Source organism: Microtus oregoni, unplaced genomic scaffold, assembly GCF_018167655.1.
Source record: "Microtus oregoni isolate MIOR12 unplaced genomic scaffold, Mior012 000049F_ref0000343, whole genome shotgun sequence".
Lineage (NCBI taxonomy): Eukaryota > Metazoa > Chordata > Mammalia > Rodentia > Cricetidae > Microtus > Microtus oregoni.
The window spans coordinates 14,611,170-14,733,065 of record NW_024543223.1 but is presented as its reverse complement, the minus strand read 5'-3'; the positions used below and the strand labels follow the sequence as shown (position 1 = coordinate 14,733,065).

The window sequence follows — 121,896 nt, the reverse complement described above, 5'->3', positions numbered from 1 at the left end:
TTTAGGAGAGTAAAGACTGCTGAACCATATATGTCCTATCTTCAGGATAAAGAGGTGTATTTTAAGAAGAGAGAAGAAAAAGTCTCATCCCATCGGAACCCAAATTTGAAAGCATGTTTGTTTCTTAATTTTAATTCAAGATGTAAAAAATGAAAGCCTTAAGATATTGCTTATTCTTGTGTGCTGGGGCTTTGGGGTAATGGAATGAATTTGCCACTCTCGCATTCCCCGTATGAGGGCTTCTGATTAAATGTATTCACTACAAGTAGGATAAAAGAAAATAATACCATATTTAAAGTATATAGATATATATACATATATATTAATATAATTCTTGAAGTAAACTAATAGGATTTCTTAACTATGTGACATTAATAAGAAATTTCAAAAGTTATATCTTTCTTAATGATATTAAGCATGTTTTGTTAAGTTGTCCATATACCTTGAATTATAGACATCCATAATCATGTCTTAATCTCATCTTTTTTCTAAGAAAAGTAAAAAGCCATACTCTGGAGGAAGACAATGATAGTGACCTGGACCAACAGGTTGTTCTTTAGTGACTAAGTTCATGGGAAAGAGAAGCAGGAATAAGAAATAATAAAGAAAATAGGGAAGTTTGGAATCAGGAGTTCTTCCACAAGTTTATACAAGCGAGTTTCTTGAGAAATTCAACACCATGTACACTGTATGCGGGAGGGGGCGGGAGGAAATGGGATACATTCAACAGGAAACTAACAAGCAAAATTGTGTAAAGAGAACAAGGTATCAAGTCCATCACAGACAGACCAAGCATCAGGGCCTTGGAACTGATAACTCCAATCTTTACAGGAGGAAAAGTTAGGTTCCCAGGAACTGAAACCTTACTTCCTTAGAGACTCTAGACCTGGCACCAGACCAGACCCTGCCAAGTCTGCCCCTGGGCAAGGACACAGAAATAATGTTCTCTTTGTTCTTTCATTGGGTATTATGAGAGCCTTGGGTTGGCCTGGCTCTCAACAGATAGGTTTTCCCTGTAATGAAAATAATGTTTCAGTATTATAGAAGAGTTAAAGCATTGAAGGCCTTGTGCTGTTTTCATACCAATGCATGTGAAATAAAATGACGTTCTGCTTTTGACATTAGTATTAGCACAGTGCCTTCTCTTAGAAATTGAGTTATCTGGCCTCTTTCGGGACTTGGCTCCAAGATGACCAAAAAAGGGAGAAGTGCCAAAAAGGGCCGCGGCCACGTGCAGCCAATTCGCTGCACTAACTGCACCTGCTGTGTGCCTAAGGACAAGGCCATCAAGAAGTTCGTCATTCGGAACATCACAGAGGCGGCTGCCATCAGGGACATATCCGAAGCGAGTGTCTTCGACGCTTATGTGCTCCCCAAACTCTATGTCAAGCTGCATTACTGTGTGAGCTGTGCTATTCATAGCAAGGTAGTAAGGAATCGATCTCGGGAAACTCGGAAGGACCGAACACCCCCACCACGATTTAGACCTGCTGGTGCTGCACCACGACCTCCACCAAAGCCCATGTAAAGTGGCTTCATAAAGATAGAAGAAAACACCTTGGAAAAATAAAATGGAACTTAAACTCTAAAAAAAAAAAGAAAGAAATTGAGTTATCTGTCCAATAATAAATAAGAGTACCTACTGGGTTCTGAGGTAGGTTGATTTGATTTCCAATTTTCTTTTTTTTTTTTGGTTTTTTGAGACAGGGTTTCTCTGTGGCTTTGGAGCCTGTCCTGGAACTAGCTCTTGTAGACCAGGATGTCCTCGAACTCACAGAGATCCGCCTGCCTCTGCCTCCCAAGTGCTGGGATTAAAGGCATGCGCCACCACCGCCCGGCCCAATTTTCTGAGAAACTGATTTCCAGAGTGGTTGTACAAGTCTGCATTCCCACCAGCAGTGAAGGAGTGTTCCCCTTACTCCACATCCTCTCCAGCATAAGCTATCATTGGTGTTTTTTATCTTAGCCATTCTGACTGATGAAAGATGGTATCTCAGAGTCATTTTTATTTGCATTTCCCTGATGGCTAAGAATGTTGAACATTTCCTTAAGTGTCTTTCAGCCATTTGAGATTTTTTTCTGCTGAGAATTCTCTGTTTAGATCTGAACCCCATTTTTAATTGGATTACTTGGAATTTTGATGTCTAATTTCTTGAGTTCTTTATATATTTTGGAGATCAGTCCTCTTTCTGATGTGGGGTTGGTGAAGATATTTTGCCATTCAGTAGGCTGCCTTTTGTCTTATTGACTGTGACCTTTGCTTCACAGAAGCTTCTCAGTTTCAGGAGGTCTCATTTATTTACTGTGCTCTCAGTATCTGTGCTACTGGTATTATTTTTACGAAATGGTTTCCTGTGCCATGCATTGAAGGCTAATTCCCACCTTTTCTTCTATCGTGTACAGTGTGGTTGAATTTATACTGAGGTCTTTAATCCATTGGGACTTGAGTTTTGTGTGAAGGGATAGATATGGATCTATTTGCATTAACCTACATGTTTATAACCAGTTGTTGAAGATGTTTTCTTTCTTCCATTGTATAATTTTAGCTTCTTTGTCAAAAGTCAGGTGTTCATATGTTTGTGGATTAATTTAATATCCAGGTCTTCAATTTTATTCTATTGGTCAACCTGTCTGTTTTTATGCTAATATTGAACTGTTTTTTTTTTTTTGGTTTTTGTTTTACTGTAGCTCTATAATAGAGCTGATGTCAGGGATGGTGATGTCTCTGGAAGTTCATTTATTGTACAGGACTGTTTGAATATCCTGGATTTTTGATTTTTCCACATGAAGTTGCATATTGTTCTTTCAAGGTCTGTGAAGAATTGTGTTGGGATTTTGATGGGGATTGCATTAGATCTATAGATTGCTTTTGGTAGGATTGCCATTTTTATTATGTTGATTCTACCTATCAAAGAACATGGGAGATTTTTCCATTTTCTGGTGTCTTCTTCAGTTTCTCTCCTCAGAAACTTAAAGTTCTTGTCATATAGATTTTTCACTTTTTTGGTTAGTGTTACCCCAATATATTTTATGTTGTTTGTGGCTTTTGTGAAGGGTGACATTTCTCTGATTTCTTTCCCGGCTTCTTTATCATTTGCATATAGAAAGGCTACTGACTTTTTTTTAAGTTAATCTTGTATCCTGCCACATCACTGAAGGTATTTATCAGCTGTAGGAGTTCTTTGGTAGAGTTTTTGGAGTCACTTATGTATACTATCATATTATCTGCAAATAGTGAAAGTTTGACTTCTTCTTTTCCAATTTGTATCCCCTTGATTTCCTTTTGTTGTCTTATTGCTCTAGCTAGAACTTCAAGAACTATGTTGAATAGGTATGGGTAGAGTTTACAGCCTTGTCTTGCTCCTGATTTCAGTGAGATTGCTTTGAATTTCTCTCCATTTAATTTGATGCTGGTTGTTGACTTGCTGTGTATTGCTTTTATTATGTTTAGATACGTTCTTAAATCCCTGATCACTCCAAGACCTTTATCATAAAAGGGTGTCAGATTTGTCAAATGTTTTTCAGCATGTAGTGAGATGATAATGTGATTTTTTCTCTCAATTTATTTATATGGTTGTAACATGAGGTTTCACCTATTGGGGTTTTTGTACCACCCAGTTCCCACAGTTCTTTTAAGAGGTCCTGCCACGAAACACTTAAACGGTGTTGATGAAAAGATGAATGCATGCTTTTCGGTTTTCAGCCATAGCAGGAAAAAAGCTATGCTGTTTTAAAATGCCGGCTCTCTGGGCCTTCCTGCCAGGGCAAACTCTGACTCAGGCAGGCAGTCCGACTGAGTGTGGTCTGTGAGCAGAATGATGCAGCTTGCTTGTAATTAAAAGTTTGATTAATATAGATGACTATATATTAATCTGTATTTCTTAACTACATATTACACTTTAAATGAGCTGCATAAACACAATACCTTAAACAGGAGCAGAAATACATATATACAGTGTAACAAAATCAACCTTAGATTTATATCAATAAACCAAGATCCACACCAATGCAAAGTGTTCATCTCTATATAATATCCCCCCGTTTTTTTTTTCAAAAAAGCGATTGACTGTGACCAGTTACAATTTTTACCCAATCCCCTTTAAATGAAAACAATAATTTATAAATAATTATTTTGGGAATTTGGTCATAGTTTTCTCCAAACTGCTTCTTGATATTTGTTGGGCAAAGTAGTTTTAGGGTTAATTGTGACCTTTCAGAGGGCCTTGCTCCATCAAATCACATTAGCCTGGAAGGAATCCACGGTTCTCATCATCTGTGGAAGCAAAAGAAGAACCTCTTTTCCAAAGTAACATAACCTTAAACTCAATTTTTGAAGTTAATATACTATATAACTCAAATTTTGAAGTTAATATACTATATATACAGGTTTAGCTTAGCAGCCTGTACAATGAAATGTCTCTATGTACTTAGCTCATTCACAGTCAAAAAATTCAAAGAAAACACAATAATATACACAATCCAGACTCTCTGTGTATATCCCATCTATACATGACTTATTTTTTAACTCTATTACTTTTTAATATTTATTTTATTATCTTTACTCTTTTCATCTATGACTGTCTGTACTCTTGTCTATACTCTTTTCCTCTCTCTCCCAAGCCTATTTACATTTTTAAACACATGTGACCCATTCAGAGGTTTATTTTTGTCTGACTCCATCTTTATTGCATATATGTAATCATTTTCTGACCGGGAGTGCCTTTTTATAAAAATGCCAAGCAGACATGACTGGGACCAACTCCACGGCCCTGTCTGTTGGCTCCACCCCATCCAACATGGTGGAGGTATGTTCACCGCCTCAGCTAGCCATGTAGCTGCTGAAGGAGAAGGACTCCAGAACCTTACCAGTAGGCCACAGCCTCAAGGTGATGCACGGATTAATAGAAATGTGTTAATTTAAGATAGAAGAGCTAGTTAAGGGTATATGTAAGCCATTAGCCAAGCAGTGTTGTAATTAATATAGTTTCTGTGTGATTATTCAGTTCTGAGCCGCAGGGAACAAATGAGCAGTCTCTTTTTACAAATAAAGGGCATACTATAAAGTGATTGCAAATATACAAACCAAGATAAACTTCCATATTTTACTGGTGGGAGAATAAAATGATACAGTCACCAAGTTTGCCATTTATCATCAACACAGAACCATTGCTTTTGATCTTTTCAATTATAGGAGTATCAGAATAAGAGGAGGCAGCTGCTGTTTAGCCTGCCTGATGTGGGATTCCCCTCTGTATGCTATGAATATGTTTTATTACCATTGCTTTAAAAAGAAGCTGCTTTGGCCAATGGCTTAGCAGAGTTAAGCCAGACAGGAAATCCAAACAGAGACATATAGAAAGAGTAGGCAGAGTCAGAGAAATACCATGTAGGTGTCAAAGGAGAAAGATGCCAGAACCTTGCAGTAAGTCACAGCCTCATGGTAATACACAGATTTAAAAAAAAAATGGGTTAAGATTTAAGAACTAGCTAGGAATACACGTGAGCCATTGGCCAAACAGTGTTGTAATTAATATAGTTTTTGTGTGATTATTTGGGTCTTGGCAACCAGGAAACAAAAACACAATCTCCATTTACACCTGCCAAAGGCCAAAGGTAGGTATTGTTAGAACCCGATGCCAACCCAGATCCAGACTTTATTGCAACCCTAGTAATGGAGGGTTGGCTTAGGGGTTAAAAGCACTGTTTGCTCTGCCAGAAGATCTAGGTTCAATTCCCAGCATCTACGTGGCAGCATACAACTGTCTGTTACTCCAGTCTTAGGGGATCCAACACACACATGTAGGCAGAACATCCATTCACATAAAATAAAAATAAAAGGTTAAAAAACCTTTTTTAAAAAAATCATAAATGAAGAGGTTATGTAGCTAGTAGGAATAACTGCTGCTGCCCTCATGTTCATGATTCCCACAGCCCCTAGTGAAATTCTGATCGAATAAGGCTGATGAATGGGAGGTGATGCAGTATGGGAGAGCTATGTTTCTCCTCAGTCAACGTGATACTTAATACACAGTGGTTTAGAATCTTGCTTTGAACGTCCAGGTGTGACTGTCTGTGGGGGAGAGAGCTGAAGACTAACAAAACACTTTTGACGGAGACTTCATTTTCTTGTGTTTGAATACTGCACCTTGTGAACATATTACCTATTACAAAAAATGTTCTTAGATGCTATGAATAACTCCTAAGAACTGATTGGCTAAGGAAGACATAACTACTGAGTTTGGACAAAATTGCTACAAACTCACACAAATTGACTGAAAGTGTTTATACTGCAACCCATCCCTTGAGCTTACAAAATTTTATAGGTATTTAGATAAAAAAGTTATTAAAATCAGTGTTGAAATTAAACTGAGCTAAAAACTAGACTTCTGAATCACAAATTTCAAAATGAAAAAATAATTCTATTTTAGTTTCTGCTATTTCATTTAAAATATCAGAACAGTAATTGTAATCTATTAGTAAAATGTAATATTCCAAAAGTTTCATCAAATGACTCCTACGTGGGAGCTCCAGGATCTCTGCCTGGCCCAGTCTGGCCAGGGCTACCTAGGATTCAGCAACTGTAACATGAAGGTTGATGGAACTGGAATACAAGGGGTGAGGGAAACATTACCAAGCAAGAAGACATAGAGTGAACTGCCAAGGCCTGCTTGTGTCATCAAAGCAATATTCAAATTAGTGTTTGCCATGCTCAACAGCAGTGTAACAGAAGTAATTGTCTGTATTTCCTCAGCCTCGTCCTAGGGAATCAACGTTTCTGAGGTGGGGAACCATAGTACTAATATAAACAACTTCCTAATGATTTGAGGGTTTGCTGAGATTTGAGGATTTCTAGCTTCATGTAAACGCTGTTGGTAAAGTGTGTCTGTGTGTGTGTGGTTTTGGTGTGTGGATGTGTGTGTGTGCGTGCACACGTGTTCACCCACATGTGCATGTATGTTACAGTGACAGTATAAAATGATTAAAGTAAGGCAGTGGTCAGATCTAGAAATAGAAATTAAGAAATAACAATTTGGGGGCTGGAGAATGACTCACAAGTGATGAGCACTAGCTGTGGCAAAGGACCCAGGTTCAGTTCCCAAGCACTCACAGAGCAGCTCCCAACCATATGTAACTCTCTTCTTGCCTCTGCAGGCACCAGGAAAGCATGTGGCTCACAGACGTACATACAGACAAAACACCAGTATAGATTAAATTTTATATTTATTTTAAATGATGTACCTGTATTCCAATATTCAACTGTATATCAACTACATTACCAATACTTAACTGCGTTTAAGTATTTGCTTTCCATTCAGTGAGGAACATTTGTTACAAATGTAACTAGGAAGCTTCAGGTTATTCTCTCTTTGAGTACTAGTGAGTTCCATTTACTTGACTTCTAAAAATAGACCAGAAATAAAACTACAGTAATGCCAGGTCCATTCCTCCCCATGTACCCTAAAGTCAAGTGCACTTTGCAAACTGACTGTTTCCTGTACAGAGAAGGCATTTGTGCCAGTGTGCCTCTCTTCACAGGGCCAGTCTCAGGAAAGCAGGAAACAATGCTATTACCAAAGACTTAAAGGCAGCTGTTTTCAAAACAAATTGTAGTGTCCCTAATAATCATATTAACATTTTATATAACCCAATTGTATTTTTGCCTCAATACATTTTATTCCAAAATGCTGTATTTTGTGTTCTTATATGAATATGCTTAATGCAATCTCAGAGCAAATGTTGTCTTTTTGTGACAAGGTGTTTTGGTTTTATATCTCCCTTGGGAGAGAAGATTGAGAAATTATTCTTCTGGCTCAGAGAGCTTGGATTTCAGGAGTTATCCACCATACCCAGCCCTAACACATATTTTAAAGTTGTTTTACTTTCTCGACATTAACGCAAAGAAGAAAAGGATGAGATTACAATTAATTGATATGTATGACTAATTTTATTACAATGCAGTACTCAGGTGCTAGCACATATTTGGAGACTCACCAGGAATGAGGCTATTGTGACACACGTGTGTACTCACACCCAAATACTATGACTCACAGGGCCACTGGTGTGATAATTCAAAATGATGAGTCATTTTTCTTTTGTGTTGAAGCCATGGCTAATTTGCTTCTCATTTGCGCAGTGGTTGAATTCCTGTAAAAGCTGGCATGTTATTAAGATCCTGTAGATGCCATTCTACATGACTTGGAATTAAATAGGGAGCTTGTGTTTTTAATACATGGACTGCTGGCGCTGATTGCCAGAGATTTTGTCTCAAGGAGTCCTAGGATAAGGCCCAAGATTCTCTTGGTGGCTATTGTGGGTGCTGCGACTGCCCGGGGAAGTGGGTATAAAACCAAAGTGGTAGCATCGGTGTCTCCATTTCACACCCAACTGTTAATTTACCTCACCTATAAAAATGAGTAATGTCAGCCGGGCGGTGGTGGCGCACGCCTTTAATCCCAGCACTCGGGAGGCAGAGGCAGGCGGATCCCTGTGAGTTCGAGGCCAGCCTGGTCTACAAGAGCTAGTTCCAGGACCGGAACCAAAAGCTACAGAGAAACCCTGTCTCGAAAATAAAAAAAAAATTAAAAAAAAAAATGAGTAATGTCACCTTCAGTATGGAGGGTCAGACAGTTTATAAAATAAAAAAAAATATATTAACTGTGCAAACTCATAGCGATGACAGTATTCACACTTCAGAAAAATCTGCCCAAGGTCCTGTCATGTTTTCCAGAGTCCACTGTTTAAAACCAAGGAAAGTCAGAAAAGGTTTTGGTTCTTTCGCTCACCTGCTACCCATCTCCTTCCCAAACTAAAGGGAGCAACTTCAAACGGTGACAGGATTCAGTCTCAGGCCTGTCTTAGGTAATGGCACAGTTTGATGGGCCACTTCACTTCAACTGGACAGACTTGGCTTTTCAACCGCATCTGATGCTCCTTGTGCCTTCCTTTCCTATACCAGCTACCAGCCTCTTTACTTCCCGCGTGACTTCTTCTCTGTGTTGCTGCTAACCTTTTCCCTACTAAGAGTTATGTGGGGTTTTGTTTTGTTTGGTGTTTCGGTCACTACTGGCCTTGAACTTGACATTGCTGGACATCTCTAGCATTCAGTACTGAGTGGGCTCCTCTCCAAGCCGGGGGGTGGGGGGGGTGGGGGGGAGGCTCCCAGTCAGTCCTGCTCTGTGGTTCTCAGGCTCCAGCACTGTCCGATGTTGAGCTCTGGATCCCAATATCCTTGAATCAGCACCCCCTATTTCCACCCCACCCCCCGCCACCTCCTACCTTCACTCTCCAGCATCAGGGCTGCAGGTATTGGATCCACTGTCTCACCTGTCCCATCTACTACCAATTCACAGGATTTTAGGGTATTTTCATTCTGACTCACCGGACTCCTAGGGACTACGGCCAGCATTTTTTTCCCTCTAAGCCCGGCCAATCAACCTTGGGCTGGATCGCTCATAGCGGAGCTAGGAGCCCCATACCATCCAGTTGCCCAAGAAAACTACCTGCCCAGGGCAAACCTCCCCATCACCCCTTAGAAGCTGTCCTCTTGCTGGTGTAGCCCGCACTCTCTCGGAAGCATCCGCAGATCGTGAACCCCACGTGCAGAGCGCCAGCGCCACTCTGCAGGGTGCGGGTGCCCGTGAGCCAGCTAGCCAGCGAACGAGCACGAGCAGAGGAAGGTGGGTGCGCGAGTGAGCCCGAGAGGGAGGCACCTCCGGAAAGGGGAGCCACGCGGCTGTGCTGGCAGGACCGCAGTGCCTGCCACCTCTCTGGAGAAAGCCCTCAAGCCCGCGCTCGCACGTACGTGCACACGGCCAGCAGGGAGAGTGCGAGCCAGAGGTTTTTAGTGTAGGGCGCCTTAAAGCGATGGCATCTACCCTCCACAGCAAAATCCACACGCCAGGAACCTGCGCGAGCTCTAAAGCCGACGCCCGCGCTGGTTCGGACTGGAGAATGGACTGTGATCCCGAGATGCACGTGAAAATGTGCAAAAAAATCGCTCAGCTCACCAAGGTAAGGCAGGGCGCTGCGGGTGGACTAGTTGTGCGCCAGGGGCACCCAGAGTAAAGGTGGGAATGCGGACGCATCCCCAGGGGAGATCTTCACTGAACCTCAACAAACTTTGTCTCGGAGACCAAGGGAAGCTGTCCTATAGCTGGGTGAAGTGACCTTCCAGAGACAGCATTTGGAAGCAACAGACAGGATCCTTGCCAAGAAAACTCCCGCAGCCTTCTTGCTGAGCAGGTGGGCTGTGCTTTCTCAAGGTTAGAGTGTGAGAAGGTGTGTGTGTGTGTGTGTGTGTGTGTGTGTGTTCATGCTCCCTTACCAGTTCTCTTTGCTCTACAGCTGGGGAGATCATGTGAGCCCTATTTAAACACGATTCATTTATTCCTTCACTCAACAAATATTTGAATCATTTGTTGAGTGCCATCAGCCTTGTGTGGTGTCCTACTAACCCTGGAAGACAGCCCAGGGGACTTACTATCAAACTGACTGCAGGCATGTGTATGCGCCTAAGTGGAAAAAGGAGGGATTCCGGATATAACTGTGGGAATAGAAAAGACCTTGGGAGGTCAGCCAGTCCACTCCCTACTTCATCTCGGGGTCCTAGTTGAATGTGTTCAGGCTGTGTGTCTGAGATGTTACCATTGCAGGCTGTTAATCCCTTGCAATTCCCCAATTATGAACAACTCTTCCCAGATTCTCTCCGTATGTCTGTAAAAAAAAAAATGTCCCTTCCCATCTTTCCTATAGAGTTTGAGTAGATTAAAATAGCCGTTTACTTGGGATTTTTCTTTTCGCCTCTAACTTCTAACAGTGCCCACCAGTAGAAGACCTGCGCCAGGTTTTGTCCAGAATGTAATGAAGGACATGTTCTACTCTCTTTCTTAAGCATCTTCCGTGCACATCCCACAGCTGTCCTTTAGAAGGATGGACAGGCACCCTTGCCGGTAGCACTGCTTTGCCAGAGGAATACACCGCAGGCTTGAGACAGAACACTAACTGTCTTCTCCTGTCCTGCCATTAACTTCTTCCTATCCTTTGCACACACGCCTGTCTCCAAACAGTCACTTCTTGGAAGCCTTGCTTTGTGCCACTCTATAAGCCACACTATCTCATAGCACCAATAATAAAACCTACGTTTACTGTTTAAAAACATCACGTTAGTACCTAGAAAGGCGATTATAGTAGATGTCACTCCCTGTCTTCAAGATGCTAAAATGTAATTTTTGAAGGGAAGCAAGATTTGAGATAGCAGGAGAAATTTAAAAGGCATACAGTTGCTACATGAGATAGTTGAAATGACAAGTTCTGAGGGAGCAGGAACAGAGTGCGCCATTGTGTTCTGAAACAAGGATCTTTTTTATGAAAGAAATCATCCTTGAGTTGTAATAGTGATGGTTTATTATCACACTAGGAGTGTCTGCTGCATTTAAAACATTAAATCGTTTAAAATCTTTTTTATTATTTTTACTTATGTGAACATGTGTGTCTGTATACAGACTCCATTGGATGGGTATCCATGGAAGCCAGAAGATGTGGGCTTCCAAGAAGCTGGAGTTACGGGTGACTGTGAGCCACCTAATGTAGCTTCTGGGATTCAAACTCAGATCACCTGGGAAAGCAGCAAGCACCATTAGCCACTGAGCCCTCTCTCTAGCCCCATAAACTGAATATTCATGCCATAAAACCTCAGCGCCTCCCTTCCTGGCTAGTAGAGTCATTTTGGAAGAAAACTCTTAATTGAGAAATGCCCCCCATAAGCTTTCCCTGTAGGAAAGTCTGTAGAGCAGTTTTTAATTGCGGTCGGAGGGCCAGGCTGACTGTGGGAGCTGCCATCCCTGGGCAGGTGGTCATGGGTACGATAGGAAAGCAGTCTGAGCAAAGCAGCAAACATTCCTCCATGGCCTCTGTTCAGTTCTTTCCCAGACTTCCTTGAATGATGGACTACAAACTGTAAGATGAAATAAAACCTTTCTTGTTCAAGTTGCCTATGTGATAATGTTTTATCACAGCAAAAGAAACCATAACTAAGACACAGTCCTTTCCTCTGTAGTATGTCAAATACATAAACAGATCACTGCAGTGGGAATCAGTAGTGATCCCATTCAGTAATAATTATGGAATACCTATCATTTGCTAAGTCGCAAAGACCCAGAAACATAGAAGGCAAACACCATCCCTGGTAATGTAAATATTTTTTAGAGTATATTCTCCACTACAAATCACGATTGCTTCTTGCTATGTCGTGCCTCTCATTACCACTTTTCATGCTAATTGCTTAAAGTAAAAATTTTTGTTTCTAATAAATTGCTCTTCTTTTCTCTGCTATCTGTACAGTGCATATTTCCCACATTTGCGTATTTAATATTTCCATGAGTTTTCCTTTCATAGGTGAATTGAATCCAGGTGATTGCTGATATTCTTCCATCATATGTGTGTTTTTTAAACCATTTTTCTCTTCTTTAGTCTCTATTCCTATGTTCTGTAAGATTAGTGAAATGATTTATATTCTATTACTGGTTCGAGTGCTCGGGACTTTATTCAACTCAGTCTCAGAACTGTCTTTAATATTTCAATATAGTTATTTCACTACGACATTTTCTATTAAAGTTACCTGAGTGGATTTTCCAACAACAACAAAAACTTCCTTTACGTGTCGGTGAAATTCAACCTGTTTTTAGGCAATGATCTATAAACAAAGTCTACTTAGAGAACAGGTCCATTTTTTATGCACCTTGGAAGTTAGTTCCTATTCATACCCTCCCCAGCAACTTGTCATTCTTTTCTGTCCTTTGCAAAAGATTTACTTACATAATCATGTGTGTGTATGTGTCTGATTAAGTATATATACACACATGTTTTGTGTGCACATGCTGCTAGCCAGAAGAAAATGCCAAGTGTCCTCAATATGTTATCAATATGTTCCGATGAGGCAAGGTCTCTTCCTGAACCAAGAGGCTATAGTTTTGTTTTTTGTTTTTTTACTTATTTATTTATTTATTTATTTATTAAAGATTTCTGTCTCTTCCCCGCCACCGCCTCCCATTTCCCTCCCCCTCCCCCAATCAAGTCCCCATAGTTTTTATATGTAGGCAAGCACCCAGCAAAGTTCAGTTATCCTTTTATCTCTATCCATTTCAGAGTTGGTGTTATAGCTTGTTGTACGGGTGCTTGAATTTGAACTCTGTTTCTTACGGTTGTTCAACAAACGCTCTTAGCCACTGAGCCATCTCTCCAACCCAAATCTCCAGGTTCGTCTTTTCTGGGCATTTCATATAAATGAAATCATACAATATTTAATCCTTTATTTCCGACTTTTCCTTTGAGGACTGTCATGTTATCTCATCATCTATTCATACCTTTTATTGTTCATGCATGCATCTCTTGTATAGTTATCTCATGTTTTATTTATCCTTTTGCCAATTGATAATTTTGGAATCTATGTTTGTGGCTATCATAAACAATACTGCAGTGAACATTATATATACATATGCAAGTCATATGTGCCTTTGGATACAAACTTAAAAGAAAAATTGGTTGTGTCTACGCGAAATTTCTGTTTAGCTTTCTAAGAAACTAGGAAGTTTCCCAAAGTCACTGTACAATTCTACACTTTTCAATTCATTTTTTCAGCAAAAGTTTTTAATCCATACCCCTATTCTAAATTCTGAAATGACAGTCAAGTACAGTCCCAAGCTTCGCTTTGTACATATCTTTCACACTTAATGTTTATTTTTAATTTTTAATTGATGCATAAAACCTGTATGTATTTGTGAGGTACATTGTGATGGTTCAAATATGTAACGGTCTTCTCAGAATAGCCAGGGTCTCCATCACCCTCTTTCTTTGTGCTGAGACTATTCAAACCCCTCTCTAGCTAATCTGAAAGACATAACTATTTGTTGTCCACCGTGGTTACCCTGTGGTTCTCTGGAACGTGAGAAGGCATCCCACTTACCCCAACTGTACCTTTATATTCAGCACCAGCCGTCTCCTTCCTCTTTGCTTTCCTTAGCCACTGGTAACCACTATTCTATTTTCACCTTCATGGAATCGATCATTTTAGCTGCTAGATGTAAGAAGATGCAGCATTTGTCTTTCTGGGCCCAGCTCACTTCAGTTACAGTAATGCCTTCCAGTTCCCTTCCTGGTGCAGCAAATGACAGGACTTTGTTCTGTTTTATAAGTGGGTAGCACACTGTTGTGTATGGATAACACATGTTCATCCTCCAGTGGGCATCCAGGTGCATCTCGTGTTGTGGCTTCTGTGAATACACATTCCTCCCTCTGTTTTCCTCTTGTTTCCTTTCCTGAATTGGCTTTGTTGTTAAAAACTGGATCACATTTATTTTTTTAAGTTCCCCTTCCTTTAAAAAAAAAAAGCCTTTGAAACCCTTTTCCTTTTTAAATGTGTTTATTATATGATAATTCGTTTTTGTTATCCATCTGTTTCTCTTGCTGTTAATATAGTAACTGGCACAAAACCTTACTAAGTTTGTTAAATTCTATTGAAATGTCCTCCATGTGTGAGGCTGGAGAGGCGGCTCAGCAGTTAAGAGCATGATTGCTCTTCAGAGGATCCTGGCTTGATTTCCAGACCCACATGGCAGTTCACAGCCATATGTAACTGCAGTCCCAGGGGACCTTACACTCTCATCCGGCCTCTGAGAGGACTCCTCACACACGGTACACATACTTACATACAGGCAAAACATCCACATGCATTTAAAAATGTTCTTCCAATGTAGTTGGTTAGGATTTCTTTCATTACACTGATATATATGTATATATATATACACATATATTTATATGTATATATATACCCTAAAATAAAAAAATCCCTAATTTTATGTATAGTAGCATAGTGCTGGTAGTCCAATAATTAAATAATCAAATAATCCAAAGTCCAAAATGCACAGGAAACCACGCAGTCATTTGCTGCACATACATATAATTCCAGCTGCTTGAGAGGCCAAGGTGAGGGAGGTAAAAGCATTGCAAATTCAAGCTAGCCCCAGCTACATAATGATTTGCCTAGGCAATTTAGTTAGCCTTGTCCCAAATTAGAATTTATAAAGCCTGGGAGTACAAGTCAATGGTAGTATGCTTGCCTAGCATACACAAAGGCCCTAGATAAATCCCTATTCATACACACACACACACACACACACACACACACACACTGCTAGTTATGAACTTTACCACTAAATGCAATGGTGACCCTAAACTGGATTCTGCCCTGCTGATATTTCATGAGGCTTCCTAACATGAGATAGAACTGTCCAGTTCCAGGAGATGTTTGACTTCCTATCCTGAATCTGATGCACTGTAGAGGGTGAATACAGCACAGTAAACTGAGGAATGAACTGTTACCCTGGTAACCTGGAGAAAAGCAAGCCCTTCTCTAGCCTTGGAAGCCAGGAAGTATCGTGAGGCAATAGGAAGTATCGTGAGGCAATAGGAATGATGCCTTGCATCCTCTGTCACAGGCTGCCACCTGAGCCCCTGTGCATTCTTGGTTTAAAGAAGTTACAAATTTCATTACACCCTCCAACCTGATTCCAGCTACTTCCCTGAAAATATTCTTGTGCTTGTAGACGCTTGTTAGGGGACCGATATTTAAGCGGTTGTACTTTGAAAACTACAGATCTGTTTTAACAAGCCCACTCTGTTGGAATCTTGTAATTTAATGGTCTAACCCATGATGTAATGTAAACGCATTTATCCCCCACTCTCCTCTGGATCACACCATAAGACGGTATAAAGTGCTCCCTAAGCTGAGTGTCCTTGACCCTACTAAGATGTTTCAACTCGCGTCCTCTCTCTCCTTCCCCATCTCCACTCCACAGCTTTCCCCCAGTCTTTTCTCCACACAGCAGCAACCAGAGTGATTGCAAACCCTCCCGTTTTGCTGGAAGACATTCAAAATAACGTGGCCACTTTGAAAAATGGCCTCAACAGTTCCCTAAACAGTTAAACAGAATGTTGTAGGACCCAATAACTACATTGCTGAGTACCAAGAGAAATGAAAACACCTGTCTCCATAAAACTTTTTATGTGAAGTTCATAGAAACATTACTTATATATGCCTAAAAAAATAGAAACAAACTAAATGTCTGTCAACCAAGGAGTAGGTGGATGAAATACACAAAATATATACAAAAATGTATGTACAAAAATGGGCAGTTATAAATGCTAAGAAACACAGTTCAAATATGGTATGAAGAGTGGCTAAGGGCTTTTTTCTTCCTTCCCTCCCTCCCTCCCTCCCTCCCTCCCTCCCTTCCTTCCTTTCCTTCCTTCCTTCCTGTCTTTCTTTTAAGAGTCTCACTGTGTATCCCTGGCTGGCCTATAACCCACTGTGTAGACCTGGCTGGTCTCAAACTCAGAGATCCCCCTGCCTCTGCCTCCTGTGCTACCCTACTCAGTCTAAGAATCTTGTTTGGGGGTAAAGCATGTTCTGAAGTCAGATGGTGATAGTTGTGGCTCAGTATACTGAATGTCATTTCTCTGTGTAAGGAAAAGTGCCTGGTATAAAAATTGTATCTTCATAAAACTATTTAAAACAGAAACATAAAAGGAGCTATGTCTGTCTCCTTTTAAAATGTTGTTCTGAATGAATTCCATATGACTTTATCCCATAAAGAAAATGGGTCTACTTCTACTCTTCATGTCTCTGCCTCCACACCCTCATCCAGGTTTTCGCTTCTGACCTTCAACTCCTGCTGTGGCATTCTCTTTGATCACTCTCGCTCTGTATAATGTGGCAAGAACAATATTTTAATGTAAACCAAAGATTGTAGCTATGAAATTTAAAACCCAAGAATGGTTTGTTTTGAAGTGAAATTCAAGTTTCATTTAGAATGAAATTTGTTCACCTATAATAAATTATTACCGTAATCACTTGAGGTGGCTCTTTCCCGCCCCTAAGTGTTATCTCCTATATCACAACAGCCTTCAGTTCTCTGGCAATAACATCACACCCACTGTGTGTCTGAATGTGAAATGTTGCCCAGAAGCGGCCCATGTGTCTGAACACTGGCTCCCCAACGTGAGGTATTGTTTGGGAAAGTTATGGATCCTTTCAGAAGTGAAGCCTTGTTGGAGTAAGAGAGTCATAGTGGAAGGTCTTAAGGCTTTATAACTAGGCCCTACTTTCAGTTTATTCTCTAATTCCTGAGTGTGGTTGAAGCGTGGCTAGACAACTTCCTGCTTCCTCCTCCATGCCTTCACTGCCTGGTGCCGTGTTTCCCACAGCATGCCTACCTGGAGCCCTCTGGAAATGAATTCCCAAATAGACCTTTTCTACTTGAAGTTGCTTTTGTCAGGGTATTTTTCATAGCAACTTAAAACCAAGACACATTCCACAAAACATTTGTATTGTTTTTCTGGTTTTAGTGTTTTTCGTATGAAGACTGAGAATATGTCACGTAGATGAATCAGAGTTCTTAATGCTTCTAAACCATCTGCACCCACTTGCTAGTCTTTTCATACTTCTTCATAACACCTATGTTGATGCTGTATTGGTTTGTTTGGTGTGTGTGTGTGTGAGTGGTGTATTGTTATAAGCCTCTCTTTGTTTTTGGTCTGTCAGAAGCCTTCAACAAGAACTTCCTTTTCACATAAATATATAATTGATGCAATCTGGCATTAAATTGCATAATTGCAATAATAAACGAAGATGGGATAAACAAGCAACTCTAGACCCCCAAAAAAATGATGAAGAGTAAACATTTTTGTAGATGGGGATTGAATGGGGACTTATGAAAGATCATCTAATGCTTGTGTACAGAAATAAATTACCATGGTAACTGTTTACTAAGGGAGAACTGGGATAGCCCGAATAATCCGAATGATCACAAAGTTTCATTGTCCCTGCCAGCATTTTGGTTGATTCCAGTTTCTCCTCACTATAGTCAATAATATGAAGGTCTCTCTTTTGACTCTCTGCCTCTGCACACTTGCCAGAGCCTTTCCTGGAGATGACTCCTTTAGCAGAGCTTACCTTTGTTACAAATTGGTGCGTGTGAAGATCGGGGAGATTGGAAGGAAACAGCCTAGAAAGAGAAACGTTTAATGATGTTTCAAACAATCCAAAGGAAAACATGTCCTGGGAACCTGAGTTGTTCTTTATAAACCTCACATTTTTAAAAAGATATTTATTGTAACTCTCTTCTCTCATAATCCAAACACAAGAACAGATCTGTGAAAGAAATCTCTATAGTTACAGAGACAGTAGCATCATTTTGTTGTTGTTGATTTGTTTTGAATTTTGAGGCAGGGTCTCTCTATGTATCCCTCATTGTTCTAGAAATCACTATACCAGATTGGCCTCCATCTTACAGAGATTTGCCTGCCTCTGGCGTCTGAGTGCTGGGATTAAAGGTGTTCAACACCGCCATGCCCAGCTTACATCTTTACTTTTGAACTACTTTGTCAGAATCACAGCCCAGGCTGTTAGATCACGGGAGCCTATTTGAAGCTACTTAGTGTATTGTGAGCTCCAGGGAAAGAGAATATACCTGGAAAATGCTCCTAGGTAAATTAAAATATCAGAGAAACCAATGCTTTTCTCATATTTCAGAGGCCCACTAAAAGCACACATACTAGCAATTACCTGAGAGGCAAGTCATTGACCTTGGTCTCCCTAGAAAGCTTTTTTCTTAACTGTAGAACCTTCAAAGCAGGGAGCAGAAAGACCCACTTTTGCATCTTTGGTATCGTCATTGAGAACAGTGTTTTTCCAGACTTCTGAAGTGTAACAATGTTGTTGTTTTTTTTAAAAAAATGTTTTTCCTAAAACTATATTCCCATGCCTGCTGAATTCCAAATGAACACTGTGTAGCCTTGCTTCTTGACCCTGAGACTCTTGTTTAGTTGAAATGTTTGTAGGATCATTCAGTGTCCCTTCTTGATGTGTTGTTCATGGATATTGCTTTCTCTTGATACTAGCTGCAAAAGACTAAAACGTCATGCATGCACGCACACACATGCATGCACACACACATGCTCACAAACATGTACACACACATGCACACACACACATGCACGCGCACGCACACAGTGTCCACGTCAAATCCCTACTATGAATGCTTGGAAGAATACTGGAGGAAAAGAGTATTTGCAGATATAACGAGGCAAGGAGATGGTGTGGACTTACGTTGCCTGATTGGGCCCTAAAGTCCATAACGTGCATCCTTATAAGAGGAAGACAGCAGATGATTTGGTAGAACGGGAGAAGGTACAGAGGACAGGGAGGACACATGAAGACTGAGGTGAGATTGACTGCCTGGAGCAACCAGAAAGTGGAACAGGCAAAGAATAAATTCTCTGTAAGGCTCAGAAGGGAGCAAATCCTGCAGTCATATGGACTTTTAACTTCTGTTTCCTAGAATTCGGAGAGAATAAGATTATTATTTTAAACTTGCAAGTGTGGGATAATTTGATATGTCAACCACAGAGAACAGACAGTCTTTTCCATTTCTCTACCATTACCAAAGCCGTGTTCCTTCCCAGAGTACTACTGAAGTTCTCTGGGAGTCACCAGCCACGGTTGGGGAGCTCACCTTTTAAGTGCACTCTTAAGTGACAGTACAGACTACAGATTGATCGTTCTTTGAGATGATCAAGTTTTGTTGTTGTTTTCATGGGTGTTTGTTTGTCGTGGTTTGGTTTTGAGCTTCTTCCTCTTTAAATTACCAGTAGCTCCTAACATGCTTCTGAGAACTCACTCGTCCGTGTGAACTGATGGCTTTGAACTGCAAGACAAGGAAGATTTTAATACACGTTCAGCCCTACCGTAGATACCAGGGCCCAGGGAAGTACCAGTGTAGTGATGAGGCGAGCAGGCCTGCTTTTCATCCTGCCTGGCTGCCACACGGCTAGCTTGACACCCGAAATAACAACACACAAATTGTATTCATTTCAACACTGCTTGGCCCATTAGCTCTAGTCTCTTACTGGTTAACTCTCATATCTTGCTTTAACCCATATCTAATAATCTGTGTAGCACCACGAGGCCATGGCTTACCAGGAAGATTCTAGTGTACGTCCATCTTGGGCTGGAGCTTCATCGCATCTGACCCAAAGAGGAGAGGCATGGCGATTGCCTCACTTCCTCTTCCTCCCAGCATTCTGTTCTGTCTACTCCACCTATCTAAATTCTATCAGGCCAAGCAGTTTTCTTTATTAATTAACCAATGAAAGCAACAGATAGATAAAGACACTCCCACATCATACCATTAAGATCCAGATTAAAGAATGGATGTGGATGCAAAATTCCAGTCTGAACAGGATGCTAACTCACGCCTGGGTACCAGCTCACTGTGAGCACTAAGCGATGCACCGATGGCAGAGCTCCTCAACCACAGGCAGTACATACGCTTCCGTGTTTCCGTGCACTGTTCCCTTTTAGAGGTGCAATTCGGAAGAGCCTTGTGGAGTAATAGGTGATAATAAATATGCTGCTCTGTGAAGAGGGAACTCTGATTAACAGCAGGCTTTTATTTTACAGTATGCAGATTTGAGGCCAGAGCTAAGCAGCTCCTAGAAGTTAGAAGATTTAACTCAAACTGGTCACCCCATCTTTCTCCACTTGTTCTCGGCAAGCTTGTACATCCAAACAGACTAAGAAGGATGTCAGCTTCTTAGTCTCTGGGTCTCTTGGTCTAGTTTTCCATTTTGCAGGTTAAGTTGTGGTTGATTTATGGCAGAAACATTTGTAGATAATGGCACATAGACAGGTGCTAGGGAGTAAGGAGATGAGGGCATGGTGCATTCAGAATTTGAAACCCAAGTTTATCTAGATCCGAGTTTGGTTAAAGGCAAGGGAATGAAGGAGAACCTGTTTCTGGTTTTGTTCATTTTCCTTCGAGGGCAGCCTGTCCTTGAAAAGCATGCTCCTCAAGCATCTGCTATTCCATGTGCTTGCAAGCTCATTAATGGCATGTTCCCAGAGACCCAAAAATAGCAAATTCCATTAAAAGGCTTATCATTAAATACAATGCATCTCTTTATGTAGGAGAAGGATGGCCTCTGAAAGAGTCCATTAGGGCTCTGGGCTGGGAAAATTAGGTCAGCTTTCTTTTAAGGGAGAAAGCAATACAGCAGGCAAGTGCTAGCAATACTGCCAACATTCATCTTGGAAAGCTCTTCCTCTTTGTTTGCCAGACTTGCTATTCCTATCTTCAGCCACATGGAGCAAGGCCCATTTGTTCTGTGGAAGACTATCAAATTATCTGATAACAACCTAAATAAATAGAAGAGGAAAAATTAGAATCAAGCTCTCTCTCTCCTCTCTCTCTCTCTCTCTCTCTCTCTCTCTCTCTCTCTCTCTCTGTGTGTGTGTGTGTGTGTGTTAAATGTAATCTAAACCAGGACATAGAAAACGCAAAACTAATAAATGACCTCTCTCTCCTTTGGAGGGTCCTAATGTCTGTCTCAGTGCCGAATCCGGCAATACTGTCACTAGACCGATGAGGAGAGATTATTTCCAAGGTATCGCGTCAGGGTTTAAAAGGACTACCCACTGTCCAGTTTCCTCATTGCCACTTAGACACTCTGAAGCAGGAGGAGATCTTGTCAGCTGAGGCCAACAGTCAGGAGGAAAACTTACCCAAAAAAATGAGAGGTGGGAAATGGATTTAGAAGTGCCATTAATATGGAGTCTCAAAAGTGTAGAAAACACACAAATGAGTCAGGCCAATGTCTGTAGGGAGAGAGGTGTCCAGCTGTGTAGACTGGAGTAGTGGGGGCTTCCGTAAAATGGAATGGGCAAGAGTCAAAGGAATTGACAGTAGTAGACAGACTCCAAACTTGGAATGAGGACATGATGACCCAACTCCACGCTTAGGAAAAGCACAGTTCGTTAAGGAACTTGTAGACTATTAAAGCAGGTAGGAACTTGGTAGACTAGACAGCTGTGCTAGTGTCTGTGATCAAGTATTTACTTCCTCTTACTCCCATCACCAACCCAGAGGTCCTTCCTCAGTCCATTGAAGACAGGCTTCGTTCTGAGACTTAATTTGTTCTCTGGAACATTAGAGAGTGTGGATGTAGACAAAGACCTTAAGTGAGTTTGTGAGGCTTAACCACTGCCAGGAGGAAAGAGAGTGGCCACTGTGCTACCACCTGGTCTTAAAGGAGCAGAGCTGCACTCAGCTTCAGTTCACAACTAGAGCCCAGACAACCCGAATCCTAGCACTGAGAGCAGACCATTGTCCAACCACTGCAATCCTACACAACCATAAAGGCTTCTTGGTATCTAAATCATTGAATTTGGGGAGATGATTGTTGCGTGACACTGTTACAGGTTGTCACTGATGTATTAAGTCTAGAACTCAGAAGAGGTGCCTAGACTAGAAATCTAGTTTTTAAAGTTATCGCCTCACAAGGGAGAGTGTGTTTATTTGTCCTTTCATTCTTTTACTCGGCAGATATTTAGTACAGATTATTTCTGGGAATTCCTTAGTGAGGAAGACACTAAGGTCCTGATGGAAATAGGTCTTGTGGCAACTTTCCCAGGAAAAGTGTTCAGAGAGAGACGAGAATGTATATATAAATTAAAAAAAAAAAAACCTGAAATTTGAGGATTGCTGGCCCATGGCAAAGCCCCAAGAAGGAAGCTGAGACTCGGAGTGAAGGTGCTACTTCCTAAGCCTAGGAATGAAGGGAGGAGAGCCTTCGAATGGAGACAATGCGGATTGATTGGTTGCAGGTAGGACAAAGACATAAAGTGGATTTGAGCCTGTGAAAAAGAAAGTCATAAAATCAGAGTTGGTCATTGGTGGCTTTACTGTCAATAAGGCAATGAGAGAATTGGAAGCGCCTGGTGCAGAGCCATCTATTGACATCTTTATACATCTATAAGGCCTACAGTAAGAGAATCCCACTTCATGTATAGCTAAAACAGAAAGATTTTATTTCTCATTATTCTGAAAGCTGGAAGTCTAAGATAGAGGCGGGGCAGGGTAGCACTCTTCCTCACTTCTGGTTTCTTCACATGGTCTTTGCTGTGTACTCACAGGGAAAGAAGGAAGGTATTTTCCTCTTCCTAAACCACTCCCGTCCTTGTGGCTTAATTTATCCTCAGTTACCTCCTTATGAGGAACCTCCCAACAAAAACCACAAGGACTGTTCAGCAGGTAAAAGGCACTTGCTGCTTGCCACCAAATCTGATGACCTACCTTTCATAGTGGAAGGAGAGAAGTGACATGTGACTCTATGGGGGCCGTTCTCATTCAAACTAACACATTATACTCCTTGACTTCAGTGGGTTAATAGCCACATCATAATGCAAAATGCTTTTAGTTCAACTTCAAAAGTCCTTATAGTCTTCCACAGTCTCAAGACCACTTTAAAGTCCAAAGTTTCTTCTGAGATTCAAGATGGTCTCTTAATTGTGACCACATAGAAAATCAAAATAAAAGAGCAGATCACATACTTCCAACAATGCACAGAATACACATTACCATTCCACAACGGAGGAAAAGGGGCGTAGTGAGTAAATACTGAACCAAAGCAAGACCAGCAGAGCAAGCTACAAATTCTGTCTTAAATGGTTCTTCCAATCTCCCACTTATTCCAGCTTTATTTGCCACAACTGTACCTGTCTACAGCTCTCTTTGGTGGGTATCCCACAGCTCTGGCTCCTCTGCCATCTTGGCACCTCTAATACAATCCAAGCTTCACCTTCAGAACTTCACGGAATACCCTCTCTGGACTCATGCTGGGACTAACTCCCCTGCCATATGCCTAGGCTCAATGGCTTTCCTTAACCACAAAGGAAGATTCCATAACCCCTTTCCTGTATCCTTCTTGACTTTAAATCCAGAAGATGCATATTCTGCTGTCTTCTGGTACTGGAATCTGGCCCACTCCTAGTTTGACATTTGCATAAGCTTCATCTTGTTAATGATTTCCTATGCTGCCTAAGATTTTGATTTTTACAAGCTGTAGGATCAGCTGGGTGGGGTCTTACTGAAGGTACCTCTTCATTTATTCCATTTAGCCTCAGGCTTTTGTTTAAGCTTCTTACATCCTTGAATGCAGGACTTAACTGGTGCTCTTTCTTCTCAGACTGTACATTTTGTATTTCTCGTGGTGCCACTTGCTCCTTTCTGTTGTAGATCTGCATAAGAGTGATTACCAATGGTTATTAGTCACATGGTTTGTGACATGGTCAACAGGCTATCTTGATTCTCTTCTGCCTACAACATTAATCCAAAACTCAATTTAACCTCATGCAGATTCTTAGGACATTGGCCAAAAAAGCAGCTGCATCTTTTGCCAAAATAGTTTAAGAATGTTCTCCACCCCAATTGCTATCATTCCCCTCCCAAACCTCTTGAGCTGAGACTGCGTATTTCACATTCTCTCTGCACTACTGTCTTCAAGCTCATACTAGGATGGCCCATTAAGCACCAGTTAAAGTGTTCAACTGCTTTTCTAATCCAAAGACCCAAGTCCTTCATATTTCTCTAAGAAACAGCATGACCAGACATGGCTAACAATACTCTCTCTGGATATCAACTTCTGTCTTAATAACTTTTTTTATAACTGTGAAGAGATGCCATGACCAAGGCAACTTTTAAAAGAAAACATTTAATTGGGGGCTTACTTATAGTTTCAGGGTGGAGAGCCTAGAGGCCAGCAGGGGAGGCACTGGAGCAGTAGTTGACAGTTCACATCTGATCAGCAGATTGCAGCTAGAGACAGAATAAGACAGAGCCTGGCATGCCCTTTTGAAACCTCAAAGCCCACCCCCAGCGATACACCTCCTCCAACAAGACCATACCTACTACACCTTCCCAAACAGTTCCACCAACTTGGAACCAAGCATTGGAACATAATGACCCTAGGGGGCCATCCCCATTCCAGCCACTACAGCTTCCCTTTACAAGCTAATCCATGCCCTTGCTTGCTGTTCTCCCTCCTATCTCAGTTACGAGAACATGACTTAAGCTTGGTCAATCAGAATCTTCCTTTGGATCAGTCTTTAAAGACTAGAAAAGAGAAGTTTTCTTTCCACTAATCTAGTGAAACTATTGGTAGCCATCTGTATGCTATGCGAAGAGAAGTAAATTCTGAGCATTCAAAGGAGAGGTGCAAACATTACCTCCTCCTTCAAGTTCTACTTGGTACTTACAGTTCCTTCTCCTACTCCCGGGGTGTCTTCTGACACTGGGTCAGTACATCCCTTTCACTTGGTATAGAAGGTAGATGTCTCAGATGGCCCCGAATCCCCAGTCTTTGGTCTACACCCACTTTTCCCCAGTTACTCATTCTGATCTAGTGTTGCTGTGAGGAGTTGTCATTGAGGTCCCAAATAAACTGATTTGCAGTGAAGCATATTATCTAGGCCATTCAACTCTATCACAACAGCTCTTGTTAACACTGAACCTAAATATCAAAGATAAAGAAATCAGACTTGAAATGTGAAGAAAAATTCAGAAAATGAGATGGCAAAGCTACATTCTAAAGGATGCAGTGATCCTCCTGGAGCTGAGAGAGACCCCTGATGACAGTTTTCAGACCACTTATAACTGGAGCTTCTGCCACCAGTTCCTCTAGGATAAAAAAAACCATCTGTGTAAGCTCTTGGTTTCTTTCAGTCTGCAAAGCCCTGAGCAAAGAGTTCAACCATGCCCTATCTATGCTTCTGACATGCAGATCTTACTTTATGTGGCTACAGTGGTCATCTGTCAGCAGTGGGAAGACAATACACTTGCATTTAGTTTATTTACATCCGGAGAAGTCCTGACTAACAGAAACCTAAGTTCCTTTTGCTGCTGTGTGAAGACTGTTGAAGCTATTGTTCTTTACTGCTTTCCTTGGCCTTATATCTGCTTGTATGATGTCTACTATTGGCTAAAGTGAGTTAAAGAATCCAAAAATGTATGTGGAGTGGGGCTGAGACAGCATAAAATGACTGTTGGTTCTGAAGTGGCTGGGGACAATGAGGAACGAAGGACGAGGAGAAAGTGGCTGCCTGGAGATCTGAAGAGTGGCCAGACCATTTCCCTGCTTCCCCTGCTCTTAACAGCAGTCATTGGTGCTCATAGAGCTTCAATCAGATTCTCTCTCTGCCTCAGACGCACTTTCCTCCCTGTGGAGCCATCAACCTAAGTGCTCCTTTTTACCTTATGGCAGCCCTCTCCCCTCTCCCCGCTTCTCCTTCTCTCTTGTTTATTTTAAGGTCTTGTGGTATAGTAAGAACACTTAGCATGGGATCTAACCATTTAGCAAAATTTTAGGTATATATTCTTGGTGACATGTGCAAGGTTTACCACAGATCTGTAGAAACTTAGCTCTTCTCACTTGGCTGAAACTTTACACTCACTTACTTTTCACTTGACCCAGCTACCTGGTAACCACCATTCCACCCTTGCTTTCCACAACAGTGACTCTTTTAGATTCTGCATGAGTGGAACCATGCACCGGTTGTCCTTCTATAATTTATCTGTTTCACTCAGGATAATGTCCTCCAGGTTTATCCACACTGTCTAGGACTTAGCTCTTGAACTCCTTGCTAATCCTTTAGATACTTCATTCCTTACTCTTTCATCTTTGCCAGAACTTCACTGAGATATTTCTTTCTCAGCAAAGCCCTCCTTGACTGCCCTGTGTGAAAATGTAACTCCCTCCCTGAATTATTCTTTCCTGACTCTGGTCTTTCTGTCAGCAATGATTGCGGTCTAACAAATTTCTTGTTTTATTTACTTGATATGTATTTAGTTGCAGGTTATTTTCTGATTTCCTCGTAGAATGTTAGTTTCATATACACACCAAGGCTCACAATTGTATGAAGCATGCTATCTTCTCAATACCAACAACAGCGCCTGCTACATAGTGGGCCCTGAAATGTTTGCTAAAGGACTGATCAAAAGGAAGATGTGTGCAGAAAGAGAGACGTATATTTCCTAAGGGTATTACCTTCTGTCTTCTTACAAAGAAATTGGCGGTGAATATATTTTAGAAACAGAGTGAAGCCTTCATTTCCTATAGCTCCAGGAATCCAGGGCAAGAGACAGTGAGGTTTGGCAGCTTAATTTCTATGCAGAGCTGACAGCAAAGACTTCTGGGATGGACAAAGAAATGGTGATGCAGAACATAGACCCCTGCAAGGCTTGCTGCTGCAAGGTACCTGGGGGCCTGAAGGTTGGCTCTTGATGACAGTTATCTTTTATAAATATTAAGTAAAGGCAACCATAAAACCACTCACTCATCCTGCCTCCCACAGAGCAGCTGTCACTCTTTCTTGTCTACCTATTGTGACCTAAACAATAAGGCCAGCCTGATGGCAGCCCTCTTCCCAAAGTGAGAAACTGGGTTTCAAAAGCTACAGTGAAACATTTACTTATGTATTACACATGTATACCTAATACTCATTTTCTGACTTCCTTATTGTATGAAGCACTTACGGAAACCCATTATTTGTGTTCAGCACATGGTGCTTTTGAAGCATTTGCTTTGTGTCAGTCATCACGCAAGGTGCAGGAGAGAAAAATGATCAAGATAAAGAAACCTTTCTTTCGTTTTATTGAAATTGATTTTTCCTCACATAATATATCTTGATTATAGTTCCCCTCCCTCTACTCATCCCAATTTCTCCCCCACCTCCCCTCCCCTCCAGATCGATCCCCTTTCTGTCGCTCATTAGAAACAAGCAGGCCTTGGAGGGTAATAAAATAAAACATTATAAGATAAAATAAAAACTAACATATTAATAGGAATAGGACCAAGCAAACAAAAGGAAAAGAGCCCAAGAGAAGACACAAAAAGCCGAGACCCACTCATTCACACATTTGGGGATCCCAAAAAAACACTAAACTGGAAGCTGTAATATATTTGCAAAAGACCTGTAGGGTAAAAAGAGAAGAAAAAATATATAAATAAAATAAAGGCCGGGCGGTGGTGGCTCACGCCTTTCATCCCAGCACTCGGGAGGCAGAGGCAGGCGGATCTCTGTGAGTTCGAGGCCAGCCTGGTCTACAAGAGCTAGTTCCAGGACAGGCTCCAAAGCTACAGAGAAACCCTGTGTCAAAAAACAAACAAAAAAAAATAAAATAAAATAAAAATAATAAGATAAAAAATTTGAAGCTCTGCATGGCATTACAAGACAAGAACCCTGCAAACATTCCCCTGATTCCATTTCCTGTTGGCATCTGCTGGACACAGGGCCTTCCCTTGAAAGCAGTCTGTTATCTCAGTGAGACTCCCTTGGAGGACACTAAATTTTCACCTGTAAGTGGTTATCAAGCAGAGATCGCTTCTGGGCTAGGGATGGGGGCAAGCGCTCACTTCTAAAAAGACTGGTTTGCTTCTGTTTGTTTGTTTTGAGACAGAGCTTCTCTACATAGTCCTGGCTGTCCTAGAACTTACTGTGTAGACCAGGCTGACCTCAAGCCTACAGAGGTCTACCTGTCTCTGAGAAAGGAACTTTTTAAGAAGAATAGGTTGGACTACATTTTAACAGAAAAGCCCAAAACAACAGCAAGTTAGACAGATACGAAATTGGTTTTCTATATTACATAAAGGAAGTCTAGAGGTAGAAAGAGGTTGCAGTGTCAGGAACCTATTTGTCTATTGTTATGCTTTGCGATGCTCCCTAGCCTAAAGCCCTTTATCCTGTTTTGTGCTACCTGGCTAACCTGGTATCTTCCAGGAGCCTAGAATAGAGAATACCTATGGAAATGCTATATAGGTGTCACAGTAATGGTTCTCTGTCCTGAACAGAGGTGGGACCTATAGAGGCAGAATCTAATATCTACCCTGGGACAGGTCTTGACATCCCCTTACCTGTAAGAAGAGCTCCACCCATAGTCAGTGAAATGGAGCAGGAACATTTGGGAGTCATATGAAGAACTATCCAGAGGAAAATCCAGCCAAATAGTAAACTTTCTTAAATTCCTAGTTAGTGATGAGACATTGAAACCATCTGCTTTAACCCAGCTGTTACCTACTTATGGTTGTGGAGTACTATATCCCAGTAGAAAGAACTGTTAAGGTTTGTAAGACAATTGAAGTTCATGGCTCGCTCAGTTCTCTAATTAGCTGTGCTACCAGTAGCAAACTATTTGTCCTCATAGGACTGAGGATGTAGCTCAATGATAGAGTACCTGTCTAGAATACACAAAGCCATGGGTTCAGTCTCCAGTATGGAAAAACAAAACAATCTATACGTATTTTTGTGTCCTCTTCTATATTATGTTTCTCAGTTTACTAATAGTGTAAAGAGAGAATAAAGCTATTATAATTGTATGAATGTTGCTATTATTGGTTGGGGTTGTCATATCCAGTGCACCCGCTTCATTAAAGCATCATTCCTGGCATAGGGGAGCATTAAACACATTCCGTTCTAATCATAATGACACAGATCTGGGTATCTGGTGCTTTGAGATAGATACCTTTAGCTTCTTATACATGTCCCTGTTGTATTGGTCTGTCTGGCAAAGCTATTCTTTTGTGTTCCTAGCAGGCTTTTCCTAATGGATGGAGAACAATATCACAAGTTATTTTAATTCATATCCTTCTGGTCCTTATATTCAACAGTCAGTAGGAGAGAGCTCTGCCTGACCTTGTTTGAGTCAAATACCTACCCCATTGTCAGTCTCTGTGGTCAAGGGGTGTAGTTCTCTCGTGGACCCAGCTTGGAAAAATCAACCAACCTCTAGGGTTATTGGTCTCTTGGGTTATGATTGTATGTGGATCATTATGTTTTCCAGAAAATTAGCATAGTTACCACTCCAAAAGCCCCTGTTATATCATTACATGACTTTGTGGTTAATTGTTTTAACTCTCTGTTGTGGAATTTTGAGCTCCTGGATAGAGAGGTCCTGGATTCTCTGTCTTTGCCTCTCTCAACACCTAGTGTGACACTTCATGACAGGAAGCACTTTCATATGTAGTTGTTGAACTGGAACTCACTGGTTTCTGCCTATGAGCTAGCTTACAAAATACTAATTTAGTAGATAATGCCCCCAGGAGATGGAGTGGGGTTTCTTAAAGTTTCTTAGACTCCAAAACTAAGATTTTTGTCCTTCTTACGAGGGACTTTGAAGGCTAATAGAAGGAGCCCTGAGAGGCCAGAAATAAAGGCCAAGTCCAAATATGGCTCTTCCATGTGGGCTGCAGAAGTATTGTGGAAACCAGTGACTTGTGGGCAGAAGTCACCTCATTTACGCAATGAGAATGATGGTCCTGGCGCTATCTTCTAGGACCGTTTTGCTTTCTTTAGAGCGTTTATCAGCTCCCTTTGAGCCTCCATTGTAACATCTGAACAATGTTTTGCTCATGCATCATTTTTGTTAATGGTCCACTGCGTTTGTCTGGCACAGACTTGGAAAAAGGCTCATGTTCTGAACCTTCTTCTGTGAGGTGCTCCCTCAAAGGAACACTTTTACTGTCTCCCCCTTTCCCTCTCAGCAGCTGAACCATCGTTAGTTCCCGCAGGACACAAAAACTCCCGGGTAGAGATGTTGTTTGCTGGCCTCCGTGTGGCTGAGTGTGAACACAAAATTAAGCCCACGTGAGAGGAAAGTGAGCAGAAGAGAAGTGTGTGCCTCCGGTCTCTCCCAGCCTAAGCTCTGGGCTGCCTCTGTTTCCTCCTCTTGAGAATGATGCTCAGTCACAGAAGCTGCGGCTTAAGGGCCGGTGAAATACAATGGCAGAACAGAGTGGCCACACACCAGAGCTTTAAATCTATTTAGGACTACTACCACTACTGTTCGGACTATTTAGAGAAAGAGAATAAATTTGCACCTTCCATAACCAGTATAATTAGCAAAATTGTTTTAGAATTATCTTCACCTGACTCTGCCAATCTTAGGATTAGGAACTACTTTGACTCAAGACTATACAGACCACAGAATGAGGATTCATTGCTGCTTAAGTGGTATTCTTGTTGTTGGTTTTTTTTTTAAATACTTGCCCCTTTATTGCGCGAAGCAATTCAGCTCTGCCTAAGGTCCAGTATAGAAATTTACATCTGCATGTTACATTTAGCCCAAAACAACAAGTTTTACAAATGGCAACCAACCTGACTTACTCATTGTATTTAAAGGGCTATTTAAGAGAATCACATAGACCAAAAATGAGGCTCTACCATTAGTAATGCATTTGTTTCTGAATTGTATAATTTGTTGTTGGTTTTTTTTTAAAAAAAAAAAACTCTTTATTCTTTATGGGAGGTGCCACCCAGCTCCCAAGTAAATACACAGAGGCTTATTCTTTCTTATGAATGCCCGGCCTTAGCTTGACTTATTTTTTGTCACCATTTTGTAACTTAAATTATCCCATCTATCTTTTGACTCTGGGCTTTTACCTTTCTCAATTTCTGTAGATCTTTCTTTACTTCTCACTCTGTGTCTTGAGGAGTGTCTTGATGGGTCAGCTGGGTGACTGAGTTGCTGAGTGGCTGGCCCTCCTCTCCAAATTTTCTTGTGATCTTCTCCCAGATTTCTCCTCCTATTTATTCTCTTTGCCTGCCAGCTCCGCCTATCCTTGCTCCTGCCTTGCTATTGACCATTCAGCTCTTTATTAGACCAATCAGGTGTTTTAGACAGGCAGAGTAACACATAAACAAATGCAACATAAAAGACTGCAACACATCTTTGCTTCATTAAAACAAATGTTCCATGGCATAAACAAATATAACACATCTTAAAACAATATTCCACACCATACTCCTGTTTTCTTTTGATTAGGAACCAGACACTGAAGTCAAAACAGAGTCGAATCCTGGTTTGGCTGTGTTCCAGCCTCATAACCTCAGGCACATCACTAGTTTCTCTGATCCTCAATTTGTCTGTCTGTAAAATTGCTATAATGATGAAACTCACCTACTGGAACTCTTAGGAGGATCAGATGAGAGAAAATAGATGAATATATTATCATGATGTCTTGAACCCTACAGGATTGCTAATTGACAGTAACATTATTAGCACTGCTACCAAGATCCTTATCACTGTGTCATCACCATGACCTCGTCAAATCTTGGAAAATTGATTTGACGAGCACCCCAGACTTAGGAAGCGTAACGAGTACAGTTAGCAGTACTGTGAGCAGTCACTCATCCTTACATTCTAGGATTCTCTGAACATCTGTGCAGCCCAGGGGGAGTTTCCTGCTGTGCACAGACCTGCTGCCTTTACAGTTATTCTCATGGTGCATCATCAGCAAAATGATCAAACTTGATGCTTTCTGTACCCGTGATATTGCACGTTTGGTGTTCTCTCAGGAGCCAGCACACCTGAAACAAGAGGGAACAAACAAGTGGTTAAAAACAAAACTGCTGAAATAAGAATGGATTCCCCCCCCACACACACAATTCTTATTTATATATTTGATTCTAGATTATGAAAAGAATACCAATGGGAAGAATGTGATGAAGAAACCTTAAAAATGGAAAACTCCTCATTTCATCAAATATATTACACATAGGCAAACAAAACCTCTTCATAGTTGATTGTTTCAGCTCTGTATCATTCAAAATTCATTCATTAATTCACCCACTGTCTGTTGAATTCAGGACCATATGCCTGGATAACTATGGCCTGCTAGGTGACGAGGCTACACTGATTAACAACAAGCAGTTCTTACTAGTACCTCCTACTAAGGACCTACTACAGAATGCGAGTGCATGGCATTTGGACACACGGATGATTAAGTTATGACCCTGCATCAAAGCTGTCAGGTTCTGCATTTGATAGGTCTCCCATCTACAATGTTCTGCATTGAAGTACAGTTGATGAAGGGTCTTCAGGGGATGCTGAGTATAATGCCCTTGCCTTAGAAAGAACACCGAAGGCAGGCAAAGAATAAAAGGACGGTGAAGTGCAACAGTCATAGGTAGGACTTTTTACAGGAATAACTGCAGAAATTTCTAGGCAGTGTCACGAGCAGGCTTGCCCTTCACTTTACAAAAGCCAAATGTCCTTAATAACACTGCCCCCTTCCTTCCCTGGAGAGGTCTGTATGAGGCTGAGTTCAGAAGCTCCTCTCTGAAAGCCCAAGGTAGCAATAGTCACTGTGGGCTCCATTATTTGACTGTGGCTTGTGGATGAGGAGCATCTTTCACGCCTCATTATATCTCAGCAAGACTCTCTTAATCTCGTCGTTGCTGTGGAACCAGGGGCCTTAGTGCAAAGAAAACACATTTACAGTAATTAGACTGCTCAGACCCAAACAGGCCACTTCTGTTTCTCAGCAGCCAGGCAGGAGGCACACTGAAGCCAAATCTTGTAGAGCGGGCCTGAAAACTTGGCCCTTCCTTGTCTGATTTATTTCTCCTTCCGGAACTTGATTCTCAGGCATATATACCCAAGGATTAAGTGATGCACTCCTATTGCCTTACCTTTTAAAAAGAACATTTTCTTCCTGATTGTATTTGAAGTGCATCTGTCATAGTGAAACTGAGAAATGCCCAAGAACAAAACAGAAGATAATAGATTAGATGATAACATCCAAAGATAATAGATTAGGTGATAACATCCGAAGGTACCTAATCGCGTTTGGTCATCTCCTTGACCCTTTTGTTGTTGTTGTTGTTGGCGGGCACTCAGATGAATGAAAGCATGCATTTAGAATGGTAAACTGTACTGTTATTAGCATCAGCTTTTTTTTTTGCAAGGGACATATATATATTTATTCATATTTTTTAGTTTAGTTCTAATAATTATATATATGCAAATATATAAAGTTTAGTTTAATATTTTAGTTATTTAGATATATTTGAAATCATTGTCCCAGAGCAAGATATTTTACAATTGAAAGCTCTTCAGAACTAATATGTTTTAACTCAACCTATTCTTGTAGTTCTTGGTTTTTGCTTGCTTTTCAAGTTCTTGTCATAGTGGGCTGGCAAGGACTATATTTCTACATATCTTCCTAGCAGTCAAAAGATGGACTGGCCATGAACTTAACCCATAAAGGCCCTTAAGTTTCTGGCATACAAGTTAAATGAGTAGCATCTGCTGTGACCCACACATTGAAGCTCTGAAAGAGTGTTTGGCAGAACTCTCTGATGTTGCTTTAGGGCCACATGTAGCCACAGCACAAGAATCCAGCATTGACTGGGAAAACAATTTACAAAGGTAACACCTACAGGTCACAAATGCATTCTTGAGCTTTGTTAAGTGATGTTTGAATAAAGATTTGTAGCTTGAAACATACTGTTCATCCGATGACTTCGCAAAAGATATAGTAAACAGATTTAAAATCTTTAGGGAAATTGTCTTATAGAAGGGTAGAGAAATAATTTAGGATGAGCATTAAAATATTCAAATTTATCAAACTGTGAAGTTTACCTTTAAGCTATTCACAACTGAAAAGTGCTGCAAAAAGTAATGTTAGCACTCTTTGCTGTACCAGTTATATAACTGGAAAGTGGATATGCATACTTGTACAAGCAAGCAAAGTCTGTGCTATCAGTTACTTTTCTGTTGTGATAAAACACTGTGACCAAGGCATCTTATAAAAGGAAGCGGTTGTTTGAGGCTTCTGGTTCTAGAGTGCTGGAGTCTACCACCACCATGGTGGCGATTATGGCAGCAGGCAGGCTGGAGTGGTGTGGGTGCAGAAGCTGAGAGCACACATCTCAGTCTACAACAGGAGGCAGAGAGCACAGTGAAACCTCAAAGCTCACCCACTAGTAACACACCTCCTCCTACAAGGTCACACCTCCTAATCCTTTCCAAACAGTTCCACCAACTGGGGACCAAGTTGAACATGAATCTCTGAGAGTCATTCTCATTCAAATCAACACAGCCTGCTTTGAAAATTTAACTATATAAAATTGTAACATGGCTAACTAAACTTGAGGAGCTGTTCTGTATACTTTTGTGTTTACATGATTATTTATTTTTATAAATCTATTTATTATTTATTTATTTGAGTGTATGCTTATGCATTGCAAGTACACACATGCCGTGTTGCATACAGAGGAACCGAGGTCAACTTTCAGGAGTCAGTTCTCACCTTTCCACTTGTTGAGGCAAGGTCTCCCATTTCTACTGCTGTACTGTTGATTCTGGGCTGGATCTGGAGCCTTCTAACCATTCTCCTGTTGTCCCATTTCTAAGGAGTGCTGGAATCACAGATGTATGCCATCATATCAGGCTTGTTAGGTGGGTTTCAGAGGTCAAACACAGATCCTGGGGCTTACACAGCTAGAGCCTTCGGCTGCTGAAACATCTCCGTGGTTCACACGATTCTATTTCTATGCTTGTAATTACAGGTTCTTATGCCATGGCTTGGATTACTTCATGTGTTAACCTTTTTGTTTATTCACAATAGAATTGTCCTTCAGACACATGAATATAGGTTGACCAGTTTGTACCACCAAAAGAAATCTCTAAACAAGTCATTTCAGTGAGATTGGAGGTGGACAAAATGGTTCTTTTCCAGGTCTCACATCTTATACAGCTTATAAAATTTCATGAAAGGAAGGAAGGTGGTTTCCAGGTATGAGTATCACAGTGGTTCTAATTAAGAGTCTCACAGTGAGACTGTCCATAACTATCAACTGAGTCTTTTTCTAAATTGGTTTGGGAGACAGTTGAGTTTCAATTACTGAGAAGCTTATATCTCACAGTTCAATGGCATGTATCAGGTACTTAGCAACAGCTCTCTGATGGATAATAATGAGATTTTAATTAGCATCTTGGATCCGTCTAGAAATTTATTCCAAGTTCATTTGTTTGAAGGAGACTAGCCTTGTCTGGGACTTGTTCCAACCTGTTTTCTCAAAGGAAGGGACAACAAGTCTATGACCTTTGCTTTTCTGAGTAGATTGTTATCTAAATTCGGGGCTCCCTCTGGAGAAACCATCAGAAGTGGCTAAATACTGCGCATGGTGTGTAATGTTGTGAGTGGGGAGTTGGGGACACAGTAGCTTCATTTATTGTGGCATCGTCCTGGGAGAGTGCAGTGGGAAAGGGAGGAAGATGGGCAGAAAGAGGGAGAGAGGTCAAGAACAAGAACAAATACACCGGATGCTGGATTCATGGTTTTTAAAGTGGAGCTGGTTCTCCTAAGACTTCATGAGTCCATCAGGCCGCTCCCCTCTCACTTACCCATTTGAGAATCTTTTGAGTGCATCCACTTGGAGCCAGGCATGGGTATAGAGAATGATGAACAAGAAACCAAATTCTTCTTTCATGGGGCCTGCATTCTGTTAACAAAGGCAAAAAGTAAGTCAATAGCAGTATCATATGGACATAATGGAAAAAAAAAAAAGACGTGAGCTTCCTAGGTACTTACTCTTCCTTCAAGATCTGTTGTCTCTAGTAAACTCTCACTAAATCAAGATATGATGACCACCTCTGGTGGTGCATTTGACCTTCCTTATGAATCATCTTGTAATTATGATTATGTATACACAGAGAGAAGGAGTAGCCAAAACTTTTTCTCATGGATCCTTTCTAATCAGATTTTTCTCTATCAATAATTGTTTCAATTTTTAAAAAGAAAAGCCAGTTTAAACATTTGGGTTTTTGTAAACTACACAAAATTGGGTCGCTGCTGTAAATGCTATTCTTCTCTGCCTGAAGAGGGGGGTCCCCACCTGCTTAGCCTCTACCAAGCACCCTGAAATGACACTCAACATCCAAAGAGTTCAAGAGTGCAAGGCCACGATTTGGAAAGCGTGGGTGACTATGAGAACCCACTATTTGGTGGCCTTAGTTTGTTCCTGGCTGAGAATGTAGAAGCCACATTTTCACCTCTGCATTGTGGTGGCTTCCTCCTTCTCCTGTCACAAGTCCAATGACCCTGCTGCCATCTCTCCCTTCTGTTTCTTGTGGAAGACCCATCTCTGTGAGACACCCTACTCAGGGAATTTGATCTATTACTGTCTTTATTTCTGGGTTCTCTGTCAGTCATTCCCACCTTACACACAGATATATTCTAGACTCTTTTGTAGCAAGCAGCAGCAGCCAGCAGCAGCACACAGATGTGTAGCTCTTTTCATTCGGTAGCCCTTTGTCTCTCGTCTCTAGCTCAGACTTACCCCATCTAAACTCTTGCCTTGGTGTCTTCTCCACCAGTTATGTCCAGAGGTGTAGCAAATACTGCCAAACACAATTCCAAATTTCCTTCACCACACTCAGACTACCTTCATTTTTTTTTTGTATTTCTTTTTTGGGGCTGTCTCACTATGCAGCCCTGGATGGGCTGGAATTTTCTCTGTAGATCAGGTTGGCCTTAAACTCAGTAAACATTTACCTATTACCCAGATCATATTCCTGGGCATTGTTCTCGATTCCTGGGCTTTGTGCTGGTTCTAAGCCCCTTTCCTACCATTCTCCACTTGATATGCCAACCATCCTTTGCCTTTCTTTTGTTTTAGGCATAGAGTGAACAGATAATCTTAGCCTTGTTCTTGATCTTCCAAGGAAAGCATTCAGTCTTTCTTATTGACTATATTTTTATTGTTGTTGTTGCTGCTTGATTTTTAAGACAGAATTTCTTTGGTAGCCTTGGCTGTCCTGGAACTCAATCTGTAGACCAGGCTGGCCTTGAACTTACAGACCTGCCTCTGTTTCCGAAGGGTTGAAGGGGAGGGGAGAAGCAGGGAGAGGAGCAGAGAAGAATGTAGAGCTCAATAAAAATAAATAAAAACAAAAAATGCTTTGGGATACAAAAAAATCCAATAAAATCTTAGAGAATTAAACCAGCAATATACTTAATAGACAGAGGAGAAGCATTAGAGAAAACCTAGCATCTTTCTTTTTCCAAAACAGGGTTTCTTTGTAGTCCTGACGTCCATGGAACTTGATCTGTGGACCAGAGTGGCCTTAACTTAGAGATCTGCCTCTGAGTGCTGGGATTAAAGGCATGCATCACCATGATTGGAAAACCCAGTATCTTCCTATGACTAAAACATAATTTTTTTACACAATAAACTATATCTTGAAGGGAAACTCCTCAACTTGACAGAGCATAGCTATAAAAACCCATAGTTGATAACGATAATAATACTCAGCCAGGCAGTGGTGGCTTTAATGTAAGCACTTAGGACTCTCTTAGTGTCCTCATTGTTGTCTAAGTTCTCTGAGATTGTGGTTTGTAGGTTGGTTTTCTTTATGCTTAAAAAACACTTTTGAGTGAGGTAACTCAGACACAGAAAGACAATTATCACATGTACTCACACATTGTTTTTTAATAAGTGAGATCTCATTATTTCTTTCCTTTAAAACCCTTCCCTGGATTACCACTGTACCCAGGAGATCCTTTATACAGTTCCACCAAAAATTCCCTCCCAAATATTTGTGCTTGACACTCCTTGACCTTGGTGCCACTACCTGCCAGACTCACTTCCCTACTCTCTTCCTGGTTTCTCCGGGGAACCATTTGTAATATGCCAAGTCATTGCCCCTCTGAAAATCCTTCTCTTGGGCACTGCTTCTGTGAGCAGACCTCGGTCGCGAGGTGTCATGGTCATGCTTGCTCTCACTGTGCTTTGTCTGCGGTCCTGCAGGTGATTTATGCCCTAAATACCCGCCAGGATGAGGCAGAGGCCAGTGCGGAGTCACTGCGGGAAGCCCACCAGGAGGAGCTCCAGGATGCAATGGCTGAAACCAGGGCCAGGCTCCTGCAAGAACAGGGCCGCCCCAGTGAAGATGCAGAAGCCCTTCTGAAGCGCATCCAGACCCTGGAGAGTGCCTTGGAGCTGCAGAAGAGGCTGACACAGGAGGCCCTGGCTGAGTCAGCCTCCTGTAAGTTAGAAACCAAAGAAAGAGAGCTGCGGGCGGAGGCTGAGCATGCTGAACGAGTCCTGACCCTTTCCAAGGAGATGCTGGAACTCAAAGCTGATTATGAGAAGAGGCTCCAACTGCTGACTAACCACGAGGGCCCCCAGTGGGTCCCGCTATCCCAAGAGAGCCCTGATGCCACAGCCGAAACTGGCCAGCGACCAGGGATGCACCAGGTCCTGCTGGAAGTGGAGCGATTGCGATCTGAGAACCAGCAGCTGAGCCAGGATTATGCCCGCAAAGCAGAGGAGCTACAAGCCACCTATGAGCGGGAAAATGAGGCCATCCGGCAGGCCATGCAGCAGTCCGTTAGCGAGGCCCTATGGCAGTGGCAGGAGAAGGAGTCAGGCCTTCGAAAGAACTTCCAGGTCCAGGAGTCAGCCCTGCAGGCTCAGGTCAGGAAGCTGGAAGGGGACCTGGAGCACAGAGGGCGCAAGATAAGTGACCTGAAGAAGTACGCCCAGAAACTGAAAGAAAGGGTCCAGGTAAAGCCTTTTCTTCCTCCGCAGGGCGTAAGGGGCAAAGTTGCTACTTCTGAACACCCACACTAGTCAGGCACTGTGCTAAGACTCCAGTTCCACCATGGTCCGTATCATTGCAGGTATCAGTTCGTCCACATCCATTCAACAGGTGTTTATTAAATACCTGCTTTGGGCTGGGTTTATGGTCAGGGGATGCACAGTGAGCTAGACTGTCCCTGGCCTCAGAGGGCACAAAGCCCTACAGTTTACAGATGAGATGGTAAGTTTACAGGGTGGGGGTAGGGGCTTAATGCCTGGCCCACGTGACTATAATGTAAAGTTTTCAACTCTGGCTAGGATAATTTTAAATTGTTTTAATTTTGTGTGTTCGTTCTAAAAATAGAAAGAAAGAAAGAAAGAAAGAAAAGGAAAAAAAACTTGACTCTCTTGAAACCCTTAGGACATTTTTGTTCAGAGAGCAGACCCATTGACAAGTCAGTTTCGTAAAGTCCCCCAGAAGCACAGAAACCCATCTCTCAAAGCTACAGCTAGCGTTTTTACTACTCCCCCAGTACTTTTTCTACATACTTTCTCCTTATCCCGCCCTCTCTGGAGAAGAGACAAAGCGCTTTCCCAGGGTCACACTACTATCATAGGCGGGTGGGTAAGGATTTGCTGTCCCCTGAGCTGCTGTGCCGTCCTCACCCACCTTTCAGATCCGGCAGCTGTTCTGCGCCCTTGGCATCTCCACTCAGAAAACTAAGCCCTTCCCTCTGTTTAGGACCTCGATGTGCAGCTGAGGGAGGCTCGGCAGGAGAATTCGGAGCTGAAGAGCACCGCGAGAAAACTCGGCGAGAAGTTGGCTATTGCCAAGGACAGATTGATGCTACAGGAGTGTCACGTGACACAGGAAACTGGTGAGATGCCCCAGACTGGTTCCTTTAAAATGGTGGATTAGCCACCAGGTTTAGTCTGTGTCGGGGACCAGGTTTGACAAGTATACCACTTACCAGGATAGGGGCATGAGGATTAGAAAAGGGTCAAGTAGGAGAAACAGAGATAAGAATCACTAAGACGTAGGATAGGGACGGGAGGGCAACTCAGCAAATACTGAATGCTGAATTCACCTGCGTTTATTTTCCATACACGTTTCTTTCTTTTCTTTTCATTTTTCTTTTTTTGTTTTGTTTTTTATTTATTTGTTTTTCGAGACAGCGTTTTGCTGTAGCTTTGGAGCCTGTCCTGGAACTAGCTCTTGTAGAGGCTGGCCTCTAAGTCACAGAGATCCACCTGCCTTTGCCTCCCAAGTGCTGGGATTAAAGGCATGTACCACCACTGCCTGGCTTTTTTCATACACTTTTATACCCCAGTGCAAACAAGGGGAGGAAGACAAAAGACTGCTTTTTGACAACTAGAACAGCTTTTTGCTTCAATACTTTGACATTCTGTTGTTTAGGCAGTGAACCCATCCTAGACCAAGTATCCTGAAGGCAGCCACTCCCTAAGTCAAACCTCCTATTTCAAAAGTAGGAACAGAAGTGTGCTTGAATTTCCTGGCCATTGGTTAGGGGGCAGTGGATCTACCTGTATGAACCATCTTATTGCCAAAAGGATCAGGTAACCATACCCTAGGGCAAGATGTGTAGTCCTAGTTGTTGTCAACAACTTTGAGCAACCTCAAACTCTATGACTTTCAGGCAAGGTGGAAATAGGTTCACATTTTGGGCCTACACAAGTCTGGCACCAGGGGCATTTCCTCCAACCCCAGAGAGCAGGAACAGGACCATTGTATCTGACCTGTTGAGTGGATGAATCAAAACTGTTCTGGGCACAGATGGGTCAACATCAGCTCCTCAGCAGGCCAGACAGCTAAGAGATTTGATGCAAAGGGGCGCCTTACCCTCACAACGCTCTCCACGAGGCCTGCATTTTTGCTTTTTCTTCTTCTTAACTGATCAGGGTTTTGTATTGTTAGCAGCATTTTGCACAGTTCCATTACTGGGTCTTCCCAAAAATTTTGTGAGACAGGTATTGTCATTCTCCCATGTTATAGATGATGACGTAAAGCCAAGAGAGGGTAAATGACTGACTGAAGGTCAGCTAAATGTCTGGTGATAAGAGCTAGTGTTAGGATCTAAATGTATCTAACTCTAAGTGTCTTTAACTGGGATTTCACAAACAAAAGTTTTTGAATATTTGAACTATGACAGGATTGATGGCAAAGGCAGGAATCGTGGGCTTTGTCTTTAGGAAGCTTGAGATATGGTTCCATTGTGGTCCGTACATGCTTTGGAATAGGGTTATTCTGCTCAGGCAGTAGAGGAGCAAGATATCTGGGGGAAAAGAAAAAAAAATCCCTAAGCTGGAAGGGTGAAGAGAAGAGGTTTGTGTTGGAAACAGAAGGGTGTTTAGGGTTTAAAACAGTCATGTCTAGAAATAGGTCACAAGGAATAGAGAAGGAAGGAAAGGGAAGGGAAGGGAAGGGAAGGGAAGGGAAGGGAAGGGTAGGGGAGGAAAGGAAAGGAAAAGGAAGGGTAGAAAAGAGACGGGGGAAGGAAGGAGGGAGGTAGGTAAGAAAGAAGTTATAGTTATATCTATTGCTTCTCCTCCTTAAACTTCCATGAATATACATATACTGGAAAACATGATCAACTTTGTCAACTCATAGAACATGGAATAACATTTTTATTCAGGAAGGCAGAATATGGCAAGTCTTTAAGCTCAGGGTAATGTTTTGAATGAAGACAAGAATCAGTAATATATTGACCACACTTGAGGCCTGCAGGGACTTCTAGCAGGGACTACATAGAGGAGTGGTAAGCAAGATGGTTGAGGAGCAGACCTAACTCCAGAAGCCTTGGACGCGAGCATCTTAATTGATGCTGAAGGTTATCTTGCAGATGTTGTGAAGACTGAGAACGAAGTCCCGGGGAAAACAAAGGATCTGGAAGTCTGCAGTCTTCATCCCAAGTTGTGTCACTGCAGTAAAGGAGGCTCAGAAACAAAGGTAGTTTCTGACAAAACTGGGGGTGGGAAAGTTGGCATGTGTTTCAAGTAGAGGCCATCCCCCTGACCACACTGCATCCACTTGGGACCTCCACCCTCACTATTCAGGGATATATAAAGAAAGAGTTGAGGCTTCACCGCTGCCTTTTTATTTTATTTTATACATATGGATGCCTTGCCTGTGTGCATGTCTGTGTACCACTTGCATGCTTGATATTTGCACAGTCCAGAAATTGGATCCTCTGGAACAGAAGGTACCAGTGCATGTGAGACATCATGCGGAGAGTGGGAATCAAACCTGGGTCCTCTAGAAATGCAAGTAGTGCTCTTAACCGCGGAACCATCACTCCAGCCCCTGACCAGTTAATCGCCAGTTCCATGCCAGTCAAGCTTAGGAGAACAAGGGTGTAGCAGAATTTCCCCAAGTTTGTATTGGGAGAACATAGGCATTGCTTAGATCCTATTTCCACTCAAAACACTGCAATGTGGGCTGGAACATCTGATCCTGCGCCAGCCAGGGTGTTCTGGAGAGCTCTCCTCCAATGGTACACACAGTGAAATCTCTTACAAATATCAGATATATAGGCCTGTAAAGTGCCTCACACCGTCTGGTACTTGCTACGAAACCATACATAAAGTAGAAAGGAGAAGTGTGCCTCCCAGTTTCCCCCAGCAGTCTTACAAAGTTTTATTTCCCTTTATAGACCAAGAAAGGAGCAAGCGGTGAAATAGAGCGCTTGAAGCAGAAATATGAAGAGGACCTTCGTAAAGTCAGACATCAGACAGAAGAGGAGAAGCAGCAGCTCCGGGAGCAGCTGGGGAAGCGCCTGGAGGACCTGGTGAAGAAGCACACTGTGGAAATGAAGTCAGCGCGCTCTTCTGCGGAGGTGGAAAGAAAGAAACTGAAGGTGAGGCGCGTTTGTGGATGACTCTGGTGTTTTTGCTTTCTCCCACCACCTTCCCGCCTCCTTTTCCTCTTTCCTTACCCAGACTTTCCTTGGGATCCTGCTGTGTGCACATCTTGGCTGGTTCTCTGATGACAGGTGAAGAAAGCAGTCACTGCCTGTAGGGAGTATACAGAGTCTCTTGGGGACAATAATGGGGAACATGTGATGATGGAGCCTCTAGCTTCTGGGGAGCTGACACGGAGCAGGATTGTGTCATGTGACATTTGCCTTAGGGAAATTCAATTCTGCTTACCCAACATAAACAGGAAAACTTCACTAACTGAAAACTCAGGTTGCCAATATTTCCTAGCCCCTAATTCCAACTGTGCTGCCCACCGGAAGTTATTAACGGCCCCAACCCACCTATTCTCAGCAATTCTGCATTGTGGAAGATCCCCGTTAATTCAATAACAGAACCTCATTGAGTACTGTGAGAATTGAAGAGAGAATCATGAGGAATTAAAGCATCTACCCTGTGCCCTGTCTCAGTGTCTCTGCTGATCTCACCTCCCACAGAGAAGGGACACTCTCCACAGAGAATGTGTGGGACCCCTCCTCTCTCCTGTTAGCTGGAAAGAGTTTGTCACCTGTATGAGGACTGTAGAGAAGCTTACGCAGCACCCAGAAAGCTGAGGCAGGAGGATCATGAGTTCAAGGCCAAAGTGGGCTATATATGGAGACCCTGCCTCAGAAAAGGGTGACATGTAAATCAATATTATTATCAATAGGGGTGAAGTCTTCATTTGATTATGAGATTTGAGAAGTAAAAACGTTATGTGTTCACTGAAAGATAGTCAGATATCTCTGCAGAACAGTCTTATACAGTGGTTAAAACAGTAAGTATTCAAAGCATGTATTGAATAAATAAATATGAGCACGTGAAACACCCACACTATTCCTGGGCCTAGGCTCTCACCCCTTCATAAGCTCTCTGTGGGCCTTAACCTCTCTGAATACAGCGTTTGCTGTGCACATCTAAATATGGTGTTACATATGAACCTCTTGCTGGGTGTGCAGCGTGCTGTTACGGGAGGTCCTCCCACTCCTCCAGCCTATCGCCGCTGAGAGACCACGCCCCGCCCGCGTGGTCTCTCAGCGGCGATAGGCTGGAGGAGTGGGAGGACCTCCCGTAACAGCGTGAAACAACAGTTCAACAGACAGCAGCTAGTGTTAATTGCCACGTGCTTTGAACAGCATATGAAATGAATATTGAGTTCCTTTATAATTTATATTGAAGGTTCTCAGATACTTTGAATCTTTCCAGTGTTAGAGAGTAAGGAACTGGGTCCTGAGATGCATTGATCAGTCAGACAGAGTGGGTACAAGAGCTTTGATAAACCCAATAACCTATCACTTGTGGCTCCCCACCTTCACATGGAAAAGACAGCTGTTTCGAAAACATTTTTTTAAATTTTTTTTTAAATTTTTTTTAAATTTTTTTTTTTGCCTGTGAGCATCTATGAGCCGAATCTTCAGATAAACAGACTAACACTCCATCCTGGGACCCCATTAGCAGAAAGACAGCAACCTTCTGCTGCAGGTTGCCCTGGTAACCTGATGAGCAAATCTGACTCTCAGTGTACAAATCTTCCTTCAATCTTGACCAGGTCACAAGTCCATTTGGGACATAAATCATACCAAAATAAACTGTTTGGTTCTTGTCATTGTTTTCCTTCTTGTTCATACTTGAATCTGGAAATGTAAGTACTGCCAATGGACTAGGGAAAGATAAACCCTTAAAGAGATCTCCAATCCAGGGTTAAGGGGCTAAAAATAGACTCAAGTTGTCTCTGTAGGATTGCTTTATTTCTCTGAGCTTTTAGTGTGGGTAGATTGCACACCCTAAATACTACCCTGACCTAAAGGAGCAAATGGCAGAACGTGGACTGGATGGGCCTAGAGGACTGCACCTCTTTCCTGGTCACAGGACTAGAGGGCATCATCGTGCCATCTTGGCAGATGGAATTTAGCACATGTCCTGTTACTAACATTTGCACACAGTGCTTATTTGGAAAGAGATGGAAGCAGATTTACCGAGCTCTCCCAAGATCCGCTCCACATGTCTTCACTTCCCATTTCACTTGGACCACTTAAGATTCCTGGGTCTCACAGATCCATTGGACAGCTGAGCAGGAAAAGGAATTTAGTGTGCAGTGAGGTGGTTTTCTGTAAGTTCAGGAGACTCTGCTTGGAAGCTACCCAACGAATGCTAATATCCCAAATCCACTGAACAACTTAAGTGATATAGCTGTATTCTACTGTGTGTGCAGTTTGACTATCTCTGATTTTTCAGGGCATTCAGAACATTTATATTTTATTTTATTCTTAAGCCTACTAACTTGACATTTTACCTTATTTGTGAGATGTCTCCACTTTTACTGCTTATTTTTGATGCATTAAGTATTTTTGGTATTTCATTTTTACCTCCATTTTTGACTTCTTACACCTCCTTTTTGCAGATGGAATACTAGTGTTTACTCTAAGATTAGTAACATCCATCTTTAAATTTATCAGTCTTTTTCAAATAATTTCATATCCCTTCATATATGAGAACCATATTGTAATACGTTCCATTTCTCTTTTTTTACCCTCTATATGTTTGTCATCATACATTCTATTTTACCATGTTATAAATCTGATGGTATATTACTTTTGTAGTAAGATACAATTTTTCAGACAGGGTCCTACTATGCCATCCTGGCTGGCCTTGCATTTTCGACATATACCAGGCTAGTCTTAATCTCACAGAGACTTGCCCTCCTATGCCTCTCCAGTGCTGGAATTAAAAGTGTGTGCCACTATGCTTGGCCTCCTGAGGACATAATATGTTAGGTTACCTTTGTTGAGCTAGAGGTATAGGTGGTTACAGAGTTATAACCACCCAATTAGTATTCTAGGAACTGAATTCTGGTTCTCTTTAAGAACAATACATACTCTGAACAATGAGCTGTCTCTCTAGCGCATATATATATATATAATATGACATGTGTGTGTATGTAGATGTGTATATCATACTAGGAAAGGAGCCTACGCCCCAGCACATGCTCACTCTACCACTGAGCTAAATCCCTAGTTATTCTTACTCTGTATTTAACATCTCATTTTGTTGTCAGGCTGATTTTGAATTCACTCTGTAGCCAAGTCTAACCTTGAACTTATGGTCAACAGACTGGACCAAAGCTCTTATCTTTATAACCTGCTCCATCATTGATATTGAGTTATTAGCAACAGAAAGCAGACTTAGGACACGGCGGCTCCTTCACATGTCTTTCCCTCCCTTCGTGCCTGCCTTTGTTTATTTGAGGTGGAAGAGGTTTTACCACATTGCCCAGGCTTGCCGCAAACTCCTGCCTTGGCTTCCTATGATTTCAGGCACACACCACAACTCCCAGCTCTTTCTTTCCTGAAATTCCGAGCAATTGTGGACACTGTAGACAAAGAGACAGAAAAAAGTCCCAGTGATGCTTGTGCCCTGCCCCTATGAGCTGCAATGTTTCCTTTGTGTAAAAACCTGCTGCTGGGCACGTAAGAGTTCTGTGAGAAGGGAGTTCAGGAAAGCACTCTGAATTTAATAAATCCCCAGTGCATGGAATCCTCTTCACAGGGTAAATCAATCATATATTTGAAAGCATTAATCTATTTACTTCGTATTTTTGACCTTGTGGAGGGAGACTATGAATGCTTCTGTTGAAGTCCCAAGGTCACTTGAGCTGAGCTGGGCATGCTTCTTTCTGCCCTGTTCTCCAGCTGATTAAGACCTGGTTCTCACAGTAGCCTGCATTACCCTGTACCCGTGAGGAAGCTTATTAATGCAAAAATTTACTGCTGATGTTAGTTATTTCCACCTGAAGGGGATTTTGGTTTCCACCATGGACCCATCTGTCAAGGCACCAGCTGAAATTGTGATTGATTATGTACATCGGAAAGTTGTGCTACATAAAATTCAAAACAACCCTTGCTTTACACCAAAAGCCGGCACACAGTGTTTTCATTGGCTGTTACTGTGAAGAGTGTCTTGGCAGACTTCGCTTCCACACCAGTAAGAATGTAAGCTAGACTTTATTTAGTAAAAGCTTCTGTTGGTGCGAAGCTAATTGCTGAAATTAATTTTTTTTTTGCTGAGGGATTTATATGGCTCCTTAATTTATTTAAACATATTTAGTGACAAGGGGTAGTTTATATATTGTCTTTTAAGAAGCGAACACTCCCAAACAGGAAGTCCTGAAGAAGTCAGCACAGGTTGGCTGGAGACAGATCACATACCAAGCTGCCATCCACCCAGCCCCAACAATCTAATTACAAGTTCGTTTATTTAGCGGTTTTAAAAATGGTTGATGCAAGGGCTAAGGGCTTCCCCACGGCCAGTGCCTGGTCTAGGCCTGGTCCCACAGAGGACGTGGAGATGCTGTCCGGGTGATCAGCAGCACGTGTTTTTACCTGTTCAGATCAGAAACCTAAGAATCGAATAGGACTTCTGTCCACCCCTGGTGTTCAGCGCAGAAGTATGTGAATCCTGTTCCAGTCTGTTGGCCCCAGAACATCTGAGTATCCTTTCCTCTATGCTTCTTGGTAGATCTAGTCAACCTCCAGGATGTCATGGACCATCTCATAACCTGACTGCTTCCATATCACCCAGTCCATTCTAGTAGGATCCTGTGCCAGCTCAGTCTTGGCTGCCAGCTACTCACAGCTCCCTGACATCACAACAGTGAACCTTAGTTCTTTCCCACAGTTCTTCAGACCCAGTAGAGACAGGCTTCTGTCTGCTTCTCCTGCCTGTGTCCATCTCTGCCCTCTTTTTTTTTTTTTAATGTACTCGGTGTTATTGCTCTTTGGGCCTTTGTGTATAGATGTCCCTTAAAGGGGAATAATTTCCTCCTTACTCTCAAACTCATCCATCTAGTTCTTATCTTAGCATCCTGGTTTAAATGTCAATCTTCTCTCAAGTCTTACCTGCCCAGCTCTATGATGTTGGAGATTATATATATATACGACTATCCATACATTAGCTTTTATACCAGGAGATAACACTTGAACTGCTTGTCACCATGTTCCCCCACTCAACTGCCTTATTCTCTAACACCCAGCGTGAGTAGCAGCCAGTTCACACTAGCTCAGGAAGCAGTTGTCACACCTCTTTCCCGTTTCATACTCTGCATCACTATACTCATGTGACATTGTCCAGAGTTGGAGTACTTTGACCATGAAAACCAAGAAATACCACCTTCAATGTACTATTATCGGTTAATTTATGTATTTAAAAGGCCAACTGTTAAACATTTACCAGCAAACACTGACTGTGTCTGTAGCTCCAGTCACTGGAATTAGCATATTGCGGCTGTGCAGTTAGTGTCCTTTTCCTCTTAGGGGCCTAGCCCCAGGCAGGCTTTCAGAGAAACTGGAGAGGAGATGTGGACGGGAGAACTATTGGGACAGACACACAGACACGTAAGGGAACTTTATCTGAGGGCCAAAGCTCAGTTCTTCATTTTAGTTTTCTCTCTGTCAGCTGTTCCTATTCAGTTCTTTCTCCGCTGTTTCTGTACCCTGTTGTTTCCCTTCTGCTTCTTTCCTGATGTTTTTCCTTCTAAATCTTTCTTCTTGGTTTTCTTTTCTCCTCCTTATTATTTTTCTCTTATTCCTTTTATACCTCTTAATACAAAGATTTCTATGCAGGAAAAGATTATCATCTCACAACCATATGTTACATATCTTCCCAAAACAAATTAAAATCTTTATATAAGGAGAAATCTGTACCAGGCTCTTTCTTTTAGGCCACCAACCAACTCCCCAATCATGACACAGAGACATTATGAACTAGGAAGAGTTGGCCTAGCTGAAGCTCAGTTGTGACTAGCTCTTTTAACTTAAATTAACCCGTTTCTCTTTCTCTGCCTTTTGCTTTGGGGCTTTTTACCTTTCTGTGTGTCTTACTTTCCTGCTTCATCCAGTGTCTTGTTGGCTGGCAGCTGCCTGGTTTCTGGCTCCGGAAATGTCCTTCTCTTTCTCCCTCATTCTCTTCTTCTTCTCTTCTTTTCCTCTTGAGCCTAGATTTCTCCTCCTGCTTATTCTTTCTGCATGCCTGCCCCACCCATCCCTCTGTGCCTAGCTATTGGTCATTTAGCTTTTTATTAGATCAATCCGTTGCCTTTGGCAGGCAAGGTAAAACAGCAACACATCTTTTCATAATAAAATAAATACAGCACAAACAAATGCAACACACCTTTACACAGCTAAAGTCATATTCTGTAGCATAGACAAATGTAACACAGCTTTGCCTAGTCCAAGTAATATTCTACAACAGAAATCCCATTGAGATCACAAGGTACATGCTTTCCTTAGAAGTCCACAAGTAGTTAAATATTTTCCTTTGTAATAATTTTCTAACCAAAACATCTTCACCCCAAAGCAATGATTCTTTTATTACTGTTTAACAAGATTTTAAATAGGCTAAGTATATTTCAGTCAGTTCCTTCTGTGTTGGCAGACAGCTGTTTTCTACTCAAGCCAACCGTCTATTGTTCTTTACAGACAATAGGGTCATTTAACTCCTTTCACAACTCTGTTTTTTCAAAGTGCATTCTGGGCCTATGGTTAATTCTGTAAATACATTTAATACATGCCCAAAGAACTCAGGCCTGGGGGAGGGGAGAGGTAGGGAGGGGAGCAGAGAAAAATGCAGAGCTCAATAAAAAAAAATCAATTAAAAAATTTTTTAAAAATTAAAAGAAAAATACCCCCCCCCCCCAAAAAAGAACTCAGGCCTAACCTTGGATGTAAGGATATAATGGTTTTCTTTGATCATCTTGTTGTTCTACAGGCAGAATTCATGGGTCTATAATGAGTGAATCTTCCTTCATTTTATTTTCGACTTCTGTAAATCTCATATCTAATGAAAGGGAAGGTAACATCCAGTCTATTTTTGCCTTTTTGGTATCTCTTTATTGGGGCAATTGACAGAATAACCTAAACCATTTCGCTAATCATCTTGACTAGTTCTTAACCACCTGTATCTTTTAGACTAACTCAGAAAGTCCAACTAAATAATTCATTTAACTCTGAGGACCTGACTTTGCAAACTCTGTTTTAAAGAAGGGGCTTCATCTTAAGCCATATAATGGGGAGGAGTCAGCTCTCAGCGCCAGAAATGTGCTGCACTAGCGGAATTCGAACGGATATCCTGAAAATAGCCAATTATGGAGCTAGGGAACAGGGTCATAAAATTTAACGGGGTTCAGATGTTCCCAGGAGGCCTCCTGTCCTTGAAGATACCGTGTCAGTTATTAATGGCTCTTTGTTAGTATTTTGTGCCCAAACACTGACCAATGGTTTCAGAAACTACCTCACCCTATGCACTCCTTATTCAGTCCCAAGACAACAGGACATGAACTCTCCCGATTATGGCATTTCCCCCTTAAAAGTTCTCCTCTTCCTTGGGCTGACACAGCAACTCCCTCACCCACTACACTGGTGTGCTGGGGGTGTAGTCCAAACTCCAGGGTGTATATTAAAGATCCTTATGTCATTTGGATCAGAATCTGGGCTCTGTGAATTCATTTGGGGACAAGTAACCTGGGCATAACACAACTAAATATCATTGCTCTTATAAAAATCATTATCATTATGAGCTGCAAATACATTGCCCAGAGAGGAGTGGGATTTTTCCCAAGAAACGATCATAGTACACTAGATACAGTGGGATGCCTTCATAGAGTAATACAGCAGGAACATAGTAGATGCAAACAAAAGGAATCACAGTAGAAGCAAGATGCATTCTGGAGACAATCCCCCCGCCCACTTCCTGGGTGTTAAGAAAAAATAATAAGAAGGGGCAGCTCCGCCAGCGCAAGAAATCTAATTAGGTCAAATCAAAATGCTCATCATTTTTTTTTTAAGCATGATGCTCTCGGGTGGCTGAGGGCGTGGCGGGGAGACAGGAAAGCAGGGAGGTCACGCAGGCCTGAAAACCACGTGTTTCTCCCCTGGGGAGTGGCCCTGACTCTCCCCAGGGAGGGGTCAGGACCTGGCATGCTGGGATTTGGAGTTCAGACCAATACAACTCCAAGGCCTGGGGACTGGGATGGATGCCAAGGGCTGGGAGCTATGCTCCCAACTTAACACTGGGCTTTGTCTCTCCAGGGTTTAGCTCTGGTATTCGATGAATTGAACTCTATAAGCCCTATTGCTTGCTGACTGTAGCTCCTCTGATGTGACCACCATCAGTCATTATGTTGGGGACATGGATAAATGACAGGGCTCTGTGTGACACCTAGAGTTGCCCCAGGTACACGAACCTATGATAACAAATTCCAGTGCTCTTTGTGCCTCCCCTGTAAGAAGACAGCTCTGGTTTGTACAGCTTCTCTACCCTGATTTTGGCAGGCCCAGGTATTTGCACACCTTCTCTGCAGCAGAAGTGGGAAAAATGTGCCAGATAAGCACGTGTCTGAGTTAAGAGCAGCATTTTCCATGAGAAGTCGGCAGAGATGCACAGTCAATCCTTCTCCTATTTCACACCTTGGCATCTCCCTCACTGCAGGAATGACCCTGTGCAAGTCTTTGCACATCTCAAAGCTTTATTTCCTCTTTTTCTATAATAAACGTTAGTAGTAGAACCTAAGAGTTGAAGAACTCATCTGTGAAGACTGAGTACAAATGGTAATCACTTGGTAAACATCAGCCACATTTACGTCCATCCACTCTCAGCTAGACCAGAAACGTCGATAGCCAGCCTCGAATTTCTGCTCTCCATATTCTTTTTCAGATAGCATAGCCTCACATCATATACCTGGAGTACCCAGGACTTGGACTGAGAGCTTCTTACAGTTGTCTTGTTTGTTTGTGTGTGTGTGTCTGTCTGTTGTTTTAATTTTTTTTTTCATTTTTAGGTTTATGTCTCTGTGTGAAAGAGAGTGCAGAAGCCAGAAGGGGGTATTAGATCCTCTGGGACCAGGGTTACAGATGGTTGTGAGCTACCATGTGGGTGCTGGGACTCAAACCCTGATTCTCTTCAAGCACAGTTAGTGTTCTTAACCACTGAGCCATTTCTTTTCAATGAGTTCTCTTGCCTACATTCCAAACAAGTCCACATAGCACTCTCTTGTCCAGCCACACTATCACCATGGGCCCACCTGCCTCCCAAACTCACTCAAAAACCACCTTCTCTATGGCATTTCTTTGGGCCAAACATTTCTTCGGGAAAAGTATCCAAACTCTTATTCTCCCTCTAACCACTCCCTTCCATAGCCCTTCCTTCTCTTTATTATTTTTCTGTTGAGCATAATGTTTATCATGCTGTACTTACTTTTTGTTTGTTTTTCACTGAAATTTACGTGTTTAAAAATTTTTTTTTGTGTTTGTTTGCTTTATGTTTTTCAAGGCAGGGTTTCTCTGTAGCTTTGAATCCTGTCCTGGAACTAGATCTTGTAGACCAGGCTGGTCTCGAACTCACAGAAATCCACCTGCCTCTGCCTCCTGAGTGCTGGGTGGGATTAAAGGCATGCACCACCACCGCTCGGCTGTTTTTTTCTTTTTAACTCCAACTCTGACAATAGTACCCAGCACGTGGTAGAGCTCAGTAAGTACTTGCTGATGAATGAATGACGTGATCTAGCTAAGGTCAACTGAGACCCTCAGACAGCCTCTTCTTCTAAATGTTTAGAGACTTTCTCCATAAGTTCAGCCATATTGGAAGAGCTAGGCATCCCTAGGGGTGAGTGTGTGCTTATCATTTATTGACTGTTGCTGTGCTGAGCCTGTACACAGTGCACACACAGGAGGAAATGTGCCAGGGATGGCACAGCTAAGACAAGGCAATGCTTCTCACACGGTCTCCAGAATGTACTTACCGGCTTCATACTGATGCTGGAAGGCTGTGGGAGGCACTGTGGAGGGCCCACCATTCTGGCTACTGTATGGATCCTGAGATAGGAAGATGCCATGAAAACAAAGTTGGGTGTTCCTTGTTATTAAGACATTCCTTTTCTTATTGGAGACCAGAAAATTTAGAGTTAAAGATCTACCTGCCACACACTAACCTATCTGTACATGTACCAGGCTGTGTGGTATGGATTTAATGTCTGTTTTCTCTTGAACAGATGTGTACTGAAAATCCATGTGCTCTTATAGTATTTTATTATAATGGCTTCTTTGATCCCCTTCAGGAATAAGGCAAGGTGTGGGTGTGTAAGCAGCTTGTTTTCCCACCTTGTGTGGCTAATCTTCTAATCCTCATTTAGGAAGTAGAAGCTCAATTGGAAGAAGTAAAGACAAAATCAGAAAGGGAAATAAAGCAACTGGAAGACGAGAAAGCTGCCCTCAGTGTGAAGCTTCAAAATTCTCTACTCGAGGTAAACCCTGAAAACACAGCGCTTGTGAATGGAGGTTGTGACCCCTGGGAGTTTCTAGCCAAATGGGATCGGAAGTTCACCACCTCCCTATATCCTCTGAACAAAATAAAGGGAGTCCAGCCAGGCAGGAAGGCTGTCTCAGGGTGGTGGAGGGTGAGGCATAAATTTAGCTGCAAATAACAGAGGGCCTGATTTATACAGCCTTAAACAAAAAGGCCTTTAAAGCCTGACATAAAAGAAGGAAGCTGGAGGCCACTGCTGTTGGTTCTGTAGCTGAGTGATAGCAGGGGTGGTAAATCTGCTGTCCTTCTGCTCCAAGATGCTTTGTCACCTCTGTGGGCCCCAGGTACCCTGGCCTCCCTAGGCCCCTTCTGCTATAACAAGTATATTAAGATTGTATGACTGCATTGATAGATGAATATAATCCAAACTGAGGCTATTTCTTTTAATTTTAAAATAAATTAAAGCACAGGTTCTTAAAAGTATTGAGAATTAGTGGAAGAGCTGGCAACAGGATCTCAGAGTCGTTTTGGAGCCTGGCTGGAACAAAAAAATATTAAGAGATCTCTCTTTCCTCACTGCCCATCAAAACTTAAAGAGGCCCATGTCTCTCAGGGACCCATGAAGCTGGCTCCTATACCCCACCTGTGCACCATAGCCTCTAGGGAGCAAACCTATGGCTTTAGGAGACAAGAGCTAAACTACTGAGCTACACACCTGACACTGAAGTCCTTTCAAGAACACAGAGACTATGTGCAAAATAGTGTCAATTGCTAGAAATACACATCCATGGAGGGAGATCTCAAGAATGCATGAGGGGGACAGAGTAGAATTTGGCCACTGGTTATTTCTGTGTTTATGGTGTATTATTTCTTCTGACCCACGAATACACAACTGTCAATCATAATTTTCTCTAGTTTTTTTTTTTCTATCTCTAAAATGGTCATTCGACAAAACAAAAACAAAATAACTGACTACTGACCCTGCCCTGCCTGAGACCTATCTCAAGTTGCCTTTGAAAGAATCTCTGCAGAGATAGTTTCTGCCATGATGCTTTCTGAGGCACTGCACAGCAAGGAGGCCTCTCTCTTCTCCCTTCCTCCCCTCCGTTTCTCCTTCCCTCTTTCAATGCCTCCCATCATCTTACTGCTCCTGTGGCGACTCTGCTCTGCAGAGCTTAAAGTGTGTGAGACCAACTGACACCATAGAAACAGCTTACTTAAAGTACTGTCTCCTTAATCAAGATGCTAAGCTTTTTTGCATGTATTAACTTTCCAGCCCCAACCATCTTATCACACAGATGCTATTATTATCTCTAATTTGAAAATTGAGAAAACAGAGACAGAAACGGTAGCTCTACTCCCCCCCCCCCCCACAGGCATAATGAATAAGTAGAGGACATGAGATTCACACTCTGGCAGTGTCCTCCCACTGTTCATCAGTACGTCAGGGCTACCTGTGGTGTCACCTCTACTGGCTGAGGATCCTTCAGGACCTGTCATAAGCCATGGCCATGGGCAGAGCTGCATCCTGTTCTTTGGCTTAGTAATTACTATTGTGAGCAAAGCCTTTTCACGGGGACTTCTGGTCATCAGGAATCAGGATGTTGTCACCAAGCTGCTCCGCTGAGATAAGGGTCATATGGGTTTTGAGATACGCAGACTATTCAGTGTCCATTTCCCTGAAGAGGCACATTCCTACACGGGTTGTCCATCTTGGTGTCTTAGGGGACTCCATCTTGAGTCAGCCTAGCATCTCCCAGACCTCCCATTCTCAACCCGAGGCCCTTCCTAACCCCACTATCACAGGTACTGGGTCATCCACCCAGGTCAAGCCACTGTGGATGCTATGGCTCAACCCCATCTATCTCTCCTCCCTGATTTCTACACAATGTCTTGGGCAAGCCTGTCAGAATTGTTCACCTCAGTAGGTTACTTCGGGGTGTTACATGAACAGTTACAGGCTAGGCTTTGTGAGCCATGTCTGTAACACCAGCTACTCAGAGGCTACCGCATGAGGATTGCTTGAGCCCTGGAATAACCTGGGCAATAGAGTAATTTAAGAATAACCTGGGCAATAGAGTAATTTAAAAATAACCTGGGCAATAGAGTTACACCCTGGCTCTTAAAATAAAACATGACAAGACAAAATGACAACAATAAAAAGCAAAACAGTTGTATATTTCATAATGTCTTAAAAACAATGCAGTGGGAGTGTTTGAGGACTGAACATTTTAATATGACAAAATACTGTCTTAGTTACTTGTCATTGCTGTGATCCGACACCGTGACCAATGGAACTTAAAAAAGGAAGTGTTTCTCCAGGGCGTATCGTCTCAGAGGGTTAGAGTCCATGATGACCAATGGTGGGAATCCTGGCAGCAAGAAGGCAGATATGGCACAAGAGCCGTGCCGAGAGCTAACGTCTTAATCCACAGGCACTAGGCATAGAGAACTAATTGAGAAAGGTGTGGGTTAGTGAAACCTCTAGGCCCACCCCCCAGTGGCACATCTCCTCCAACAAGGCCAGACCTCCTCATCCTCCCCAAACAATTCTATCAACTGGAAAGCAAATACTCAAATAAATGAATCATTCTTATGCAAACCATAAACACTTCCTTGTGTTACTGGCACGAATACACTATTAACGGTGGTATGTTGTTTTGTACATGTCTCCTCCGAGTGTTGCTATGGTTATAAATCTGTATCTCCCTCAAAATGACAGCTTAAAGACAGCAGCCACTTTCAACACCTTAGAGTCTTTCCCTTACTGTGCTCCTTCCCTTCCCATCTTGTGTCCCCTGTGGTTGCATCACAACGAGAATGAGAGCTACACAGGTTTGACAGCAGTCTGAGCCTCCATTGTGGTTACTGGCCTCGTTTTCCTCCAAGTCTGCAGAGAAAAGCAATCTGTTTAATTGACAAGTAACTATTAGTTGGCTAATGATTATCACCACAATTAAAACTTTATAATTTAATGGTACCTTCTGGCCAGTCCTCTCTCAATTCATCTGTGCAGTTCTTCAGTGCTGTTTATTTTCCCCACTTAAATGTCTTTTGAAAAGAAATTAAGGAAACTAATACTTTGTGCCTTAGGCTTGTGATAATTTTTGTCTGTTCTTTTCTTCATTAGAAAAAGAGAATAAAATAAATCAGAGCGGCCTCCAAGCCTTTCCCACTTGGCCTTTCCCACTAAGTTATTGTTCCTTCCTTCTGCAACGTGACTGCTTTTGAACGGAATGGCTTTCGTTCTTCCCCATTTCCTCCTCCCTCTTGGGCAGCTTAGATTTAGTTTGCCTGCCCTGGGATTCTTCCTTCAAATTCAGATAAAATTGTCCTCAAGTTTTCTGTTCTTACACTCTACCATTAATGAGATTAAGAATCCTGAGAAACCTCCCCCTCCCCGTTTCCTAGGTAACATGTGGCACCCCAGGTGCGGCTCCCCAAAATTTCCAGTCAGCATCTTAGCAAGGCTTCCCCCTAAGAACTGTTGTCAGGACTAGTGCCTGGAGGACTCGGAGAGCAAGTGCAGGACACCAAGGTGTGCAGAAATGGGTGAACATCCTGGGGAGGCCAATGGGTAAGTTTCAAACTCTGCTATATAGTATTCTCCCACCTGGGGTTTACTAAAAACTTGAACAGTAAAATTTAAGCTGGGAGAATAAATGTCTAGTGTTCAAGCCAGGAACCATTGGAAGTGCATCACCGTCATCCTACATAATACAGCTCACAGCAAATGTGACACGCAGGACTCGTTTCCACCCTTAGGGGTCCCTGCAAGGCCAGCTTCATAAGCAAGATTGCTAGGACAGGAAATAGGAGCAAGGATGTGGAGGGAGAGCTGGGGGCTGTGGTTGCTGCTCATCAGATTCAAGGCTCCTTCCCTTTTTTCTTTCCGCTAGGCAGCCTTCTCAGAAGGAGATTAATCTGACAAGCCTTTTTCCTTTTCAAGTCACAAGGATAATTGCTTAGAACTTTATTTCCTTCATGGTTTCTGCAAATGGATTTTGTGCTGGTTTATTTTTCCCCCTTAAGCATTTGACTTTGCTGAGGAGCACATGAAGAAGGCTATTACTGTCAGCATATGTCACTGGGGATGTAAGGGGCTGGAAAGGAAGAGAGAAATTTCCCTGAAGAGTGCACAGAAAGCTAAATGGTCCTCTACCATATCACAGAGCTGGCAACTTAAATTCTGGGACCCTGCCACCGTGGAGATACCTTATGTTGTTGGATAAATTTCTTTAGCTTTAAAACCTAAACAGAAGACAAGATACTCTGGGTAATGAAACAAAGACTCTTGAATATGGAACTCAGTTCGTATGGGTCAGTTAGACACATTTAAGCAGGCTGCTGCAGAGGCCAGCACTAATTAGCAATTTGCTTGGTTCTAGAAAAAGATGGACCAGTCGACAGCATTCTATGGTTTCTTCTAAAGTTATCCGTATGCTTCTCTAAACTACCTCTGTAGAGTGACTTTCCTTGGCCAGGTGATTGACCTGCCCGAGTGGATTATTTCTTAAAGGAATCAATCTACCTAGAGGCAGCTTCCATTCTGCTGGGTGATAGATAACAGCTTTCCCCTAATGGCCTCTAATGCTACTGCGGCAGGATGAGCCTTAATTAAGCAAGGATTCACCCGGGAAAGCCTAAGTCAAGAATCAAGTGAAGTGGGTTGGATAAAGTTGGGAACTGGTCAGTTATAAATCCCTGTTTCCCTCTTGGACTTCATTAGAGTCTTAACAATAAATCCATTTTATAGAAGAAGAAAATGAAGGTGAGAGCAGTTAGGTGATACATGAATGAAAAGAAAAGAAAAGGCGAAAGGAACATGACTGCTCCAAGGTCTGGTAGAGGAGAAGGTTTACTGAGGATAGGAAGCAGAGCAGAGCCAGAGGCAGGGACATCTGGGAGAATACAGAGTGGACATGACCAGACTAAGCTGTGCCTTGTGAGGAGAGGGCAGAGGGAAGAGAAGGGAACCACGTGCCCAGCCAGGAGGTCCTGAGTAGGCAAAAAGGCTAGGAAACCAAAATAACTGGATTATATAGGGAAGGGCATCAGGGAGAAGGGCAGCCCAGTCCGTGAGCTGAACAAGTTCAGGGTAGGGAGTGGGGTGGACCAACCAGGAGGGCCCTGTAAACAGGTAAGAACTAGGGGATGAAGGTAGAACCTGGTGGCCACTGTCTGCCTTCCTATGTTAATGAGCGCTGCAGCCATTTGTCCCAGGTTTGAAACCTACCAAGTCCCATTCCCTAGCAGCTGAGCCCGGATGGAAACACTGGCTCTGACCCTGTCTTGTTCTTAGCATGTGACATATTCACAAACCTTCCAGGGAAAAGAAGCCTCAGTTCTCTTGGGACTGGGGAAAGTGACCGGGACTCCCTCTGTTGCCTCTGACACTAGGCTGGCAGAGGACCTTTCAGCAATGCTCTTGCCCACATGCCATGCTAGAAGAGAAGGCTGAAGAACCGGGCTACTTCCTCCCTGGGTCAGTACTTTGTGCTCTCCAGCTCTCCTAGTCCACCCTGGGGTTTCTACTTCCAAAGCTGGAGATGCTCTCATTCTTTTTCAGCTCTTAGCAACTAGCCTTCTATGTAGGAGTGCCCTGACAGAAGTTTAGGAGTCGCTTATGTATACTGTCATATCATCTGCAAATAATACTTTGACTTTCTCCTTTCCAGTTTGAATCCCCTTGATTTCCTCCAGCTGTCTTATTGCTCTAGCTAGAACTTCAAGTACTATATTGAATAGCTATATGGAGAGAATAGACAGCCTTGTCTTCTTCCTGATTTTAATGGAATTGCTGATAAGAGAAATTGGTCTGTAATTATGTTTGTTGCCCCAGGTGTTCTCCCACAGAACTGGGGAATGAGATTTGGGAGCTAGGTCTGGGGGAACAGAGAGGGAGGAGAAGGTCCTGGATTTCTAGCGGGTGTGGCCAGTGGCTAAGCAGGGGGGATGTTGCAGTTGGAGACTGGGGTATGGGACAAGTTGGGGGAGGAGGGTTGGGGGAAGTGGTCTGTGGGATCCACAGGAGATTGGAGAAGGGGAAGACTGCAGCTAGTGTTCTGTTGCAGGGCTAGAGCTGAGGCTGGGGGATGGGTCTTCATCTGCTTTATTTTTAACTTCATATACTTGAGTGTTAATAACACATGAGTACGCTCCAGTTACAGCTTCATGTTTTGATAGCAACTGTTTTAGTTCTTCTTTATGCAAGAAGCTACAGTATGTTCAACCCTTTTCCTCTGATGGATCTGGACTGTGAAAACATTTTTCAGTGGCACTGTAGAGGATATAATACATGGTATATGCAGTAGATAAACAAGCTCATCCACAACCAGCGGCGTGAGTTCTTACTGACTGGATGATCCTGGACAGACATTTCTCAATGCTTACTTTAACTTTCCCATCTATAAAATGAGGTTGATACGAGGGGTTTGTGACAGCCAAATGAATTAGCATATGTCCAGTACTGGAAACACTAATGCACTTAACATACGTGAATAATTCTTCATGCTGCAGAACTTATTCGTTCTCAAGATAATGTCTGACTTTGATAGATAGCACCCTGCACTTTCCTGCACCCTGCACTGATGCTGGTCCAGTGCACACTACAACTACCAGCTTGTGTACATGTCTTTATCAACACACCTTGTCAATATGATGTTATCTAGCATTTTCAGAATGTTGCTGTTGGACTCTAGCGTCCAAACACCGAGAAGGAGTCGCCCCCAGAGACCATCTCACACACCACAGCTGATGCAAAAGCATGAGGATTTTATTAATTCTGTCATGACAGGGTCCCTCAGCATTCGGGAAGCTGAGGGACCTCGAATAGCTGGTACAGTCAACTTTTAAAGGGGCCACAGAAGCAAGGGGGGTTGTTCTTTGACTATTCTGATTGGCTTATTTGAAAGGGCTATTACCAATAATTGACTGGAGAGCTGTTGTCAGATCAGATGAGGTAAGAGGTCATTTTGACCCCGTTTCCCAGGGGACTGAACCAAAGCATACGTACATGGGTAATTGTTCAGAAACTGAGTACGTGCGAGTGTAGCTGTTAGGTCCTTGGTTCCCAGGGGAGGAGGGGAAGCACTATGGCACAGAGGCTGAGAGAATTCAGAATTGTCAAAAATGGCTTCAGGATTGTCTTAAAGTCTTACATTGCCAGTCAGAGTTTTGGAATTTAGTTCAAATATTTGCATGACAGCCCAGTGAGAAGCTTTGCCAAGGTCTAGATTTCATGTGGCTAGCATCACAACAACATGCTGTCGTACAGACAAACCTACAACAACATGAATGATACGGGGGACAAGATGCTCCCAGGAGCCTTAAAGGAGCTGTTCTGACGGTGGCACATGAACACCAAAGCAGAGTGCTAAATGCCAGCCTCCCCCATGGTGTGCTTGCTGGACAGGGGGCTATCAATTTAAACTTAGGTTTTTAGTTGTAAACTTAGGCTGTTGGTTGTCCTGCCAAAGTAGCTTAGTGAGTCAAGAGTGGTAAAAATAACACTGTTAATTGAGAGCAGAGTTTCCACGTCCTAAGCATGCAGAGAGGGCTGCCAGGCCTGGATGTGGCTCTGGGGTGTGTCCTCTCCAAAGTTAGTTAGGGTCTAACTAAACCTTTGTCCTTGTTCGGGCCTGGGTGTGGCTTTGGGATGTGTCCTCACCAAAATTAGCAAAGGTCCAGCTGAATCTTTTTCCTTATTCCTCATATCCAGTATTGTGATTCTCTTAGGCCCATAGTGTCATTCACTGGTTTTCACAAAGCCAGCCTAGTCTTAGTAATTTTGAAAAGAAGCATTATTCTGGAAGACTCTTGATAGAAAGATACCAAACTAGGGACAAAAAAAGAGAAGAGATTTTTATAGCAGTCCCTGCCTCAGTTCTCTACGGAAGGAAAAGAGAGCAGCCGTGACAGCTGTTAGTGAGATCGTTCAATCCCCGAGAGAGTGTGGGCATCTTCACTGTACAAGACTTGACGCTGGATACCTACCCGAATGAGGCAGGGTTTTCTTCTCAGGGGGGCTCAGATTCAAATGGGAGAAAACAGATATCTGCTTAGAGAATACCACGGTGTGAGGAATGCGACAACAGTACCAGAAAGGCTGGCGTACAGCCCTTAGGAGAGGGAACTCTCTGGGAGGGCCCAGAAAAGAACAGCATCTGTTGACATGTGCTGACACGGCATGATCTCACCAGAGTTATTCCAGGAGAAAGCACAAGATGCAATTCTCAAGGGCTGTGGGAAGGGAGAAAGGGGTACCATAGGCCTGAGGAGCATCTTTTGTTCATGGGAAGCCCTGTGTGACTTGCTGGACACGTACCTGAAAGGTTATACGAATCCATGCCTTGAGCTACCAAGAGGAAAGCAGATGTGATGTCTCAAGTGCCCTCAGGCTATGAGGGGATGGTGCTATCCTGGTGTTAGCTGAGGGGGTCTAGTCCCATCTCATTGGGAACAAGGCAGGATGATTACACCTGCTGGAGAGATTCCTGGCATCAGCGGGGAATCTCTGGAACCTGAGAAGACAACCCGAGGCAGATCAGCAGCTCCCGTCTGGGACTGAGATGAAGGTTTCTGCCTGCTGTACCTCAGGCCTGCTCAGGACTTCAGACAAGTGTGAATACCACTGCGAGATCAGTTGCCACGTATATCATGACAGTAAACACAGAGAGAGCCTTGACTTGGTGTCCAGAGGCCCTATAGCAACCTCCAGGCACATGCTAGTCTTCTCTTCATATTATGCATAGAAAATTGAGGCCCTCTGTTACTTCTTTTACAGAAATGGCAACAATAACTCTACCCTCCATATCCCCAGAGGACTGTGGTAATAGACAGAAGAAACCAGATGATAGCATTTCTTGAAACCATTAAGCATTCTATAAATGTAAGGTGATTTTATAGTGTCTATCATGATCATTTCAGCAAAATACCATTACATTAGGGCCTCTATTTTAAGATGAACAAAGTGCTACCTTGGAAAGATTGTCAACTGAACTTTAAAATGACCTTGAATGTTCCTGTCCAGGAGATTTCCTGGGAGTGAGTTTTTCTTTTAAAATAGAAACAAAAATAAGAAAAGAAAAAGAAAACCTCTAGATGAGGTTAAGTAACTGAAAGATTTTAAAGTAACCACCCTTGCTTGGGACGAAGCTCTTTGGTGGATATTTCGGTGGAGAGGCAGAGTTGTTTATTTTGCTGTGTGCACTATTTATATTCTGGTCCCTGTAGCAGTGGAGAGAGCCCTAGGCTAAACCTGAGAACCCAATGGAGAGCCTAAGAGAGATTCAGGGGCAAGTAACATGCGATACCCTCAGTCCCAGAATCCAGAGTAGCCACTCCTGCTGCGGGGGTGCTTGCTAGGATGACAAGCTCATAACAACTACAGAACAGTGAGAGTCTATTCTGGTTGGAGTTCAGAAAAGTGGGCAGCGGGAAGAGTTGTACTCCAGCTGGAGTTGAGAGATGCGTAATATTCTAATAGTGCCTCTAGGCTGGGAGTACTCATTCAGCCTCTCCTTATTGCTCTCCACAATGAAGTTCGTTTGCATAATATTCACGTGCTATCCTTGCACCTTTAAAAAAATGGTTTTCTGTTTATGTATGTGAGTGTTTGTATGTCTGTATGCAACATGTGTATCTGGCGCCTGCAGAGTCCAGAGGAGAGTGTCAGATTCCCTGGAAATGGAGCAATAAATGGTTATGAGTCACCACATGGGTGCTCGGAATCAAGCCTGGGTCCTCTGAAATAGCAGACTGTGCTCTTCACAACCGAATCACCTCCCAAATCCACCCCCAGCAACTCTGAATGATGTGTTTGACTTAAACACCAGGTGCATAAGGTCAGGTGAGAGAGGAGGATTTCTTGTGGTTTGTTGGAATTGTCAAGCTATGTGCCACTTCCCCACGGGGACCACATGTTTGTGGGAATAGCAATTGTGTCTTCTTAGTTATTCTTCCAGCACCTAATGTACCTAAAATGACTGATGTTCAACATCTTTCATGAAAACTTTTACCTGACACAATGGTTTGTCAGGGCCCCACATTGAGGCAACACCGGTCGGGTCCAGCCTCAGCGGGGTTCGCATGTTACAGGGTAGGGGTGTGTGGGTAGAAATTTTAAGCAGATACAAAAGAAAAAGACAGAGACACAGAATAGCTGGGAGGGCAACCCAGTGAATACTGAATCCACCCAGTGTTTATTTCTTATGGTCTTTAAATACTCCACTCCAAAAGAGGGAAAGAAAACAAAAGACCTTTTCTTTGTGTTATAAGGAACAAGTAATTATTATCTTAAAACCCAAAATACCAAGTAACCAGACCCTAGGTCAAGACATCTTTGTTAGTACTCACACTTGTAGTCAAACCTCTCGTCAATAGCCTTGAAGGAGCAAGACTAGGCCGGAACTCTCTGACCTTCAGTCAAGGTGGAGCAGATCCACTTCTGTGGGTTCCCACAAAGGTTGAATGGAGGAGAGGGTGTCATTCTTTAGTCCCCAAAATTAAAAGGTTAGATTAGGAAATTCTTGTTTATTTATTATGTATACAATATTCTGTCTGTGTATGTATCTGCAGGCCAGAAGAGGGCACCAGATCTCATTACAGATGGTTGTGAGCCACCATGTGGTTGCTGGGAATTGAACTCAGGACCTTTGGAAAAGCAGGCAATACTCTTAACCACTGAGCCATCTCTCCAGCCCCTAGATTAGGAAACTCTTAAAGCAAACCTTTGTTTCAGAAGAACTCTGGGGTCTTGTTTAAAAAACAATGGTGTTGAAAGCATGGTCTTTTCTTTCTTTGAGAAAAATTCTGCTAGTCTTGTGTTACTACAATGAATATCTTAGGCGTCCTTATGGCCTTGTAAAGAGTTTTTTCTGGCCCCAGTTTTGGAGTGTGACCAGCCCTGGTAAGAGTCTATGACAGAGGGCCTAGGTTCGTGCAGAAACAAGAACTTCCCCATGAAGCAGGATTCGAGAGAGAAACACAGTTTGGGCCTGTGTAACAATGTGCTCTTTCCAAAACTCACTTCATGAGACCAACATTCCCTTCTGAGAGGAGCATCTCAGTGGCCTAGAACTTCTCCCTAGGTCCCATGAGTTTCTATGCCTCTAACTGTGGACAGTCTCCCAACATAGCAGCTCTTAGGGGCAAACCACACCCAACATCAGAAACTTCTGTCTCTTAGGGGAAAAGGAAAGTGTTCAGGAAAATGGACACCAATGAATAGAAACAGGAAGAACTACTGAGTTAACTTCCGTGTTCAATGAGGAAACTAAGCAACCTTCATCTCTCAGGTTGGTCTGTTTTTTATAGTAAGAATACTTGTCATGCACTGTACAAGAGGGCTGACTATAGGTACTGTCTGGTATAGCAAACAGATCTTCAGGTGACAGTCATCCTGAATGGAGTTCTCTACTTTTATCTCACCACCACAGCCCCAGGAAATCATTATTCCACTGTCTACCAACTTGACCATGTTTTATTTCCCAAATAAGTGGAGTGATACACTCTTTGCTTTTCTACGGTGTCCATGTCCATGTGACATTTAATACACTGGGACTAGATGAGACTCTAAGGCAACAAACAATAACGAAGTCCAAGGGCTCAAGTTTGGGGCAGAAAAGGGGGTCTTAACAGCCTGGGAAAGGGCAGGAGTTGCAAAGTGGGAGAGAGAAAGCCCAGGAAAGAATTACAGTTCCCTGGCCTGCACTAACAAATGGCACACGTGGGTTTTGACTGTCAATATGCAAACTCCTGCATGAATGAAGTGGGGAGGGAGTTGTTTTAGTTAGGGTTTCTATTGCTGCTGAAAGACCCTCGACGAGGACTTTTTTCGGGAGGAGACCTCCCCAACACGCCAACAGGCCGAGACCGCACGGATGCAAATCGCAAGAGGTTTATTGAGTAGACACAGGTACCTGCGGGCGGCAAGATCTCTCGGAAGACTTGTGCACCTGCCAACTGGAGGGCGGGCTTCTTATAGGGGAGAGCAAAAGCAAGCTTACAGAAGCAAAAGCGTGGTTATCGGTCAACCGGAATGAGGCGGGGGCATGAATGGTTTCCTCTCTCAGCATGGGTGTCAGCAAAAAGCAAGTTTACAGAAGCAAAAGCGTGGTTATCGGAATGAGGCGGGGGCATGAATGGTTTCCTCTCTCAGCATGGATGCCTGGCAACAGTCATCCTGTTCCTATCTTATAGCTTACCTGCTTTGTTGATATCCTATCTTATTGACATCTTGCCTTGCAGTCTTCCTATCTCTATCTCATAGATATCCTGCTCTCTCAGGCACATGGGATGTTCTTACGGGAGCAGGCTGGCTGCTGATCCGGAGAATTTTTTTAAAAGCAAACAGGACGTTCCCCCGGGAGCATGCTAGCTGCAGGTTTTGAGAAGGGGGCCTGTAGGGTCTTTCACTGCAATGAAAAGCCATGACCAAAAAGCAAATTGGGGAGGAAAGGGTTTATTCAGCTTGCACTTCCATAATGCTGGTCATCACTGAAGGCAGTCAGGACAGCAACTCAAACAGGGCAGGGTTCTGGAGGCAGGAGTGATGCAGAGGCCATGGAGGATGCTGCTTACTGACTTGCTCCCCATGGGTTGTTTACCCTGCTTTCTTATAGAACTCAGGGCCACAAGCACAGGGACAGCACCACCCACCATGGGCTGGACCCTCCCACAATGATCACTAAGAAAATTGCTTTACAGCTGGATTTCCTGGAGGCATTTCCTCAACTGAAGCTCCTTCTCTGATGATTCTAGCTCGTGTGGTTGATTACAGAAAATCAGTCAATACAGTTGGTTATCTCAAAGTCTTCTGAGCGATCCAGTTAGCTAAGCCTTGAGAACTGACAGTGTCTTTTACTCATAAAAGTGAACATTACCTTATATGGTGAACTTTAATAGACGTTATAGTACATGAAAACTCAGAAGGCGTTTCATTCCAGGTCAGGTTGGGCATGGGAGTACAGGGACCAGCCTCCCAGCTCACACTGCTTCTTGCTTGTCAAGCTCCTTACATCTAGGATCTCAAGAACAGTTTGAAAAATACAGGTGCAAGCCAACACATTTGTCTACATTAAAAAATAATAAGAAGAAGTAGGTTCGAAAAAGGAGGACCCTGACTCAAGGCCATGCAACTAGCTTGTGGGAAAAAAAAAATCAGGTTGCAACTTAACACCATTTGCTGAAAGTTGAGAATAAATCTGGTCCTACCTATCTTATCCTTCTGCCTTTTCAGGGGCAGCAGTTTTCATGATAAATGGAGAAAGGAAAAGAATCTTTGCCCTCTTACATTTCTATGAAAAGGAGAGAGGGATAGCATGAACAAATGCAATTGGTTAAACACTCCGAGGCCTCACTGCTAGGAATCAATTCTACATTCTTCCCATCCGTCATTTGTCAGGTTCCATGTTTCCTCACTTGCATAGTGAGAGGGAGCATGCTACAGTCTAGGGTACCAGTATATCAATAATGATGACTACAGTTATCTTTCCTGACCACTGACTGACTTCCAGAACTGCCCTCTGACTTTCCCTCTGCCTCCCTGGGTCAAGCTCAGCAAGGACCATCTGTGTGGCACACTTGGGACTGTCTTATAAGGTGATAAAAGGTTCAGGTCTAGCGTTGGAAGGCTCCATTGCATATCCCATTGCAGAATTCACTGATGGGAATTCAAGACACTCTTTCTTGGATTTGTTTTACAACTGTGTGAATTACCTTGCCTACTGCAAATCAGGAAGGACACAAGTGTCAGAACCCACACTAATCACACCCCTGGCTTTGTTCTAGGTACTTCATCATCCCAACCTTACATCTGTCAGAGAGGTGCCCAGCGGGTCTCTGTAGGTCCTGTCTCCCCTGATTTCTGGTTGTAACAAGCCAGGTGAAATCTAGGAACTTCTGTTAGTCTCACCAGCCATTGTTTGTGCCTCAGGATCCACGCTCGAAGCCACAGGACCCTTCTCTGGCACTGCCCAAAGAAGAGGGCCCGGAGCAGCCGACAGCGGAAGAAGGAAGCAGCAGCGATGAAGAAGAAGAAAGGTATGAGCAGCTGGGCAGCCTTCTGTGTGTGCCAAGCGTGAAGACTCAGACTGGAGGGTTTGCTTGTTCATCCCTTCTGTCCTTGAGTGCTTATGACTGACTTAACCTGATGCTCAGAGAGAGAGAGAGAGAGAACAGTTATGTCTTACACGTTCTTCTACACTGCTATGGCTTTCCATAAACTGCCTTATTTAACTTTCACGCCAACATAGAGAACACTTTATAAAGAACCCAAAGCTCAAAGAGATTAATAATTCTGCCCAAGAGTCAAGCCTAGATGGGTTACAGACTTTCTTCTGTTGTCAGGGAAGAAAGGGGAACTCTGTTGCCAGAGGAAACCCCCATGTATTCCACCTGTATGCCTGCTGCTACTTTATCAGCCATCCTCCAGATAGGTGGTGTTTGCCTCATGGTGAGCTACCTTTGTGCTTGGCTTGGCCATGCTTTGATGGGTTCATATACCTTTGGCCCCTAGCTGAGGATGGAGTGTTAGTGCTCTACCTTACTAGTTTCTTATTTATGCCTCTTCATGAATGAGACCCAGGCTGAAGAGGTAATCCCCTAATTAGGGCATATTGTTGTCATGGTTACATGACAGTATGATGGGTTTAATTACTGTATTTTTATACATGCATATCTTTTAAAAATAAAAATAATTTTTTATTTTATATGTATGGAATATTTGCCCTCATGCATGTATGCATACCAGTAGAGGCCAGTGTAGGATGTCAGACCTCATAAAACTGGAGTTTAGATATTTGTGAACCACCATGTGGGTGCTGGAAACTAAAACCAGGTCCTCTGCAAGAATAGCAGGTGCTCCTAATCACTGAGCCACCTTTCCAGCCCAGTACATACATATCTTATGCCTGTGTGTCTGGACCTTCTTTTCTCTGCAAAGCAGAAGCCCTGGCCTCATGCCTTTCTCCACAGGGGCTTTTACCCCTGACCTCTGGTCCCCTGGTCTAATGTTCTTGCCAGGAGAAATTGAAGGCCTCCGTGTGACATCCCTTCACGTTGTTCAACACGGCAAACACTTAGCATCCCAATTTAAGCATCTTCATTTCTCAGCAAGCTCCAGAGTTCAGAGTGGGAAAGTATCTCCCTGAAAGACATTTGCCAGAATCTTTTCTAAGATGCTTCTTCTCTATTTGAGCTTTTGCCCAGCTTTTCAATAGGGAGAAGCCTAATAATTATCTCCTCCCAGTTTTTATCACCTAGGATAGCCAGTAAAAATTATAAGTATGCTTGGGAAGTGTGAAAAGCTGGACAAAAAAAGGTTTGTTTTTTCTTTTTTCCATGTATAGGAAAAATGATGAAACTTAGATATAGAGACCTATTTTTTGGAGCTTTTCAGCTCCCTCAGAAGTACTCAAAGCTCACAGTCTCTTATTTGTCAAGCATTCACTAAGATCAGGTAGTTCCTATAGAAACTTGTACAGCAAAACTTAGAACTTAAATTAGGTTGCTTTTTACTCCTCTAGGAGCTCCCTCCTCCCTTATAGGAGCAGTTGAAACACCTACAGCATCTAATCATTATATCGTTCATCTCTTCAAAAGGATTGGAGAGCCCCTCAAGGAAGGAAGTGATCTACAACCTCCCCAGGGCTCTGTGCTGAAGGAGAAGGCAGTGGAGATTGGACATCAACCAGAGGACTGGCAAAGCCAAAATGTCAAACTACAAACCCAGGTAGGACAGCTGTGGATAGGATATGCCGCACCCAGCCCAGAGTACAACTGTGCCTCCTCCTACAGGCAGCCTTGGAAAGCACACGGGGCCAGTTTCCATCTGGGGAGGGTGTTATAGGTCCAGGGCAAAGCAGACTTCTTGGTTTTGCTTATTCATTAGAAACTTCCAGTGTTAAACATGCACATAAATAAAAATAAATAAATCTTTTTAAATAGAGGACTGCAAGATGGCTCAGCAGTTAAGAATCTTGGTTATTATTCCAGAAGACACTGGTTTGATTCACAGCAACCAATATGACTAACAGTTCTAACTCCAGTTCTAGGGGTTCCAGTGCCTTCTTCTGGACTCCTCAGACACTACATATATGGTGCACACACATACATGCAGGGGAATTGACCATACACATAAAATAAAAATAAATTTAAAAATGATAAAATCTTTAAAAAAAATTTAATATTTGTTTTATGTGTATGAGCATTTTTGCCTGCATGAATTTCCTCTGTGCACTGTGTGTGCAGTACCCAAAGAAGTCTGAAGAGGGTGTCAGATCCTCTGGGACTGGAAGTATAGATGGCTGTGCACAATCATTTGGGTGCTGGGAATCAAACCTGAGTGTCTGGAGGGCAACCAGTGCTCTTGACTGCTGAGCTATCTCTCCAGCCCCCCAAAAATTTTAAATAGAATGACTATATGATCCAGAAACCTCATTATTGAGCGAGATTCCAAAGAATGGAAAATCAGCACATCAATGAGATGTGTGCATTCCTCACTGCAGAATTACTCAGTCACCAAGTATGGGTTTGTGGTGGTTTGAAAGAAAAAAAAAAAAAACAACTTCCACTGCTCATGAGCACCCATGCCGAGCCACAGGGATCCATCAATGAAGAAATCAGACAAAAGTCCTTGTATTTTGTACATAGGGGGTACATACATATACATCAAAGGCTGAGCAGACAGTAAACAGTCTGTGTGCTGGGTTTCTGTTTCTGTAGATTCAGCCAACTTCAGGTTGAATATATTTGGTGGAAAGAGCATCTGTTCTGAATGTGTGCATACCTTTTTATTGTCATAATTTTCCTAAACAAAGCAGCTTGATGACTGTAAATATAGCATTTGTATTATAAGTAATGCAGGAAGGCTTTAATATACAAAAGTGTGTGTGTGTGTGTGTGTGTGTGTGTGTGTGTGACACAGAGAGAGACAGACAGACACTACCCTGTTCCTCTGCAGCTACAGAGAGACAACTGTATTTTCTACATTACAGAAGAGGTTCTAAATGCTAAACACAGTACATTAGAAGAGTTTCAGGAAGAAACTCTAAGAGTTGCTTAGTAAGGAGTAAGATCTGAGGTGTGAGAGGCTGCCCTGTGGATCCCTGCAAGGTTTCGATTTCTCTGGGAAGGTTCATGTTTCAGCCACAATCCCCTCTTTCCCATCACTCAGGGTTCTGCCTGAGGGGTCTTCTGAAGCACTTACTGCCAAAGTGTCTGAAGCCTTACAGTCTCCCTAGACCCTCAGCTGTTCCAAAAATGTTCAGCAAGGATGAGGTGGCCTTGGAAAAGCTGCCTTTAAGGACAATAGTCTTAGGCCTCGGATGGACCTGACCTGAGGCTGGATGTCTGTCTCAGCAGGTCTCCCAGCTGTAGCGGGCTCTGAAGCAATGTGCCAGGGAAGGTGGACACTAAAAAGAAATCCCACACTAGCTCAGAGTTGAGTATAATAAAGGGTTATTTATTTAGAGGTAGACTCACAGATCACAGTCCTCAGCACAAATGAGGAACAACAACCGAATCCAGCAGCCAGAAGAGAGAGGGGACACATGCTTTATGTTAGCATTTATAGTATAAGAGACCATGCCCAAATGGGTGGGTAACTTAAAGAATTTCCTATAGCACATCCCCCTTTTGTTTAAATAAGAGAGTTCTAAGCCTAATACAAAATTATATACAGTAAGAACAAATATCATGTATAAAAATTAGAATTACAACCAGCATAAAAAATATCAAGCAAGAAACATGTGGTATTGCTGGGTCCAGGGGTAGGTTGATCCCGAATTTCCTGAGAAACCGAAACACCGATTTCCAAAGTGGTTGCACAAGATTGCATTCCCACCAGCAATGGATGAGGGTACCCCTTCCTCCACAGCCTCTCCAGCAAAGGCTATCATTGGAGTTTTTTATTTTAGCCATTCTGACAGGTGTAAGATGATATCTCAAAGTTGTTTTGATTTGCATTTCCCTGATCGCTAAGGAGGTTGAGCATGACCTTAAGTGTCTTTTGGCCATTTGAACTTCCTCTGCTGAGAATTCTCTGTTCAATTCAGTGCCCCATTTTTTAATTGGGTTAATTAGCATTTTAAAGTCTAGTTTCCTGAGTTCTCTATATATTTTGGAGATCAGACCTTTGTCTGTTGCGGGGTTGGTGAAGATATTCTCCCAGTCAGTGGGTTGCCTTTGTGTCTTAGTGAGAGTGTCCTTTGCTTTACAGAAGCTTCTCAGTTTTAGTAGGTCCCATTTATTCAATGTTGTCCACTGCACAATGTCAGCCATCCACTGCACCCAAGGATGACAGCAACCACAAAGGTCTGTGTGAATTCCATGCGTGTGCCTATGGCCATGATGGGCAGAAGAGAACATGGGATACTCTGGAACTGGAATTACAGACAGTCATGCGAACTGGGTGCTGGGAATTGAACTTGAGTCTTCTGGCAGAGAAGACAGTGCTCTTAGTCACAAAGCCATCTCCAGAGCCTCGAAATCTGTTCCGTAAGCCAGTTTTTATGAATGTTATTAAAAACAGACCTGTGTCTTAAGAAAATACCATTGTTTAAAGCGAGGATTGGATTTTATTTTTATATATATTTATTATGTCCTTAATTTTAATAACCTGTAATCATCATACATATATCAAACCTTATATGACTTACTAGAACCTTCCATGATATACTTAAGCATTCTTGTTTTGTCTTCTCTTTCTTTTTCCATTTTGGAAATATTCTGTTTTTTTCTCTTAGGATAAACCCTTATTCTGCCATATAAAAGAATTTTTTTCAAGAAAATTGTCTTTTTAACTTTTATTATCAAAATATATCCTGATGTTTACTGTTTCTCTTAAATTTCTTTATCTCATTCTTACTAATTACTTTTTTACTTAATCTCCTTACTTAATATTATGAGACAAAACATATTTATCAACTTATTTTTATTTTATTTTGTTTTTTGGTGACAGGATTTCCCTATGTAGCCCTGGCTATCCTGGAACTCAGAGACCCACCTGCCTCTTGCTCTGGTGTGCAGAGATTAAAGACATGCCACCACACCAGGCTTTATTTACCAATTTATTAAAAGAACGTTTAATCCAAATTACATTTTTGGTACAATGTAACAAATTAAGAACACCACACATTGTTCAACTATAAGGTTCCTTTTTATTTTAAGTCCTAAGCAGACAGCATGGCGTCATGGATTTGTAAAATGATTTCCTTTAAGCACTTCTTTTCTTTGTCTGTGCAGGATGTTACTTTCCATCAAGAGCTGTCCTTGATTACAGCTTCCAGTGTCCTTGGAGAGTTATCTTGTGTGAGCAAGACAAAGGCAGAAGATAAAATATACAGATTAACCCCACAATTGTAATTTGAGATACAAAAGACACATACTTCTTTCTGAACTTTGGGAGATCAAAAACAGCAACCCTCTTGCCACAGATGAATAAACATAGAGCATCTTATGAGAACGCACCCCCAAGGAACTGTTGCCAGAAACAGAGGCTTTGCTACCCATTCTAACAGTCAGAGCTCTGAAATAAACCAGATGGAACGGGACAGAAAGATACTTTGCAATCAGAGGCATGAAATCAGGAAGGAAAACAGAGCAGGGCAGAACGAACTAAAACTGAGGCCAGCACATACACCAATTCAATTTGTTAGGCAAGAGCTCCAGAGGGTGCCAGGAACAGAGGAGGGGAAAGTCCCCAGGTAAAAGTACTTGGCTACCGCTCTGGAGTTTCTCATCCTGGAACCGAACCCAAAGCCCCAATCCAGCAGCAGTTGTGATTTCTTGTTAGCCCAATGACATGTCAGGGGGAGTCCAGATGTTGTGCTTGTAGAGTTGCCAGAGTGCTGGTGTTCCTGTTACCGCTTACAAAAAGCCAGTAACCACAGATAGAATTGAATTTGAATCGGTCATTCTCGCTTTCTTCAGAAAGCCAGTCATCAAGGAAGGCAGCAGGCTAACATCCTACAAACTCCCTTATGTCTCATCTCCAGCCAGCAGATCCCATGGGAGGAGGAGGCAGCGGCAGGAAACAGTCAGTCGTTCCAGAGCTCAGTCTTGCCTGTCCAGTCAGATGACGAGCCACATGTCTGAGAGCTGTGGTGTCTCTGTGCTTGTGCTGTTGTTGTTCCTGAAAATCTCCCCTCATTCTGTGGATGTCTGGGCTCAAGTACTTCCTGAGATGCTGGGTTTAGTTAGTTTTTCCTAGTACCGACCTTACCTCTGAGCTGGTGAGGAGCAACTCATAACAAGCCAACTTTTAACAGTGTGTATATGCTAAGCTGTTAATAGCACGTATATCCATGCTTCCGTTCCATCAAACACAAATGTGTCATCATAACACAGAGTATGAAAGTGCCCCATCCATCCCTTCTGCTCTCCATCAGATATACAGTGTAGGACATGGAAGTAGAAAGAAGGGAAGAAACAGTCTAGAGGGAGGAGAAAGTGGAGATAAGACGGGGTAATGGAGAGCGTGTGGCGTGAAATCTGAAAAGGGAACAACTTATTTGGAGGACAGGGGCCAGCAGAAGCATGTGTGAGCGAGGAAAACAGCAGAGAGGGAAAAACAGAGCAAAATGCACCAGGAGATGTTTATGTACTTTACACACAATTAGGGTAATTGTGTGTGATGGTGCATGCCTATAATCCGTCTGGGAGGTAAAGGCAGGAAGATTAGTGATTCAGGGTCATCTCAGCTACAAAGTGAGTTCTAGACCAGGGTGAGCTACCTGGGATCCCGGCTCATAAGAGGACAAGAAATTAAAAGAAAAAATAGCAAAGTGTAATGAACAAACCACCATTATGAAACCCGTAACTTTATCTGCTAGCTAAAAGACATTACAAAGCCTGTAATGGTGTGGTTAGGCCATTAGCGCACGACAGTCTAGAGAGCCACAAGAGGTCCTGTTTCATGTCTCATTGCTTCTGCTTCTGCCCACAGGCCACAGCGGAGCTCCTGAAGGCCTCCGGTCACAGCGTTCAGAGCCAACACCAGGCACACCTACTGGAGCTCCAGGCCCTTGAGGAGGAAGCCAGACAAGAGCTGCAAGAGGAACATGAGCAGACACAAGTCCAGCAGCCTCTGCTGCTTGGTAAATATCCCACTGCCCATCTGGAAGAGCCCAGTCACCTGGGTGCTCCACACATGGAAACCAGTGGCAAGCAGGGCACCCAGGCCACAGCAACAATCCCAGCTCCATTCCCAACTAATTATTAGACCTGGGAAGCAGGGGTGTGTAGGTGGGGTTTTCCCATCCTAGCAGCTGCTTCCAAATTACCACACTGAGGCTTATATGGCTTATAAATGCTGACAACTCAGACTCATTGCTAGCTAGCTCTTACAGCTTAATCCATTTCTATTGATCTACATTTCGCCACATGGCTCATGATTTTACCTGTCCTCCATCATGTCCTGCTCTCTCTGCAGCTGGCTGGTTTCTCTCTGACTCCCCCCCCCCCCCTTCTTCCCTTTATACCTAGTTTGGCTTTCCTACCTAACTTCCTTCCTTCCCTTGACAGCTTTTTATTATCCAATGAAAATAATACATAGTCATAGTGCACAGAATGATTATTCCACAGCAGGGGTGGGGGTTCTAGGCTGAATTTTCCTATAAAAATGGAGCTGTAACTGTTCCTACATCATAAAATGGGATGTTAAATATAACATGTCTAACATACAACATGAGTCCAGTAAACGTAGTAGATACTATAGTTACTACTCAGTAGAACTCAGATATGCCTTCACACAGGTTTCATTGGATTGCCTCAATTCTGTGGACTTCCATTCCAGTGGTATCTGAAAATTGGGGGGCTCCACCTGACTTTCTTCTGCTTGCCTCATGCTATCCCTAGCATGAAATTTATCTCTGTTACATTACAATATTAAAAGCCACTCTCAGTGTTCCAGAAGTCAGCAAGAGGCAGTTAAGATCTGTGGGATTAGACTGTCTAGGTTTCAAACTTAATTCCTACACTCACTAGCTGTGTGGCCTGGGAAGTCCACATCTGTCCGGTGAGGGCAATGATAGTGTTCACCTCACGGGGCTGTGGTGACTTTTGTGAGTCAGATTCTCCTGGCTGATACTGGCTTTAGTCTGAATCCTGCTGGATAACAATCTTCTTTCCCCATGAGCCAGCCAAAATTCTATGCCCATGACTAGGAGAACTTGTGAATAGTTTGTTTTTTTAAAAAAAAAATTAAAAAGAGAGAAAAAAACGGACATAAATATCAAGATTCTTGACTTGAGACCCTTGTTCTTCCTTTGATTTTCTGACTTGGTGCCCAGGCCCAGTTTTGCTCCAGGCTCTGATGTAGACTGAGGCCAACGCACCTTAACCTATTCCTCCTCCAAACCAGCAAGAAGTAGCCAGACAGGTGATTCAGAACAAAGGAGAAACACTTGAAACGCTTACAGCTGCTCCACCACGTGACAGCTGTGTAGCTCAGGGCTGCTTACCCTTTCTGTCGCTAATAATAAAATGGAGCTGGGATGGCAGAGTGGAGGGATTATACACACCATACAGGGTGGTGCAGGACCCATCAAATGCCCCTTATGCCATACTGTTGCTTCTGTGGTTTGGGAATAAGTTTAGGAATGACCTCTCTGTTCTTCCTTCTAGAGTCCCTGAGGCAGGAGCTGGCAGAGCAGCTATCTGCCTCTGGGCAGCAGAAGGCCCTGGAGGTGCTACCGAATGAGCAAAGGGCCCCGGGCACAAACCACACCTTCACTGCAGAGGTCAGTGCCTTGCCCTTGCCCACACCATAGTCCTTCTAAGACAGCATTAAGCTCACCAAGAACAGTCCCGTATGGGTGGACTCTGGGAGCTAGATCTCTTCCCTGCTGGGAATGACAAGACCCCTTTCCCATTCCTCACCCCTGGAAACACTTGGCAGCCTGCAGCCTCCCAATTTTAAAAAGCAGAAAGCAGATCTAAAGCAGTTGCAGGTTACTTATTGTTCCGATATCCGTTTCTACCTCTTAGCCCTCCAGATAGCTGGTCTGGGTCACTCTTCCAATCTGTGGGGGAAATATCTCAGAACAATCTCCAGACAAACTCCTTATTTAGACAGCACTAATCTCGTTCTCAGAACCCAAGGCAACAAATTTTCATTTTCCTGTTCAGGCTTTGCCCAGCAACCCCTTCCGGGCACACCCCTAATTCTTACTCCAGCTGGTATCATCTTGCAACAGTTTGAGCCCCAAGCTTCAGTTATTGGGGTAACACACAGCATAACTTTGTGGCGGTTAGTGGAATAAGCTCTAGATGCCGCAATGCATCAAGGAAAAACCTCCGCCGCCACTAGCTACAAACTGCATCTACAGCCCTGTTCTCTTTTGGTCTCTTGGCACCGGCACCCGGCACCCTGCCTCTGCCTCCTTGTGAGACTCCCCCTGCTTGAGGTGGAGACAGCTCCACACTAGGGTCTCTGTTCACCCAGACCTTCCACACACAGAGGAAAACTGAATGTTGGTCCAGCACAACTGACCCTAGAATCGCGTGACTATTAGGACAGTGACCGCAGGGAAGTGGTAAGGGAGGCATGGCAGCTTAAAATAGTTGCAATATGTGGATTATCTGATCTCTTATTAAACTCTCAGAGGGCCAGATTTGGCCAACACCCCAAACAAGAGACTGCATGGGAGCCCTTCATCAGGAACCTGATACAGCTTTGTCAAGAGCGCCTCCAAGTCCTGAGCTGGCCTTGGTGCCTCCTGGGAGGGAAAATAATTTTTCGAAAAGTCTCTATCTGCTGCTTTCTCCTCAGGATGTAGGTGTTACAGGGCCTCCTGGTTCTGTGCCCTGCGCTGCAGAGAAAGGGCTCCTGGAGGAGAACGCTCAGCTCCAAGACACTGTACTACGCCTGCGCGCAGAAGTGGACCAGCACCTGCAGGAGGCGCTGCAGCTGCGCGAGCAGCACCGGTGAGCCTGCAACCCAGCTACCATTCTTTTTCTTCCCCCACATTCCTCTCTCCTCTCTCTTTTCCCTCTTCCCTCGGGCATTGCTTAGAGCCTCTGAGGTCAGAAACAGTACACATAGAATCAGACCAAAAAGAGACAATGAAATGGAATAGTTCAAACAGTGCCGTGCATCCTTGGGTTTTGTTTTATTTATTTGTTTTGTTTTGCTTTTTTTGAGACAGGGTTTCTCTGTAGCTTTGGCTCCTATCCTGAAACTAGTTCTTGCAGGCTGGCCTCGAACTCACAGAGATCCGCCTGCCTCTGCTTCCCGAGTGCTGGGATTAAAGGCGTGCGCCACCACCACCTGGCGTAAAGCACTTCTTTATAGAGAAAGGGGAGATGGCTCAGTGGTTCATATAGCTTGCTCTACTGCACACCACAGGTGTGTAGGAAAGTTGGGGTTTGCACCTTGGTCAACAATTGTGACTTTTTCTCTTGTGTATGACCCCAACCAAGTTTTTTTTTTAATTTTCCCAGGCCTCAGTTGCCCAGGGCATCAAGCATGGCAAAGCCCAGCACACAAGTGGTGGAGAAAATTAAGAGAAAGAAAAGAGATGCCGAGTGTAATGGCAATGCCTCTAATCCTAGCACTTAGGAGGCTGAGGTAGAGGAATCTCGAGTTCAATGCCAGCATAGTGAGACCTTTCCGATTCTACCCTGACTCCCCAGAAAGGATTCCATGCCAAGTATTTAGAACAAGATTAGGCACATCGCACTGACTTAAAAGCCGGGGGGGGGGGGGGCGGTTATTAAAATTCATAAAACCGAGCTTAAACCTGTGATCTGGGAATACAGATAGTGGTAGAACACTTTCCTACAATGGAGAAGAACCTGCACTTTAACACACACACACACACACACACATACACACAAACACAAACACACTTCACTGAACACTGAACTCATTCCCATATCAGATTCAACGGAGCTGAGATGGAGCCTGAAAATTAGCCTCTGAATTAGAATTAGTTAACATCTGCATTTCTGAAAATTGCCCCAGGAGATGCTGGAGTTGGCAGGTGAAATTGTGGCACCACTCTGAGACTGTGCCCCTCTCTCTTGCTGCTGTAACAGCCAAAGGTGAGGGGGTTTCCAGAATAGAGGAGCTGGCCTCCGCCAGGCAGAAGCATCTAAGTAAGACCAGCCAAAGAAAGCAGGACATGGCACATGCCTGTATACTCAGCACTTGGGAGGCTGAGGCAGAACTGCCAAGAGTTTGGGGCCAGCCTGGGCTACATAATGAGCTCCAGGCAGTGTGGACTCCAGAGTAAGACCCTGTCTCAATCAATACAAAACAAGCAATGTGAGGGTGTCCCTTAGTGGGATGACCCTGGGTACTGGTGTCCCAGGCAGAGATGCCTACACAAGAGAGAACCATGTTTACAAAGCTGCTCTGAGTCCCACCCCAGTTACAGAAAAGCTGAGGAAGGGCCTCAAACCTTGGATGCTGAAGAGAGCTTAGGTAGTCCTAGTGCCCACGGTTGGCAAGGGGAGCTGACCACAGTGAAAGGAGTTATTCACGGGACCCTCCCCACCCTGTGCACCCACCTGATTGTGAAGTAACTCACCCTCCCTCTAACTGAGGTCGTGGGGCTTCCCTCCCAGGTGAACCTGAGATGCGCGTTCATCTAAGAAGAGCCAGGAGCCCATCTGATTGAGATGGAGCACCATAGATCTAGAGATGTACCTCATAACCCTAGGCAAGTCTTTCTTCAAGTGAAGAAAGCAATGATCCCTCAGCTTGGAAAAAAAAGCATTAAAATGTGCATGTCCCTCCTGAGAGTGGGAGACTCCCTGGGCCTTGGCTGTGGTCATTAGGATCCTCCTCCAGGTTAAGAGCCAGAACAGCTAATGGTTGGAAGGGGCTTTGTGCCATGTGCTACTCCGGATATGCATTAGTTCAGTTCCTCTTTGCAACGACCCTGTACGGTAAGTACCACATCGCTTCCATCTAACAGAAGAGGGCACTGGGCCCAAGGTCACACAGTTAAAAATAATAGCAACAAACAAGGACTTAAGCCGCCTGGTCCTAACTATTACTATTCCCTACCTTTCTGGAAACCCTGGATAGGGTGCTCCTGGGTTTCAGAGTTCTAGGCCCAGCTGAGAGAATGCTGCCTCTGCCTCGAGAAGGTGGTACGGGGGAAAGGAGTGTTTTCTGGGGCTCCCTCCAGGTCTCTTTTCCTTCTTCCAAGGAAGGCAACTCCTTTGATGAGGGTTCTCCTTTGCTGATGCTAGAGCGGAAAGGTATCCTTCTCATAAGGTGACTGGATATCACTTAGTTCGGGGCCTTTTAAACTAGGCCACCAAACAGAGAAATCAGCCCCTGAGTCCAAGGACTCAGGCTCAGAGCCTGGGGGACCCTGACTGTGCCCCCATCCTTCACAGGTTGCTGGAGGAGGACCAGAAAGCCCAGAGAGCCATGGAGGTGGAAGCACTCCGTCAAGAACACCGGAAGGAGATGCAGGCCATGGTGGCAGATTTCAGTGGTGTTCAGGCCCGGCTCCAGGCCAGGCTGGCAGCTCTGGAAGCCGAGTGAGCAAAGTCTTGGGCCCAGGTGGAGACAGAGTAGCAGGTTACCATTTGGGGAAGAAACCAACTCATCCTAGTCTCCCTAGACTGCCATGGTTTTAAAACGTAGACATTCCCTGGGTTCTAGAAGCTCTTCATTTTCAGGCAAATGAGGATGGTTGGCCGTCCCTCATTTTATTTTACTTTTCTCATTTTACTATTTATTTGAAAATTACATAAATGTGTTTGGATCATATTCATTCCCATCATGTATAATTTGTACTACCCACATATTCTTGAGTATGTGGCCATCCACTGGAGGAGCATGGGCAACCGACCTACCAGGGGCTGTACTCATAAAGGAAAATGACTCCCTATCCCACAGCTATCATTTGCAAATAGTGCCTCAGCTAGGTGTGGGGCGTGGTGTCCACCTCCCGTCTCCATGCTGGGATTTTGTCTGTCTTGAGCTTGTATAGATCTCATGCAAGCTGTCACCACCACTGTGAGTTTATATGTGGCATTGCCTGGCTGTGTCCTAACCAGCTTTCCTGTAGTCACTCACGGCTTCTGGCACTTACAGTCTTTCTGCCCCTCTTCTACAATGATTCCTGAGGAGAGGGTGTAGCAACCTGTCTCTCTCTTGCTCCCTCTCTCCTTTAATTGGATTTTTTCTTGCATAATATACATTATTACAGTTTCCCCCTCCCGCTGCTCCTCCTAGTTCCCCCTCACATCCTCTCTAATCCTGATCCATCCCCCACCTGTCTCCCATCAGAGAACTTAGACTTCTAAGGGATAAAAATATATATAATGTAGTATAATAAGGTAAGATGAAGCCTAACACACGGAAATAGGGCAAAACAAACAGAAGGAAAAGAGCCTTTTAAAAAGGCACGAGAAACAGTTATAGACACCGAGACCCACGCGTTTGTACACTCGGGAAACATAAAAACACTAGACTGGAAGCCTGTATGGTAAAGAGAGAGGCTTTTATACATAAATAAAATACAAATTAAAAGTAAGGTAGGAAAAAAGCGAACATTCTGATATGACATCATGAGACAGGGCACCTCCAAAGAGCTGTCAGTTTGTCTTCTATTGGTGTCTACTGCTGAACAGGCAGCCTGTCCTTAAATCTCACTTGTTTCCCCTGTGTGACTCCCTTGGAGAAAACTAAGTTTTCATTTGCAAGTGGTTAGCAATTTGAGATAGCTTCTGGGTTAGGGATTGGAGTATGTGCCCACTTTCCCTTTCCACTCTGGACCATCTGGTGCAGAGGAGTGCAGGCCTTGTTCATGCTCCTCAGTCTCTGTGAGTTCAGATGAGCATCATCCGTTGCTTTAGAGGGCATTGTCTTCCTGGTGTCCTCCACCCCCTCTGGCTCTTACAATCTTTGAGCCTTTTTCTCTGCAGGTTCCCCTGAACCCTGGAGGGTATTTGATGGAGACATCCTGTTTAGGGCTGAGGGTTTGACAGTCTCCCACCCTCTACATAATGCCTGGCTGTGCCTCTCCATACTTGTTTCCATCGGCTATAGAAGGAGGCTTCTCTGATGATGGCTGAGCAAAACACTGGTATATACATATAGTAGGATGCAATTAGGAGTCATTTTATTGATACATTTTGCTTTTCTTTTTCTGAACAGTAGTTTTTGGGCAATCTAGTCTCAGGTTCTTGTTCACACAGCAGTGTGGGTATGGGTTCCATCTTGTGGAGTGGGTGGGCCTTAAGTCAAATCAGATCATAGGTGACTGCTTCCACAAGCTTTGTGCTGTCATTGCCCTAGCATATCTTGCAGACAGGACACCACTGTAGATCAGTGGGTTTGTGACTGGGTTGGTCTTTATTCTTCTCTGTCGGTAGAGTGCAGAGTCCCTTCCTGCACCAAAGACACCAGCATGTAGGGGTGAAGGCTCTGTGTAGGCACCAGCTCAAAATCTCCATGGTCAGGGAGTTGTGTAGGTATTGTCTTCAGCAATGGGGCTTTGCCATCAGTTTGTGGAGAGCAAAGATATAGCAGTCTCTTGTTCTCTGCACTTTGATGAGTTCATTGCTTCTGTGTTAACTGCCACCTACTGCAAATAGAAGCTTCTCTGTGAGTTGAGGGCTGCATTAATCTATAAAGATGTGTTTTTATTTATGTGTATGTGTGCTTGTATAATTGCATGCTGCACATGTGACAGTACCCGGGGGGGGGGGGGGGAGAGGCAGAAGAAGCTTCCTTCTAATTGCTGAGTGACAGAGAAACTAAAAGAAGGGATGATTGGCAAGAAGACCAGTTAGGAAGTGAATCAGCTGACAGGTAAAACCTCTTTCCCGTGGTTATATAATAGGAAGTGAACGTAAGAGCCTGTGTTCTGAGAAACCAGTCTTCAGTCTTTTTTTTAATATTTATTTTTTATGTATACAATATTCTGTCTGCGTGTGTTCCTGCAGGCCAGAAGAGGGCACCAGACCTCATTACAGATGGTTGTGAGCCACCATGTGGTTGCTGGGAATTGAACTCAGGACCTTTGGAAGAGCAGACAATGCGCTTAACCGCTGAGCCATCTCTCCAGCCCCTGAGAAGCCAGTCTTGACCCAGAACAGTTGCAGTGTGTCTTGCCCAGAACCACAGGCCCATAATCCTCTAGAGGGAGCTGGAACAAGAGGATTGCAAGCCATCAAGGGCTGTCAAACAAGTTCATAGCCAGCAAGGGCAGTGTAGTGAGGTCGTATCTCAGAATAAAAAGGTAAAATAAGAAAAGCATTGGGAAGATAGCTCAGTGCCTGCTCATGACGCTCAGCCCCCAGCTCTGAAAGAGAAGCTGTGGTGAGGTTTATCAAGCAAGCCCCATCCAGTGGGCACTTGCCATGTGCCCGTGTGCCAGTCAGTCTTTACCTCACTGGCTCTTCACAACCAAACACTGTTGCATGCTCTCTTTAAAAAGGGAGAAACTGCTGGGAAGAGTTGCATGTGGAGGCAGAGACAGGTGGATTTCCATGAGTTCCAGGCTAGCCTGCTCTATGTGGTGAGGCCAGACCCTGTCTCAACCACACAGCTACCTTCTTCTCCCCTAAAAAGAAGACAGACTGTTGGCCCCAGGAGAAATGGCATAAGTGATGAGGCAAATGACTAGAAAGCAGCAGATAAAGGATTGACAGGGGGCGGGGTTCTCTCACTCTCAAACCTTCACCTGTCATCAATGGTCATCAGTACTGTCTCTCCCCATCACCATCCTGGCCTATTTCATCTATGGCTACACCTGAAGAGCTTCTTGACTCCAGGGCCAACTCAGGCTGTGCTCTGTGTCCCCGGCAGATGGGGCAAGAGCCTCGTGGGCATCGGAGGACCCTGAAGGCCTAGGGTAGAGCAAGGCTCTTGTTCCAGAACCATACCTCCCCCCAGAAGCCTGGCTGCATGGAGAAGCTATGTGCACACCCCTTAGTTCTGAAGGCGTGGGAAAACTGACGGGATCCAGAGCAGGAGTAGGTCCTGGGTGGCCATGCTAAGCACAGTCTCTAGGAGCTCAAGGTGGCCATGCTAAGCACAGTCTCTAGGAGCTCAAGGTGGCCATGCTAAGCACAGTCTCCAGGAGTTTGAGCAGCTTTAGGTCCTGGGTGGCCATGCTCTACACACACTCTCGTTTCCCTATTGAGAAACCTCTGTAGGACTGACTACCTACTTCAAACAGGCTTAAAGATTCTGGAGAGAAGCCAGGGAAAGGAACCTCGCGGCCCGAGGACCTGCAGCTCATAGGCCGCCTGCAGACACGCCTGAAGGAGAGAGAGGACATCATCAGACAGCTGACGGTGAGGCCCAGGCCAGCAGAGAAGGGGAGGTTCTGCCCAGTGGACACATTAAGGGTGTTAGCTTTGAACCTGGCATTTCTGTAGCTGCCTATCCATCCTTTATTATTTCCCCCTATTACTAAGAAGACTCATAAAAAAGAAAAGAGAGAGAGAGAGAGAGAGAGAGAGAGAGAGAGGCAAAGAAAAGAACCATCCTATTCCCAAGTTTAACAGCCTTTGTTTGATGTTGATTCTGTGTTTTAACCTACAGTTTTGATAAAAATCCATTTACTTACCTTGACTGTAATAGAATCATTCAAATTTACCATTGTTGATCTATCAACCACCTGCTTTCGAGTAGCTCACCCATTCTAGTAGCAAGACCCCTTGAAGAGTTATTTCCAACTCCTTTGACGCTGTGTCCCAAAATCATCAAGACCTGATGGGACGTCTCTCCCCTTGGTCTGCCTTTGACTCTTAGAATTATGTTAATAAGGAATAACTGCCACTTGATAAGTGTAGGAAGGTACTATAGTTATTAGTCTTTTTATTTATTTTTATTCATTTATTTATTTATTTATATTTAGGTGCATATGTGTGCACACCACATGTATACAGGTCCTCCTGGAGGAGAGAATAGGGTGTCAGATCCCCTGGAGCTGGAGTTACTGGTATTTGTGAACTGCCTGATTACAGGCACTGGGAATTGAACACAGGTCCTCTGGAAGAGCAGTAAGTGCTCTTAGCAACTAAGGATTATCTTAAAAGAATAGTCGCCCAGGTTAAGAACACTTGTTGCTCTTGCAGAGGACCCAGGCTCAGTTCCTGGCATCCACAGGTCATGCTTCATTCCTTGGCACCACACAGATCAAGTACGGTAGCACACGCCTGAAACCCAGCTCTTAGGAGTCAGAAACAGATCAGAAGTTCAAGGCCATGTTCATCCTTGGCTAAATAGTACAGTATGTTTGAGGTCAGCTCGGAGTGCATGAGGATCTGCTTCAAGCAAAGGCAAGGGAGAGAAAGGTTGGAATGTTTGCTTAATTACTTTCATGTTTGGACTAGACTGTACTTTCAGATGCTCAGTTGAGTTAGATTTTTTTTTCCTCGCTAAGGCAGCTTGTTCTTTTCTTCACTGGAACCATGAAGCCCCAGAGGTGAAGGTACCACCGCCAAGGTGCTCCAGTGAGTGGCTGCCGATTGCCACTCACCCACTGTCCTTCTCCAGGGCCCTCCCACCATCTGGACAAAACCAGTGACACATGCCTAAGCTCTCTAAGACCTGGTTGCATTGATTTTCCAGGAAGAGAGAAGATTTCACTACGCAGCCTTCCCCAATGCAATGTCCCATCGGAATCGGTCCTTCTCGTTCAATCCTCACCCAGGATACTTGACCCCTTCCATGAAGGTAAAGCAATTTTATCACATCACATAATGTGCGGGCTTTTCTTCTCAAAGTAGCTGCAGCATACTGATGGGCTGGTGGGCGTCCAGTCAGATAAGCCTATTTGCTTTTATAATAATGCTGTTTCCTGGGTGTTGTAGTAAGGCCGCTTGTTTATTCTGGGCTGCTCAGCCCCGAAATAACCACACAGAAACTGTATTAACTAAATCACTGCTTGGCCAATTAATTAAGTGTATTGCTAGCTAGCTCTTATATCTAGAATTAACCCATCTCCATTATTTTATATTTTACCATGAGGCTTGTGGCCTACCAGCAAGGTTTCAACATGTCTATCTCTGGTGGTGGCTCCATGATGGCTTCTCCTTGATTCTGCCTCCTTTCTCCCAGCATTCAGTTTAGTTTTCCCTGCCTAGCTAAGTTCTACTTTGCTATAGGCCAAGCCAGTTTCTTTATTAACCAATGGTATTCACAGCATACAGAGGGAAACCCCACATCACCTGGGTGGTATTAACAGCCATTCTCTGACACAAACAGAAAAAGAAGATGGAGGAAGTGCCCAGCCGTGTGGTCAGCGTGCCAAACCTTGCCTCCTATGCAAAGAACTTTCTGAGCGGAGATTTGAGCTCCAGGATCAATGCCCCCCCCATAACAAAGTCACCCAGCCTGGACCCAAGCCCCAGCTGTGGCCAACCCACCAGTTACAAACCCACCCAGTTACTTGATGGGAAAACTGCCACAAGGTGAGGGAGAGGGTGAAGATGTACCCTGTTCTTCAAGGGCAGGAAAGAAACTGGTATCTTCTCGGGTACCTGTTAAGTATCTGGCGTCTGGTCTATGGAGTAGAAGCCCAGCCTTGGACAATGACACTCTAGCCAAATGGAAACACTAATGATAGAAACTGCTGTTATTTGGGTTTTGGTACCAGATTTTAGAAGGCCTAATTGTTATGGAATCACTTAAGATCTGTGTTCAAAATCCATTTTTTTTTTCTTGGCTGTGTGGCCTTGGGACAGGCGACCTCTATGGCTCCCTAATACAGCAGCTGCCTGATAAGACAGGTGTCACTAAAGGAATTAATCCATAAACTATTTTCAGCCTCTGTGGCTTTAGCTAAGGCTACTTTTCAGTGTGGACAATATTCTTGAGGCTGTTAGAGTCTCTGGGTGTGGGCGTGGCTGACACACCTTCCTCGGTTTCCCTCTTCCTGAGGCCTGCGGGCTCACCTTGCTTACTGTTTCCCTTCTCATCAAGCCCTCCATTCAAAGGGTGTGCTTTAAATTCTGAGCTTGAGGGTTTGCGTTTAGAAAGGGCCTGGTCTAAAATGCTCTGGCTGCAGAAGCTCTCTGCATGCCAGCCTGACCATGGCTCTTTAGACTGGAGGGGAGGCAGAGACCTGACTGTGGAGCGAGGACTAACTTGCCACCCCTGAATGAGTATAGCCCCATTGGGTCCTGCCTGAGAAAGGTCTAGAGCAGAGCATACCAGTTTGCCAGCTCCTGACTCTCATTGGTAGGCACCTGCTTTAAACTATTTTGTTGGGTTTTTTTTTCCCCCCAGTATTTATGGGTCAAGTGTGCACACCTTTAATCTCAGCTCTGGAAGCAGAGGCAAGTGAATCTACGTGAGTTCTAGGTCAGCACAGTCCATGTAGTAAGTTCTAGAACAGTCACAGCTACAAAGTGACCCTTAAAATACTGTATGTTATTAATGGGGGAGATGGCATCTGCCATGCACAATGTCAGAGGACAACTTTTGAGAGTCTGTTCTCTCCGTTCACCTTGTCGGTTCCAGGAATCAAACTCAGGTCCTCAGGCCTGGCAGGCTGCTATTTTATATGAAATTTCACAAACAAAGACTATTTAGCCAGGTGACAGTTCGTTGCCTACTCTTTCTTCTTTTTATTAGGCAAATTTCATAGCTTCATTAATATGCTCACAAGTAATATATAGAAGGTTCATGGTGGAACACTATTTTGATTAACTATTTTAAGTTTTTAAAATTTGTTTTATTGTCTGATGTGTGCCTAAAGTAAGATATAGAATGCGACAAAATGCATCTCGTTAGTGCCACGGCCATCAGGTCATCAGTGAAAGACTGGAGAGCAGTTAGTGGTTAAAACAAGAACTAGACCCTCCCTCCCATCATCCTTCACAACACATTTCCAGCTGCTGACGTAGGTCATGGCCTAGCATTTTCTGAGGGGATAGCAAGTACTTAGCTTCTCCAGGAATGATGGCAGGGTATTGTTGTTTTTTTTTAATTGAAAAAGTTTCAAAACCATGTACATTTTTTCTTTGATTAGGGCACAAGATGGAGAACCAGGACAAGCCAAAGAGGCCCCACAGAAGCAAGGCTCTCCGCATCAGGAGTGGTTTACCAAGTATTTTTCATTCTAAGCTCGTCTTTGGGATCTGTTCCAAGGAGTGCATTAGAGAATCGTTTTGACCATCTGAAAGAATGAATTAAAATCATCCAGCCAGTAGCTAGCTGGTACTTTCATGTGATAGATAGCTAAAACAAAGTGTGGCATTAACATTCCAGTTTCATTGTGACACCTACTTACTTTACAATTCTTAAAGCTGAAACAAGCCAGTTATTAAAAAGTATCCCTTGGAAAATGCTATTAATCTCTGATGACCAAATTACCCATTGTATTTCCAGTGCCTGTAATGTCACACTCTACTTGGTGGGATATCAGACTAGTGACTGCCATGGTCTGCTTTAAAAGTGATTTTTTTTTCTTGGTCATCTCCAAAGAGTTATGCTATATATTTCCACATATGTAAGATGATAATTTCAAAATGCACATCCAACCTCAATATGAAGAGGAATAAAATAAAGCCAATGAAGACAAAACATCAGACCTACCAGGAATGGACTGAAGCATGCTTGGACTGCATGTTACAGCTTCCAAAGTCTAGCACAGGCCGCAGACTACAGAGGGGCAACACCTACCTCAAAAGGGACTTTGCACAATCAAGGAGCATAGTCCAGGTACAGTCAGCCGTCAGCCTGAACTGGAATGCTCAGTGGACAGCTGCGCTTCACCTGCCAGACATACCGGCTTCAGTGACCACAGTGCTAACAGTCTTGTGAGGGATTCCAGACTGTCTGGTCTCTAATGTCAAAGATTGCTGGACCCCTGTCCTTTGATCTGGGTCACCTACCTCGGACGTTTGGCTTAACTACTGTGCAGACTCCCAAAAGAGCAGAGAACTGTCCGTGGTGCTGAACCTGCACTCTGTCCACCGTGTCTTCCCCACTGACAGCAGAGCTGACCCAAGCTTTTAGTGGGTAGAATCTTTTCTCTCTGGTGCTGGCCCAGCAAGTGGCTTATCAACAGATTCAATTCTATGCATTGTCAAATATTTGCTCTTTGAATAAAACTCTAAACTGGGCAATAAAAATGGCTATTGGCTTGTATAATTAGATGAAGATAAAGCTCTGAAACAAATTTCACATTAAGCTCAATCAGATCGTCTACAAATAAAATGTAGGTGATTAGATCACTTTTAGAGAAATGTAACTAAAACAAGTTAAAAGGCAAACAAGACTATGTTTTTCTTTCAGTATTAGAATTTGCAAACAAGACTTTTTCTTTTTTCTTTGTTTTCTGTGTTAGAATTTGAGTACCATGTTAGAATCTTGCCCCTGGTTAGGGAAGTGTCACACCACTGACCTATACTGCCAGCCCTGTGACACATTTTTGAATGTAAACGTTTGTCACCATATTTGGGATGCCACACTATTTTTCAGTGCCACCTTCTCAGGATGTGTCTAATATAACAGGAAGACACTGCACGGTTGGGCTGCTGTACTAAATCAAGACAGGGTTAATTTAGACAACAGAAATGGATGACTTGAGAGCTAAGAAAACCTAGCAGAGTGAGAAACCATTCTTTATAAATCTCCACAACAGGACCTCATGTGCAACGAAGCTGGTTTAGGCCTCTTAAGAATGGGACCCATGTGTTGGTATTTCCTGCATATCCACCCTAGTCTTAGTGCAAATCCATTTTAACTCAAAAGTATGGAAAGTTCTACTTATTGTGTTAGGTCAGCACTAGAGACCTTTAGATTTGGGAACATTTTGGATTAGGAAATGCCCAGCCTGTTTCCTACTAAGTATCAAGGTCCAATATTTGATAATTAGCAGTGTACATTGTGTTTTTATTGAGGGCTTTAAGAAATTAGCTACAGATGGTTCTGCTGTTTTAATCTGGGCACTTCCCCAGCACTGAAACCTTTGGTGAGAAGCATAGATTGCTTTTCTACTACCCATTGTATTATCTTTTTGCTGCCGAGACTGAATACCTTACGAAAAGAACTCAAAAATGTTTATCATGGTTCAGAGCACCATGGCAGGGAAGGTGTGGGGACAAGAGTTGAGGTTGAGGGTCACACTGTATCCAGATGGGAAGTAGAGAGCAAAGAATTGATGCCCAGCTCATGTTCTCCTTTATTCAGTACTGGATTCCAGTACATGGAATGGTACTGCCCACATAGAGTGGGCCTTCCCACCTCAACCAGCATAATCTAGAAACTTCCTCACAGACATGCCAAGGTCTTTCTCCTAGCCAGGTTTAAATCCTGTCAAGTTGATAACAGCCATGAAATGGGGCAAAGGTAGCAGTCATTCATTTCATCTGGCAGTATGTCTGATAGTTTGAATGGCATGGTGCCTTTATTTTGGACTAATAAGATCATTGTCTGACTTTATCACCACTTCAGGGTGACTGAGGTTTAGTGTCCTGATCCTGTTTACATCAGCAGAGTAACAGGGCAGGCACTGCTGAGTGCTGACGAACTGTGCTAAGAGAGTTCCTAAGTCTGGAGTAGGGTGACTGACACTGTTGCTGAGCTGACTGCCCACTGGAGGAGCCCATGGATGGGCCTCACTGTAGCAGCTGTGCTGGGTAGGCCAATATCCAGGATTGGCACAGCCAGTATTAGTTCCTGTAACTGTGATTTATGCAACAGCACTTTCAAAAGCAAAACTGAGTACGAGTCTTCAGCTAGGGACCGAACTCGCAGGAATGTCAGTTGGTTGGATAAAGCAAAGAGAAAAAAGGAAGATGTGTTACAAAGTCCAGGTACAGAAGGTAAGGAAGTGAGTGTCCATCTGATTTGTGGTCAAAGACATCACAAGAGCAATTGTAGGATGGACAGAGTTGTGGAGGAAGCAGAGCTAGGAAAGATCGAGAAATGGTTACGAGAATTTGGGTGAGCTACAGGGAAGAGGCCATGGACAGACAGTTGAAAGTGGCAGAACCAACAAGTGGTTAATCCTGGTGAAAGTAACTGGCCATGCAACAAGTGGAAAGATCTTACTCAGGTAGGCGGCTGAAACTAAAAAGGTTGGAAAAAAGCTTCCTTAACTCTGTTGGGTTACACGTGGGAGCAGCAAGCCAAAGAAACCCCCTGAAAGGCACGCAGCCTGGCATTTCTGTTCATGCACCAACCGGCAAGCTGCCGTGTAGTTAAGAAAAAGATGGATGGAGCTGGGTTGATAGCAGAGACAGTTCAGTAAGTGACTTTCATGCAAGCTGAAGGCCTGAGCTCAGATCTCTTTCTTGTGCCAGAATAAATAGCTCAGCAGAGTAGCTCAATCCTAGTGTTAAGAGAGGCAGGAGGATCACTGAGGTCTGCCAGCCATCTTGTTAGGTAAAGTAAGCCCCATATTCAGAGAGAAACGGTGCATCAGAAAGTAAGGTGGAAGGAGATGCCACATGACATGGATCTCTGGCCTTCACAAAGAATTCACATATACTCCTCTCCTCCCCCAATAAAAACGATGCTTACAAACTGACAAAATGGAAAAACCATTTTAACCATTGAACTCAATAAAGTAACAATAACTTGTATATATACTAATTTGAAGTACTTTTACTAAGCACCAAGAACAGTTTCTAGTACTTTCACCACCACCTTTATTATTAAAAATCGACTAAAATATAAGAAGTTTATTTAGGTCTTAGCTAAGAATCCATGAAATAGCTGCCGGTCAGTGCTTTGTAAAGTGGGTGGTTTCAGGGGTTTGGGAAACGGATCTCATGGAGCCTACAACAGTCTCAAACTCTGACCCTCCTTCCCCTACCTCCAAATGCTAGAATAAAACATGCCACCATGCCCAGCCTACATTTTTCAACACTGCTTAACTTATATATTCCATTAAGGGGACTTGATGGCCTCAGGCTGGCTCTCATTGGTCCCTGAGCTAGACATCACACAACCAAGCATATACATGGAAATAGGAAGATCTTGCATAATTAAGGAAGTACCTAATTCTCACAGGCATACCACAGAGCAAGTAACACAGAGACAGCCACAATCCATAATGCGTATGGATAAGTTATGAAAGTTGACAGAATTAAAAAAAAAAAAAAGGCTATGCCTTGGGACGCAGTGAGGGGATTCAGAAGCTTCACAGACCAGATGGCTGTGCCCAGACTAGGCAGGGAGTGGACATCAATGTTTGTGCTCAGGTACTCAAGACTCCAGAAACCAAAATGGAGAAGACCAAAACCAAGCTGGAGATGCATTGACTGTTCAAGAGGTATGGCGTTTCTGTGTTTGGTAAAGAGAGGTACTCTGCTCTGAAAAAAATAAATAACAAAAGACAATCCAGGCCAGTCTCTGACCCTCAGCCCCCACCTGTGCCTTCTCCCTGTCCCCCATCCCTTAAACTGACCATCACTCACAGCCTGAGAGCACTCAGCACATGCTCCTGCTGTGCGTGCCTTCAAGACAGTGAAAAAGAACCAGAAAGCGCAGCTCACCCCAGGTAACAATGCAGCATTTAGGTGAGCATTCTCTCCTGTAATCCACCAGCAGCATATTTTAACCTTTTCTGAGCCACTTGCAAAATATGCACACCCGGTGCCACTCTGGAAGCACGGCACCGTTGAGTCAGATTCCTTGTGAGGTAGTTCAGAGTTTTGAAACAGCAGATTTATAGATCTGCCTCTACTACCACGGGTAGCTCATAAGGCTGACACCAACTCTATATCCCCTGGCTTCTCAAACTATTAAAAATCTTTCCTTCAGGTTCTACCAAATTCACAACTAAAAACAAACAACAACAAAATTAGAGAGGTGAAGGCGCAAACAAAATGTTGTCAAAACAAATGGCAAAGGTCAAATAAGAATGTGTGTGGTCATTCTCACAGTCCAAACTTTGCTAAAGAATTTGAAAAAACAAAACAAAAAAACCCTTTACTTGGTTTATCAAAGCTTCAGGCATTTTATAAAGAACTCCAGGAATTTAGAGAACTGGCGAAGCTGAGGAATTTAGAGAACTGGGAATCATAGGTTCAAGATCACACTGGGCTTCACGTTTAAAACTTACCCAATAAAGAAATAAAAATGGGCAGGACATAAACTTCCACCCACATATTATCAACGAGTTCTTCCAAAAGGCCATGTCTACACAGAGACATCAGGCAAGACGACACAGCTGCATCCCAGGCAGAGTGCTCTTAGGTCGGCTTCAGAGGGGCAGGAATATTGGCAGATGCCTGCTCCAGGTAGGCCAAGGAGCCCTGGGGGATCTCAGCTGGCTTCTTGTGCTGCACATTGATGTCCTCCAGCACCTGCTGCCAGTGCCTCAGCTTTGTCAGGTGCTTCTGGACCAGCGCATCTTTCCGCTGCAGTTCACTCCTTAGTTCTGAGACATCCTACAGATACAGTGGGGGAGAGGCAAGAAAGGGATGAGGTTAGTAATGGCAAACAGGAGCAGATGAATAAAACCCCTCCTTAGTCAGGAGCACTAAGAATGACCCTGGTGGTATAGGCCTGTAACCCCACTACTTGGGAGGCTAGGGAGGGATCATAAAGTTAAAGGCCGGAGTGACTTCAAGGCCAGCTTGGTTAACTCAGCAAGGAAATAAAGTAAGAAGAGAGATGGAGACAAAGTTCGACTGAGGAGTACTTGGCTAGAATGCTGAAATGGTACCAAAGACACAAAACACTAACTCAACCAAGGGAGTCCACCACAGCCCTCCACTCTGCTGCTCTCTATATGAATCAACAGGAGCAAATCTTTGTTTATTTTTTGAGACAGGGCTTCTCGGTGTAGCCTTGGCTGCCCTGCCTATGCCTCCCAAGTGCTGGGATTAATGGCCTACGCCACCACCGTCTGCAAAAGCAATTATTTCAATGAAAGATGTCTGCCTAACAACAAGAATTTTAATGTTGAATGATTTTTATTTTAGTAAGTAAAAACATAAGACTTAAGATTAAAAATTACCTCAGAATCTAAAAGACCACTGCTGAAAAATACCAAACACTGAAAATATGAGACAGGTGTTAACAGCTATCTGTAAGAGTCCACATTACTGTTCTATAACTTCAGATTACACATATAAGGTGTTAAAACAGTACACTTTTTTCAAAAGCTTAATATGGACAGTGGTGGTAAATCCTTTATTAAAATTTGGCTTTGGGTCCAGAAAGATGGCTCAGTGGTTAAGAACACTTGTTGCTCTTGAAGAGGACCTGAGTTTAGTTCCCAGCACCCACAAGGCAGCTAACAACCATCTACAATTCTAGATCCAGAGGAGGCAATGCACTCTTCCAGCCTCTATGGGAACTGCATACACATGGTGCACATACAAACATGAGGGCAAAACACTCATACACATAAAATAAAAATAAAAAAAGCAATGTTTAAATGGTAGCCTTAACCATTTCCACTATTATTCGAGTATTCATACCAAGAAGCGACTGATTACAACAAAGAATATAATCTTCTTACTACTCCTGCTATCAACAGCTGGTCTCGTGGCTTGAAAAGACCCTTTCTGATTAACTGGTCATGGTCAACTTGTTATTTCAAAAGCTCCAAAGTCCATTGCTCTCAAATGTCTTGGTGACAGTACCACTGGCCTTGGGGCTGGAAGTTCAGGATCTTCTGTATCACCTCACTTACCCCTTAACACTAAAGCTTCCTAATTCTTGTGGCAACTCATTTGAACAAATACCTTGGTTTAAAGCAAATGAGACTAACTTACTCCTTTTAAGGAATCTTGGCTACAATATTTACCTTCTCTATTTTTTAAAGAAACAGAATCTCACTAGATTGCCTTGCCTGGCCTAAGAACTTGCTATGTAGGTCAGACTGGTTTTGAACTTACAGAGGTCTGCATGCCTCTGCCTCATGAGAGTTGAGATTAAACACATGTGCTACCGTGCTGGTTACAATATTTACCTTTTGATTCCTTAAACAAAATACATAGACCATTTCCAATATGCAACGTACAGGTAAAGCTACTCGGGATACAGTTCCTGCTCCTATCCAAATTACCGTTTTATCTATACTGATAGCTTTCCAGCTGTTCTCAGAAGTCAGGGTGTGAAGTAAGAGGCAGAGTTGTTGGCAGTCCTGCTCTCTCCCCATAACCCCTAGTGTCAGAAACACTGGTACCCTCAGCACTTCCCTGACTTATAAAGACCTCCTACCACTCACAGGAAGAGAATACATCTTATTAAGACAACGTGGAGGGCTGGAGAGATGGCTCAGTGGTTAAGAGCACTGTCTGCTCTTCCAGAGATCCTGAGTTCAATTCCCAGCAACCACATGGTGGCTCCAAACCATCTGTAAAGAGATCTGGCGCCCTCTGGCGTGTGGAGGCAGAAAGTTGTATACATAATAAATAAATCTTTAAAAAAAAAAAAAAAAGACAACGTGGAATCTTAATGACACTTGCTCTCCCTAAAAGTTGGGGGGAAAACCAAATTTGTACCTCTTTGATAACTTGATCTGGTTTCTGGACAGACAACTGCAATCTTTTTTGTAAGAAAAAACATTCTGTCTGTCTTGCAATGTCCAAAAACTTCTGGATACACTGATCAACACCTTGAAAGAGAGAGAGAGAGAGACCAAAAGTTTTAAAAAAAAACACTAGATGTATTTATCTCCTATCTAAACAAATAGATACAATATTAAAAGAGCACATTCTCATAGACATAATTCAAGAGTTTAGTCTGGATAACAGCAACATCTCAATCACCTTCAAGTTCCCACATGTAACTAGCATGAACTTAGAGACCTTACACAATATATAAGTCGTGAAGTCTTCTAAAGAAACACAGTCTAGAGCCGGGTGGTGGTGGCACACGCCTTTAATCCCAGCACTTGGGAGGCAGAGGCAGGCGGATCTCTGTGAGTTCGAGACCAGCCTGGTTTACAAAAGCTAGTTCCAGGACAGCAGGACAGGCTCCAAAACCACAGAGAAACCCTGTCTCGACAAAAAAAAAAAAAAAAAAAGATACACAGTCTAGACACAGCAATTAGGTGGGACCACAATTTCCATTTAAAATGGAATATTTGAAATATTCAAGTCATTGAACACTGGAGTTGAGAATATGTATAGAACACTTACTCCTCTGTCAGAGCTGTCAAAAGATCAATATAATTTGTGGGTTTTATAAATAAGCACTTCTCGCTCGATTTCTTTATGTACATGAAAGTTTATTTTAAAAGACTCAGAAAACGTGTGTCAGCTGGTGAACTGAACAGAGGCAGTAGCTTATGGGACTTTCTGCATCCATCTTACTCTCTGGAAAAGTTCTAAGATACATGCAGGGCTAAACACACAAACATAAAATCGGCATAGGAACCCTGCTGAAGAGAAACAGTCTGCAAAGAGGGAAATCTTACCAGTTCGAATTTCTTCCTGATCAGTTCCGTTGACATAATCCTGACTCACAAGGGAAGCAAAGCAGGCCTGTGTGAGCAAAGCACAGCAAATGTTATTTACACAATGAGCTATTACCTATGAACAAGAAATCACCCTCTCCTGAGCCAGTCAATGAGTACACACGTTCTGAGTTTGTACCTGTGAAGACCTCAGTAAACACTTGGTAAAATAAATTTCAAGTAGTTTGGCAACTGAGAGAGCAGTATTTGCTGGCACCATCACAGGGTCTCACTCCTACCACCTGACTACCCCTCACTCTTATTCCACACCTGGACACCTTTCAACCCCATCGCAGTCACGTTGGCTGAGCCTTACATGAACTGCATATAATCACTATCTCAAGATGTCCGTCTCCAGGTGGGAGGTGGTGGTGCATGCCTTTAATCCCAGCACTCGGGAGGCAGAGACAGGTGGATCTCTGTGAGTTCGAGGCCAGCCTGGTCTACAAGAGCTAGTTCCGGGACAGGCACCAAAGCTACAGAGAAACCCTGTCTTGAAAAACCAAAAAAAAAAAAAAAAAAAAAGATGTCCGTCTCCTCTTTCTGCTCATGCTCTGCAGTGGAGTCTGACATTATTATCCGCTCTTCTCAGCCACTATCGTCTTCTACCAGTAGGTCCACCTGTGTGGTTCAGAACGCTATTCTAAGTACCTGGAATGGCCACTTGGCATTTAATAAGCAACAGACATGTCTGTGTAATAAATGGTCAGTGTCAGATGGATAATGAAATCCCAAAAGATCTCCTGAAAGGGTACTATAGTGATATTTCATTTGTATTTTAATAAATAAAGCTTGCCTGAAAATCAGAAAGTAAAACAGCCACACTAGTCTGCCACACAGGCCAGGCAGTGGCGGCACACATCCTTCATCCCAGCAGCCACGCTAGTTAGCCACAGAGACCGGGTGGGGTGGTGCACACCTTTAATCCCAGCACTAGAGAGGAATATAAGGCGGGATGAGACAGGAACTCGGCTCTCTTTCAGTCTGAAGATTTCATAGAGGTAAGAGCTCTCTAGTGGCTTGGCGGCTTTGTTTTTCGGATCTTCAGGGTGAGCCCTTAAGGCCATACATGGGAGTGCACCACAGAGGCACAAGCAGCCCCCAGAAAAGACAAAAGGGGTGAAAGAGAACGCAGGTGGCAGCTGACAAATGAACACAGGCTAGGAGAGAAGAACCCTGCCAGTGGTGAGCAAACACATGTGTAAAACCAAAGACACAGAAACAAATGTAGGTTCCAAACGTAAGCCACAAACACATGTGAGGTTCATTTCGGAAGCAATGAATCCTTCTGCCCAGCTCCGGACTTAGTGTATAGAAATCATTACAAGGGTTTCCCAGCCCTGCAACAGCTCAACAAATCAGACTGCTCATTCTGTGTACTGTAAAAGTTCATTCTTGTTGGACTTTTGGGGTGTGAGCAGAACGTGCATACTTCAGGAGACCCGATGGACCACAATGCTTGGGTGGGTGTGCCAGAGGCCACGCAGAGTTGCAGAGTTGAAAATCTAACTTCAAGCCGGGAGGTGGTGGCACAGGCAGGTGGGAGGCAGAAGCCTGCAGATCTCAAGGCCAGCCTTGTCAACCAGAGAAAGTTTCAGACAGCCAGGGCAACACAGACAACAGACAAAACCTGTCTCGAGAAACCAAACAAACAAAACTAACTTCCGAAGCTTTAGTTCCCGGCTCACCTCCCCACCCCCATCATCCTTTGAAAAACATTTAAAACTGGGTCTTTATCGACAGCCAGTCTTATGAAGGAAAAACAAATGCATGTAAGTCTATAAAAAGGCAAGTATTTAGGACTGGAGGGATGGCTAACCATGTAAAGATGTTCCAGCCCCTGCACGCACATGGTAGGCATGGAGAACCGACTTCAATATGTTCTTATGACCCCAGAAGCGCATCAATAACACAAATTAAATAAACGCAATGCGATTTATTTTATTTTTTAAAGAAAAATACTTTTCAGAAGTATGACTAGGCCAGCTTTTACCTGGAAAGGCAGAAGGCCGGAGTACTAACGTTCACTTGCTTAAACCCAAGGCCAACTTTGGACAAGTTACTTCTGAGTCTTATGGGGGCGAGGGATGAACACAAATGTTCTACCAAAGCTTCCCCACACGTTAAGAGCTCAATTTGACCCAACAAAGCTCATCCACCAAACGACTAGAAAGTGAAAGCCAGAAATGTCAAGGGGTAGCACCCAAAGAGAAAAGCTAACAGGTAAGCAAGTGCCAGGGGCCACTGGGAGGTTTACACAGAAGAGAGAAAACCGGGAAAAGCACGTACTAGGTGACCTGAAAGAAACTGAACTCGGAGAAGCTCAGGCTACGCTCCAGGGAAGACCAGCTCCAATCGGACCTGCAGAACAGGACGCCGGCTGGAATCCAAAGAGCCCCGAGATTCTGTGAGTTGTCTCCAGAAAGGCCGCGGGTGCGGAGGCACCTGAGGCCGCCGGACACGGGCAGCAGCCAGCCTCGGGCAGCGGCTTCGGCTCTCTGACCCCCGGCACCCACGGGGCGCAGGGACCACCGAGACGGGCGCGACTTCCGAAGGCTGCACAGGGACGCCCACAGCGCGGCTTACCTCGAATGACGACTCCAACTCGTCCACCAAAGTGCTGTTCGACGGTCTCGGAGCCCCGGGAGCGGCTTGCAGAAGCGAGGCCTGGCCCGGGAGCCCGGGCGGGGGCGGCGGCGGACCAGGCGGCTGCCCCGAGAACATCCCGCCTAGAGACCCCGCCATGACTGCAACAGCGGGCGGAGGCGCCACTGGGCCTGCGTGCGCCGCCGGATCACGTGGCGGGCGTGGTCACGTGACTGGCGGAGCTCCTCCTGTCCCTCCCAGAGGTGTCTGGAAGCCTCTAGAACCTTGTTTCCCTGAGATCGCCTGGGTTAACTCTTTACTGACTTTATTTTATTTTATTTTTTTCGAGACAGGGTTTCTCTGTGGCTTTGGAGCCTGTCCTGGAACTAGCTCTGTAGACCACGCTGGTCTCGAACCCACAGAGATCCGCCTGCCTCTGCCTCCCGAGTGCTGGGATTAAAGGCGTGCGCCACCGTCGCCCGGCCTTTACTGACTTTAGTACTAAAAGCTTGGGCGGGTTTAAACCAGTCACGTACAGAGGCTGAACTCGCGTGTGGGCTTCCCTGCCATCGGCCATTCCTGTGCTGCTCCTAAGGGCTTTCAGGGACATTGGCCAAGTCTTTCCTTGGGATCCTTAGTAAAGCGAGGAGTCATCTATTTCTTCAGGGTGCTTGAGGGCTTGCTATGTACCACGTGCCAATTCAATATGTAGAACTCTCAGTTCCACGTCTGCCTGCATGCTGCCATGCTTCATGCCATGATGACAGTGGACCAAACCTCTGAAACTTTAAGCCAGCCCCAAATAAATGTTTTCTTTTATAAGAGTTGCCATGGTCATGGTGATTCTTCACAACAATAAAACCATTAGACAGAAGTTGGTACCAGGGACTGGGGTATTTTGGTAGCCTGATAATGCTTTTGTTTGGAAGAATGTGGACATTAAGACTTTGGATTAGGCCGGGAGGTGGTGGCGCACGCCTTTAATCCCAGCACTCGGGAGGCAGTTCTAGGCCAGCCTGGTCTACAAGAGCTAGCTCCAGGACAGGAACCAAAAAGCTACGGAGAAACCCTGTCTCGAAAAATCCAAAAAAAAAAAAAAAGACTTTGGATTAGAAGAGCAGCTGAATGCTTTAAGCAGAATTTAATGGGTCATAATGGTAAGAACATGGAAGACAGTGGTGCTGAGGGTGATTTGAACTGTGGGGGGCCAACTCAAGACATTTCAAAGAATATTAATATCTGATATTTTTGCAAAAATGTGGCTGCTTAGCCGGGCGGTGGTGGCGCACGCCTTTAATCCCAGCACTCGGGAGGCAGAGGCAGGCGGATCTCTGTGAGTTCGAGACCAGCCTGGTCTACAAGAGCTAGTTCCAGGACAGGTTCCAAAACCACAGAGAAACCCTGTCTCGAAAAACCAAAAAAAAAAAAAAAAAAAAAAATGTGGCTGCTTTATTCCTTTGTCCAAAAAAAAACGTGCCTGAGGCTAAATCAAAGGATTAAGAGCTTTAGCAGAGGACATTTCAACAAACTAGCATTGACTGTGTTGTGTGTTTATTAGTGTTCATTCTTAATGCAGATCTATAAATGAAAAGGAGCAAATTGAGCAAGGAAAAATACAAAATGTACAAAATAAGGGTCTTATTCTTTAAAAAATATCCCTTGGGGTCCCCCTGCCCCGCAGCAAACTCCGGCGGGTGAGCAAGCGACTACAGTTGGCGGCGGTGGCGGCGGGTCAGACATATAAACACAGGAAATAGCCATAAATGTTTATTAAAAAGGGGAAGGGAGAGAGAGAGAGAGAGAGAGAGAGAGAGAGAAGGAGAGAGAAGGAGAGAGGGAGAGAGAGAGAGAGAGGAGAAGAGAGAGAGAAAAGAAGGGAGAGAGAGGCAAAAGCCCCGTGTGAGAGGAAAAGCAGGAAGAGAGCGGGCAAGGCGGAGGTCAGGAGTTAAAAGGAGTGGGCGTGGCTAGGGCAGGGACCAAAAGAACAACAAAGGGCACCAAGAAGTGGAATGGAGCTAAATCCTGTGTTCAAGGAGATAAACATATTAGTGAAAATCCTAGTGTGAAATGGTGTGAAGAGAGTGAGGACCTCAGGGCAAGGCTCCACCCAGCTAAGAATCCAACTTGTGAAAAGGAATTAAAGAAAGGCTTAGAGCCAGGTGTGGTGGATTCTGGCTTTATTCCCAGAACTCCGGAGGCAGAGGCAGATAAATCTCTAAATTCGAGACCAGCCAGGTCTACAGATCAAGTTCCAGAATAGTCAAATCTAGGCAGTGAAGGAAACGCATGGAAAACACAGAGCTGTCTTTAATCCCAGCACCTGAGAGACAGGTCAGCATGTTTTACATAGGAAGTTCCAAGCCTGCTGTTGTTACATTGTGAAACCCTATATCAAGAAAACAAAATAAAAAGCAAACTAATCAAAAGAAAGAATAAAAATAAAAAGCTAGGAGCTTTTCTGCAAACTGTTTCCATCTCAGGACGCTTCTATATTCCTAAGGCTTATTGAAGATCCTGAAGTTTGGGGTAATGAGGATTGTGTTTGCTAATATTTATCAAATAAAACAATTTTTAGAGTTGATTAAAAGTAATGAACACATTGCATGTTAACATTTTTATGGAAATCACAACTCTTCTAAAACAACAACAAAGAAAAATGACTTAGTTGTCCAGGAATGGAGCTGTGGGAGGAGAATTCTGAGTGCTTCTGAGAACACTCCATGAAAACAAGTCTTGTGACCTCAGTTTCTTGAAAACATAGAATTGTTCTTGGCTGTTTTCATGCTTCTCCCAGTTGTAGTAGTGGATAAGACTGAGTTTACTTCAGATAAGTCATTATTACTTGCTGTTGTTAAGTGTTTAGACGATCCTGTATATCCCTCTATGGAAAAGCATGTTTTCACCATATGCGGCTTATCCTTTGTGATTACGTACAACTCTTTAGTCATGTGGCCTTTGCATGAGAACTTCACTCGTGTGATCTTTCTTACCCCTCAGAGTATAAATTGTCTGAGGCTCTGAACAAACTTGGCTATTGCATGAGACTTGAGTCTGCCTCACTAATCGGTTCTATTCTCCCAGTCCCACTGCCTCTGGAGAAGTGACACATAGTGACAGAATTTTACCTTTATTTGCAAATCTAGTACCCAGTTAGTCTAACCATGACCTAAATTGCCAGTAACAAACCAGTGGTATTTCTCCTGGATTCATCCAGAGAACAAAGGATCCACTTCTTGTTTTGCTAAACATCTGTTTCTCCACTCATAAAATGGAAGAGTCCAGTCTGGGGAAGGTTACTAAGAGTGAGACAAGTTGTCTGTGATGGTCCACACTGCAGTAGTGTACAACATGATCAACATTGAAGCCTGATAGAGACTAAAAAGCGACAGTGTGACCTCTAGAGCGAGTTGCTCACTGGCTGGAGAGATGGCTTGGTGGCTGAGAGCAAGCCCTACTCTTCCAGAGAACCCGAGTTCACATTCCAGCACCCACACCAGGTAGCACACCATCACCTGTAGCAATAGTATCATATTAGGGGATCTATCGCCCTCTTCTGGCCTCTGTAGACACTGCATTCATTTGCAAATCCACACAGACAATAAGATTTAAAATAAAATTTAAAAAAATAGCTATCCATTGGGTGGTGGTGGTGCATGCCTTTAATCCTGGCACCTTGGAGGCAGAGGCAGGCAGATCTCTTAGTTAAAAGCTAGACTGGTCTACAAGATAGAGTTACAGGTCAGCCAGGGCTATACAGAGAAACCCTGTCTCAACCCTTCCCCCAAAGTTATCTATTTGTGGCTATAGGCCACACCAAAGAACTGGGCAGTGGGATATGAAGGTATGGCATAGACTCATTAGGAATGGAACACAGAAGGGCTGTAATAAAATGGTAATTATTGAATGTAGGGCCTAAATGAACATTTTCCTAACATCATGACAAGAAGACAAGCTCACAGTAGATGTTAAAGCTACAGCAAAGGAAGGACCCCAGAAAAATCAGGTAATATTGTCAGCCATGAGCATACTCCTAAAACTCTACTTCCCTCAACCTAAATGGAGAATTCAAGAGCAGGAACTATATCTTGCTTTCTCTGCCTTACTGAGCATGGAATATTCGCTGAATCAATAAATCTACTCCAAAACAGCAGAACATTTCCCACTTCCTTGACCTTCCTTGGAGGATACGTGAGACTCCTTTTTTGCTCATTTATTCTTTTAAAAATCATCTTTTCTCATTTTACATGCCTATCCCTGTTCCTGCTCCCTTCTGTCCTCCCAATTCCCCACCTTCCTGCCATCCCACCCCCGCAATCCACCACTTAGAGAGGGTAAGGCTTCCCATGGGGAGTCAACAAAGTCTGACACATCACTTTGAGTCAGGATCAAGGTCCTCCCATCTATATTTAGGCTGAGCAAGGTATCCCTCCAAAAAGAATAGACTCCAAAAAGCCAGTTCCAGCACTAGGGCTAAATCCTTTTCCCATTGCCAGTGGTCCCACAGACTGCCCAAGGCACACAACTGTCATCCACATTCAGAGTCCTATGTAGGTTGCCCCGCTATCCAGCTTCCACCTAGGCCCAGAACTAGGGCTATGAGTTAGCCCACCCCAACAACCACTGAATCTATGAACTGTTGAGTCATGTGAAGGGGACGAACCTACAGATCCAAAACAGCAGGCTCTCCATGACACAGTGCAACAGGATGTCAGGGAGAAGCCCCAGTTAGAGCCCATAATCAGTGGTGTAGCAGAAACCGAAAGCCTTGAACCAGACCAGTGACTCAAGCAATGAATACTGCTTGAGTAAAGATGAATGGACTAAAAAGGGTAAACTGTGTGATTCAGTGGGCTACACTACAGCTTCCACAAGATTCTTCTTTTTGTTTTGTTTTTTCTTTTAAATTTGGTTTTGATTTGAGGGGGAGTTTGCAAGAGCATAGGGTAGATGCAAGGAGACTGGAAGACAAGGAGGAGCAGAATGCATGACGTGAAATCCACAAAGAATCAACCATAGTTAAAAAAGAAAAACTGTGAACAAATGTCATAATCCAGGGACCACAAAACAGTATCTTATTTCTAGTAACTAGCTAGATGTGGTGGTTTGAGAGAATGGCCCCCATAGGCTCATATATTTGAATAGTTGGTGCAATAAGCAGGACTGTTTGGGAAGGACTCAGAAGTGTGGCCTTGGTGTCACTGAGGTTGGGCTTGATGAAAAGCTTCCCACCATGCCTGGTGTGCTCTTTGCTATTTGTGAATCCAGATGTGAGTTCTTAGCAGCTTCTCAAACACCAGGCCTGCCTGCCCACTAGCCATGCTGGTGATAGATTCCTATTCTCCTTGGATTGTCAGCCCCAATTAAACCCTGCCTTCTAATAACAATAGCAAGATACCTAAGACACTAGGCATAGTGGTGTACCCCGCTAACACTAATATTTGGGATATGGAGGCAAAGGATCAGGAGTTCAAAGCTATCCTTAGATACATTAGACTCACACCCCACACTCAAAGAAAACCAAACCCAGAAACAATTACTTTGGTAACTGCACATCATCTTTTGATTTTGCTTATGTTCTTTTTCTTAGCAGCACAAACCTGAAGTTCAATTTTCCTTCTTAATTAAAAACATATGCTCTAGTCAGGTGTGGTGGCTCACTCCTTTAATCCCAGCACTCGAGGCAAAGGTGGCAGATCTCAGAGTTTGAGGCTAGCCTGGTCTACAAAGTTGAGTTCCAGGATAGCTAGGACTGTTACACAGGGAAATCCTGTCTTTAAAAAAAAAAAAAAAAACTCAAACATATGCTCTAAAATTGATCAGGAAGTTAAAAATTTAATAGCCACATGGAGAATATTTTAAAAGTCTTGCAAAGCAGGACTTTACAATCATTGCAGAAAATGAAACGCAAATAAAAACTTCCATTTTGTTCTGCATTTTAAAGCCATTCAAGGTCACAGGAACTGTATTTTTAAAAAGCCGGGGATTACTTAGCAGTCTTCTAGTGTTGCAGGATATTTGATCACACTGTGTGGAAGGCACTTTTTGATTGGTTTAATAAGGAGCTGAATGGCCGGGCGATGGTGGCGCACGCCTTTAATCCCAGCACTCGGGAAGCAGAGGCAGGTGGATCTCTGTGAGTTCGAGACCAGCCTGGTCTACAGAGCCAGTTCCAAGACAGGCTCCAAAGCCACAGAGAAACCCTGTCTCAAAAAACCAAAATAAATAAATAAATAAATAAATAAATAAGGAGCTGAATGGTCAATATCTAGGCAATAGAGAATAGGTGGGACTTCTAGGGAGAAAAGAGGAACTGGGGATGAAGCTAGGTGCGCGAGACACTGAGGAAGTCAGACATACAGAATATAGATGAATAGAAATAGGTTATTTTAACTTATAAGAGCTAGTTGGGAAGAACCCTAAGCTAAAGGCAAGCTTTCATAATTAATAGTCTCCATGCCATTGTTTGGGGAGCTGGCGGGCCCAAAAGACCGGCTACAGTCTAGCAGAATGAATGAGATGGTGTTCCTGTGCTCAGGTGGATTTAGTGTCGTGAATCTGGGCGCCCAGTGTTCTCAGTATAGGCCTCCAGCTGTAGCACCCAGGGACCATGAGGGGAAAGTAGGCTGAAAATAGAAAACATGAATCATGGAGGCAGAGATCGCAGATCTTCAAAACAAGCTCAATGAGTGTGAAAAGGAGCAACTGAGAGCTGCACAGCATGGCTTACAGCTACTGGGTAAGCAAACAGGAGCAACTGGACAGATGCCATGAAGAAACGGTGACCATGACTGAATTACAAAAAATTGTGTATGCCCTTCAAAGAGAGGCCAAGCTCAAGAGGTGGACCAAGAGTTTTGTCAGGAGCCGTTTCCTCCTAGGATTACTGCAGGAACCATCACCCTGGGGAGTCTGCAGAGAACCCCACACCCCTAATTGTGTTAGGAACCGTTCTATTGACAGAGCCTACCCCATACCCAAATTGGCTGTTAATGGAGAGCTATCTGTTAGCGGAACCCGTCCCACATTCCAAACTATCTAGAGAACTAGGTGTGTCAACTCCTAGTTGTGACTTCCTGGCCTACGTGACCTGACCGAAGGTAACCTCCTGGACCACGTGACCAACGTAAACCACGTGGCAAGAGCCCAGGCCCCTGTGCCCACTCCCCAACTCCTTACCCTATTTAAGCTGTACCCCATCTCTAATAAACGGAGGCTCTGACAAACCTAGCATGGCCTCCTTCCTCTCTCTCAGCCTATATCTTACAGATAGCGCCTCTCTGGGACCCTGGAATTACTGAAGTGCCAGGCGGGTCACAACCCCTAGACAAGCGGTTTACAGAGTTTGAGCTGTGACTGTGAAACAGAAAACGCAGCAGGAGCAGTTAGAAATGTGACCAACGGAAGCCATGGGCAGTGAGAGAATGACCTGGAAAGTAAGTTAGAAAACTGTGAGCAGAATTAGATGAAGCAAGGCTCAGTGACCGTCAGCTGGAGCAGAATCTGGACCACCACGACTTCTCCCTCACCCATCGGAAGACCCTGGCTAATGTCTGAGCAGCAGGGGCTCAATAGCACGTCTTGGCAGTGCTGGCTCCTGGCTCCGTAGACCTGAGCTAACTGAAATGTAAGGTAGGAGGATCGCCCTCAAAGAGCTGAACAACGGGCTGTAGCGCAAGCGAGCAACAAGGATGCCTCCACACTTGCCTACCGCACTGGGCAGACCCGCTGAAAGAGGGGGAGGAAAAAGCAGTGTCTTACTGGAACGCCTTGGCGAGAGCTCGTACAGAAAGTCAAGACCACCAGGTGCAGCTGGCTCACACTTCACAAGCCTCGGATTCCAACAGTGACAGAAACTCTGTTTGCAGAGGTGGAGGACTGAAGGTGGCAATGGAACACAAGCTCAACCTCATGAAAGTCAGGATCAGTCACTGGAGAGGCAAAATGCACCCAGCAGAGCGTAGAGGGCAGAACACATCACAGACCTCCACACTGCTCAGGGTGAGAGGGTGTCAAACTGAATCTCAACAGCAGGAGCAGTTGTCTGCTGTGCTGGAACGGAAGGATGGTGAAATAAAACACCTTTTCAGGTAAAATCAATAATCTGGAGAAAATGAAGGACCCACTGTCCAAAGAGAGCCAGCAGACTGGATATTTAATGGGAACTTGGCAGATGGAAGACGCCCACAGCTTTCACAATGTCAAATATGAATCAGAGCTAAGCCAGATGAATTGAAGCTGAAGTATGAACCGCAAGGGGAAAGAAGTGTGGCTGCTGCCACTGGGGACATTCCTACGTTCCCACTTCAGAGAGAGGAAGGGTCTTGTCTTAGTAAGAGACGACACTTTGTCGTGGGAACAGCCAGCCTGTAGGCATCCAGCCAGCCAGCCTCTCTCCTCATGAGAGCCGCCTTTGGGTATGCTGCCAAAGAAGGAAAACGTGTGAAGCTTGGGAACGATCCAGCCAACACTAGGGCCTTAGGTGAACCACGTGGGACACCCCAGCACCCCCAGCTTAACTGCTGAATCAAACTTCCAATAGAGGTGAAGGAAAGAAAAGAAACTACAAGTAAACTGGAAAAAGGAGCTTGTCATGTAAAATAGTAAATATGGCTTGAAAATACATACTATTACAAGATGTTTTATTAATCTAAAGGGCCTATATTCATACATATAAAATTTAGATTTTCGTGACTGAAGCATACTAAAATAATTTTGAAAATAAAAGAACAACATTCATTTTTGTCTTTGAAAGATTTTCATTCATTCAAAAATATTTTTAAGCCCAAATATCCATTTTAAGAACATGAAGGAATTTCTGAATGTTTGAACTAAGAACTGTCTTTACTGAAGCGAAGTAAGAACTCGATCAGGGTCCTCGTGGGCCGCCCACTCATGCCCTTCCGCAGATACGGAACCTCGTCCTTGTTGGTCATTACACCGGCTATGTCCAAATGCGCCCACTTTGAATGAGTCACAAACTCCCGCAGGAACGCCGCGGCTGTGCATGCACCTGCAGATCTGAAGAGAAAGGCAAAAAGGATTACTTTACCTCACATCAAAGTGCATGGAGCATTTCATCAAGTGACTTTCGGAGCCAGTGGGATGGCTGGGATAGGGAGCATGATGCACAAGCCTCACAGCCTTGAGCTGGCATACATGTGGACCAAGGGGGTTGTCCTTCAACCAGGGCCATGGCACACACATCACCCCATACCCAATATATGTCTTTTAAAAACAACAGTACATTTTTGCTGGCTAGGCTCTACTACTAAAGAGGAAAAGTTAATCCAGGACATCCAGAGAGACACAGAAAAACCCTGTCTGGAAAAACCAAAATAAAATAAAGAAAGAAAGAGGAAAACTTAAGCTCATGTAACCTATTAAGAAATTAACCGAGAAATCATTTCCAGAATATTTATTTTTAGATATGGCTTTCTAGGATAAATGCCAAATTCTAAATTACTTTACTGTATAATGAATTCCTATAGTTCCCATCACCTTGTCTTATCACTTGCTTAAAGTAACTTTTAAATTTCAAAAATTTCTAACATTAAGAGAACTGCTAGAGAAGTATTTTTAAAATGTAACAGCTCAGAAAGCTTAGAAGCACTCTACCAAAAGGAAGCTGGTTACTGTTAGAATCTTCTGTGAAAAGGTTGAGACTAGGAGGAGTTTGGAAACCCAGGATGACTGGAAAGAGACATCATTTGACATACCTGTATTTTCCAATGTTATTGACATCAGCAAGCTGGCAATCTATGACCTGTCTTGTATAATGCTCAAAGAGAGGCATCCTCCAGACTCGGTCCCCAGTCTCTATGCTGGCCTGAAGAAGACAACGTGGCAGTGTAAGGACAGACACTCTAGCTGGATGTATGGAGGAGAGACCTGTTCTGGCCTGTTACTGCAAAGCAGGGCTGTGAGAGTGATATCCAAGAGTGCTTTAGGTCACCAAAAGATTCATCTCAGAATTAGGAAATAGGGACATTGTAAAATAATCCATGCATCTGTAGGACATTTAGTAAAGTCTCAGCTTGAAGCTGTAGGCTTTGTGGGTTTAATTAGGGCAGAATACTCTGAAGAGCCCGGTCACCTTGTCTGCTGGCGACATGCATGTTAGGCGTCCATTACTGAAAACCAGAGACAAGATGAGATCACTACGCCTTGCCTAGCCTCTTATCCATCTGCTTATACTAACTGAGCGCTAGGTCACCACTGAGCCACAGCACTAACACCGCCGCCATCAAAAGGACCAGGCTAAGCAGAGCCAGGCAAGCGGACTGTACTCATTTTCAGAAGTCAAAAATAAAGTCTCAGAGTAAAAGGAAAAAAAAACAGGAATAGAACCTGTTATTTTATTTTAGGACCTAAGTATACATCAGATGGATCAGCTACCTCTGGGAAGACAGACTATGGGCTGCTGATTGTTGTCTTAAGTATGCCCGTGAATATATCATTTTAGCAGGAAAATAAATGATCTGAAAAATTCAAATGCTGTGTGTGCTATGATGACAGAGGGACACTGGGTAGTGCGAGAAGCCAGGAGAGGTTCCTGGTTCAGCATTAGGCCAACAGCTTGGCTCGTGCAGAGGCTGAGCGCGAACTTCATAAACAGACAAAGAAGGGGGAAGCATCGTCAAGTGACAAATAGATCCAGGAGCTCAAACAAACCTCATACATGTATTTATGGATTATGTGTCTACTCCCCCTGGTATGCTGCCATTACCAGCCTGTGAAAGGATACATGAGCTGCCTGGAGCTGCAGAACAGCCCCATGGAGCACTGGGGACCCGGCTATTAGCAGCCGCAGAACAGACAAGTTTTACCATGAGGACTCTGGGCATGCATCAGGACAGGAACTAAACAGTGTCCAAAGAGGATAAAGCAAACAGCTAGCAAAAAAGGCAAAGCAGGACAGACACACAAACGAGCCAGAAGAAAAGACGGTCACAGAAACCAAGGACCAGAGTCCCCAAGAGATCACTGCCACCTGTGACTAGAAACGCGCTAGGCTAGGTCAACACTGGTATTGGCAGTGAGTGGCAGGAAATGTAAGGATGGAGGATGACGGGAAGGGCACAGAGCGCAGCAGTGAAGGGACCCCTCATCCCTGACTCACTCAGCAGGGGAGTCATGTTTACAATGCTGAACCCACACACACCCTTTGGAAGGCCACTCTTTCACAAAGTTGGCCTCACACTCTGCACTTCAGGGATTATCAGTCACGGCCATGTAATTTGTCAGAAATTTTAACATCATTCTGAGGCTAGGGAAGGACAGAGAAGTGATGTCATACCTATAATTTAAGAATATCTTGAGAAAACCCAAAGCCACTGAATCAAGTTTACTGTTATGACCTATTTTCAATTCAAAGGCAACCCAACAGGAAGAAAATCACTTTAGCACACAGCTTGAACAAGCTTATTATTCAAAGGCCACAAAAATTATTATTTTTATAACTTATGGGTATATAGACTTACCTCAAAGAGTTTGTTCCACAGCCAGGACGAATTGGTAAAGACTCCAGTGGCACCTGATCCCAGGGCTATGTCCATGGCACCTGTAAGAAACAGTCCCTTGGGTCAGGACCCATTTCTTTAGGCCAGGAGGTTCCTGTTACTTAGACCACAACTGTGGTCTCTAAGTCTGTCAATGGCTCCTTCATACAAAATGTAAATAGGCTTGAGAAACTATCACTTCTATAGCTAGTTACACCTCACAAACTAGAATTCCCCTTTATTGTGGAAAATTCAGAAAAGGAAATGATAGCAATTATCATGAACAGTCCCATCCCAGGGTAAATGCCACTTATTGCTGATAGTACTTTCTAGAGTTCTAAACAGCTAAGAATATGGCCTTACTATATACCCTATATCCTCAGCTACCTGCACAGTCCTTGCACACAGCAGGAGCTAAATGCATGCTGACGGTCATTCATTTGGCATCAACTGTATGTAGCAGATAGTAATTATTTGATGCCTATGAGGCATCTATGTGGGACACGTGTGCCACATTTTAGTGAATCATTTTTGTAAAATACTTTTTAATTTTATTTTTTTAAATTTATTTATTATGTATACGGTATTCTGTCTGCATGCCAGAAGAGGGAACCTGATCAAATTACAGATGGCTGTGAGTCACCATATGGTTGCTGGGAACTGAACTCGGGATTTCTGGAAGAGCAGCTAGTGCTCTTAACCTCTGAGCCATCTCTCCAGTCCCTTAGTCAATCATTTTAATGCCTTGTTTTTAAACTTGGTCAGTTTTGATAATGTTCATTTGTCCTCAATATTTTAGGTACTGAATAGGGAGAACAAAAGCTATACAAATATTATAATGCCTACTTAAAAACATTTATGAAACTGCCATAATGAAAGTGTATCTCTGTATGCCAGATTTAAAAATTAATTACAAAGGGCAGAATTCCAAAAAATTAGAAACAAAAAGGAACTCTTAGTAAACCACTGTGCACATATGAGAGGACCAGGAAATGACTTTTGCTCCAGTAAAGGCTTCCGAGACTCGGGAAGATGAAAACAAAAGGTCCAAATGCCCTGAATTTTAATCTTGAAGAACAGACAGATTCCTAGAGAGATTTTGGAGGACATTTTGCGTTTTGGAACCGTGCAACAAGCCACCATCCACCTCTTCTCTGTCTACAGAGCCTCTACATCAGGCTGCTTCGGGGAATGCCTGCCAGAGGAGCCTGGAGCTCCCTGGAGGCTGCGGTCAGTAAGCAGTGTTACACCCATGCTGGTCCAAAGTCAGGGCTTTCTTTGCACACCGGCCACACTACTGTGTGCCCATTAAACAAAGACCTTGCTACCCCCACAATATTTTTATTTCTTAACAATTTGAAATCACAGTTTGGAAAGCTGACTGGATATCAGACATATTGATTAGTATATTAAAAATGCCACTGATTTTTAAACGTATTGATCTTTTCAGATTTGTTGTAGATGGCAGTCATAACAACAACAACAACAACAAAAGCCCACCCCTCTACTCTCTTTTAAATCTGGCTTAGTTGATTTGACCCAGTTGTTAAGTTACCACTGGAGAATCAGAAAGAAGGCTTAGTGCTTGATCCCAAGCCTGACAACCTAACTGATTCCAGCACCTACATGGTGGAGGGAGATCAAATCACAAGGTGTCCTCTGACCTCCACACACGCTGTGGCATATGTGCACAAGACAAAATAATCCCTTGTTTTTAGTAACTCTGGAATGCTTTAAGGCAACAGAACGAATACTGAGAACGGTTGTAACACAGAGGCAGTTTCTTTGGTGAAGGAAGGCCCGGAGTACAGTGTGTGCACTGCACCCAAGATTTCCTGCAGACATGACAGGGAATGGGGACTGACCTGTCAAGGTGGCAGCATTGATGATGACCTTGGGATTGAAGGTGTGTGCATAACAGAGTGCGTCGGCCAGGATGAGCCTCCCCTCAGCATCTGTGTTATCCACCTGCAGAGAAGGTCAAGAAGAGAATGTGTCAGACAACCTGAGGACTGGATATGAAACCCAGACACGATAGCTCTTGATCTTCAAGTGGGAAGAGGGCAGGGTGGTATCTGTCACGAGATAGTACAGAGTCACTTGTATTTCAGCCACAGCGGGAACATATCTAACCTGAGGGCCATGCAGGCAGTCCTGCCCTAGCTAATGACACCACACTGAAAAAGTAGGGGACTGTCTGGTCCATTTTAATGGCAAATGCTGTTAACAAGAGGAAAACTGGGAGTAGATAGCTAAAAGAGTAACAGGCTGAGCATGCAGCATGCCTGAGATCCTAGTTTCCCTCTCGAAGCACCAAACAAAATAAAGTCCTTAAGGGAGTTAAAACTGAAACTCTTAAAACTTGGGCAACCCTTTCTACCCTATTCCATTCCTTCAGTAAAGACCAGGGTCCTGAGCAGTGTCCACGTGTACATTTCTAGCCCAGTTCCCTTCCTTCCACCATGACCCCAGGGTCCTGAGCAGTGTCCACGTGTACATTTCTAGCCCAGTTCCCTTCCTTCCACCGTGACCCCAGGGTCCTGAGCAGTGTCCACGTGAACATTTCTAGCCCAGTTCCCTTCCTTCCACCATGACCCCAGGGTCCTGAGCAGTGTCCACGTGAACATTTCTAGCCCAGTTCCCTTCCTTCCACCATGACCCCAGGGTCCTGAGCAGTGTCCACGTGAACATTTCTAGCCCAGTTCCCTTCCTTCCACCATGACCCCAGGGTCCTGAGCAGTGTCCACGTGTACATTTCTAGCCCAGTTCACTTCCTTCCACCGTGACACCAGGGTCCTGAGCAGTGTCCACGTAACATTTCTAGTCCAGTTCCGTTCCTTCCACAATGACCCCAGGGTCCTGAGCAGTGTCCACGTGAACATTTCTAGCCCAGTTCCCTTCCTTCCACCATGACCCCAGGGTCCTGAGCAGTGTCCACGTGAACATTTCTAGCCCAGTTCCCTTCCTTCCACCATGACCCCAGGGTCCTGAGCAGTGTCCACGTGTACATTTCTAGCCCAGTTCCCTTCCTTCCACCATGACCCCAGGGTCCTGAGCAGTGTCCACGTGTACATTTCTAGCCCAGTTCCCTTCCTTCCACCGTGACCCCAGGGTCCTGAGCAGTGTCCACGTGTACATTTCTAGCCCAGTTCCCTTCCTTCCACCATGACCCCAGGGTCCTGAGCAGTGTCCACGTGAACATTTCTAGCCCAGTTCCCTTCCTTCCACCGTGACCCCAGGGTCCTGAGCAGTGTCCACGCGTACATTTCTAGCCCAGTTCCCTTCCTTCCACCATGACCCCAGGGTCCTGAGCAGTGTCCACGTGTACATTTCTAGCCCAGTTCCCTTCCTTCCACCATGACCCCAGGGTCCTGAGCAGTGTCCACGTGTACATTTCTAGCCCAGTTCCCTTCCTTCCACCATGACCCCAGGGTCCTGAGCAGTGTCCACGCGTACATTTCTAGCCCAGTTCCCTTCCTTCCACCGTGACCCCAGGGTCCTGAGCAGTGTCCACGCGTACATTTCTAGCCCAGTTCCCTTCCTTCCACCGTGACCCCAGGGTCCTGAGCAGTGTCCACGTGAACATTTCTAGCCCAGTTCCCTTCCTTCCACCATGACCCCAGGGTCCTGAGCAGTGTCCACGCGTACATTTCTAGCCCAGTTCCCTTCCTTCCACCGTGACCCCAGGGTCCTGAGCAGTGTCCACGTGTACATTTCTAGCCCAGTTCCCTTCCTTCCACCATGACCCCAGGGTCCTGAGCAGTGTCCACGTGAACATTTCTAGCCCAGTTCCCTTCCTTCCACCATGACCCCAGGGTCCTGAGCAGTGTCCACGTGTACATTTCTAGCCCAGTTCCCTTCCTTCCACCGTGACCCCAGGGTCCTGAGCAGTGTCCACGTGAACATTTCTAGTCCAGTTCCGTTCCTTCCACAATGACCCCAGGGTCCTGAGCAGTGTCCACGTGAACATTTCTAGCCCAGTTCCCTTCCTTCCACCATGACCCCAGGGTCCTGAGCAGTGTCCACGTGTACATTTCTAGCCCAGTTCCCTTCCTTCCACCATGACCCCAGGGTCCTGAGCAGTGTCCACGCGTACATTTCTAGCCCAGTTCCCTTCCTTCCACCGTGACCCCAGGGTCCTGAGCAGTGTCCACGCGTACATTTCTAGCCCAGTTCCCTTCCTTCCACCGTGACCCCAGGGTCCTGAGCAGTGTCCACGTGAACATTTCTAGCCCAGTTCCCTTCCTTCCACCGTGATCCCAGGGTCCTGAGCAGTGTCCACGTGTACATTTCTAGCCCAGTTCCCTTCCTTCCACCGTGACCCCAGGGTCCTGAGCAGTGTCCACGTGTACATTTCTAGCCCAGTTCCCTTCCTTCCACCGTGACCCCAGCGTCCTGAGCAGTGTCCACGTGAACATTTCTAGCCCAGTTCCCTTCCTTCCACCGTGACCCCAGGGTCCTGAGCAGTGTCCACGTGAACATTTCTAGCCCAGTTCCCTTCCTTCCACCGTGACCCCAGGGTCCTGAGCAGTGTCCACGCGTACATTTCTAGCCCAGTTCCCTTCCTTCCACCGTGACCCCAGGGTCCTGAGCAGTGTCCACGTGTACATTTCTAGCCCAGTTCCCTTCCTTCCACCATGACCCCAGGGTCCTGAGCAGTGTCCACGTGTACATTTCTAGCCCAGTTCCCTTCCTTCCACCGTGACCCCAGGGTCCTGAGCAGTGTCCACGCGTACATTTCTAGCCCAGTTCCCTTCCTTCCACCATGACCCCAGGGTCCTGAGCAGTGTCCACGCGTACATTTCTAGCCCAGTTCCCTTCCTTCCACCGTGACCCCAGGGTCCTGAGCAGTGTCCACGTGTACATTTCTAGCCCAGTTCCCTTCCTTCCACCATGACCCCAGGGTCCTGAGCAGTGTCCACGTGTACATTTCTAGCCCAGTTCCCTTCCTTCCACCGTGACCCCAGGGTCCTGAGCAGTGTCCACGCGTACATTTCTAGCCCAGTTCCCTTCCTTCCACCGTGACCCCAGGGTCCTGAGCAGTGTCCACGTGAACATTTCTAGCCCAGTTCCCTTCCTTCCACCGTGACCCCAGGGTCCTGAGCAGTGTCCACGTGAACATTTCTAGCCCAGTTCCCTTCCTTCCACCGTGACCCCAGGGTCCTGAGCAGTGTCCACGCGTACATTTCTAGCCCAGTTCCCTTCCTTCCACCGTGACCCCAGGGTCCTGAGCAGTGTCCACGTGTACATTTCTAGCCCAGTTCCCTTCCTTCCACCATGACCCCAGGGTCCTGAGCAGTGTCCACGTGTACATTTCTAGCCCAGTTCCCTTCCTTCCACCGTGACCCCAGGGTCCTGAGCAGTGTCCACGCGTACATTTCTAGCCCAGTTCCCTTCCTTCCACCATGACCCCAGGGTCCTGAGCAGTGTCCACGCGTACATTTCTAGCCCAGTTCCCTTCCTTCCACCGTGACCCCAGGGTCCTGAGCAGTGTCCACGTGTACATTTCTAGCCCAGTTCCCTTCCTTCCACCATGACCCCAGGGTCCTGAGCAGTGTCCACGTGTACATTTCTAGCCCAGTTCCCTTCCTTCCACCGTGACCCCAGGGTCCTGAGCAGTGTCCACGCGTACATTTCTAGCCCAGTTCCCTTCCTTCCACCGTGACCCCAGGGTCCTGAGCAGTGTCCACGTGAACATTTCTAGCCCAGTTCCCTTCCTTCCACCGTGACCCCAGGGTCCTGAGCAGTGTCCACGTGAACATTTCTAGCCCAGTTCCCTTCCTTCCACCATGACCCCAGGGTCCTGAGCAGTGTCCACGTGTACATTTCTAGTCCAGTTCCCTTCCTTCCACCGTGACCCCAGGGTCCTGAGCAGTGTCTGTGTGTTAAAGTTGTGCTCCACAGATGCCAGAGGAAAGAGTCAAAGTGAAGGGCTGTGTTGTCCAATTGAAACATGAGGAAAAAGTTCATCACGGCACAAGTAACTAGAAAACAGCCCATGCTTTACTGGTGTATCATGCTCTGCAGGCCAGGCCAAATATTCGTGATTTGTATGTAAAGCACTATTAGTGGGAGATACAACACGGTAGGAAAAAAATACTCAAAAATTTCCATCAAAACTAATGGCACTTTGCATGAAAGGTTCTCAGCACTAAAAGCAGCACCCTGGCCCAAAGTGCCCTGGGGTCCTAACCCATGGCACGCTGCAGCTGGGTGGTAACAGACGGCATGCTCTGTTGTCCCCTCACAAACCTGGATGGTCTTCCCGTTCCTGGCTCTGACGACGTCCCCTGGTTTGTTGGCCTTGCCACTAGGCATATTTTCACAAAGAGGAGCCAAACCTATTGATAAAACATAAAAAGGAACATGAGACACGCTTGATTCAAAAATGCTATCCTATAGGACAGGAGGCTGCCGGAGAGCCATCAAAAGCATACCAGATACAGGCTTCACTTTCAGAAGTGACTAAACTTGGTATTACCAATGGCACAACTCAGGTCAGCAGGGACATGTGTAGCATGGTCTAACTGATTCTAATCCAGAAGAAATAAATGCAAATTACAGAACACCAGCACTGACTGGACCTTTCAAACTGCCAGTGTCATGAAGGGAAGAAAGAAGAAATGGGGCTCCTGGCAACCAAACGCAATGTGCTATCTTTGCTAGGGATCAGACGTTAAAACTAAGTAAGGGGCCTGGAGAGATGGCTCGGGGTTAAGAGTGTACACTGCTCTTTCAGAGGACCTGAGTTTGATTTCCAGCACCCAGCCTGAGACTCCAGTTTCAGAGGCTCTGATGCAATCTTCTGGCCTCCCTGGGCAACTGAATTTACATGTACACAGAACCACACACTGACACAAACACACATAATAGAAAATACCAAATATAAACAAAATGGCCTTTTTTTGGACTACTGGGAAACTTATTAGGTTACTGTATAGATCCTTTTGAAATGTAACTATTATCATTACATAGAATGTTCTTCTGCTTAGGAGACATGTTAAAAATACTCAGAGGTAGAAACATGTAGAAATGTCAGCATCTTGAGTTCCAGTAACAGTTCTGGTCAGATGGGTTTAAAGTACCATTTTACCTTCCTCACACACAAGGGATGAAACCCAACTCTCTCTTCCTTTTAACCTTGCTATAAACTCCGGGCACTGCTTCTGGAGGTTTGCATGTGCAATTCCAGGAGACCCTGCACACTAATTGCTTATTCTGTGTCAGGAAAGTAATCGACCACAGTCCTGGGAGGCCGTCAGTAAATGAGCCAGGGATGGTAAAGATGACGCCCTCCACTCCGGGGACTTAGTTTGTCTTGCGGGAGTAAAGTACCAACATGACATATGTGTTCTTGATGGCTAACCACTTTTGCCTAAGTAAAACAAATCAATACAAGTTACAGCTTGCTGGCTGCAAAACACATTTAGCCCAGTCACCTCAGACAGAAAATATTTATTTCAGCCAAACAGCTTCCGCTTGATGAAAAGCTGTGTAAAAATGCCTTTTGGTCTTTTTAGAAGGAAGGAAATGGTTTGATGCTTCAGTTCCACCATCAGACTAGACTTTGGAAGCACTTCACAAAGCAACAACCTGTGTCCTACTTACCTATGATATTAATGGGCAGATTGAGCTTCGCGGCAGACACAATGGCTGAGCAGATTGTGGCAGCTCCTCCCATGTCGGCCCGCATGAGGTCCATGTTTGCAGAAGGCTTGATGGAGATACCGCCACTGTATGGAGGAGGGGATAGTGTGCAACAATAGTAAGAGCGAAGCTGAGAGCCCGAATCACTTTCTTAAAACCAGAGACATGGTCAGTGAGATGCCAAGGGTGATGAGCTGTGTTCGATCCCCTGACCCACATGGTGGAAGGCAAGAACGGTTTCCTCTGACTTCCTTAAGACTGCTGTGGTACTTGGGTCCCCACGTGCATACATACCATGCATAATAAATAAGTAAAATGTTAAAAAAAAAAAGTTATCCATGTGGTGCTGTATGCCTCCAATCCCAGAATTCGGGAGGCTAAAGCAGGATTTCAACTGAGGCCAGATTGGGTAATGTAGCGAGACTGTCTCAAAAAACAAACCAAAGCAAACTCCTATAGAAACTCAGAGTTCACTACCACACAAAAGCACCACACATAGTCAAATTTCTAAATTTGTAATCTGAATTAGTTCAATTCTGTAGCCTTTATAAAGACAAAAAATCCTTCCAGAAACATGGATAAGTGAGGGAGGTCCTTTTATTTCTATTTGGATGAAACTTGACCAGGTGCCACTGGAAACATCACCATCTCACAGGCATTGGGATTAAAGGTGTACTACTACACCTTGAATTTACAGAGATCTGTTTGCCTCTGCCTTCTAGGCACTGGGATTAAAGGCGTGTGCTACCACACCTTGAAGTCACAGAGGTCAGTCTCCCTCTGCCTCCCAAGTGTGTACTACCACACCCAACAACTCTCTTCCTTTTTTTTTTTTTTGTTTTTGTTTTTATGTTTTTTACTTTTAAGAACTCCAACTTTTAGCCTGCACCAATCCATCTCTGCTTCCTATCAGTAACATCTGATACCTACAAAGATTGTCTTTCAGGGAAAAAAAAAAAGAAAACTTTTTGATTTGATTAGCCCATGAAACCCAAAGGTCATTAACTATGAAGAAAAGCTGACGAGCTCCTCTCAAGCACACAGGACAAGAAGGGAATAGTTCTTCTGACACCTGCTGGTGGTAGACGGCTACTGAATGGGAAGAGGCATAAGGAAGGTATCTATGTGTGACGTGCATGTGTATCTGGGCAATGCATGCTAGCATGTGTGTGGGCATGCCAAGCACTCTGCTGGCTGAGCCATCTCCCCAACCCCAAATGGTATGACTTTAACAAATGACTTCTGAATTGTGGTTTCCTCACCCGTTGGTCACAAAAGCTCACAGGGCTAAGAGCAGGACCATGATCTATAAAATTCCTAATTATCTTTGGCATATAAAAGTACTGCAATTCAAAATCAGCAGCACGATATGTTTACTATAATGCGTAAGACCCGGTAAAATCCCATCTTATGAATCTCACTATCATACACAGCATTCATTAAAACAGGGCACGCAGACACCCCCACGAAGTACCTGTCAAAGGTAATTCCCTTCCCCACAAACACCAGGGGTGCTTCAGTTGCATTGGGACTGCCTGTGTAGTGTATTTCCAAGAAGACTGGTGGTTCTTCGGACCCCTTGGCCACACTTAGAAACGAGCCCATTTCTTGTTTCTCTATCCAAGACTTGGGTCTACAGCGCAGAGAGAGGGAAAAGGGGAGATACAATTACATATTCCAAAACAATTTAGAAAAATTTCAACAAAATGCTAAAAAAAAGTACAACACACAAATTATTCAGGACCTGGTACACTCAGAAATAGGGCAGCTGCTTAGTATGCACAGGCCAGGAGCTCCATCCCCAGCATCAGGGGAAAAACACTGGACACAGGCTGAAGGTGCCAGTGATCACAGCCTATTGCTTGCTTCTGTCTACTCACAGGCAGAAGGCTTGACTCCGGACACTTTAATTGTAAAATGAGATCAGGCTCTCCCCTACCAAGGATTACACAACTCAGAGAACGGGTTCGTGGTAACTAATACAGTATTAGGTAACAGAGTGTTTAGTCAATAAATAACAGTCCTCCTCAATCTACTCAGGTATTTCTGGTTTTAATTTGAAAATGAAGTTAGCAAGGCCGTGAGTCTACAAAGGGGAAGTTAAAGATTGTTAAAGCATCTAGTTTTATTTTTGTTTTATTAATAATGGCACACACACAAAATAAACCCACAAAACTAAACAAAGCTATCCTATATCAACAGGAGTAAAATATCCTGTATCTTTGCAGTCTTTCAATGCTGGCACACCACTGCTCATAGCTCCAAGTGCAATTTGAGATGTCTGTGAATGGAAAACTACTTAGTGCTCGATAAACACAGGCTCAGCGCAGGCAGGTAACGTGAACCCACACCTCAGTGCAAACTAGAACACAGACGCCATATTGCTATTCTTTCTAGGGTAAGGAATAAGAGTTCCGTATTGATTTCTAGCCACAATAACATGGTCTGTATTTCAGACAGACTAACACTAGCCAGATCCAAGGACTACTCAAGCACTTGCCCACCCCTTAAGTCTGACTATTACACTAAAATTGCCATCGTTATTTCAAAGGGAAACCAGACACATACGTCTCATCAAAAGAAACACGGCTGTACCCTGTAGGCATTCCCAATCCCAAGCTTAGTACCTGGTGTTTTATTGCTGTCTTGCCCTCCGGAAGAACTGTGTTTCTTTGATGCAGACCCACCTACCTTGAATGGGGTGTGGTACAGCCGCATCATAGCATGAGTCACAGGCCACCCATGCATTATGCTGGTCTCTATCTGAACTCTCCTTCCCTCTGCTCACCCACAAGCCTTGCTGTTTCCAAGACTACTGCACACCTTACCTGAAGCCTGGTCTGCTAACATTTAAAGTGACTTTTAGGACTCTGCTGGGCTCCACTTTCACTCCCAGCCCTCATCCTGCTCCTGCAGCACCCGCCCCTACCTGCAAATCTTATGCATTCCCTGACCTGCAGCATCACCACTACTCACTGACACAGCAGAGCAATGGCATCCCCTCCGAGACAGGACATGGCCACAGAGCCTACCCACAGATACAGACTTAACACATGGGAACTACTCAAGGCATCCTAGCAAGCTCTCAATCTGTGTTTCCTACACATTATTTTTTTCTTCATTCTGTCTAAATAGGGACTTTCCTTAAAACAAAACAAAATAAAACAAAAACAATAACAAAAAACTCTAATCACAATTAAGTACTGAAGAATCCCCTTAAATGAAAAAACTGCCTTGAAAAATAATTTTGAAAATGAAGTAAAACAAGTATCTGTTAATTTATTTTAATCAGAAGCTCCAATAGCTCAAACTTGCGTGTTTAACAGATTGCAGAGAATTCTCAAAAGTGAAATAGAAACCAAAGGATTGTACTTCAAGTCCTATCACCCAGCACTGACAAGCATTGGGAGGCCTGGGAATGTGACCCCACAAGGTAGCCAAGGTCATGAGCAGGTGGGTTCTCACTCTCCGCCCAGTCAGCACTCTGCACTCTTGCATCATACACAGAAATGTAGAAAGGATAACACATCAAAACACGTAAGCTCCTTAAATGTTAACCAGGGCTGGAGAGAGGGCTTAGTGGTTAAGAATACTGGCTGACCTTCCAGAAGACCCAGGTTCAATTCCTAGGTCCCATATAGCTCATAACTGCTGTAACACTAATTCCTGGGGATCCAGCACCCTCTTCTGATCTTCTGTGTACAATGCATGCACATAGTACACAGACATATATGCAGGTTAAATACCCATACACGTAAAATAAAAATTATTTTAAAAAAGTTAATCAGTTACCATTTGACCTAGGAACTCAACTCCCATATCTTTACTCAAGAGAAATGAACTGTATAGTAAGCAAAGCATGTCTCAACAGAATGGATTAAAAAAAAATCACACAACACAGTATGAAGTTGTGGAACCATCTTACAAGAGAGGGGAAAAACCCTAGAGCAACCTTGTAACTCTCTATCTGGCCTTGTGTATAGCTGCTAGTGGTCTCAATTTACTCCTTTGAACACAGTTCAATTTTTGGATCTCACTTGTGTTGGTCAGGGTTTCTGTTGCTGAGATAAAACACCATAGCCATAAGCAACTTGGGGAAGGAAGTTTATTTCAGCTTACACTTCCAGGTAGTAGTCCATCCCTGAGAAAAGTCAGGGCAGGAACTCAAGCAGGGCTGGCACCTGGAGGCAAGAGCTGATGCAGAAGCCATGGAGGGCTGCTGCTTACTGCCTGCTCCCCATGGCTCGCTCACTCTGCTTTCTTATAGAACCCAGCACCACCAGCTCTGGGA

At 43.9% G+C, this 121,896-nt stretch overlaps 4 protein-coding genes across 4 annotated transcripts in view; 2 read left to right on the top strand and 2 right to left on the bottom strand.

Annotated features, from left to right (window-relative positions):
- The first annotated feature begins 1,189 nt into the window (after nucleotides 1–1,189).
- On the top strand, nucleotides 1,190–1,589 carry LOC121436587 (40S ribosomal protein S26-like). Its single transcript, XM_041636603.1, has one exon. The coding sequence runs from the start codon at nucleotides 1,190–1,192 to the stop codon at nucleotides 1,526–1,528; it is 339 nt and encodes a 112-aa protein (XP_041492537.1). The 3' UTR covers nucleotides 1,529–1,589.
- Nucleotides 1,590–9,823: 8,234 nt separating this feature from the next.
- Fam184b (family with sequence similarity 184 member B) lies at nucleotides 9,824–88,567 on the top strand. Its single transcript, XM_041636282.1, has 16 exons — nucleotides 9,824–10,011; nucleotides 38,480–39,238; nucleotides 39,996–40,131; nucleotides 42,115–42,221; nucleotides 42,925–43,128; nucleotides 53,406–53,516; nucleotides 67,455–67,561; nucleotides 69,122–69,251; nucleotides 74,466–74,616; nucleotides 76,145–76,260; nucleotides 77,292–77,446; nucleotides 79,874–80,020; nucleotides 83,674–83,791; nucleotides 85,074–85,178; nucleotides 85,710–85,915; nucleotides 87,478–88,567. The coding sequence occupies exons 1-16, from the start codon at nucleotides 9,865–9,867 to the stop codon at nucleotides 87,569–87,571; spliced, it is 2,793 nt and encodes a 930-aa protein (XP_041492216.1). The 5' UTR covers nucleotides 9,824–9,864; the 3' UTR covers nucleotides 87,572–88,567.
- Nucleotides 88,568–92,394: 3,827 nt separating this feature from the next.
- Nucleotides 92,395–98,658, bottom strand: Med28 (mediator complex subunit 28). The gene is made up of 4 exons (XM_041636483.1): nucleotides 98,461–98,658; nucleotides 95,836–95,902; nucleotides 94,919–95,031; nucleotides 92,395–92,851 (listed from the first exon to the last, which is right to left on the bottom strand). The coding sequence occupies exons 1-4, from the start codon at nucleotides 98,617–98,619 to the stop codon at nucleotides 92,654–92,656; spliced, it is 537 nt and encodes a 178-aa protein (XP_041492417.1). The 5' UTR covers nucleotides 98,620–98,658; the 3' UTR covers nucleotides 92,395–92,653.
- Nucleotides 98,659–107,078: 8,420 nt separating this feature from the next.
- The window catches only part of Lap3 (leucine aminopeptidase 3), a 21,801-nt gene continuing 6,983 nt past the window's right edge, over nucleotides 107,079–121,896 (bottom strand). The window contains exons 7-13 of the mRNA XM_041636388.1: nucleotides 119,080–119,238; nucleotides 117,567–117,691; nucleotides 116,211–116,299; nucleotides 111,824–111,926; nucleotides 109,941–110,020; nucleotides 108,177–108,286; nucleotides 107,079–107,478 (exon numbers count right to left, since the gene is read on the bottom strand). Coding sequence (XP_041492322.1) covers nucleotides 107,289–107,478; nucleotides 108,177–108,286; nucleotides 109,941–110,020; nucleotides 111,824–111,926; nucleotides 116,211–116,299; nucleotides 117,567–117,691; nucleotides 119,080–119,238 — 856 coding nt within the window. The 3' untranslated portion in view covers nucleotides 107,079–107,288. The remainder of the gene's footprint in view (nucleotides 107,479–108,176; nucleotides 108,287–109,940; nucleotides 110,021–111,823; nucleotides 111,927–116,210; nucleotides 116,300–117,566; nucleotides 117,692–119,079; nucleotides 119,239–121,896) is intronic.

Excerpts from the sequence above, each read along its gene's own strand:
- LOC121436587 (XM_041636603.1), top strand. The coding sequence starts at position 1,190 with ATGACCAAAAAAGGGAGAAGTGCCAAAAAGGGCCGCGGCCACGTGCAG.
- Fam184b (XM_041636282.1), top strand. The coding sequence starts at position 9,865 with ATGGCATCTACCCTCCACAGCAAAATCCACACGCCAGGAACCTGCGCG. Across the intron at positions 74,617-76,144 it reads CCAGCAGCCTCTGCTGCTTG|AGTCCCTGAGGCAGGAGCTG; the intron begins GTAAATATCCCA and ends TCTTCCTTCTAG. Across the intron at positions 77,447-79,873 it reads CAGCTGCGCGAGCAGCACCG|GTTGCTGGAGGAGGACCAGA; the intron begins GTGAGCCTGCAA and ends CATCCTTCACAG.
- Med28 (XM_041636483.1), bottom strand. The coding sequence starts at position 98,619 with ATGGCGGGGTCTCTAGGCGGGATGTTCTCGGGGCAGCCGCCTGGTCCG. Across the intron at positions 95,903-98,460 it reads AGTTGGAGTCGTCATTCGAG|GCCTGCTTTGCTTCCCTTGT; the intron begins GTAAGCCGCGCT and ends TTGCTCACACAG. Across the intron at positions 95,032-95,835 it reads TCAGGAAGAAATTCGAACTG|GTGTTGATCAGTGTATCCAG; the intron begins GTAAGATTTCCC and ends CTCTCTTTCAAG.